At 40.0% G+C, this 141,086-nt stretch overlaps 7 protein-coding genes across 13 annotated transcripts; 5 read left to right on the plus strand and 2 right to left on the minus strand.

Moving 5' to 3' along the window:
• Nucleotides 1–3,893: 3,893 nt before the first annotated feature.
• On the plus strand, nucleotides 3,894–30,287 carry LOC105012377 (alpha-2-macroglobulin-like). The gene is made up of 37 exons (XM_034290576.1): nucleotides 3,894–4,069; nucleotides 7,663–7,843; nucleotides 8,048–8,204; nucleotides 8,394–8,446; nucleotides 10,849–10,869; nucleotides 11,037–11,202; nucleotides 11,292–11,376; nucleotides 11,516–11,642; nucleotides 11,769–11,886; nucleotides 13,523–13,632; nucleotides 13,905–14,066; nucleotides 14,977–15,210; nucleotides 15,382–15,445; nucleotides 15,529–15,674; nucleotides 15,805–15,954; nucleotides 16,180–16,329; nucleotides 16,551–16,638; nucleotides 17,379–17,532; nucleotides 17,693–17,918; nucleotides 19,761–19,887; nucleotides 21,314–21,435; nucleotides 21,566–21,617; nucleotides 22,013–22,096; nucleotides 22,201–22,377; nucleotides 24,698–24,773; nucleotides 25,011–25,167; nucleotides 25,357–25,431; nucleotides 25,834–25,996; nucleotides 26,263–26,453; nucleotides 26,699–26,914; nucleotides 27,049–27,170; nucleotides 27,394–27,484; nucleotides 27,598–27,666; nucleotides 27,973–28,078; nucleotides 28,248–28,289; nucleotides 29,948–30,034; nucleotides 30,165–30,287. Exons 1-37 carry the CDS (start codon nucleotides 3,975–3,977, stop codon nucleotides 30,170–30,172), a joined length of 4,452 nt encoding a protein of 1,483 aa, XP_034146467.1. The 5' UTR covers nucleotides 3,894–3,974; the 3' UTR covers nucleotides 30,173–30,287.
• Nucleotides 30,288–42,989: 12,702 nt separating this feature from the next.
• On the plus strand, nucleotides 42,990–70,135 carry LOC105010189 (alpha-2-macroglobulin). Its single transcript, XM_034290542.1, has 37 exons — nucleotides 42,990–43,177; nucleotides 47,181–47,361; nucleotides 47,566–47,722; nucleotides 47,915–47,967; nucleotides 50,600–50,620; nucleotides 50,787–50,952; nucleotides 51,042–51,126; nucleotides 51,268–51,394; nucleotides 51,521–51,638; nucleotides 53,604–53,713; nucleotides 53,986–54,156; nucleotides 55,046–55,279; nucleotides 55,453–55,516; nucleotides 55,600–55,745; nucleotides 55,876–56,025; nucleotides 56,251–56,400; nucleotides 56,623–56,710; nucleotides 58,294–58,450; nucleotides 58,611–58,836; nucleotides 59,600–59,726; nucleotides 61,205–61,326; nucleotides 61,457–61,508; nucleotides 61,904–61,987; nucleotides 62,109–62,285; nucleotides 64,629–64,704; nucleotides 64,923–65,079; nucleotides 65,261–65,335; nucleotides 65,738–65,900; nucleotides 66,136–66,326; nucleotides 66,586–66,801; nucleotides 66,936–67,060; nucleotides 67,286–67,376; nucleotides 67,490–67,558; nucleotides 67,867–67,972; nucleotides 68,119–68,160; nucleotides 69,773–69,892; nucleotides 70,019–70,135. Exons 1-36 carry the CDS (start codon nucleotides 43,083–43,085, stop codon nucleotides 69,859–69,861), a joined length of 4,461 nt encoding a protein of 1,486 aa, XP_034146433.1. The 5' UTR covers nucleotides 42,990–43,082; the 3' UTR covers nucleotides 69,862–69,892; nucleotides 70,019–70,135.
• A 9,982-nt stretch (nucleotides 70,136–80,117) lies between these two features.
• LOC114828761 (alpha-2-macroglobulin) lies at nucleotides 80,118–106,531 on the plus strand. The gene is made up of 36 exons (XM_029121337.2): nucleotides 80,118–80,287; nucleotides 83,853–84,033; nucleotides 84,238–84,394; nucleotides 84,587–84,639; nucleotides 85,905–85,925; nucleotides 86,093–86,258; nucleotides 86,348–86,432; nucleotides 86,572–86,698; nucleotides 86,825–86,942; nucleotides 88,765–88,874; nucleotides 89,147–89,317; nucleotides 90,241–90,474; nucleotides 90,665–90,728; nucleotides 90,812–90,957; nucleotides 91,088–91,237; nucleotides 91,463–91,612; nucleotides 91,834–91,921; nucleotides 93,501–93,657; nucleotides 93,818–94,043; nucleotides 96,467–96,593; nucleotides 98,073–98,194; nucleotides 98,325–98,376; nucleotides 98,773–98,856; nucleotides 98,978–99,154; nucleotides 101,467–101,542; nucleotides 101,780–101,936; nucleotides 102,126–102,200; nucleotides 102,608–102,770; nucleotides 103,044–103,234; nucleotides 103,548–103,763; nucleotides 103,898–104,022; nucleotides 104,248–104,338; nucleotides 104,452–104,520; nucleotides 104,828–104,933; nucleotides 105,100–105,141; nucleotides 106,409–106,531. The coding sequence occupies exons 1-36, from the start codon at nucleotides 80,193–80,195 to the stop codon at nucleotides 106,414–106,416; spliced, it is 4,380 nt and encodes a 1,459-aa protein (XP_028977170.2). The 5' UTR covers nucleotides 80,118–80,192; the 3' UTR covers nucleotides 106,417–106,531.
• Nucleotides 106,532–110,586: 4,055 nt separating this feature from the next.
• pgm2l1 (phosphoglucomutase 2-like 1) lies at nucleotides 110,587–127,883 on the minus strand. Of its 5 annotated transcripts, none has more exons than XM_010898498.5 (15): nucleotides 127,788–127,883; nucleotides 120,908–121,006; nucleotides 119,787–119,954; nucleotides 118,398–118,504; nucleotides 118,007–118,091; nucleotides 117,472–117,555; nucleotides 116,886–117,079; nucleotides 115,626–115,815; nucleotides 115,138–115,235; nucleotides 114,790–114,970; nucleotides 113,680–113,773; nucleotides 113,231–113,360; nucleotides 112,570–112,759; nucleotides 112,325–112,458; nucleotides 110,587–112,062 (listed from the first exon to the last, which is right to left on the minus strand). In XM_010898498.5, the coding sequence occupies exons 2-15, from the start codon at nucleotides 120,998–121,000 to the stop codon at nucleotides 111,960–111,962; spliced, it is 1,851 nt and encodes a 616-aa protein (XP_010896800.1). In that variant the 5' UTR covers nucleotides 121,001–121,006; nucleotides 127,788–127,883; the 3' UTR covers nucleotides 110,587–111,959. The 5 variants fall into 5 exon arrangements, with proteins under 5 accessions (XP_010896800.1, XP_010896798.1, XP_010896797.1 ...); XM_010898496.5 differs by lacking the exon at nucleotides 127,788–127,883 and adding an exon at nucleotides 122,025–122,193; XM_010898495.5 differs by lacking the exon at nucleotides 127,788–127,883 and adding an exon at nucleotides 121,866–122,011.
• Nucleotides 123,616–124,706, minus strand: lipt2 (lipoyl(octanoyl) transferase 2). Its single transcript, NM_001311036.1, is given in 2 exon segments — nucleotides 123,616–123,883; nucleotides 123,975–124,706. Coding segments are annotated over 2 exon segments (681 nt in total). The 5' UTR covers nucleotides 124,420–124,706; the 3' UTR covers nucleotides 123,616–123,647.
• Nucleotides 127,884–128,060: 177 nt separating the features above from the next.
• rnf169 (ring finger protein 169) lies at nucleotides 128,061–134,375 on the plus strand. Of its 2 annotated transcripts, XM_010898492.3 has the most exons (6): nucleotides 128,061–128,463; nucleotides 129,185–129,258; nucleotides 130,726–130,835; nucleotides 131,082–131,184; nucleotides 131,313–131,404; nucleotides 131,564–134,375. In XM_010898492.3, exons 1-6 carry the CDS (start codon nucleotides 128,076–128,078, stop codon nucleotides 132,531–132,533), a joined length of 1,737 nt encoding a protein of 578 aa, XP_010896794.1. In that variant the 5' UTR covers nucleotides 128,061–128,075; the 3' UTR covers nucleotides 132,534–134,375. The 2 variants fall into 2 exon arrangements, with proteins under 2 accessions (XP_010896794.1, XP_010896793.1); XM_010898491.3 differs by having other exon boundaries at nucleotides 131,313–134,375.
• A 670-nt stretch (nucleotides 134,376–135,045) lies between these two features.
• On the plus strand, nucleotides 135,046–138,403 carry spcs2 (signal peptidase complex subunit 2). 2 transcript variants are annotated; one of them, XM_010898499.5, is made up of 5 exons: nucleotides 135,046–135,149; nucleotides 135,853–135,936; nucleotides 136,053–136,213; nucleotides 136,865–136,999; nucleotides 137,165–138,403. In XM_010898499.5, exons 1-5 carry the CDS (start codon nucleotides 135,111–135,113, stop codon nucleotides 137,349–137,351), a joined length of 606 nt encoding a protein of 201 aa, XP_010896801.1. In that variant the 5' UTR covers nucleotides 135,046–135,110; the 3' UTR covers nucleotides 137,352–138,403.
• Nucleotides 138,404–141,086: the final 2,683 nt, after the last annotated feature.

Below are 141,086 nucleotides of genomic sequence, written 5' to 3' on the forward strand. Positions count from 1 at the left end.
ACAAAAACATCTAATTTGGACATCTAATTTGTCCTTTCGTCTACTCGTTGTCAATCTGTGCTTTCATGTTTTTTGAAATCTCTTTACTTCTTGCTTTTTCGCAAGAATAGTTTATTTGCTGCAACATGGCCATTTCTTTAAAACTTCTCACTGTTGAAGGTTGTACTTTGGTGCCAGATGACACTGCTAGATGCTGAATAAGCACTTCTCTGGATTTCCCTTCTGTCCCTCAAGGTTCTTTAAGTTGTGTTCATCAGATGCATAAAGATTTTGGGGTCTTCTGCTGTGTTTTCTGTCTTCCATTTTCTCAGGTTCTTCAGATATTGTTCTTTCTTCAGATATATTTCATCATCACATCTTCTAGCCATCTCACAAGATATAAATTGTGCAGTAAGCCCACAAGCAGTCTATGGAGGAAAAGGTCTACTTTAATTTATGTGACTGACATTAATCACAAAAAATTAGTCACAATGAATTGGGGTTTCCCAATTTAGGATGTTTATTTTGACAATACAGTCGTTTTTCACCTATATCATTTTGATTTCACAGAGTTCTTTCAAATCGTGTTAGTGGGGGAAGAACAATATAATGAAATGTTGCTAGAGTCGTGCTAACTCGACCCTTTTCTCCCTGAGTGAGAGAGTTTCGTGCATAGAGAGACAGTCCAACAATTACTGAACAATTTATTGAACTTGGTATTGGTATTCTTGGTATTTGTCATTATTCCTCATTAAACAATTTCATTGTACTGTATGCATACAATACTTTTGATAATAAATATCTGAATCCTGTCTCATATTTGTTTTGTCTCTGCAGATGCAAGTAGAAAATGGAATGCATTGTGGAGCATGGCCCCTTTGGGTGTACTTTTGTCATTTTAAACATGCAGCTGGAAATCAATAACATTTTTTAAATCACAATGTAAATTTTCACTGTTATTCTGATGACATACTTTTAAATTTCAAAGAAGCATTGAGAAGCCCCAAAATTAGCTACTTTGGAAGCATGCGTTTCAGATATTAGGAAGTGGATGGCAGAGAAATTATTGCTCTTAAACTTAAGGAAAACAGAAATGCTCATTTTAGGACCCAAGAAACAAAGAGCGTTGTTAGCAGATCTCACTGTGAACCTCGACGGCTGCATGGTCGTATCCCAAAAAACTGTAAAAAACCTTGGCGTTACCCTTGACCCTGACCTCTCCTTTGAAGAACAGAGAAAATATGTCTCAAGAGTTGCTTATTTTCATCTTCAAAACATTTCAAACATTTCAAAAACTGATGCCGAAAAATGTATCCATGCTTTTGTTACTTCTAGACTGTCACGTTTCAGAAAGGGAGATGGAAGCAGGCGCAGAATTATGAGGCATTACTTTTTAATAAACAAACAAAAGCCTGAGAACACAAAACGGAGTGCCGGGCACTACAAGATACCCAGAGGTTCAGGAGTTCAGGAGTTCAGGAGTACATACAACATGACACGCACAGATGCACAATGACCCACCGTGACAGGGAGAAAATGGCTGAACTAAATACACAGACTAACGAGAAGGTTACTAGATTACTGCAATGCTCTTCTTTCCGGTTACCCAGACAAATTGATAAATAAACTTCAATTAGTGCTGCACACGGCTGCTAGAATCCTAACTAGAACAAAAACATTTGAACACATTACTCCTGTCCTAGCGTCCTTACACTGGCTGCCTGTTAGGGTAGGGCTGATTTTAAGGTTTTACTGTTAACCTATAAATCAATACATGGACTTGCTCCTACTTACCTTACTGAAATGATCCAGCCGTACATACCTACACGTAACCTAAGATGCAGGCCTTTTAATTGTACCTAGAATTTCTAAACAAACAGCCGGAGGCAGGACCTTTTCTCATAGAGCTCCACTACTGTGGAATGATCTGCCAATCAAGGTTAGAAATGCAAACTCAGTGCAAACTTTCAAATGTCAACTAAAAACACATCTCTATAGCACGGTTTATAATTAGGTGTAGCCTGGCCCGGGGGCGTGAAGGTGACCAGTAGGCTTGATACTGTCCACTCTTGCTGTCTTGCCAGGTGGGCTCTCGTCGCCACTGGGATGCCCTCCCTCCAATGCCTTTAGGGGGAAGAGTCACTGGCTTGTTGTTGACTCTCTTTTGCGCACTTGTGCAATTGGGCTGTACGCTGCTGGCAATACTCTGCCCTTATTCAGGGTGGTTGCGGTTGGTGGGTGTCCCTTTGGTTGATGCCTGGCAATGTGGGTGGATTGATTTCCTGCCTGTTGGGCCCTGTCAGGGGCCTCCCCCGTGTATGGCCACAGTGTCGCCGGACCCCCCATCTCAGTTCCAAGGTCTTACGCTGCTATACTATTGTGCTGGGGGATTGGGTCAGTTCTCCTACCCCACTAAGTTCTCCTTCTCCACTACAAATCGTTGTTGATATGAGGAATGCACTTTCTGACTTTTCCCAGTCTCCTACAGTTTTAAGGAGGACATGTGGTCCCTTAGGAGGACATGAGGTCCTGGTCCACACCTGCAGAGTACCTGGTTTGGGGGGCCCGTTGCTGTCCCTGTCCTTGTCCATCTGGTCATACTTCTGACCTAGTCTAAATTTAAATGGACTCTGGATTTAGTCCAGAGAAATGTTTTAATTATTCCAATTGGACTCTTAATATATCACCCGGCACAGCCAGAAGAGGACTGGTCCCCCCTCTGAGCCTGGGTCCTCTCTAAGTGTCTTCCTAAAATTCGGCCTTCTTAGAGAGTTTTTCATAGCCACTGAAATTCAACACTACTGTTGTTTGCTCCTTGGGGTGTAAGGCTGGGTGTCTCTGTAAAGCACTTTTTGACAACTGCTGTTGTAAAAAGGGCTTTATAAATAAATTTGATTGATTGAAAGAAATCATAATTTGTTGTTTTGAATGTAATTGTAACGGTCCCTTCCTAAAGGGACTATTCCACTTCGTGTTTTCTGTGTGTCCTTGTCTTGTCCTTGTATGGTCTTTCCTATTCTTGTTTCAGTTGATCGGTTTATTCATTTCATATGTGTTTTAGCCCCCACCTGTTTCTGTTCCCCTCGTTTGTCTGTGTATTTAGTTCAGCCATTTTTTCCCAGTCATTGTTGGTCATTGTGTGTGTATGCCTGTCATGTTTGTGTGCGCCTGTGCCTTTGAACCACGGACCCATTGAACCCTCAAGTATTTTTGTAGTGCCCGACACTTTGGTTTTCTTTATTTTTTTTTTAATAAAAAAGGGGAAACCCTCAAACTTCTGCGCCTGCCTCCGTCTCCAAATCTACAACCGTGACAGTAATATTAAAGTTGCAACTGTGATAAATTTTGAGTTTTGTATTTAGAGTTTTGGAAACTTACCACATACTATTGACAATAATACCAAAATGATTAAACAAGACTGTAAACACTTATGGAAGGTTGCGCAAGCCAAAGGAAACAAGCAGTTAGACTCTGCACTAGTTTCAGCCCAGAGCAACTGACATACATAGTATTGATAGTAACCCTCTGATAACAAGACCTGCCACTCTTTTCTGGGTCTACTGTAGCTTTGCTATGTCCTTCTTTGCAGGATGTAACCATCAATGAACAATATTCCAGATCAGGTAGAACTAGAGTCAACACGACATCCTTTTTGATCACCAACAAAGCCTGAATGGAATCTGTAGTGTTTCAAATATATATTTTTGGGGAATATTTAGTTGCTGCAATATAAATATAATGGTGTAGAAGGTTTCTGCCCACACATATTTGTTTTGTAGTTTTCCGTAAATGACACCCGTCATCTAACCCCATTCCCCACTCCGATAACACTCCTACCTAAATGTGAAAGGATTGGCTAACCAGGTAGGAGAGGGTACTGACGTTACCTCATCGACTGGATAAATACAACACCTCTGCTATGCCCTTGTTGTCGGTGTGGGGAGAGTCAGCATTTTAACACAGTCTGACTTGTGTTATTAACATCTAATTTAGTGATGTTTCCCTCTGGGATTCAGGTTTGGAGATGGATGCTTTTTGCCTATTTTCACCAGCTTTGTGTGTGTCAAGACATTCAAGAAACACCAAGACCGTAAGTTAGCCTGGAATTTAGTTATCATATCACCAATACCTTTTTCTATACACACTTTATGCTTCCTGCTTTCATGCCTGTTAGTCACATATCGCAACTCTCCTACTATCTGCCTTTAGCCAGCCTCTTTCTTTTCTTACTTTTTTTAATCTTCTTTAAATCTATTACCTTTGTTACATTTTGTTCTATATTTGTTTTAATCATATTTTTACAATTGTATGTAATTTTCAAAAGAGTACCTCAGCATAGTTCTTTAGTATTTTTGAGTGATTTTTTTTTATGATGGAGGAGCTAAGACAGCTGTAGGAGGAACGGATCAAGCTGTTGATAGAACTTGATAGAACGCAGTCAAAACTGGTGAACGGATCAGAGCAATTTCAGAGCGAACGGCTGAATGAGACTCCAGCAGGGATTTGGTCTGACGTTGTACGCCGCAGAGGCAAATCCAGCAAGAAATCAAATGAGAGAGCACCAACCCTCAATCCACCACCTGAACTACACAGCAAAACAGATATGATCCACTGAGTCAGAACGAAATGTGTGTAAATGAAACTTGGGAAGCTAACCACAACACTAGCATTAAGGCTAACCAAAATCCAAGAAAAAGCCCTAACACCACTGATAGGACTAGGGAAAGAAACTTTGATACCTCCACATCTGATAAGCCAGATACTACCTTGATTGGGGACTACATAACCAAGCATATCAGAATGGCAAAGACTGAAGACCTAACCATGGCTGACACATCGGTCAGAGAGCTAATAGAGATGTTGCCAGTTATTCTCTACGCATCCAATAAACATGTACATTATTATCCACACTGGGTCTTTTGACATTCTACAAAGGAAAACTGGCTCTGAGATCCTGAAAAAGGATTTTCCTATGCTACTGGAGTAAATAAACAACTTTCAACAACATGTTTTCATCTCAGGCCCCATTCCAACCTTGGGGAAAGGAATTGAATCTTTTAGTAGACTCCTTGGGCTGAATACGTGTCTGACATCAGCATGCCTCAACTACAGGATAAGGTTTATTGACAATTTAAATATTTTTTGGAACTGTAAAGACCACTTTTGATCCGATGGGTTCATCCAAACATGATGGGATGCTGGCTGCTTTGTGCCAACATGCATCACGCTCTTGGAATGCCATTTCCAAACAAGATAAGCATGAAGAACAGTACCATTAGGCAGAGTATCCACCCCCCCCTCTCCTGACCCTCTAACTAAAATCACCCAATGCTTCCAGAAGTTGTCCTTGTCCCAAACGGGGGCACAACAGCTCCCACCCTCTACACCTCAATCACACCCAATCCCAGAACGTAAGTGGAGGAAAACTAAACTTCAAATTCTCTATGACATCTATAAACAAAGCCTTGGTAGCTTCAACAATGAGTTACGCAGGGCCAGACAGCACCATTTATCGGGAACGATCAACAGGAATATCAACAATACCTGCACTCTATTTGTCATGGTTGACAAGGTTACAAACACAATAAAGGAGATAGCATCAGAACTAATGTCCACTGTAAAATTTAATGAATTTGCCTGTTTCTTTAGTATTAGATGGACCATCAGAACTATACAGTCTAACAAGGACTCTGTACCGTCACTACGACCACCAAGACATAACTTGGTTATTATGTCGCATTGTAATAGAATTGATCAAAAATTCCTAGAAGGAACATTTCGACATTTTAAAGCTTCCACTTGCTGTCTTGACACAGTGCCATCAGACTTATTTAAAACAGTTTTTTACTCTATGAAAATGGACCTACAGCAAATAGTTAATAGCTCTCTGCAATCAGGCATTTTCCCCACGTCTCTAAAAACAGCTGCCATTAAGCCCTTATTAAAAAAAAGAACACTGGATGCATCTATAATGAACAACTAGAGACCTGTCGCAAATCTCCCTTTTATAGCCAAGATCATTGAGAAGATTGTCTTCAATCAACTCAGCAATTTTGTGACCTCAAGATTTTTACACAATAGACAAATCGTGTAAAAGACAAATATCTGTCAGGTTTCCAACCTCACCACTGTACTGAAACAGCCCTGATCAAAGTTTTAAATGATATAAGGCTGAATACTGATTGGGATACAATAACAGTTCTAGTTCTATTAGATCTCAGTGCAGCATTTGACACGGTAGATCATAGAACACTTCTAGATAGACTGGAAAATTGGGTAGTCCTTGATTGGTTCAGATCTTATCTAGATGGCCGGAGTTACTTTGTCACCATTGGTAATCATGAATCTGATAGGGTGGCTTTGACATGCGAAGTTCCACAGGGATCAGTTCTCGGACCGCTTCTGTTCAATCTCTATATGCTACCTCTGGGCCAAATTCTACAGAACAACAACATTAACTACCACAGCTATGCCGATGATACTCAAATATATATGGCTCTCGAACCATATGACAACAGCTCAATAGACTCTCTGTGTCACTGTATAGAGCACATAAACACCTGGATGAACCAAAATTGTCCACAATTAAACCAGATTATTGTGTTTGGCAAATAAAATAGTATTAGTAAAGAGCTGGATTCTTGGGCCCTTAAAACCGGGGCCTAATCTTGGTGTTCTGATAGACTCAGACCTTGTATATCAAAGTGGTCATCAAAAAAGCATTCTATCATCGAAAAAATATAGCCAGAATGAAAGACTTGGTGTCCCATAAAGACCAAGAGAAGCTCATCCATGCTTTTATCTTTAGTAGGGTTGACTACTGTAATGGCCTCTTAACTGGACTCCCAAAAAAGACTGTAAAACAGCTTTGCATCTTTGCATTGGCTTCCAGTCAGTTACACAATAGATTTTAAAGTGGTGCTTTTAGTTTATAAATCTCTGAATGATTTAGGACCCAAATACATTTCTGATATGTTAGAAGAATAGAAACCTGAACACAGGTCAGCTAGTAGACCCTAGCGTCCAAACTAAACATGGTCTAGCTGGGTTTAGCACTTATGCTGTACACAACTGGAATAAACTACCAGAAGATCTTAGACGTGCCCCAAACGTATTAATTTTTAAATCCAGGTTAAAAACACTTCTCTTTTCACGTGCCTATGATGGAGCACTTAACCACACTGTTTAGCCTTATAGCTTCTTATGTTTTTATCCCATTTTTAATCTTTATATGTTTTCTTATTGTATTTCTTTTTTATTATTATGATGTTTTCATTTGTTTTGATGTTTTCATTTGAGTAATTGTTTTTATGTTATTGTATTTCTATATATTATTTTCTTTGTAAAGCACATTGCATTGCTTCGATGTAAGAATTGTTCTATGTAAATAAACTTGTTTGCTTGCTATACTAGAACCCATACTCAATGGACAATATTAGGTGATGTTATTCTGGAAATATGCTTCCTTAGGGTCTGAGAAATTAGCCGTTATTGTATTGGTGTGCTAGTGCATATAATAGTGCTGTGTAGGAGGGCAAACCTGTGTTGAAACATAATTTGTTCCTGACAGTAGTGTGTGTGTGTGTGTGTGGGTGTGTGTGTGTGTGTGTGTGTGTGTGTGTGTGTGTGTGTGTGTGTGTGTGTGTGTGTGTGTGTGTGTGTGTGTGTGTGTGTGCGTTTCAGGTCTTACCTGGTAACTATTCCTGCAGTGATCCCGGCAGGTTTGGAGGCCAGGTTTTGTGCCAGCCTTCTGCAGCCCAAGGAGACCCTTGTTATGACCATATCTCTGATTGGTGATGAACAGAACTCAACCCTTCTTAGGGAGAGTTCTGATCAAGAGTTTCATCGCTGTTTCCAGTTTCAGGTCAGTCCAATACTCTTGTGTCCCAGTCAGATCAACGTGCAATGCCGTTCAAATAATAGTGTATTTCTCATATCGTGTAAAATGGCACACTGTGAATCATATCCGTGTGTGTCTGGGGTTCAGGCTGAATTTATATCTGTTTTTGGTTGTTATGGTCTATTTATTATCTCACCAGTGTGTTGGTCCATATCGTTTGTCAAACAGGCACCTCAACTCCAGGTAGAAAAGATACTCAAGTTAAAGGTGGAGGTTTGTGGTGAAACGTTTGTCTCGACAGAGGAGAGAAAGGTCAAGATCAAACCCTACAGCCCGATTACATTTGTCCAAACTGACAAACCAATATACAACCCAGGACAAATAGGTAATTTTTGTCTGAGGAATATTTAGTTGGGAAGATCATTTGTTGTTCAGTTTTCAGTCTCACTAAGAAAACATGTAATGGTATGATGAGTTAAAACACACCTGCTGAATGCTCACAGCAGTAGAATATAGAGTATCTATGCTTTGTTAGTTTTAACTTCCTGTTTGCTTCCTGTTTTAAATTTCTCAGTTCATTTTAGAGTCATCACCTTGGATACCAGCTTTAGACCTGTGAATCAGTTGGTGAGTGCTACATTTTAAACCAATGCCTTTAATATAACTAACTATTTAGACATCCTGTAGATTAGTATTTTAAACTAGATTCAATCTAACAAATGACACTCTGAAAACTACAAGTAGTCTACCCCCACTTGAGTCCTATGACGATATTGATTGAAATTAGTTGTGCGATCAGAAATCAGAATCTCATTAAATTACTTTGTAAAAAACACTAAACACTACACCTGAGGTACTAAATAAGGTAAGCCCAAATCATTGAGTGATAAAACTGATGTTCTCCATGCTCTCTGTCTGTAGCCTTGACTGACTGTTTGGTCAGTCAACACAAACAACTCAAAGTTGAAGATTGTATCGGGGCAAAAGTGCATCAGCTAAAGTCACAGGACCTGAGTGGGCTGATTTGAATGCTTTCAAACATCAATCAATGGTTCATGGAGTTGAAACCCACCCCTAATAAAAACATATGTTGAAATATGGGCTATAGCTAGGCTGCTCAAGGACATGTACACACACACATAAATACAGGGGGTGGAGAAAATATCATCCTTTGACTGTTTATATTCCTTCATTCATTTTCCTATAATACCACTAACATGTATATACATACAATTATAATTTCATTCAATAGTGATTGAATGTAATTCACTTTGTGATTAACAAAGTTTTTAGACTCAACTAAAAATGTATGCTGTACAGCTGGAATCTGTCATTTTACTTATAATCTACATATCTGAACTTCAGCCTTAATATAGTCATACCCAGGTTGCAATAAAATCTCTTTTTTATTTTGCATAATTCTAAAAAACAAAGTAATTCATCAAACTCTTACTCAGTTATGCTTCATGAATTCATAAAAAATACTTAATCTAGTAGAACCTCGGATTCAGGAGGAACAGTGTGGTTTTCGTCCGGGCTGTGGAACACTGGACCAGCTCTATACCCTCTATGGGGTGTTGGAGGGTTAATGGGAGTTTGCCCAACCAATCCACATGTGTTTTGTGGATTTGGAGAAGGCATTTGACTGTGTCCCTCGCGGCATCCTGTGGAGGGTGCTTCGGAAATATGGGGTCCTGGCTCCTTTGCTGTACGGCCGAAGCAGAAGCTTGGTCCGCATTGCCGGCAGTAAGTCAGACTTGTTCCCAGTGCATGTTGGATTCCGGCAGGGCTGCCCTTTGTCGCCGGTTCTGTTCTTAATTTTTATGGACAGAATTTCTAGGCGCAGCCAGGGGCCGGAAGGTGTCAGGTTTGGGGACCACACAATTTCGTCTCTGCTCTTTGCGGATGATGTTGTCGTGTTGGCCCCTTCAAACCAGGACCTTCAGCATGCACTGGGACGGTTTGCAGCCGAGTGTGAAGCGGTGGGGATGAAAATCAGTACCTCCAAATTTGAGGCCATGGTCCTCAGTTGGAAAAGGGTGGCTTGCCCACTTCAGGTTGGTGGAGAGTGCCTGCCTCAAGTGGAGGAGTGAGGGAAGGATGGAACGGGAGATTGACAGACGGATCGGTGGAGCTTCTGCAGTAATGCAGTCGATGTATCGGTCTGTCGTGGTGAAGAAAGAGCTGAGTCGCAAGGCGAAGTTCTCGATTGACCGGTCAATCTACGTTCCTACTCTCACCTATGGTCATGAGCTTTGGGTCATGATCGTAAGGACAAGATCCTGGATACAGGCGGCTGAAATGAGCTTTCTCCGCAGGGTGGCGGGGCTATCCCTTAGAGATAGGGTGAAAAGCTTGGTCACCCGGGAGGAGCTCAGAGTAGAGCCGCTGCTCCTCCACATCGAGAGGGGTCAGCTGAGGTGGCTTGGGCATCTGTTCCGGATGCCTCCTGAACGCCTTCCCGAGAAGGTGTTCCGGTCCCGTCCCACTGGGAGGAGACCCCGGGGAAGACCTAGGACACGCTGGAGGGACTATGTCTCCCGGCTGGCCTGGGAACGCCTCTGTGTCCCCCCGGAAGAGCTGGAGGAGGTGTCTAGGGAGAGGGAAGTCTGGGCATCTCTGCTTAGACAGCTGCCCCCGCGACCCGGCCCCGGATAAGCGGAAGAAGATGGATGGATGGATACTTAATCCTTTACTTTGCTGGATCAAGCCAAATCATATTTGCGTCATTCATATGAAAATATGCTGACATGCAATCAATGGCATGAATTCCCATCACCGCCATTTGCCAGTGAGCAGAACATTATTGTAAGTAGACATGGAGGGAAATGAAACGAGGTTTGCTAGGCCACATTCTTCTAGTCTGATAATTTGAGTAGATACCCCAAGTATATCATTGTCACGAATAGAATCAGGCAAATTTTTTGTCCACCTTAATCTCCTACGTATTTATACTCATTTGAACGTTATCATTATAAAATGTTATCATTATAAAACATAACTTTTTGGCATGTTTTTGTCTTTTACAGTACAGCATTGTGGAACTTGAGGTACAGTAAAAATATAACTAGGTTCCTCACTTTATAATGAATACAGTTGTAAAAAGGTGCAATATTCATGTACCTTATTATCATTAAATAATATACCCCACAGTAGTAGAACGTTTAAAGATGTCCATTCAGCTTTGTGTTAAGACATTCCATTCCTTCATAAACAGGATGTAAATGAAAACAGGATTGGACAGTGGTTGAACACCACATCCAGTAGCAAGATTTTACAGCTTTCTCACCCCTTGAACTCTGAAGCACCCGAGGGAACATATAAAGTTGTTGTCTGGATTTATGGGAAAAGTATATACCACAGGTTTAAAGTAGAACAGTACGGTAGGTTGATTTAATTTACTTTACATTTCATGGAAGCATTATGTGAATGGTTCAGCCAAATGTGATAACTGCTGTCTTTTTACCTTTAGTTTTGCCAAAGTTTGAGATCAAATTAAATCTCAGAGATGAGATCAGTGTTGGTGAAGAGGAGTATAAAGTGGAAGTGTGTGCAAAGTGAGTCTCCTGTTTGAATCCTGACACTTCAATGCTGACTTTTACAGTACATTTACATCTGACACAGTAAACATTTGTTTTCAATGAGTAAAGCCTACAACTTGTATGTATGAATTGTTATGTTGTTGTTTTTTATCAGGTACACCTATGGGCAACCTGTACCTGGTATAGCTGAGGTAGAGTTGTGCCGGCCCTTTGAGTATTATACATCCTCAGGAAATGACAACATCAATTATCCACAACCTTGCCACAAAGAATCAGTTGAGGTCTGTATGCTTTCCCAACACACAAGGACAGTTTTTTGTCTTTTAATGTGGTTGAATTGAGTTCTTTCTGATCAATGTTTGTAGATTCCCCAATTTATAATACAATTGGATTTGTTTTTTTCTCAGATGGACCAAACTGGATGTGCCTCTCATGTCTTTAACCTGTTAGCTTTCAAGAATGAAAGCAAGAAATTGCTCAGTGACAATTTTTTATTTAGTACTAAAGTAGAGGAGCAGGGAACAGGCAAGTCACTCATCACATCAGATGACGGAACAGTTTTCTGATGTATACATTAATAATAAAAAAAATGTATAATACTGCAAAATACTATTCATTATAATTAATTGTATCATAATGGTTAGGACTGCCTTTTTTGTTCTTAAGGGCAATTAAGGTCACGATATACTCCATTTTTGGAGGCGTGCATATGTACGCACGCGAACGCTACGCAAGCGGCACTGCTAAGATACTCCCCTGCATACTTTGTCTAAACGGATATTTTAAAGCTATGTCCACAAGGATGCAGTCCGCGACAGAACATTTTCTACCTGCCCAGAAATACCTTGACAACTGACCATTTTGTACAACCACAATAAACACGGCGATAGAGGAGTATGTACTGCTATTATTCTATGTCAAGAAAACGACAAAAAAGAGAAGCAGCAATGCCAACGAAGATGGTGCATTATACTTATTCATTGTGTACTACTACTTCAATGTTTCATCTCGCAGAACCTTAGAGGATCTTGGGTAAACTGCCCCACGATTTCTGTCCTGTTGTTCTGTTGGTATTGCGCCCGCGTATGCGTACCCTCAAGGCCTATAGGGAGCATGAAGTACGGACGCAGGATACCAGTGGAAGACGTCCTGTGTATCCGTACACAGCGTGAAGTATATTTGGGCACGAAGCTCCCATTCCACCACATCCCAAAGATGCTCTATTGGGTTGAGATCTGGTGAGTGTGGGGGCTCAGTGAACTCATTGTCATGTTCAAGAAACCAATTTGAAATGATTCGAGCTTTGTGACATGGTGCATTATCCTGCTGGAAAAAACCATCAGAGGATGGGTACATGGTGGTCATAAAGGGATGGACATGGTCAGAAACAATGCTCAGGTAGGCCGTGGCAACATTCTTCCAGTCTTTAACTGTCCAATTTTGGTGAGCTTGTGCAAATTGTAGCCTCTTTTTCCTATTTGTAGTGGAGATGAGTGGTACCCGGTGGGGTCTTCTGCTGTTGTAGCCCATCCTCCTCAAGGTTGTGCGTGTTGTGCCTTCACAAATGCTTTGCTGCATACCTCGGTTGTCACGAGTGGTTATTTCAGTCAAAGTTGCTCTTCTATCAGCTTGAATCAGTCGGCCCATTCTCCTCTGACCTCTAGCATCAACAAGGCATTTTTGCCCACAGGACTGCCGCATACTGTTTTTCCCTTTTCACACCATTCTTTGTAAACCCTAGAAATGGTTGTGCGTGGAAATCCCAGTAACTGAGCAGATTGTGAAATACTCAGACCGGCCCGTCTGGCACCAACAACCATGCCACGCTCAAAATTGCTTAAATCACCTTTCTTTCCCATTCTGACATTCAGTTTGGAGTTCAGGAGATTGTCTTGACCAGGACCACACCACTAAATGCATTGAAGCAACTGCCATATGATTGGTTGATTAGATAATTGCATTCATGAGAAATTGAATAGGTGTTCCTAATAATCTTTTAGGTGAGTGTATATATCGTTTGTAAGATCCCTGTAATCCTAGGGAATTACCAAGAAATCTGGGACTCTTTCAACCAGGACTGCTGAAAAGCCAGGACGCTTTGAGATGCTTCTTGAATGTTCTAACCCTATGTGCCACCTGACAATGTGTTCCCCTTTTACAGGTATTATACGATCTGAAAGAAAACGCCTCACATTTTCCTATGTTATAGGAATGCTCTCATTTGTCGACACACCCAAAATATATGAACATGGATCAATTGTTGAGGGCAAGGTATGTCAAACTACATCAATCTGATATGCAGAATTCACCCAGACTTACAGTGGATATAAAAAGTCCAACCACCCCTGAAAAAAAGGCAGGTTTTTGTGATGCAAAAGAATAAGACAAAGATAAATCATGTCAGAACCTTTTCCACTTTTAATGTGATCTATAATGTGAACAATTCAATTGAAAACCAAACTGAAATCTTTGAGGGGGAAAAATGAAAAATAAAAACCTTACAATAACCTGGTTGCATAATCCCTCCCTCTGCTTTTCTTCAGATTAAAGCTGTTCACTTCAATGACACGCCAATATCCGACATGTCAGTTTATCTGCTTGGGTTCGAGTGGCTATCATCACGTCACCTAACCACAGACATTCATGGTATCGCCAGTTTCTCCCTCAACACATCTGGAATGCCTAACAAGGATTTTGATCTCAAAGTAAGTGTGATATCACAGACCTTTAAAGTTATTTCTACCAAATTACAACGTAGCTTTGTCAAATTGTAAACAATATGGATGAGGATGGAGTGAGTTTTACCAACTGTGACCAAAGCTTTTTGTAATGAAACCATTTTTATTTGCCAAGTAAAGAAAAAGGACAGTATTTGCTGTCTGCTTGCTAGTATCACACTGTCACACAGCTGTTGCCGAGAACATTATTGTTGAAGTGGTTTTTTGATTGAAGTGACAGATGAGAACAAAAATATATATTCTATATTACAATCTTTAAATGTCTCCTTTATTTTATGGAATCGTTAATTTCCTCTTCTATTAAATGGAATTAAGAAAATATTTTAATGTGTCATGATTTGGCATGGATAAGTGTAATTTACTCAAGCAGCACAGTTGTAGACACATGAACACACAACAACCAACTAGAAACAATGAGGAAGGAGGAACTTAAATAGGGACGCAACGAAGGGCAAACAAGACACAGATGAAAACTATAATACAAAAGGACAAGCTACATTTGAAATCAAAGGACAAAACCAAACAGAACAGGCTACGTTCACAAACAAAAGCAAAATCTATACCGAACAAAACCTCACATAGTGATGGATATCAGAATATATGTTCAGTTGAAACTCTGCAATAAAATCAATTACAAAGAAAATATGTATTTAAAATCAATTACAAAGAAAATATGCATTTGAACGTCCATAATTAAATTTTTCCAATGATATGTCTATTAAACTTTATTTCAGAACCGCACTGTTTCTGAATTTCAAAATCTTAAAGATGACAGTTTGCTTACTAGGTCATTTTAATTCTCATGACCTTTTCCAGTTTTTGACTGTTATAAGAATTAAATTATGTCAATTTGATAATGTCTCCTTTTTCCCCCCAGATAAGCAGCACACCAGAATTGTATTTATCTGGATACAGGACCCCATATTTTGACACAGGAGAGCATATACTTTCAGTGATACGACCTGCTGCCCCTGACAGTAAAACATCCAGTTACCTGGATATTCAGAAGACTGACCAAACACTGGCATGTGGGCAGGAAGTGTCAATCCCCGTCCATTACGTCATCGTAGGAGAGACCGCCTCCAGTAGTGCTGTTGATGTCATCTACCTGGTGAGTAGATCCAGGGCTGTGTTCCAATACTTTAATGGATTAGTTATCCCTTGTTTCCTTGATCCCAGATCTATTAATGATTTGGTATCTGAAAGGAAATTTTACTTCATTGCATAATTATTATTTGCACTGTCAACCAACCAATACTCATAACTTAATTTCCTCTCCCAGGCCTTATCCAGAGGGGCGATAGTTGATCATGGATACAGGAAGGTTATCATGCAGGACAGTTCTGGTGAGGGAGGGTGATTTACTTTGTTATAGTCATGTAACGTGCTGTAAGGTGCGTGACTATAATGACATGCTCTTGCATTGCAGTAACTGAGGGTGAAGTCACCTTTGACCTGGCAGTGGTTCCAGAGATGGCACCGGTGGTACAGATCCTTGTGTATAGCATGTTACCCAGTGGGACTATCATCGCCCACAGCATGAACTTCCCCACTGAGAAATGCTTCAGAAACAAGGTGTGTGGCTTCCAGTAAATGTAAGGTATCTGTACCTACAGACATCAACTTAGATATAATGTACTGTGTTATTCAACCTGTAACTGTGTGCTTTCCACATCCACTAAACTACATGTGTCCTCTGTGCCAGGTGTCAGTGGAGTTCTCTCCCTCCAATGCAGTTCCAGGGGAGAAGAACACCCTGCAGCTCTCTGCCCTGCCTGGTTCCCTGTGTGGTCTCAGTGCTGTGGACAAGAGTGTTCACATCATGGAGCCGGGAAAGAGACTGGATGCTGGCAAGGTAATGGATCTCTGAGAGAAAATTACATAAAACTGTTAATCAATAGAAAGCAGCACCTAAAGGTTAATAATATTTTAAATTATATAATATACATTTTAATGTTCTCAATGATCTTTCAGCCAGCTGGGCTCATTTCTAAAGACGCTATTTGAAAAATCCACTGTTTGCAACTGATCAATTCTCTCTTTTTCCCCACAATACCTTTATCTTATTAAACCATTACAGATATTTGATATTCTACCAGTCACAGAGGCAAATTCTTTTGATTATGATCTTGAAGATCCCTCAGGTTGTTTGCAATTACGCCTGAGAAGATATATATTGCCCCATCCAAGACCTAATTGGGAGAAAAACACTGCTTATGAAGTGTTTAAGGTAAGTTGTGGCATGTTTTGACTGAATGAAAACAGCTTGTCTTGAAACACTCTTTCAACTCTTGTAGAAATTATCCAATTAGCCAAAATACTTTTTCCATGCTTTCACCTTGTGTACAATTTTATGGAATTACACAAACAGAATGAAGCAGTGTTCTTACCATGGCAGTGTATAATCACAATAATTCTTGCTCTCTTACTATTTGTTCTTGTCATTTCTAGAAATTAGGACTGAAGCTGGCAACAAATCTTGTTGTCATAGTACCTACATGCGTGAAGTTCCAGGGAGTAGAATATTATCACTCCTCGGGTAAGACTCCCTTCGCTTGTTATTATTTTTGCCAGAAGTGTTGAATGTCCAAAGGACATTTATAGTTTTTTTTATTCTGACAATATGCAGTTAGGTCTGGAAATAATTGGACACTGACACAGGTTTTTTTATTTTGGCTGTTTACCAATATATTCAAGCAACAGTTAAATAATGAATATGGCCTTAACATGCAGTCTCTCAGTTTTAATTTGAGGGTATTCACAACCAAATTGGAAGAAGGGTTTAGGAACTACAGCTCTTTAATATGTAGCCCCCTCTTTTTCAAGGGACCAAATGTAATTGGACAATTGACTCAAAAGCTGTTTCATGGACAGGTGTGGGCTATTCCTTTGTTATTTCTTCATCAATTAAGCGAGTAAAACATCTGGAGTTGATTCCTGGGGTGGCATTTGCATTTGGAAGCTGTTGCCGTGAACCCATAACATGCCGTTTAAAGAGCTCTCAATATGAGTGAAACAGACCATCCTTAAGCTGCAAAAATCAATCAATCAATCAGAGAGATAGCAGGAACATTAGGAGTGGCCAAATCAACAGTTTGGTACATTCTGAGAAAAAAAGAATGTACTGATGAGCTCTGCAACACAAAAAGGCCTGGAGGTCCACAGAAGATAACAGTGGTGGATCCATAAGGTGCACAAGGTGCAAACCATTAACAAGCCTCAAGAATAGAAAGGTCACATTAGACATTAGTTCACTTGTTTGTTTTCCTGTATTTTCAGTTGATATCTACAGAACATATCTCCAAAGCTTTCCCGAGTATTCCTTGATGGAAGAGTTTGACTCGGATCGGAGTAGACCCATACCGACAGCACAGATAGTACAGATGCGTACCTTCTTCCCTGAGACGTGGATATGGGACCTTGTGGAAGTAGGGTAAGTACACGACAAGGTTGGCTCATGCTGCAACTGAAAGCAAAACACGTAGATATGTAATTATTAATTTCAGGATATAAAAAGGCATTTAAAACCAACATTACCTGCACTCCATTGTTCTTTGTAAGTAAATGTGTGACTTCTGACCTCTGTACTACAGGGAGTCTGGATCAGCAGACGTGTCCCTGACAGTCCCAGACACCATCACCACCTGGGAGACAGAGGCCTTCTGCCTGGCCCCCGGTGGGTTTGGTCTGGCTCCCCCAGTGGAGCTCACGGTCTTCCAGCCCTTCTTCCTGGAGATCACCCTGCCCTACTCCATCATCCGGGGAGAGAACTTTGACCTGAAGGCCACTGTCTTCAACTACCTGTCCAAGTGCATCATGGTATGTACCCCACCTCATGACTGTTGAGCCCACTGATGTATATTGTGTCACTTACCTTCAGTAATTAGTGTAGTAATTAACACCAGTATATCTTACCCTTTGTAATGTTACCAGGAAGACCAAAGTCTAAAAGTGAAAAAATTAAATAAAAAAAGGGTTTAAGTGTTTGTGCCAGACTGAAGGAAGTTCTTCATGTAGAAGCACAGAAGTCATTCTTGACATTGCATGGAGGATGACAGTTTTAGTGTCTCCCTCACAGTTTTGACGAGCAGGTCTGGACCAGTCCAAATGCAAACAAATTATAGATTTAAAAAAATATATGTTCTGTACATTATTGTACTGTTCTGAATCATACTATACACCTCTGTGCTAGTCTGATGGATTTAATAGTACTGTATTGTGGAGTCTAAGCTTGTAAAATCTAGATGTCTCAACATCCAGAAAGTATTTTTGTGGTGTATTTTCCATGTAATTTAGCTTACCAGGCACAACCATTCCCAGTTATCCACCAAACAAATTGAAATTATAGTTATTACATGGTTTGAGCTGAGAGATTGGCTTGAATTGTAGTTTCCCTTTTAATATTTTCAACACAAGTAATTGTTTATCAATACTCCCACCATACAACAGTTTATTAAAAAAGAATGACACAATTTTAAAATGTCACTTTCAGCTATGAAAATTGCAGAAATCTGCAAAAATTCAAAAATCCTTCACCTCAATGTTTCAATATCATTACTTAAATTGACTAGATTTGATAGGGGAGGGTAGAAAAGTATTAAGTATATGTATGAAAATATATGAACATTTACAGATTTACAGAACATTTACAGGTATTAAGTATAGTGTATGTGCAAATGAGATAAATAGTTGTGCAGGTACAAGTGGCAATTCTCAATGGCATTTTGAATATGCAATCGAGGTGAATTGAAGGAGTAGGGTAGCTTGTGCAACTGAAATGTAGTGATAGCAGCAATGTGGTTCCTGAGGTAGACATGTGTATGCAACAAAAGAGAAATGCAAGGACAGTGGCAGTTCTAAATGTGCAATGAAGACAAGTTTAAGGTGCAAGTCGATGTGTACTAAATGAAATGCCGGAATAGCAGCAATGACACGTACCTGTAGACAACTGAAAACGTCCTTATCAGACTGGTAAGGCGTGTAAAGTGACAGATTCAGTAGTACAAATGGTGTGTATAGTTAGTGATGGGTCACAGAGTTCAGCAGGGTTACAGTAGATGGAAAGAAACTGTTCCAAAACCTGCTGGTGCGAGAACATAAAGACCCTCCTGCCTGATGGTAGGAGGGCAAACAGTTTGTAGCATGGATGTAAAGGGTCCCTGGTGGTCCCAGGCCCTGCACAGACATTGCTTCCACTGGAGGTCTGCGAAGCCTGGAAGCTAGACACCAGTGATGTGCTGGGCAGTTTGTACCACTCGTTGCAGGGCCTTCAAATCGGTACACTGTGGTGCAGTTAGTCAGAATGCTCTCGATTGTGCAGCAGGAAAAGATCACAAGGATCTTGGAACTTGGATTAGATTGATGGCCTCTCCTCATATTGAAATTATTACACATCCCATCCTGGATTTTAACTAATAAGTCCATTCTCCCCTAAAACTGATAAGTGATTATTTTTAACAATACAATTGAGTCAAGCAATTTCAGTAATAAGTAATCATTGGTCATATTTTATTAAGTGCTACTCTCCAAAACCAGATACAAAGCTACTGTTTGTTTGGCCATGGAGAAAAATCCTGCATTGACTAGGTTTTGCCACCCTACTCTAGCTAGGTGTCATTCTTGTGTTTTCCAAGTCATCTTCCCAGTGTTCCTATTTGACAGGTTGCAGTGACTCCAGCTCCCTCATTGGACTACACTCTCACACCCTTGAATGACGTCCAGTACTCATCATGCTTGTGTGCCAATGAACGAAAGACCTTCAGCTGGACAATGTCACCCTCTGCCCTTGGTAAGATGGAAGTCACCATTTAACCATGCTTACTGTACAACCCAATTTCCCCAAAAGTTGAGACACTGCGTAAAATGCAAATAAATACATAATGCATTGATGTGCATATCATATAATCCCTATGTTTTATTGGTACAAAGACAACATATCAGATGTTGAAACTGAAAAATTTTGTTGTTTTTGGAAAAATATATATGAATTTGATACCAGCAACATGTTTCAAAAAAGGTCATATTTTTCGTTTCATAATGCGCAAAATGTTTTACATGGTTGATTGTTCTGGACTGCACGCAGGCCAGTTTAGCACCTGGACTCTTTTACTACGGAGCCATGCTATTGTAATACATTCAGAATGTGGTTTGCCATTGTCTTGCTGAAATAAGCAAGGCCTTCCCTGAAAAATATGTTGTCTGGATGGCAGCATATGTTGCTCCAAAACCTGTATATAGTGTTCAGCATTAATGGTGCCTTCACAGATGTGCAAATCACCCAGGCCATGTGCACTAATGCACCCCCATACCATCACAGATGCTGGCTTTTGATCTGTGCCCTGATAACAAGCCGGATGGTCCCTCTCCTCTTTAGACTGAAGGACACAGCATCTATGATCCCCAAAAATTATTTCAAATTTTCATTTGTCAGACCACAGGAGAGTTTTCCATTTCGCCTCAGTCCATGTTAAATGAGCTCGGGCCCAGAGAACACAACAGCGTTTCTGGATCTGGCTTATATCTGGTTTCTTCTTTGCATGGTAGAGATTTACAGGCACGCCTTTATGGATGCAGTGACAAACTGCATTCACAGACAATGGCTTTCGGAAGTGTTCCTGAGCCCATTGCCATTCCAATATTAGTTTTCGGCATTGTCCCTTGTTTACATTTTTTTAATTATATTATGTATAGTAGCTCATGAGATCCCCAAACTCTTCGCAATTGTATGTTGGGAAACGTTCATCTTAAATTGTTTCCCCTTTTTGCCCATGTAGTCTTTCACAGGGTGGTGAACCCCTCCCCATCTTTATTTCTGAGAAAATCATCCTCTCCTGGATGCTCTTTTTTATACACAATCATGTTACTGACCTGTTGCCAATTAACGTTTTTAGTTGTGTGATATTCCACCAGGATTATACAACATTTCCAGTCTTTTGTTGGCGTATACAATAACAATAAAATGTTTCAGTTTCATCATTTGATATGTTTTCTATTGAATATAGGGTTCCAATGATTTGCACATCTTAGGTTTATGTTTTCATAACCATTTTACACAGCGTCCCAACTTTTCTGGAAACAGGGTTGTACATTGAAAGCTAAATTACCTTAATAACAAAAACCAAAACTTCTGGTTCATTTATTGTAGTTTGTTTTATCTGTACATGTACTGTGTGCTGACCTTTGATGTTCCAGTCTCTGTCAATGTGTTTTTGTAGGGGTTTTGAATGTGACCATTAGTGCAGAGGCTGTCCAGTCACATGCTGCTTGTGACAATGAGATTGTGAGTGTACCAGAGAGAGGACGCATTGACATAGTCACACGGAGCCTGCTAGTGAAGGTATTTACTGTTTTAGTCAAACATTTGAATGTCTTGGGACTATTCTGTCACATCTACCAACTATTACACAGAAACCATCTAGTTTTACAGTACTGTTACTGCTTCTGACGGAAATGAATCCCTCTGTCAGGCTGAAGGAACTGAAGAAACTGAAACCTACAACTGGTTGCTGTGTCCATCTGGTCAGTACTGCAGTATCAACCATCTAATCCATCAGAATTGAATTAAAATACAGCACCAAACGTGATCTGGGTCCAAGAAACCAACACTGTTCTATTTAGGTTATTATTTACATTCATTTCAATGAACTACATATTGAATTGACCTGATCTCCTCCATGGTAAAACATATCCAATTGGTTTCTATGTCATATAAACACAATTGTCCAGGGGTGTAGCACAACATTCTGGGCCCTGTACACAGGCAGTCTCTGAGGGCCCCTCCCCACTTTATTCAAGATTCAAACATTTTCGAGGGCCCCTCTACACGTTAGGCCCCTATATAATTAGTTCCCCTTTTCGCCCCTGCATCTGTCCTTGCTCTGGCTCTGTTTGGTCATGTTGTCATGTGTCCACAGGAGAAGCTCTGACAGAGGAGGTGGAACTGCAACTGCCCATGATTGTGGTAGAAGGATCTGCTCGAGCTTCAGTCTCAGTCCTGGGTAAAATATGTTATTGTACTGGTTGGGTGGTGGCTTTAGAAAGATTTAGTTTGTGAAAAGCAATCCCTCTTCATGCGGTTTTGCATGTTGCTTGTGTTCTGTAGGGGACATTCTGGGCCGCGCCCTCAAGAACCTGGATGGACTGTTGCAGATGCCATATGGGTGCGGAGAGCAGAACATGGCGCTCCTTGCCCCCAATATCTACATCCTAGAGTACTTGAGGAACACAGAGCAGCTCACCTCAGCCATCAGAGACAAGGCCACCAAGTTTCTCACTAGTGGTAAGAGTCTACACTGCTTTCAATCAATGAATGATCTTCAGTGATTTTGAAAACTAGATGAATCTCAATTTAAAAAACTCAATAAAAAAAAACTTTCTCAGTTAAGAAAATATTTTATAGATAGACCAGATTTTGATAGACCTAAGTAACAGTAACTTTAAAGACAACAACATAATTGCTTTTCACAAGATAAAAATCAACCAACATCAAAGGCATCTCTCTTTTTTTCCCCAAAACTGTTCAAAGGCCTTAATTATTTCATTCTAACATTATATCATTCAAATTTACAAAGATTCTAAAAGATTTTACTGATTTATAGTTCATAAAAAGAAAATCAGTCAGTGGAAATAAATGAAATAGGACATCATTTATGGATTTACACATGACTGGATATACAGTTATACATCTGTTAGTCACAGACACCTTCAAAGAGAGCTTCCCAAATACGTTCAGTTTGTGATGTCTCTTTTGAGTATGCAGGCCATGGAAAAAATAATCAGCTTGTATTTGCAGTAAAAGAAGCCGGATTTGAAATCCAGTTTCATCAGCTTTTTAATATGACAAAACTGTAATGTCAATTGATTATGTAGGCAAATGAAAAATAACTATAAGGTATGAAAATGTGCAAACTATATTCCTCACCATGACGTAGATTTGTGGGATATTTTAATTCACCTCCAGACACATGAGACGAACACCTTACATGTTGCATTTTTATTTAAATAGAGATTACATGGTTGACAACAATTTCAATACTTTTCGTTTAAATCTATCAAATGAACAACTCAACAGACTACAATAGATGTATTGGGGACAGGAAGAAAGAATCTATATTGCTTACTGCTGATTACTCATTCATTTATGACAAATTAGACAGAATTATCTAAGTCTCTGCACACATTTTTCAGAAAAAGGAATGTTCAGAGAAGTAGCCAAAGTGTTTTGCAAGAAACTACATTACATATATTTTAATATTTTAATTATTATACATTTTTTGAAATGTAAGGCATACACCGATCAGCCATAACATTATGACCACTGATGTGTGAAGTGAATAACACTGATAATCTTGTTATGATGACACCTGTCAGTGGGTGGGATATATTAGGCAGCAAGTGAACATTCTGTCCTCAAAGGTAATGTGTTAGAAGCAGGAAAAATGGGCAAGTGTAAGGATCTGAGCAACTTTAACAGGGGCCAAATTGTGACCAGTCAGGGCGCCCATGCTGATCCCTGTCCACTGCCAAAAGCACCTTCAATGGGCATGTGAGCATCAGAACTAGACCACAGAGCAATGGAAGAAGGTGGCCTGGTCTGATGAATCACGTTTCCTTTTACATCACATGGATTGCTGGGTGTATGTGCATCGCTTACCTGGAGAACACATGGCCCTGGGATGGACTATGGGAAGAAGGCAAGCCAGCAGAGGCAGTGTGATGCTTTGGGCAATGTTCTTATGGGATACTTTGGGTCCTGCCATTCATGTGGATGTTACTTTGACACGTACCACCTACCTGAATATTGTTGCAGACCATGTGCACCCTTTCATGGCAACGGTATTCCCTGATGGCATTGGCCTCTTCCAGCAGGATAATGCCCCCTGACACAAAGCAAAAATGGTTCAGGAATGGTTTGAGGAACACAACAACGAGTTTAAAGTTTGGACTTGGCCTAGATCTCAATCCAATCAAGCATCTGTGGGATGTGCTGGACAAACAGATTTGATCTATGGAGTCCCCACCTTGCAACTTACAAGACTTGCTGCTAACATCTTGGTGCCAGATACCACAGCACACCTTCAGAGGTCTAGTGGAGTCCATTCTACGATGGGTCAGGGCTGTGTTGGTGGTGAAAGGGGGACCAACACAATATTAGGCAGGTGGTCATAATGTTATGGCTGATTGGTGTATCACAGACATGAATAATGTTGAAAAGATTCATACATTTCCAGAAAGATTTATTTTGCCTTATACATTTTTCTAAAGCGTTATTAATTTGTTTTAATTTCAACTATAAAAAAAAAAAATTCCCACCAGACAAGGATTTCCTGATTTTCTAGAATCACTGTTCTGATACATAGCCACTCCTTTTTATGTAAATGTATTGACATCACCCGCAACTCAACATATCTTGAAGGGTATGCACAGCTTCAATAAACCATAATCCCAGAGCTGTTACAATCATAATCATCAATAAGTATGTTAAAAACAGCTTGTGCTGAAGGCAGAATCTCTCTTTGAAAAAGACTAGCCAAACAGAATGGCCATGAGGAAAAGAGATAAACATAAAAAAAAATACATTTTAACTGTCAATGACTCAGGTTACCAAAGGCAGCTGAATTACAAGCATTCAGATGGGGCCTACAGCACATTTGGCCAAGGATCTGGAAACACTTGGTGAGAACTGGGATTGTATTTCAACTAATGACTTAAGCAATATAAGAATTTGTTTGGAAGCCATTTTTCTTTCAAATATTAACAAATTCGATAAAAATTTTTATGGCAGGAGACTGTTAATTTGACAGGAGTTGAAATAAGATATGAATGATGCAAATTCAAATTGTATTTATGGCTTCTTATGGGTGTATAGTGAGACATTCAAATCAAGTTTTCACACATGTTCTTTGTTCACAGGCTGACTGCATTTGTCTTGAGATCCTTTAGCAAGGCACAGTCTTTTATCTATATAGATCCTTTAAAAATTAAGGAAACCACGACATGGTTGGAAGAGAAACAAAAAGAAAATGGCTGTTTCCTAAGACTTGGGGAACTCTTTAACAACCGAATGAAGGTACAGCTATTAAATAAAAGAAAGAAAAAATATTTATTTTGGGTCCTTGGTCAGTCTGTCAGTCAACCCTTGTCTGTTTATTTACATTGCTAATGTAAAGACTGACCCATACAAACCATAACCCACTAAACAAACCATGCTATGTAAAGGATGTTCACAAGGTTTTGTTTTTGGCATAATGTTTTCTAGGGTGGGGTGTCTGATGAAGTAACTCTTACAGCCTACATAACTGCCTCAATGCTGGAGAGCAACATGTCAGTTTCAGTAAGTATTTTCTCAGGCTTGGCGCTGGGATTTTTCTCTCCCAGTGCTAAGAGAGAGTTTGACCGAGGAGGTACTAACAGAATACCTGGTTATTAACTTAATGTTTTATAAAATAAATACAAAAATGCTTGAGGGGGCTTAACTGGGGCTACGCAGATTTGTGATTTGGCTATAGCACCCCCTAGCCCTGGTGTAGCACAGAGTCTGTATTTTCTCCACCTGCCTATTCTCATAACAGCAAACCACATTTTGCATTTACATTTTAGTAATTTTATTTAATCCAGAGCAACGTTTAATGCTGCTGAACTGCTGAATGATCTGGTTCATTTTAGGCACCGAACAGAAGATAAATGCAGTCACTTTCAGGACTCTAATAATAATATACATTTTGTGTTGCATAAGGATCCTGTTGTGAACAGCAGCTTGTCTTGTCTGAGGAACTCCACCAGTGATTTGTCCAACACCTACACTACTGCTCTGCTAGCCTACACCTTTACCCTGGCAGGAGACATGGAGATGCGGACGCTGCTTCTGCAGCACCTGGACAAGATGGCTTTACAAGAGGGTGAGACATGCTCTTCTGTACTGTAGCCCTGAATACTAGACCTCATTGGTCAGTTCTTTACTCAACATCACAGAAAAATACTCTTGATAAAATGCATCTTACACAGCTTTTCACCAAAGTCACATTTTAGTCTTAAACTTAGGTTAGAGAAGATCTTAGTATTCTGTGTCTGATGAATCATTAGTCCTTGTTCTCTGATTAGGTTTATGTAGTGTGTGTGTTGGTATATGAGTGTTGATGTGTCTATGCATGTGTGTTCTCCTCAGGGGGTCTCCTGCACTGGACCCAGACCTCCTCAGAGACCTCAGCCTCTCTGGCAGTGGAGATCAGCTCCTATGTTCTGCTGGCGTCCCTCAGTGCCTCCCCTCTGTCTACCGCTGATCTGGGCTACTCCTCCCGCATAGTCAGGTGGTTGGTGAAGCAGCAGAACTCCTATGGTGGCTTCTCCTCTACACAGGTGAGTCCAAAACAGCAGTGCTGGTAGTGAGACAATGTGCCTGTTTGAGATTGACTACAATCAGACTACATCTACAAAACACCTTGCATCCAAAATAGATCATCAGAATTAATGGATTAGAACAGAGAAGAGGCACAAAGAAAAATCACAGATAGTAGGATAACAGATAATAGGCTGAGTTTGCTTTTGTTTGTTCACTGTGTGTGTGTGTGTGTGTGTCTGTGTGTGTCTGTGTGTGTGTGTAGGACACAGTGGTGGCCCTCCAGGCCCTGTCTCTGTACTCCACCAAGGTGTTCAGTAAAGAGGGCTCCAGCACAGTGACAGTAAAATCTCCCAGTGGGGGACAGCATGTCTTTGATGTGAACCAGAACAACAAGCTTCTCTACCAGGAGCGCCAGCTGCAGGATGTGGTTGGGAAGTACACTGTGGAGGTGAAGGGCAGTGCTTGTGCCTCAGTACAGGTCAGCCCAATCCTTCATTTACTCCTAGACCCTAGGCATTTATGTTAAGTATTTGATATATTTAAAAATGCTGTTAAATATGTAGTTGAATATGAACAGGGCTGATTAACTGATTTCATTTGGTTGTTTTCTAGCTGTCACAGCATTACAACATCCCTACTCCTACAGTTGACACATCGCTCAGCATTCAGGTCATACCAGAAGTTGAGTGTAACAGCGACACTAAGAGAAAAGTCAAGCTGAATCTTCAATTCCAGTAAGGATGATTTTCTGAGTGAAATGAGAGTCTATTAATCTAACAAACTTTTGTCTGGACGTATTTTTAATTGTTCCCTGGCTAAATGCAGTGTGTCTGACTGGACAGAATCCAATAATTTCTAAATTGAAAATCACTCGAGTTCTTTCATTGTTATGCTTTAGTCAAAATTACACTTGAATATTCTGTAGGTTTATGGTTTTCTCCATCTTTTCTCTAACAGGTATGGAGGAAAAGAACAGAGCACCAATATGATTATAGTGGATATGAAAATGTTGTCTGGCTTTTCCCCTGTCCCAGAATCCTTGTTGGAGGTGAGGTTTTGTAATAGGCCTTAAATTAACATTTTACATGTAAACTTGGATGTAACAGAGCTCAGTTTCTGTAGTCAAAATAGGAATAATCTGTGAATGGCTGGTCTTTACAGATGAAGAATTACCTTCTTGTGGAGCGTGTCGATACCAAAGATGACCATGTTTTACTGTACTTGACAGGGGTGAGAACTACCCATTTCAACTGCTCTTAAATGTAGACTTACATGAATATACATTGAAACCAACAAACATAATTTGTACACTGCAGTAACTATTATAGTATCACAACTACTGCTATGATATCAATGTACATGTTGAACAATATGTGATGGTACTCTAAATAATATTTAAAGGTAATCATACAGTATATGGTGTATGTTAGCTACTCATGTTTGTATATTGTTTAGACACAGAACATATAGTGAGGTATATTAGTGAAGCATTTCTGTTTTAGTGCATTTCATAATTGTGATTTTTTTTCCCAACAGTTACAATCAGCCGTGCCTCATTACTGCAGCCTAGACATCGTTCAGCAGCTCCCAGTAAAGAATCTAAAACCAGCTGTGGTCAAAATCTATGACTACTACCAGCCAAGTAAATTCATATCTAATCCTCTACAAAATGTTTTTTCATTCTCAAATAAATTCAACATTTATGCCAATGGGACGTTGAAGTAAAACTTTGAGTTAGCCTTTGAGTACATTATCTCGGATCAGGATTTCATCCCTTTGTACTGAGAGGTAACATGGTTTGTTTCCTCCAGGTGACCAGGCTGAGACAGAATATGACTTCCCATGTGATATTGGTGAGCTCCATTATAAATGCTGAGAAATAAAATGTTCTTATTCATTTGCACATATGTGTTATTATACAGGTGCCGGTCATAAAATTTGAATATCATCAAAAGGTGATTTATTTCAGTAATTCCATTCAAACAGTGAAACTTTTTATATTATATTCATTCATTACACACAGACTGATATATTTCAAATGTTTATTTCTTTTAATTGTGATGATTTTAACTGACAACTAATGAAAATCCCAAATTCAGTATCTCAGAAAATGTGAATATTATTTAAGACCAATACAAAAAAAGGATTTTTAGAAATGTTGGCCAACTGAAAAGTATGAACATGAAAAGTATGAGCATGTACAGCACTCAATACTTAGTTAGGGCTCCTTTTGCCTGAATTACTGCAGCAATGCGGCGTGGCATGGAGTCGATCAGTCTGTGGCACTGCTCAGGTGTTATGAGAGCCCAGGTTGCTCTGATAGTGGCCTTCAGCTCTTCTGTATTGTTGGGTCTGGCGTATCGCATCTTCCTCTTCACAATACCCCATAGATTTTCTATAGGGTTAAGGTCAGACGAGTTTGCTGGCCAATTAAGAACAGGGATACCATGGTCCTTAAACCAGGTACTGGTAGCTTTGGCACTGTGTGCAGGTGCCAAGTCCTGTTGGAAAATAAAAATCTGCATCTCCATAAAGTTGGTCAGCAGCAGGAAGCACGAAGTGCTCTAAAACTTCCTGGTAGATGGCTGAGTTGACCTTGGACCTCAGAAAACACAGTGGACCAACACCAGCAGATGACATGGCACCCCAAACCATCACTGACTGTGGAAACTTTACACTGGTCTTCAAGCGATGTGGATTCTGTGCCTCTCCTCTCTTCCTCCAGACTCTGGGACCTTGATTTCCAAAGGAAATGCAAAATTTACTTTCATCAGAGAACATAACTCAGCAGCAGTCCAGTCCTTTTTGTTTTTAGCCCAGGCGAGACGCTTCTGACGCTGTGTCTTGTTCAAGAGTGGCTTGACACAAGGAATGCGACAGCTGAAACCCATGTCTTGCATACGTCTGTACGTGATGGTTCTTGAAGCACTGACTCCAGCTGCAGTCCACTCTTTCTGAATCTCCCCCACATCTTTTCCTTCCCTTCGCCTCTCTATTAATGTGCTTGGACACAGCTCTGTGAACAGCCAGCTTCTTTAGCTATGACCTTTTGTGTCTTGCCCTCCTTGTGCAAGGTGTCAATGGTCGTCTTTTGGACAGCTGTAAAGTCAGCAGTCTTCCCCGTGATTGTGTTGTCTACAGAACTAGACTGAGAGACCATTTAAAGGCCTTTGCAGGTGTTTTGGGTTAATTAGCTGATTAGTGTGTGTCACCAGGTGTCTTCTATATTGAACCTTTTCACAGTATTATAATTTTCTGAGATACTGAATTTGGGGTTTTCATTAGTTGTCAGTTATAATCATCAAATTTAAAAGAAATAAACACTTTAAATATATCAGTGTGTATAGAATTAATGTATACATTATACAAGTCTCACTTTGTGGATGGAATTACTGAAATAAATCAACTTTTTGATGTTCAGATTTTATGACCATCACCTGTATAACATGTACTCATCTGAAAACTACATTTTATTTTTCCTTTATGAATGCATTGATGGCATTGTCTGAAGTCCAAACGATCTACGAAAAGACGGAGGAAATTATACAGATTTACGAGTTAACCTCTAGTCCACCTATGCTGGTCATGGACGCCCTAGGTAAACACCAGCCCCCTCTCTAACACATTCCTTTTCTCACTCAAACATGGGAACTCAGTCTTTTAATCAGTAGGAATACATAAATTCAAGAAATGTCCCTGACAATGCTGACTAATCTTTGTGTCTGCAGATAAATGAAGAAAGCGGAATGCATTCCGGAGCATGGCCCACCTGTGTACACTGTTCTTATTGTACCATGGAACTGGCACTCAGTGGAACTGGTTATTCAATAAAGCCTTGCTTTGCACATCAATGTTGTGATTATTTATTAATTTATGGTTTATTCGTTGTGTCACTGTTTGTGTCAAAGCGTGCATGCATTTCAGGATTCTGCATTTTAAATAATATACTTATAAACTTAACACAAATTTTAATATCTCTCACTGAAGCCTGTCATATGGAGATTCTAGTTTGCTTACACAAATTATTATCAATAACTATCAATCAGTCTGAAAGTACCATTCATCATTTCGCAATTTGATATGAAGTTTTTTCAAGTATAGGTCTACTCATATTTTAAAGGACAGTGAAATTACTGCTATTGTGCATGATAACAAATTATTAATTAATAAACTCTGAAATTTTAAGTAATGGGAACCTACATTTTTAATTGTCGTGGCAGTCTGGAGCGATCTAGTTGTCAGATGTTTTGGGAAAGAAAACAAAAGGTAGCTGGTTCTAATCCCAGAGGAAAAATACTTTCCATTTTATCCTGAAGTTTATTTGCGGTCAAATCACACCTGTCTGGTCTGTCATGCAAAGCGAATTTGAAGATTGTCTACAACAATTTCCAAAATGGCAAAAGTTCAATCTGCATACATTTGTATGAAAACAAGTGGTGGGCTAGCAGAGTGCATGAAATAGTAAAACTTACCGTTGTTTTCCAGTGTATTTAAATGTTGAGCCTGTGACGATAGTTTTCTGACTGCAAGAAACAGCCAATAATACAGTTTGAGGCAATATTCCATGTAGAGGCATTGTATAAAACATTTTCAAAAACATGCTCTCCCTGATAATGATCACTCCGTTCCAAGGTTCAGATAGATGCTGATACTCAGGAAGCGACAAATTTTTCATTCATATTTTCATTTCATATCTGCACTTTTGAAGAATTAGATAGAAACGTAGTGTAACAAGTCACACTAACAGTTTTCATTTTGATTAGGCTGAATAAGGTTTTTTTGTAAAAATAAGCAGCTATAAAACCATACATGATTATGAATGTCAATACAATTTGTGAAAAAGATTATGGAGAAATTATTTGCTCATCATCGTGCTGCTTTTCAGGGTAGCAGGACAGCTATTTGGTGTTTCTTAAAATAAACAGATCATAAACCACTTTGAGACAAACCAGCTTTTATTGTTGCAATAACAAAAAGTATGCATGTAACAAGAAAATGCAGGGGAGTGTTCACATTTGGATTGAAAAACAAATAGTATAGTATAATAGTATAATATAGTACAAACATTGAAAGGAAAGGTAATACATTGCTCCAACAAAATGTAATCTCAGCAAACTTTGTCCATCTAGAAACAAATGAAAATATATGCTCTTTATTCATATTCTGACATTGAAATAATTTATTTTAGTGAGCCATCTGATATCTTTAATATGTACAATATTCTTTCATACAGGTAGTATTGAATTGAGGCATGTGCTAAATCTGATGCATAAAAAAAATAACAAATATATAAATATATAATGTACTCAAATTTCATAATTTAAGTTCTGGTTGGTTTGGAGAACATGAAGTAAACCAATGCCATATTTAGCAAGAAAGCTACAAATGGATTTAGCCACACAAAAACAGACTTTGGCATTCAGGTGAAGAAATTTAGAATAAAGTTATGAATGGAAACTATGGAATAGAAACTAGTCATTTATTTGGATCGTGCAATTATTATCTCCAATAATTTGAAGAACCAATATAACGGCCCAATCAATCAAGCCAACCCCCACCAATCACCATTACAAAAGTCTAAATAGTAACAACACACTGGCACTTGTTGTTTATTGGTTGCAATTTGTTGTGTCACACTTGGCCTAGTTAATACAGTGTCTCACACCAGGCCTAGTTATTACAGTGAGAGGGTATTGGACAATACTTCCTTTCTGGATTGTCATTAGTGCTTACCAATAAGTGTTAAGACTAGGAAATGAAAGAAGCTGTAACCCTTAGATGGGAAGGCAGTAGTGCCATCTGCGTTACATACATGTGCAAAGTCTTAACTTACAATACCTGGCCTTTGGGTACAGTTTAGCAACTGTACATATTTGAAGCAGCATGCAACATGTGAGAGGTACTGTTGATGCACACAAACCCATCAGGAACAACATAACCAGCGGTATGTGCAGAAGAAGCCAGAAAATGAATTCTTTTTTTTAAAGAAACTCCTCGACAAGAGCATTTGTTACTTTTTTAAGCTCCTCCTCTACAGCTGTCACTGCATTACAACATCCCTACTCACAGTTGGCCCATAGCATTCAGGTTGTACCAGAAGTTGAGTGCCACAGGAACACTAAGAGAAAAGTCAAGCTGAATCTTCAGTTTCAGTAAGAATTTTCTGAGTGAAATGAGAAGAAAGTTTTCGAATCTACCAGATCCGTTTAAATGGACCTATATTTAATTGTTCCCTGGCAAAATGCTGTGTGCCTGACTGGAAATTATTTCTAAATTCAAAATCTCCCGTTATTCCAGTTATTTTATTGATATGCTGTAGTCAAAATCACACCACAATATTCTGTTGGTTCACGGTTTTCTCCATCTTTTCTCTAACAGGTATGGAGGAAAAGAACAGAAGACCAATATGATTATAGTGGATGTGAAAATGTTGTCTGGCTTTTCCCCTGTCCCACAATCCTTGAAGGATGTCAGTTTTTGTAATATGCCCTAACTTTGCATTTCACATGTAAATTAAATACAGAGCTCAGTTTCTGTGTTCAAAATAGGAATAATCTGTGAATGTCTTGTCTTCACAGGTGAAGGATTCCCTTCTGGTAGAACGTGTCAATACCAAAGATGACCATGATTTAATGTACTTGAAAGGGGTGAGACAAACCTACCCATTACAACTACTTTTATAATTTTTATGTCTTCGTTTTGGTAGATTGTGGTGATTTTTCAAAACTCTGTGCAGATATCTAAACTGATCACACTTGTAGCACAGCAAGTCTTCCATTCAAACAACTGATCAAACAACCGATACTTTCATTTGGTTTGCAAACATCTTTCACTAGAAGATATTTGATTCAACTGATGTGTTGTGAAATATGATGAGTACATTAGTTAAGTAATGAAAACATGAAATTGCACAATTCTCTCATTTAAGTCACTGTAACAACAAGTTAGTCCTAGAACAAACAACGTAAGACTCTTTTTTAAAAATGACTCTTTGAAGGTAATCCTTTACAGTATATTACACCATTTTCATATTAATTAGGCAAAACACTTACTAAACACAGCCCATCAAAATTGAATGAAGTAATTTCCAATATTTCTGTTTACGATTTAAACGTTTAGCACAAACAACACAAATTTGTGTCGGTTCTGATTTTGGTGTTAGGCAATGAATGCTGGAAAGATCTTTTGGTATGGCAAATCCAGACATTGGTCAGCAGGGATATCATGACCTCACCTCCATGATGATTCCAAAGCAGGGTTGGGGAAAGGAGTTTATGAGGGCAGGTAAAGGGTCAGGAATAGGGGGTTGACCTGAGACCATTCCTGAACCACCTCTAAATGGTGAACCTAAAATGTCATCCCACACAATTTCATTGAGGAACTCCATGAGGTGTGTAGCCCAACCATTGTAGGCCCCATAAAGAGGCTTACGTCGTAACACCACATTTTGGATGTGGTTGCACACACGTTGTCCAGGCACTTGGACAGTTGCTCATTGACCAACAATATTGCGCCCACAACGCCAAGTTTTGGCCGGGTAGAAGCCAGCTTCATCAACAAAAATGTATTTGTCATGGTTTGTAGAAGCTCAGTTTGGAGTTTTGACCCTGTCCAGGGGCTCTCTGATTTCTTCTTCTGCCTTGCTATCTATCCTGCTCCTTGTTGAAAGACACCGTCTTATATGGTTACCATTTATGGTTACTACTATGTGAAATAAATTAGCAATACAATTATGGATGGCAATCATGTCATATACACTGCTCAAAGAAAGTGAGGAGATCATCACAGTGTAACACCAAATAAATTAAACAGAACTGGAAGTGACAACAGATGCACTGGAGTGGCAACAACAAGACAACTCCCAAAAAGGGAATGGTTTTGCTGGTGGTGGCCACAGACAATTGCTCTCTCCTTATCTTTTCTGACTGATTCTTTTCTAATTTAGCGTTTTGCTAGTGTCCTTGTCACTACTGGTAGCACGAGGCGGTACCAGCAGCCAATTCAGGTTTGCACAGGCAGTGCAGCTCTTTCCGGATGACACATCCATACGTGCCGTCGCAAGACGGTTTGCTGTACTGGTATCTGCTCCTTTGTGAGAGGAGGAACAGGAGGAGCACAGAACCCTATTAAATGACCTCCAGCAGGCTACTGGTTTGCATGTTTCTGACCAAACTATCAGAAACAGACTCCATAAGGGTGGCATGAGGGCCTGACATCCTGTCGTGGGACCTGTGTTCACAGCCCAGCACCTTGCAGCTCGATTGGCATTCGCCAGAGAACACCAGAATTGGCAGGTCCACCATTGGTGTCCCATTCTCTTCACAGATGAGAGTAGGTTCACGCTAAGCATGTCACAGCATTGAAAGAGTCTGGAGACACTGTGTTGATCATTATGCTGCCTGCAACAACATTCCAGCATGACCGGTTTAGTGGTGGGTCAGTGATGGTCTGGGGAGGCATATCCTTGGAGGGTCACACAGATCTTCTGGTCCTAGCCAACCACTGTGAAACCCTCAGACCCATTGTCAGACCTAACGCTGGTGCAGTGGGCCCTGGTGCAGGACAATGCCCGGCCTCATGTGGCCAGAGTGTGTAGGCAGTTCCTGGATGACAAAGGCATTGATGCTATTGACTAGCCCTCACGTTCCCCAGACCTGAATCCAATTGAGAACCCCTGGGACTCTATGTATCGGTGCATCTGAGACCACCAAGTTGTGCTCCAGACTGGTGGCGTCGGAGCTCACAGATGCCCTGTTCCAGGTCTGGGAGGGGATTCCTCAGGACACCATCCGCTGTCTCATCAGGAGCATGCCCAGACGTTGTCGGGAGTGCATACAGGCACATGGGGGCAATACACACTACTGAGTCACATTATAAGTTGCCTTGATGAAATACCTGCAAGTTGGAACAGCCTGTGATATCAATTGTTCAATTAGATTTTCGGTGTGAGTTTGAATTCAACCCTCAGTCGGTTGGTGATTTTGGTTTCAATTGACCATTTGGTTCTCAATGTATTAAACAATGTACATTGTATTAAACAATGTACAGTAAAGATTTTGATCTTCAATATTATTTTGTTCATCGAGACCAAATGTGTCTTTATTATTACAGTTCAGTACATTTCTTGGCCACTCTGAAAATGTAATATTTAAGTTGTTGTTCTGTAATTCATTTGAAAAAGCACTATTCAATCTTGCAGTATATACAAAGAAACATTTATACAATGAAAACAATAATACAATAAAAAGTAACACATTTTGAATGCAAGACTGAAGCAATTTGCCTCATCAGACTGTAGTGTAATATTGTCAAGCAAATTCTTCCACGTTTTTGCCATATTATCTCTTCTTTTGACTTTGGATGCTTTAGGTGACTCATGAGTGATCCATCTGAAGTCTTCTGCTCCAGTAGGTCTTAATTGTTTTTGCTGCGTGTTTGGGGTCATTATTATGCCCCCAAAGAGTTAAGATAACTTTTTGCCAATCAGTTGATTTCCCAAAGGTACAGTATCACATGATGTATTCAAATCTGTTTCTTTCTTTCAGCATTCATAAATCTATAGTTTTTGGCCACCATGTTTCACAGGAGGCTGCAGACGGGCATCACTTTACTTCTCTTTTCTTCTGATATGCTGGGTGTGTTTGTGAACAAAAACATCTAATTTGGACATCTAATTTGTCCTTTCGGCTACTTGTTGTCAATCTGTGCTTTCACGTTTTTTGAAATCTCTTTACTTCTTGCTTTTTCGCAAGAATAGTTTATTTGCTGCAACGTGGCCATTTCTTTAAAACGTCTAACTGTTGGAGGTTGTATTTTGGTGCCAGATGACACTGCCAGATGCTGAATAAGCACTTCCCTGGATTTCCCTTCTGTCCCTCAAGGTTCTTTAAGTTGTGTTCATCAGATGCATAAAGATTTTGGGGTTTTCTCCTGGGTTTTCTGTCTTCCATTTTAACCGGTTCTTCAGATAGTGTTCTTTCTTCAGATATATTTCATCATCACATCTTCTAGCCATCTCACAAGATATAAATTGTGCAGTAAGCCCACAAGCAGTCTATGGAGGAAAAGGTCTACTTTAATTTATGTGACTGACATTAATCACAAAAAATTAGTCACAATGAATTGGGGTTTCCCAATTTAGGATGTTTATTTTGACCAAACAGTCGTTTTCCACCTATATAATTTTGATTTCACAGAGTTCTTTCAAATCGTGTTAGTGGGGGAAGAACAATATAACGAAATGTTGCTAGAGTCGTGCTAACTCGACCCTTTTCTCCCTGAGTGAGAGAGTTTCATGCATAGAGAGACAGTCCAACAATTACTTCAAGCAATTTATTGAACTACTTGGTATTTGTCATTATTCCTCATTAAACAATTTCATTGCACTGTATACATACAATACTTTTGATAATAAGTATCTGAATCCTGTCTCATATTTGTTTTGTCTCTATTTGCCAACTGCAGGCAAAGCACCCTCTGTGCTGTCAGGCATCTCATGATCAGAACCACCAGGACAGCAACACCAAGATGCTTTCTTGCTCGATGGTAAAGTGACTCCCGAGCTTGTGAGCCTCCTCCTGTGTGTGTGAAATTAACCATACACTTCTCATGGTACATTTTGGTAATCCTTTTTTTCAGTCCCCAAAATGACAAAATGTAACAGCTATATTGCATCAGGATTGAATTATTAAACATGCTGTAATATATTATTGGATTGGTATTTAGTTTAACACTGTCCACCTACCCTTACCACAATCATTCCAGTGGAATCTAGACGGCCCTGTTCCCTGTTTTATATGGATCTGTCCACAGGCCGATGAGTATCTATCCTCAGGCGGAAAGTGCTGACTGCACGCAAAGGTGCTCCCACGAAGAATCCTAAAACTTGGTCCCTCATCTCTCCTGATTGCCCTCATCCAACGGGCACGTATTTCTCAAAGAACAGGGAAATCGTGGAAACTCAGATATGGGAATTTAGGTTTGTTATTTGTCAGCCCTCCCCTGGTCAATCGTCAGCCCTCCCCTGGTCAGTCGTCAGTCCTCCCCTTGTCAATTGTCCGTCCTCCCCTTGTCAATCATATGACTAGGGGAGGAATGACGATTGACAAGGGGAGGACTGACGATTGACAAGGGGAGGATTAAAGCTTAATCGGGGTGATGTTTGAAACTTGACCCAGGGAGCTTAATCGGGGAGAGCGGAAACTTGACCCAGGGAGGGGTGACGTTTGACCGGGGGAGGGGTGATGACTGAGTAGGAGGAAGAACGGAGTTTCTTGGGGAGGAATGATAATGTTCCTAATATGGATGCTGTACATAATACACAGATGATGAATGGACCGACTAGAAGGTTGGACGGCAGCTAAAGGGGGGAGATGGTGAACACGTTAATCCCCAATCCTTGCCCAGAATATCCAGAGGCAATGTGTACTTTGTGTATTATATTATAGCAGTCGGACGTATTACTTACTATCTGTCTTGTCTCCACGGGCTGAACTGGGTAACTTAATGGAATTGCGGTTGCCTTTAGACGTGGGTGTTATGCACCCCAAGACTAAAATAACAAAGCATCACCCTCCCCCATTTCCCTCCGTGTCTCATTCATGTTAAATTCAGATTTCTCCCTAAAAATATGTGTTTTACGTTGAATTACACAACGTTCACATGAAGCGCTTGAATAACTTTTGTTATCTTCTCCAGAGGCATACAGCTAGGATCACAATACATTCACCCCCCCACTCCCCCACAATTTGAGTTTCGGGGCTATTCATGATCTGTGGCTGTAGCCCCAGACGCCCATGCCTAACGACGCCACTGTTTAACAGCGTCATAAAAACCTTTTTCAACCTTTTTCTGTTACAGTACCACCAAAATAATGTTGCTTTCGTCTGAGTACCCCCTAAGTACCCCCGCATGTACATTTTATTAGTAAGCCAATGTTGTCGTGGTGTTATCCTGTACCGTCTAACTTACAGTATGTCGTATGTGAAATGAGCAGCCAATGACAAATTGGGAGGATTGCATTATGTTGAGTTTTATTAACCAATGTACCCTTTATATTTCACAAAAACCTGGTGGTTGGATCAATGGTCATGTTGTGAAAGATGTTTACACACTGAAGGAAATCATACATTAGCCACAGTTGCACCACTAAAAACAAAAAAATAAAAGAAACTCGCTCCCTGGTACACAGACAATACTAGAGCACTCAAGCAAGCCTCCAGAAAATTGGAGCGAAAGTGGCGCTCCACCAAGTTGGAAGTATTCAGACTAGCCTGGATAGACAGTACACTACAATATCGAAAATCACTCACGTCTGCTCGATCAGCTTATTTCTCCAACCTGATTGAGGTGAACAAAAACAATCCAAAATTTCTCTTTGATACAGTTGCAAAGTTAACAAAAAAGCAAAGTTTAGCAAGTGAAGTGGGTCTTCATTTTAGTTGTAATGAATACATGAACTACTTTGATGAAAAGATCATCACCATTAGAAAACAAATAACTGACTCCTCCTTAAATAGTTATGGTCCTCAAAATCTCAGTTGTCCTAAAAATGTCCTGAACCTCCCTGACCATGTGTCAATGGGGACACTTGAATTTTCGATATACCGTATCGGTCTACACATTCACTACATTTGTAATGAGTTCTAAACCCACAAACTCTCAGCTAGACCCGATTCCAACAAAATTACTTAAGGAGCTATTTCCTGTGCTAGGTCAGCCAATGTTGAACATAATAAATTGCTCCCTTTCCTCCGGATGTGTACCAAACTCACTAAAAATTGCGGAAATTAAGCCTCTTCTAAAAAAATCTAATCTGGATCCCGACATATTAAACAATTATAGGCCAATATCGAACCTCCCGTTCCTCTCAAAAATCTTAGAAAAATGTGTTTCCCAACAACTGAATGCCTTCCTGAAGACAAATAACATTTATGAAATGCTCCAATCTGGTTTCAGATCCCATCATAGTACTGAGACTGCACTCGTGAAGGTAACAAATGACCTTCTAATGACCTCAGACAAAGCATCCGTCCTGTTGTTTCTTGATCTTAGTGCTGCTTTTGACACTATTGATCACTCCTTTCTTTTAGAGAGACCGGAAACCCATATTGGTCTACGTGGACTAGTGTTAAGAATTTTACGTGTACCAGAATTTCTGAAGAAGGACGAGGATCCGGTCCAAATGGAAATTTAGCACAAAGATTTATTAATATGAATTGATAAGTCAAAATACATGAAATACACTGCAGCGGTCAAATATTTGCTCAACCCTCGAGCTTCCACAAAATATTCGCCCCGAATAAAGATTGATCATTGGTTTTAATACTCCCGCCACAGGGGCGGTTACTTTTCACTCTCGTGAGTAAAACCCATCCTTATTGGCTCTTTGTTGGCATGGTGACATGTTGGACGAATCTCTTGGTTTTCGCCATCCTATGAGGAAGGACATGCTCTCACTCTCGGTCATAGATCAACAGGTTCTTTGCATACAGGTGTGAAATCTTAACCAGGTTACAGTAATTTACATTCTATTGTCCTAACCTAGACTAGAACATCAGGGGGCTGGAGACAGAAGGTCTCTTTGTGCTGTATAGGAGGCAGTTTTATTTGTATGTTAATTGTGGGGTTTTAATCCTGTCTCTCTATCTGAGCCAGGTGTAAAGTCTGAGTGAGTGTGGCTGAGTGTAATGTAAACTTTTTATGGTTATTGTATTCAATCATATTTCCCTAACTTGGCTGCAGCATACAATTTAATAAAACAAAAACATAAGAATACATGGTTATTAAATCAGCATTATTTAAACTACATTTATCTCAACACTAGCCTGGTTCAAATCTTATTTATCTGAAAGATATCAGTTTGTTAGTGTGGATGGCATTTCCTCTGACAAGTCAAAGGTATGCTTTGCTGTTCCTCAAGACTCGGTTCTGGGCCCATTATTCTTCTCACTATATATGCTCCCTCTGGGTGATGTAATCTGAAATCACAATGTACATTTTCACTGTTATGCTGATGACATACTTTTAAATTTCAAAGAAGCATTGAGAAGCCCCAAAATTAGCTACTTTGGAAGCATGCGTTTCAGATATTAGGAAGTGGATGGCAGAGAAATTCTTGCTCTTAAACTTAAGGAAAACAGAAATGCTCATTTTAGGACCCAAGAAACAAACAGCGTTGTTAGCAGATCTCACTGTGAACCTCGACGGCTGCATGGTCGTATCCCAAAAAACTGTAAAAAACCTTGGCGTTACCCTTGACCCTGACCTCTCCTTTGAAGAACAGAGAAAATATGTCTCAAGAGTTGCTTATTTTCATCTTCAAAACATTTCAAACATTTCAAAAACTGATGCCGAAAAATGTATCCATGCTTTTGTTACTTCTAGACTGTCACGTTTCAGAAAGGGAGATGGAAGCAGGCGCAGAATTATGAGGCATTACTTTTTAATAAACAAACAAAAGCCTGAGAACACAAAACGGAGTGCCGGGCACTACAAGATACCCAGAGGTTCAGGAGTTCAGGAGTTCAGGAGTACATACAACATGACACGCACAGATGCACAATGACCCACCGTGACAGGGAGAAAATGGCTGAACTAAATACACAGACTAACGAGAAGGTTACTAGATTACTGCAATGCTCTTCTTTCCGGTTACCCAGACAAATTGATAAATAAACTTCAATTAGTGCTGCACACGGCTGCTAGAATCCTAACTAGAACAAAAACATTCGAACACATTACTCCTGTCCTAGCGTCCTTACACTGGCTGCCTGTTAGGGTAGGGCTGATTTTAAGGTTTTACTGTTAAATCAATATAAATCAATACATGGACTTGCTCCTACTTACCTTGCTGAAATGATCCAGCCGTACATATCTACACGTAACCTAAGATGCAGGCCTTTTAATTGTACCTAGAATTTCTAAACAAACAGCCGGAGGCAGGACCTTTTCTCATAGAGCTCCACTACTGTGGAATGATCTGCCAATTAAGGTTAGAAATGCAAACTCAGTGCAAACTTTCAAGTGTCTACTAAAAACACATCTCTATAGCACGGTTTATAATTAGGTGTAGCCTGGCCTGGGGGCGTGATGGTGACCAGAAGGCTTGATACTGTCCACCCTAGCTGTTTTGCCAGGTGGGCTCTCGTCGCCACTGGGATGCCCTCCCTCCAATGCCTTTCGGGGGAAGAGTCACTGGCTTGTTGTTGTCACTCTGTTGCGCACTTGTGCAATTCGGCTGTACTCTGCTGGCAATACTCGGTCCTCATTCAGGGTGGTTGGGGTTGGTGGGTGTCCCATTGGTTGATGCCTGGCAATGTGGGTGGATTGATTTCCTGCCTGTTGGGCCCTGTCAGGGGCCTCCCCCAGATAGGGCCACAGTGTCGCCGGACCCCCCGTCTCAGTTCCAAGGTCTTACGCTGCTATACTATTGTGCTGGGGGATTGGGTCAGTTCTCCTACCCCACTAAGTTCTCCTTCTCCACTACAAATCGTTGTTGATATGAGGAATGCACTTTCTGACTTTTCCCAGTCTCCTACAGTTTTAAGGAGGACATGTGGTCCCTTAGGAGGACATGAGGTCCTGGTCCACACCTGCAGAGTACCTGGTTTGGGGGGCCCGTTGCTGTCCCTGTCCTTGTCCATCTGGTCATACTTCTGACCTAGTCTAAATTTAAATAGACTCTGGATTTAGTCCAGAGAAATGTTTTAATTATTTCAATTGGACTCTTAATATCTCACCCGGCACAGCCAGAAGAGGACTGGTCCCCCCTCTGAGCCTGGGTCCTCTCTAGGTTTCTTCCTAAAATTCGGCCTTCTTAGGGAGTTTTTCCTAGCCACTGAAATTCAACACTACTGTTGTTTGCTCCTTGGGGTTTAAGGCTGGGTGTCTCTGTAAAGCACTTTGTGACAACTGCTGATTGATTGATTGATTGAAAGAAATCATAATTCGTTGTTTTGAATGTAATATTAAAGTTGCAACTGTGATCAATTTAGAGTTTTGTATTTAGAGTTTTGGAAACTTACCACATACTATTGACAATAATACCAAAATGATTAAACAAGACTGTAAACACTTATGGAATGTTGCGCAAGCCAAAGGAAACAAGCAGTTAGACTCTGCACTAGTTTCAGCCCAGAGCAACTGACATATATAGTATTGATAGTAGCCCTCTGATAACAAGACCTGCCACTCTTTTCTGGGTCTACTGTAGCTTTGCTATGTCCTTCTTTGCAGGATGTAACCATCTATGAACAATATTCCAGATCAGGTAGAACTAGAGTCAACACGACATCCTTTTTGATCACCAACAAAGCCTGAATAGAATATGTAGTGTTTTAAATATATATTTTTGGGGAATATTTAGTTGCTGCAATATAAATATAATGGTGTAGAAGGTTTCTGCCCACACATATTTGTTTTGTAGTTTTCCGTAAATGACACCCGTCTTCTAACCCCATTCCCCCCTCCGAAAACACTCCTCCCTAAATGTGAAAGGATTGGCTAACCAGGTAGGAGAGGGTAATGACATGTTACCTCATCGACTGGATAAATACAACACCTCTGCTATGCCCTTGTTGTCGGTGTGGGGAGAGTCAGAGCATTTTAACACAGTCTGACTTGTGTTATTACCATCTAATTTAGTGATGTTTCCCTCTGGGATTCAGGTTTGGAGATGGATGCTTTTTGCCTATTTTCACCGGCTTTGTGTGTGTCAAGACATTCAAGAAACACCAAGACCGTGAGTTAGCCTGGAATTTAGTCATCATATCACCAATATCTTTTTCTGTACACACTTTATGCTTCCTGCTTTCATGCCTATTAGTCCCACAACGCAAATCTCCTGCTATCTGCCTTTAGCCAGCCTTTCTTTCTTTTCTTACTTTTTAATTTCCTTTTAATCTTCTTTAAATCTTTTACCTTTGTTTCATTTCTTCTATATTTGTTTTAATCATATTTTTACAATTGAATGTAATTTTTAAAAGAGTACCTCAGCATAGTTCTTTTGTATTTTTGAGTGATTTTTTTATGATGGAGGAGCTAAGACAGCTGTAGGAGGAACGGATCAAGCTGTTGGAGGAACGGCTTAGATGATTTAGTCACCAGAGCGCTCATCCGGTGGGACTGTGGGTCCTGTCCGGTAGGTGAATCAACAAATGCTAATGCTAACATAGCACAACAGGCTAACCAAAGGCTAGAGAGCTGTAAAAATGTCCCTATACTTGATAGAACGCAGTCAAAACTGGTGAACGGATCAGAGCAATTTCAGAGCGAACGGCTGAATGAGACTCCAGCTGGGATTTGGTCTGACGTTGTACGCCGCAGAGGCAAATCCAGCAAGAAATCAAATGAGAGAGCCCCAACCCTCAATCCACCACCTGAACTCACACTGCAAAACAGATACGATCCACTGACCCGGAACGAAATGTGTGTAAATGAAACTTGGGAAGCTAACCACAACACTAGCATTAGGGCTAACCAAAATCCAAGAAAAAGCCCTAACACCACTGATAGGACTAGGGAAAGAAGAAACTTTAATACCTCCCCATCTGATATGCCAGATACTACCTTGATTGGGGACTACATAACCAAGCATATCAGAATTTCAAAGACTGAAAACCTAACCATGGCTAACACATCGGTCAGAGAGCTAACAGAGATGTTGCCAGTTATTCTATCTACGCATCCAATAAACAGGTAGATTATTATCCACACTGGGTCTTTTGACATTCTACAAAGGAAAACTGGCTCTGAGATCCTGAAAAAGGATTTTCCTATGCTACTGGAGTAAACAACTTTCAACAACATGTTTTCATCTCAGGCCCCATTCCAACCTTGGGGAAAGGAATTGAATCTTTTAGCAGACTCCTTGGGCTGAATACGTGTCTGACATCTGCATCCCTCAACCACGGGATAAGGTTTATTGACAATTTCAATATTTTTTGGAACTGTAAAGACCACTTTGTGCCAATATACATCACGCTCTTGGAATGCCATTTCCAAACAAGATAAGCATGAAGGACAGTACTCATAGGCAGAGTATCCACCCCCCCCCTCTCCTGACCCTCTAACTAAAATCACCCAATGCTTCCAGAAGTTGTCCTTGTCCCAAACGGGGGTACAACAACTCCCACCCCCCCTCCACCACACTCACCCTCTCCACCACAATCACACTCCCCCTCTACCAAACTCCCCCTTCCACCACACTCACCCTCTACCATACTCCCCCTTCCATCACACTCCCCCTCTACCATACTCCCCCTTCTACCACACTCACCCTCTACCATACTCCCCCTTCCATCACACCCACCCTCTACCATACTCCCCCTTCCACCTCACTCACCCTCTACACCTCAATCACACCCAATCCCAGAACGTAAGTGGAGGAAAACTAAACTTCAAATTCACTATGACATCTATTAAAAAAAGCCTTGGTAGCTTCAACAATGAGTTACGCAGGGCCAGACAGCAACATTTATCGGGAACGATCAACAGGAATATCAACAATACCTGCACTCTATTTGTCATGGTCGACAAGCTTTCAAACCCAATAAAGCAGATAGCATCAGAACTAATGTCCACTGTGAAATTTAATGAATTTGCCTGTTTCTTTAGTATTAGATGGACCATCAGAACTATACAGTCTAACAAGGACTCTGTACCGTCACCACGACCACCAAGACATAACTTCGTTATTATGTCGCATTTTAATAGAATTGATCAAAAATTCCTAGAAGGAACATTTTAACATTTTAAAGTTTCCACTTGCTGTCTTGACACAGTGCCATCAGACTTATTTAAAACAGTTTTTTACTCTATGAAAATGGACCTACAGCAAATAGTTAATAGCTCTCTGCAATCAGGCATTTTCCCCACGTCTCTAAAAACAGCTGCCATTAAGCCCTTATTAAAAAAGAGAACATCTATAATGAACAACTAAAGACCTGTCGCAAATCTCCCTTTTATAGCCAAGATCATTGAGAAGATTGTTTTCAATCAACTCAGCAATTTTGTGACCTCAAGCCTTTTACACAATAGACAAATCGTGTAAAAGACAAATATCTGTCAGGTTTCTACAGTACTGAAACAGCCCTGATCAAAGTTTTAAATTATATAAGGCTGAATACTGATTGGGATAAAATAACAGTTCTAGTTCTATTAGATCTCAGTGCAGCATTTGACACGGTAGATCATAGAACACTTCTAGATAGGCTGGAAAATTGGGTAGGACTCTACGGGACAGTCTTTGATTGGTTCAGATCTTATCTAGATGGCCGGAGTTTCTTTGTCACCATTGGTAATCATGAATCTGATAGGGTGGCTATGACATGCGAAGTTCCACAGGGATCAGTTCTCGGACCGCTTCTGTTAAATCTCTATATGCTACCTCTGGGCCAAATTCTACAGAACAACAACATTAACTACCACAGCTATGCCGATGATACTCAAATATATATGGCTCTCGAACCATATGACAACAGCTCAATAGACTCTCTGTGTCACTGTATAGAGCACATAAATACCTGGATGCACCAAAATTGTCCACAATTAAACCAGATTATTGTGTTTGGCAAAAAAAATTGTATTAGTAAAGAGCTGGATTCTCGGGCCCTTAAAACCGGGGCGTAATCTTGGTGTTCTGATAGACTCAGACCTTGTATATCAAAGTGGTCATCAAAAAAGCATTCTATCATCGAAAAAATATAGCCAGAATGAAAGACTTGGTGTCCCATAAAGACCAAGAGAAACTTGTCCATGCTTTTATCTCTAGTAGGGTTGACTACTGTAATTGCCTCTTAACTGGACTCCCAAAAAAGACTATAAAACAGTTGCAGCTCATTCAGAATGCTGCTACTAGAATGTTTTCCAGGACCAAGAGAACAGAGCACATCACTCCGGTTCTTAAATCTTTGCATTGGCTTCCAGTCAGTTACACAATAGATTTTAAAGTGGTGCTTTTAGATTATAAATCTCTGAATGATTTAGGACCCAAATACATTTCTGATATGTAAGAAGAATAGAAACCTGAACACAGGTCAGCTAGTAGACCCTAGCGTCCAAACTAAACATGGTCAAGCTGGGTTTAGCACTTATGTTTTACACAACTGGAATAAACTACCAGAAGATCTTAGACGTGCCCCAAACGTATTCATTTTTAAATCCAGGTTAAAAACACTTCTCTTTTCAGGTGCCTATGATGGAGCACTTAACCACACTGTTTAGCCTTATAGCTTCTTATGTTTTATCCCATTTTTAATCTTTATATGTTTTCTTATTTTATTTCTTTTTTATTATTATGATGTTTTCATTTGTTTTGATGTTTTCATTTGTGTAATTGTTTTTATGTTATTGTATTTCTCTATATTTTTTTCTTTGTAAAGCACATTGCATTGCTTCGATGTAAAAATTGTTCTATATAAATAAACTTGTTTGCTTGCTATACTAGAACCCATACTCAATGGACAATATTAGGTAATGTTATTCTGGAAATATGCTTCATTAGGGTCTGAGAAATTAGCTGTTAATGTATTGGTGTGCTAGTGCATATAATAGTGCTGTGTAGGAGGGCAAACCTGTGTTGAAACATAATTTGTTCCTGACAGTAGTGTGTGTGTGTGTGTGTGTGTGTGTGTGTGTGTGTGTGTGTGTGTGTGTGTGTGTGTGTGTGTGTGTGTGTGTGTGTGTGTGTGTGTGTGTGTGTGTGTGTGTGTGTGTGTGTGTGTGTGTGTGTGTGTGCGTTTCAGGTCTTACCTGGTAACTATTCCTGCAGTGATCCCGGCAGGTTTGGAGGCCAGGTTTTGTGCCAGCCTTCTGCAGCCCAAGGAGACCCTTGTTATGACCATATCTCTGATTGATGATGAACAGAACTCAACCCTTCTTAGGGAGAGTTCTGATCAAGAGTTTCATCGCTGTTTCCAGTTTCAGGTCAGTCCAACACTCTTGTGTCCCAGTCAGATCAATGTGGAATGCCGTTCACATAAAAATGTATTTCTCATATTGTGTAAAATGGCATGCTGTGAATCATATCCGTGTGTGTCTGGGGTTCAGGCTGAATTTATATCTGTTTTTGGTTGTTATGGTCTATTTATTATCTCACCAGTGTGTTGGTCCATATCGTTTGTCAAACAGGCACCTGAACTCCAGGTAGAAAAGATACTCATGTTTAAGGTGGAGGTTCGCGGTGAAACATTTGTCTCGACAGAGGAGAGAAAGGTCAAGATCAAACCCTACAGCCCGATTACATTTGTCCAAACTGACAAACCAATATACAACCCAGGACAAATAGGTAATTTTTGTCTGAGGAATACTGGGAAGTTGGGAAGGTCATTTGTTGTTCAGTTTTTAGTCTCACTAAGAAAACATGTAATGGTATGATGAGTTAAAACACACCTGCTGAATGCTCACAGCAATAGAATATAGAGTATCTATGCTTTGTTAGTTTTAACTTCCTGTTTGTATCCTGTTTTAAATTTCTCAGTTCATTTTAGAGTCATCACCTTGGATACCAGCTTTAGACCTGTGAATCAGTTGGTGAGTGCTACATTTTAAACCAATGCCTTTAATATAACTAACTATTTAGACATCCTGTAGATTAGTATTTTAAACTAGATTCAATCTAACAAATGACACTCTGAAAACTACAAGTAGTCTACCCCCACTTGAGTCCTATGACGATATTGATTGAAATTAGTTGTGCGATCAGAAATAAGAATCTCATTAAATTACTTTGTAAAAAACACTAAACACTACACCTGAGGTACTAAATAAGGTAAGCCCAAATCATTGAGTGATAAAACTGATGTTATCCATGCTCTCTGTCTGTAGCCTTGACTGACTGTTTGGTCAGTCAACACAAACAACTCAAAGTTGAAGATTGTATCGGGGCAAAAGTGCATCAGCTAAAGTCACAGGACCTGAGTGGGCTGATTTGAATGCTTTCAAACATCAATCAATGGTTCATGGAGTTGAAACCCACCCCTAATAAAAACATATGTTGAAATATGGGCTATAGCTAGGCTGCTCAAGGACATGTACACACACACATAAATACAGGGGGTGGAGAAAATATCATCCTTTGACTGTTTATATTCCTTCATTCATTTTCCTATAATACCACTAACATGTATATACATACAATTATAATTTCATTCAATAGTGATTGAATGTAATTCACTTTGTGATTAACAAAGTTTTTAGACTCATTTAAAAATGTATGCTGTACAGCTGGAATCTGTCATTTTACTTATAATCTACATATCTGAACTTCAGCCTTAATATAGTCATACCCAGGTTGCAATAAAATCTCTTTTTTATTCACTTTGTGATTAACAAAGTTTTTAGACTCATTTAAAAATGTATGCTGTACAGCTGGAATCTGTCATTTTACTTATAATCTACATATCTGAACTTCAGCCTTAATATAGTCATACCCAGGTTGCAATAAAATCTCTTTTTTATTTTGCATAATTCTAAAAAGCAAAGTAATTCATCAAACTCTTACTCAGTTATGCTTCATGAATTCATAAAAAATACTTAATCTAGTAGAACCTCGGATTCAGGAGGAACAGTGTGGTTTTCGTCCGGGCTGTGGAACACTGGACCAGCTCTATACCCTCTACAGGGTGTTGGAGGGTTCATGGGAGTTTGCCCAACCAATCCACATGTGTTTTGTGGATTTGGAGAAGGCATTTGACTGTGTCCCTCGCGGCATCCTGTGGAGGGTGCTTCGGGAATATGGGGTCCTGGGTCCTTTGCTGTACGGCCGAAGCAGAAGCTTGGTCCGCATTGCCGGCAGTAAGTCAGAGTTGTTTCCAGTGCATGTTGGATTCCGGCAGGGCTGCCCTTTGTCGCCGGTTCTGTTCGTAATTTTTATGGACAGAATTTCTAGGCGCAGCCAGGGGCCGGAGGGTGTCAGGTTTGGGGACCACACAATTTCGTCTCTGCTCTTTGCGGATGATGTTGTCGTGTTGGCCCCTTCAAGCCAGGACCTTCAGCATGCACTGGGACGGTTTGCAGCCGAGTGTGAAGCGGTGGGGATGAAAATCAGTACCTCCAAATCCTAGGCCGTGGTCCTCAGTCTGAACAGGGTGGCTTGCCCACTTCAGGTTGGTGGAGAGTGCCTGCCTCAAGTGGAGGAGTTTAAGTATCTAGGGGTCTTGTTCACGAGTGAGGGAAGGATGGAACGGGAGATTGACAGACGGATCGGTGCAGCTTCTGCAGTAATGCAGTCGATGTATCGGTCTGTCGTGGTGAAGAAAGAGCTGAGTCGCAAGGCGAAGCTCTCGATTTACCGGTCAATCTACGTTCCTACTCTCACCTATGCTCATGAGCTTTGGGTCATGATCGAAAGGACAAGATCCTGGATACAGGCGGCTGAAATGAGCTTTCTCCGCAGGGTGGCCGGGCGATCCCTTAGAGATAGGGTGAAAAGCTCGGTCACCCGGGAGGAGCTCAGAGTAGAGCCGCTGCTCCTCCACATTGAGAGGGGTCAGCTGAGGTGGCTTGGGCATCTGTTCCGGATGCCTCCTGAACGCCTTCCCGGGAAGGTGTTCCGGTCCCGTCCCACCGGGAGGAGACCCCGGGGAAGACCTAGGACATGCTGGAGGGACTATGTCTCCCGGCTGGCCTGGGAATGCCTCTGTGTCCCCCCGGAAGAGCTGGAGGAAGTGTCTAGGGAGAGGGAAGTCTGGGCATCTCTGCTTAGACAGCTGCCCCCGCGACCCGGCCCCGGATAAGCGGAAGAAGATGGATGGATGGATACTTAATCCTTTACTTTGCTGGATCAAATAATATAAAGTGCTCTGGATTAGACTATCTGCTAAATTACAGAAATATAAACACTTTAACATATATCAAGCCAAATCATATTTGCATCATTCATATGAAAATATGCTGACATGCAATCAATGGCATGAATTCCCATCACCGCCATTTGCCAGTGAGCACGACATTTTTGTAAGTAGACATGGAGGGAAATGAAACGAGGTCTGCTAGGCCACATTCTTCTAGTCTGATCATTTGAGTACATACCCCAAGTATATCATTGTCATAGAATGAATAGAACCGCTTAATCTCCTACGTATTTATACTCATTTGAACGTTATCATTATAAAATGTTATCATTATAAAACATAACTTTTTGGCATGTTTTTGTCTTTTACAGTACAGCATTGTGGAACTTGAGGTACAGTAAAAATATAACTAGGTTCCTCACTTTATAATGAATACAGTTGTAAAAAGGTGCAATATTCATGTACCTTATTATCATTAAATAATATACCCCACAGTAGTAGAACGCTTAAAATGTCCATTCAGCTTTGTGTTAAGACATTCCATTCTTTCACAAACAGGATGTAAATGAAAACAGGATTGGACAGTGGTTAAACACCACATCTAGTAGCAAGATTTTACAGCTTTCTCACCCCTTGAACTCTGAAGCACCCAAGGGAACATATAAAGTTGTTGTCTGGATTGATGGGAAAAGTATAAACCACAGGTTTAAAGTAGAACAGTACGGTAGGTTGATTTAATTTACTTTACATTTCATGGAAGCATTATGTGAATGGTTCAGCCAAATGTGATAACTGCTGTCTTTTTACCTTTAGTTTTGCCAAAGTTTGAGATCAAATTAAATCTCAGAGATGAGATCAGTGTTGGTGAAGAGGAGTATAAAGTGGAAGTGTGTGCAAAGTGAGTCTCCTGTTTGAATCCTGACACTTCAATGCTGACTTTTACAGTACATTTACATCTGACACAGTAAACATTTGTATTCAGTGAGTAAAGCCTACAACTTGTATGTATGTATTGTTATGTTGTTGTTTTTTTTATCAGGTACACCTATGGGCAACCTGTACCTGGTATAGCTGAGGTAGAGTTGTGCCGGCCCTTGGACTTTCATATATCCTCAGAAAATGACGACATCAATTATACACAACCTTGCCACAAAGAATCAGTTGAGGTCTGTATGCTTTCCCAACACACAAGGACAGTTTTTTGTCTTTTAATGTGGTTGAATTGAGTTCTTTCTGATCAATGTTTGTAGATTCCCCAATTTATAATACAATTGGATTTGTTTTTTTCTCAGATGGACCAAACTGGATGTGCCTCTCATGTCTTTAACCTGTTAGCTTTCAAGGATGAAAGCAATAAATTGCTCATTGACAATTTTTTATGCAGTACTAAAGTAGAGGAGCAGGGAACAGGCAAGTCACTCATCACATCAGATGACAGAACAGTGATGATACAGTTTTCTGATGTATTCGTTAATAATTTAAAAAATTATAATACTGAAAAATACTATTCATTAAAATGAATTTTATCATAATGGTTAGGACTGCCTTTTTTGTTCTTAAGGGCAATTAAGGTCACGATATACTCCAGTTTTGGAGGCGTGCGTATGTAAAATACTTTGACAACTGACCATTTTGTACAACCACAATAAACACGGTGATTGAGGAGTAGGTACTGCTATTAATCTTTGTCAAGAAAACAACAAAAAAGAGCAGCAGCAACGCCAAGGAAGATGGTGCATTATACATGTGTACTACTACTTCAATGTTTCAGTCTCGCAGAACCTTAGAGGATCTTGGGTAAACTGCCCCACGATTTCTGTCCTGTTGTTCTGTTGGTATTGCGCCCGCGTATGCGTACCCTCAAGGCCTATAGGGAGCATGAAGTACGGACGCAGGATACCAGTGGAAGACGTCATGTGTATCCGTACACAGCGTGAAGTATATTTGGGCCTTTAGAGTTACAATGTTCCAGAAACATTCCCAAAATCCACAGTTTTCCTGAAAATACACTTTATTAGGTTAGATTATTAGGAACACCATACTAACACTGTGTTTGACCCCCTTTCGCCTTCTGAACTGCCTTAATTCTACGTGGCATTGATTCAACAAGGTGCTGAAAGCATTCTTTAGAAATGTTGGCCCATATTGATAAGATAGCATCTTGCAGTTGATGGAGATTTGTGGGATGCACATCCAGGGAACGAAGCTCCCGTTCCACCACATCCGAAAGATGCTCTATTGGGTTGAGATCTGGTGACTGTGGGGGCCATTTCAGTACAGTGAACTCATTGTCATGTTCAAGAAACCAATTTGAAATGATTCGAGCTTTGTGACATGGTGCATTATCCTGCTGGAAGTAGCCATCAGAGGATGGGTACATGGTGGTCATAAAGGGATGGACATAGTCAGAAACAATGCTCAGGTAGGCCGTGGCATTTAAACGATGCCCAATAGGCACTAAGTGGCCTAAAGTGTGCCAAGAAAACATCCCCCACACCATTACACCACCACCACCAGCCTGCACAGTGGTAACAAGGCATGATGGATCCATGTTCTCATTCTGTTTAAGCCAAATTCTGACTCTACCATCTAAATGTCTCAACATAAATTGAGACTCATCCGACCAGGCAACATTCTTCCAGTCTTTAACTGTCCAATTTTGGTGAGCTTGTGCAAATTGTAGCCTCTTTGTAGTGGAGATGAGTGGTACCCGGTGGGGTCTTCTGCTGTTGTAGCCCATCCGCCTCAAGGTTGTGCGTGTTGTGGCTTCACAAATGCTTTGCTGCGTACCTCGGTTGTAACGAGTGGTTATTTCAGTCAAAGTTGCTCTTCTATCAGCTTGAATCAGTCGTCCCATTCTCCTCTGACCTCTAGCATCAACAAGGCATTTTTGCCCACAGGACTGTTGCATACTGGATGTTTTTCCCTTTTCACACCATTCTTTGTAAACCCTAGAAATGGTTGTGCGTGGAAATCCCAGTAACTGAGCAGATTGTGAAATACTCAGACCGGCCCGTCTGGCACCAACAACCATGCCACGCTCACAATTGCTTAAATCACCTTTCTTTCCCATTCTGACATTCAGTTTGGAGTTCAGGAGATTTTCTTGACCAGGACCACACCCCTAAATGGATTGAAGCAACTGCCATATGATTGGTTGATTAGATAATTGCATTCATGAGATATTTAACAGGTGTTCCTAATAATCCTTTAGGTGAGTGTATATATCGTTTGTAAGATCCCTGTAATCCTAGGGAATTACCAAGAAATCTGGGACTCTTTCAACCAGGACTGCTGAAAAGCCAGGACATTTTGAGATGCTTATTGAATGTTCTAACCATATGTGCCACCTGACAATGTGTTCCCCTTTTACAGGTATTATACGATCTGAAGAAAAACGCATCACATTTTCCTATGTTTTAGGAAAGCTCTCATTTGTCGACACACCCAAAATATATGAACATGGATCAATTGTTGAGGGCAAGGTATGTCAAACTACATCAATCTGATATGCAGAATTCACCCAGACTTACAGTGGACATAAAAAGTCCAACCATCCCTGTGAAAAAGCCAGGTTTTTGTGATGCAAAAGAATAAGACAAAGATAAATCATGTCAGAACCTTTTCCACTTTTAATGTGATCTATAATGTGAACAATTCAATTGAAAAACAAACTGAAATCTTTGAGGGGGAAAAATGAAAAATAAAAACCTTACAATAACCTGGTTGCATAATCCCTCCCTCTGCTTTTCTTCAGATTAAAGCTGTTCACTTCAATGACACGCCAATATCTGACATGTCAGTTTATCTGCTTGGGAGCGATTGGTCATCATTACGTCATCTACTGAACCTAACCACAGACATTCATGGTATCGCCAGTTTCTCTCTCAACACAACTGGAATGCCTAACGAGGATATTGATCTCATAGTAAGTGTGATATCACAGACCTTTAAAGTTATTTCTACCAAATTACAACGTAGCTTTGTCAAATTGTACACAATATGGACGAGGATGGAGTGAGTATCACCAACTGTGACCAATGCTTTTTGTAATGAAACCATTTTTGTTTGCCAAGTAAAGAAAAAGGACAGTATTTGCTGTCTGCTTGCTAGTATCACACTGTTAGCTGTTGCCGAGAACATTATTGTTGAAGTGGTTTTTTGACTGAAGTGACAGATGAGAACAAAAATATATATTCTATAATACAATCTTTAAATGTCTCCTTTATTTTATGGAATCGTTAATTTCCTCTTTTATAAAATGGAATTAAGAAAATATTTTAATGTGTCATGATTTGGCATGGATAAAAAGTAATTTACTCAAGCATCACAGTTGTAGACACATGAACACACAACAACCAACTAGAAACAATGAGAAAGGAGGAACTTAAATAGGGACGCAACTAGGGGCAAACAAGACAAAGGTAGAAACTATAATACAAAAGGACAAGCTCCATTTGAAATCAATTGACAAAACCAAACAGAACAGGCTATGTTCACAAACAAAAGCAAAATCTAATATCTCACATAGTGATGGAAATTAAAATATATGTTCAGTTGAAACTCTGCAATAAAATCAATTACAAAGAAAATATGTATTTAAAATCAATTACAAAGAAAATATGCATTTGAACGTCCATAATTAATTTTTTCCAATGATATGTCTATTAAACTTTCTTTCAGAACCGCACTGTTTTTGAATTTCAAAATCTTAAAGATGACATTAGGTCATTTCAACTCTCATGACCTTTTCCAGTTTTTGATTGTTATAAGAATTAAATTATGTCAATTTGATAATGTCTCCTTTTTTCCCCCAGATAAGCAGCACACCAGAATTTTCTTATGGTGGATACAGGACCCCATATTTTGACACAGGAAAGCATAAACTTTCAGTGATACGACCTGCTGCCCCTGACAGTAAAACATCCAGTTACCTGGATATTCAGAAGACTGACCAAACACTGGCATGTGGGCAGGAAGTGTCAATCCCCGTCCAGTACGTCATCGTAGGAGAGACCGCCTCCAGTGGTGCTGTTGATGTCATCTACCTGGTGAGTAGATCCAGGGCTGTGTTCCAATACTTTAATGGATTAGTTATCCCTTGTTTCCTTGATCCCAGATCTATAAATGATTGGGTATGTGAAAGTAAAGTTAACTTTATTGCATAATTATTATTTGGACTTTGTCAACCAAACAATACTCATAACTTAATTTCCTCTCCCAGGCCTTATCCAGAGGGGCGATAGTTGATCATGGATACAGGAAGGTTATCATGCAGGACAGTTCTGGTGAGGGAGGGTGATTTACTTTGTTATAGTCATGTAACGTGCTGTAAGGTGCGTGACTATAATGACATGCTCTTGCATTGCAGTAACTGAGGGTGAAGTCACCTTTGACCTGGCAGTGGTTCCAGAGATGGCACCGGTGGTACAGATCCTTGTGTATAGCATGTTACCCAGTGGGACTATCATCGCCCACAGCATGAACTTCCCCACTGAGAAATGCTTCAGAAACAAGGTGTGTGGATTCCAGTAAATGTAAGGTATCTGTACCTACAGACATCAACTTAGATATAATGTACTGTGTTTTTCAACCTGTAACTGTGTGCTTTCCACATCCACTAAACTGCATGTGTCCTCTGTGTCAGGTGTCAGTGGAGTTCTCTCCCTCCAATGCAGTTCCAGGGGAGAAGAACACCCTGCAGCTCTCTGCCCTGCCTGGTTCCCTGTGTGGTCTCAGTGCTGTGGACAAGAGTGTTCACATCATGGAGCCGGGAAAGAGACTGGATGCTGGCAAGGTAATGGATCTCTGAGAGAAAATAACATAAAACTGTTAATCAATAGAAAGCAGCACCTAAAGGTTAATAATATTTTAAATTATATAATATACATTCTAATGTTCTCAATGATCTTTCAGCCAGCTGGGCTCATTTCTAAAGACGCTATTTGAAAAATCCACTGTTTGCAACTGATCAATTCTCTCTTTTTCCCCACAATACCTTTATCTTATTAAACCATTACAGATATTTAATATTCTACCAGTCACAGAGGCAAATTCTTTTGATTATGATCTTGAAGATCCCTCTGATTGTTTGCAAGTACGCCTGAGAAGATATATATTGCCCCATCCAAGACCTAATAGGGAGAAAAACTCTGCTTATGAAGTGTTTAAGGTAAATTGTGGCATGTTTTGACTGAATGAAAACAGCTTGTCTTGAAACAACTCTTTCAACTCTTGTAGAAACTAACCAATTGGCCAAAATACTTTTTCCATGCTTTCACCTTGTGTACAATCTTGTGGACTTACACAAACAGAATGAAGCAGTGTTCTTACCATGGCAGTGTATAATCACAATAATTCTTGCTCTCTTACTATTTGTTCTTGTCATTTCTAGAAATTAGGACTGAAGCTGGCAACAAATCTTGTTTACAGAGTACCTGCATGCTTGAAGTTCCAGGGAGTAGAATATTATCACTCCTCGGGTAAGACTCCCTTCGCTTGTTATTATTTTTGCCAGAAGTGTTGAACGTCCAAAGGACATCTATAGTTTTTATTATTCTGACAATATGCAGTTAGGTCTGGAAATAATTGGACACTGACACAGGTTTTTTTATTTTGGCTGTTTACCAATATATTCAAGCAACAGTTAAATAATGAATATGGCCTTAACATGCAGTCTCTCAGTTTTATTTTAAGGGTATTCACAACCAAATTGGAAGAAGGGTTTAGGAACTACAGCTCTTTAATATGTAGCACACTCTATTTCAAGGGACCAAATGTAATTGGACAATTAACTCAAAAGCTGTTTCATGGACAGGTGTGGGCTATTCCTTTGTTATTTCTTCATCAATTAAGCGAGTAAAACAGCTGGAGTTGATTCCTGGGGTGGCATTTGCATTTGGAAGCTGTTGCCGTGAACCCACAACATGCCGTTAAAAGAGCTCTCAATATGAGTGAAACAGACCATCCGTAAGCTGCAAAAATCAATCAATCAATCAATTAGAGAGATTAGGAGTGGCCAAATCAACAGTTTGGTACATTCTGAGAAAAAAAGAACGTACTGGTGAGCTCTGCAACACAAAAAGGCCTGGAGGTCCACAGAAGACAACAGTGGTGGATCCACAAGGTGCACAAGGTGTAAACCATTAACAAGCCTCAAGAATAGAAAGGTCACATTAGACTTTGCCAAAAAACAAATTTGTAACAGCATTTTTTGGATAGATGAAACTAAGATCAACCTGTACCAGAATGATGCCAAAAAACATCTAAAAATGACAGCCCAGTTCTGGAACAGCATTCTTTGGTCAAATTAAACTAAGATCAACCTGTACCAGAATGATGGGAAGAAAAAGGTATGGAGAAGGCTTGGAACAGCTTATGATACAAAGCATACCACATCATCTGTAAAACATGGTGGATGCAGTGTGATGGCGTGGCCATGCCTGGCTTCCAATGGCACTGGGTCACTAGTGTTTATTGATGATGAGACAGAAGACAGAAACAGCTGGATGAATTCTAAAGTGTATAGGATTATATTGTCTTCTCAGATTCAGACAAATTCAAGTTGATTGGACAGCGCTTCACTTTACAGATGGACAATGATCCAAAACATACTGCGAATGCAACCCAGGAGTTTTTTCCCAGAAAAGAAGTAGAATTTTCTGCAATGGCAGAGTCATTCACCTGATCTTTATCCGATCAAGCATGAATTTCACTTGCTGAAGAATCTGCGGTAAAGGCCTGTTAAAGCATCACAATGGAGGAAACCCAGCGTTTAGTGATGTCTCTGAGTTCCAGATTTCAAGCAGTTCTTGCCTTCAAAGAATTAATGAACATTTATGATTGTGTTAATATGTCCAATTACATTTGAGCCCCTAAAGTAAGGCAACATAAAAAAAAAAACTTTGAATAAAAACTTAAAGTCTGCGCTTAAATTGCATCTCGGTTGTTTCATTTCAAAAACCTTTGTGGTGGCGTACAGAGACAAAAATATAAAAACTGTCACAATGTCCAAATATTTCCGGACCTTACTGTAGTTCACTTGTTTGTTTTCCTGTATTTTCAGTTGGTACCTACAGAACATATTACCTCCAAAGCCATCCCGAGTATTCCATGATTCATGGGTTTATCTTGGATAGGAGTAGACTCATACCGACAGCACAGATAGTACAGATGCGTACCTTCTTCCCTGAGACGTGGATATGGGACCTTGTGGAAGTAGGGTAAGTACACGACTAGGTTGGCTCATGCTGCAACTGAAAGCAAAACACGTAGATATGTAATTATTAATTTCAGGATATAAGAAAACATTTAAAACCAACATTACATGCACTCCATTGTTCTTTGTAAGTAAATGTGGGACTTCTGACCTCTGTACTACAGGGAGTCTGGATCAGCAGACGTGTCCCTGACAGTCCCAGACACCATCACCACCTGGGAGACAGAGGCCTTCTGCCTGGCCCCCGGTGGGTTTGGTCTGGCTCCCCCAGTGGAGCTCACGGTCTTCCAGCCCTTCTTCCTGGAGATCACCCTGCCCTACTCCATCATCCGGGGAGAGAACTTTGACCTGAAGGCCACTGTCTTCAACTACCTGTCCAAGTGCATCATGGTATGTACCCCACCTCATGACTGTTGAGCCCACTGATGTATATTGTGTCACTTACCTTCAGTAATTAGTGTAATAATTAACACCAGTATATCTTACCCTTTGTAATGTTACCAGGAAGACCAAAGTGTAAAAGTCTAAAAGTGAAAAAATAAAATAAAAAAAGGGTTTAAGTGTTTTTGCCAGACTGAAGGAAGGTCTTCATGTAAAAGCAGTGGACAGTGGCAGTTCTATATGTGCAATGAAGACAAGTTTAAGGTGCAAGTCGGTATGTATTAAATGAAATGCCGGAATTGCAGAAAAGCTAGACACCAGTGATGTGCTGGGCAGTTTGTACCACTCGTTGCAGGGCCTTCCAATCGGCTAGGGTGCATCTGCCAAACCACACTGTGGTGCAGTTAGTCAGAATGCTCTCGATTGTGCAGCAGGAAAAGTTCACAAGGATCTTGGAACTTGGATTAGATTGATGGCCTCTCCTCATATTGAAATTATTACACAACCCATCCTGGATTTTAACTAATAAGTCCATTGTCCCCTAAAACTGATAAGTGATTATTTTTAACAATACAATTGAGTCAAGCAATTTCAGGAATAAGTACTCATTGGTCATATTTTATTAAGTGCTACTCTCCAAAACCAGATACAAAGCTACTCTTTGTTTGGCCATGGAGAAAAAGTCTGCATTGACATGGTTTTGCCACCCTACTCTAGCTAGGTGTCATTCTTGTGTTTTCCAAGTCATCTTCCCAGTGTTCCTATTTGACAGGTTGCAGTGACTCCAGCTCCCTCATTGGACTACACTCTCACACCCTTGAATGACGTCCAGTACTCATCATGCTTGTGTGCCAATGAACGAAAGACCTTCAGCTGGACAATGTCACCCTCTGCCCTTGGTAAGATGGAAGTCACCATTTAACCATGCTTACTGTACAACCCAATTTCCCCAAAAGTTGAGACACTGCGTAAAATGCAAATAAATACATAATGCATTGATGTGCATATCATATAATCCCTATGTTTTATTGGTACAAAGACAACATATCAGATGTTGAAACTGAAAAATGTTGTTGTTTTTGGAAAAATATATATGAATTTGATACCAGCAACATGTTTCAAAAAAGGTTTTGTCATATTTTTCGTTTCATAATGGGCAAAATGTTTTACATGGTTGATTGTTCTGGACTGCACGCAGGCCAGTTTAGCACCTGGACTCTTTTACTATGGAGCCATGCTATTGTAATACATTCAGAATGTGGTTTGCCATTGTCTTGCTGAAATAAGCAAGGCCTTCCCTGAAAAATATGTTGTCTGGATGGCAGCATATGTTGCTCCAAAACCTGTATATAGTGTTCAGCATTAATGGTGCCTTCACAGATGTGCAAATCACCCAGGCCATGTGCACTAATGCACCCCCATACCATCACAGATGCTGGCTTTTGATCTGTGCCCTGATAACAAGCCGGATGGTCCCTCTCCTCTTTAGACTGAAGGACACAGCATCTATGATCCCCAAAAATTATTTCTAATTTTCATTTGTCAGACCACAGGAGAGTTTTCCATTTCGCCTCAGTCCATGTTAAATGAGCTCGGGCCCAGAGAACACAACAGCGTTTCTGGATCTGGCTTATATCTGGTTTCTTCTTTGCATGGTAGAGATTTACAGGCACGCCTTTATGGATGCAGTGACAAACTGCATTCACAGACAATGGCTTTCGGAAGTGTTCCTGAGCCCATGCAGTGATTTCCACTGTTGTTAATGCAGTTTCACTTGACGGCTGAAGATCATTGCCATTCCAATATTAGTTTTCGGCATTGTCCCTTGTTTACATTTTTTTTATTATATTATGTATAGTAGCTCATGAGATCCCCAAACTCTTCGCAATTGTATGTTGGGAAACGTTCATCTTAAATTGTTTCCCCTTTTTGCCCATGTAGTCTTTCACAGGGTGGTGAACCCCTCCCCATCTTTATTTCTGAGAAAATCATCCTCTCCTGGATGCTCTTTTTTATACACAATCATGTTACCGACCTGTTGCCAATTAACATTTTTAGTTGTGTGATATTCCACCAGGATTATACAACATTTCCAGTCTTTTGTTGGCGTATACAATAACAATAAAATGTTTCAGTTTCATCATTTGATATGTTTTCTATTGAATATAGGGTTCCAATGATTTGCACATCTTAGGTTTATGTTTTCATAAACATTTTACACAACGTCCAAACTTTTCTGGAAACAGGGTTGTACATTGAAAGGTAAAGTACCTTAATAACAAACGAAAACTTCTGGTTTATTTATTGTAGTGTGGTTTTATCTGTGTACTGTGTGCTGACCTTTGATGTTCCAGTCTCTGTCAATGTGTTTTTGTAGGGGTTTTGAATGTGACCATTAGTGCAGAGGCTGTCCAGTCACATGCTGCTTGTGACAATGAGATTGTGAGTGTACCAGAGAGAGGACGCATTGACATAGTCACACGGAGCCTGCTAGTGAAGGTATTTACTGTTTTAGTCAAACATTTGAATGTCTTGGGACTATTCTGTCACATCTACCAACTATTACACAGAAACCATCTAGTTTTACAGTACTGTTACTGCTTCTGACGGAAATGAATCCCTCTGTCAGGCTGAAGGAACTGAAGAAACTAAAACCTACAACTGGTTGCTGTGTCCATCTGGTCAGTACTGCAGTATCAACCATCTAATCCATCAGAATTTAATTAAAATACAGCACCAAACGTGATCTGGGTCCAAGAAGCCAACACTGTTCTATTTAGGTTATTATTTACATTCATTTCAATAAACTACATATTGAATTGACCTGATCTCCTCCATGGTAAAACATATCCAATTGGTTTCTATGTCATATAAACACAATTGTCCAGGGGTGTAGCACAACATTCTGGGCCCTGTACACAGGCAGTCTCTGAGGGCCCCTCCCCACTTTATTCAAGATTCAAACATTTTCGAGGGCCCCTCTACACGTTAGGCCCCTATATGATTAGTTCCCCTTTTCGCCCCTGCATCTGTCCTTGCTCTGGCTCTGTTTGGTCATGTTGTCATGTGTCCACAGGAGAAGCTCTGACAGAGGAGGTGGAACTGCAACTGCCCATGATTGTGGTAGAAGGATCTGCTCGAGCTTCAGTCTCAGTCCTGGGTAAAATATATTATTGTTCTGGTTGGGTGGTGGCTTTAGAAAGATTTAGTTTGTGAAAAGCAATCCCTCTCCATGCTGTTTTCTAAAGAGGGGAGTTTTGCATGTTGTATGTTTTCTATAGGGGACATTCTGGGCCGCGCCCTCAAGAACCTGGATGGACTGTTGCAGATGCCATATGGGTGCGGAGAGCAGAACATGGCGCTTCTTGCCCCCAATATCTACATCCTAGAGTACTTGAGGAACACAGAGCAGCTCACCTCAGCCATCAGAGACAAGGCCACCAAGTTTCTCACTAGTGGTAAGAGTCTACACTGCTTTCAATCAGTAAATGATCTTCAGTGATTTTGAAAACTAGATGAATCTCAATTTAAAAAACTCAATTTAAAAAAACTTTCTCAGTTAAGAAAATATTTTATAAATAGACCAGATTTTGATAGACCAAAGTATCAGTACCTGTAAAGACAACAACATAATTGCTTTTAATAAGATAAAAATCAACCAACATCAAAGGCATCTCTCTTTTTCCCCCCAAAACTGTTCAAAGGCCTTAATTATTTCATTTTAACATTATATAATTTAAATTTACAGAGCTAAAATATTAATGCAACATTCATTAATTTAAAAGATTTTACTGATTTATAGTTCATAAAATGAAAATCAGACAGTGGAAATTAATGAAATAGGACATAATTTATGGATTTACACATGACTGGATATACAGTTATACATCTGTTAGTCACAGACACCTTCAAAACAGAGCTTCCCAAATACTTTCAGTTTGTGATGTCTCTTTTGAGTATGCAGGCCATGGAAGAAATAATCAGCTTATATTGGCAGTAAAAGAAGCCGGATGTGAAATCCAGTTTCATCAGCTTTTTAATATGGCAAAACTGTGATGTCAATTGATTATGTAGGCAAATGAAAAATAACTATTAGGTATGAAAATGTGCAAACTATTATTCCTCACCATGACGTAGATTTGTGGGATATTTTAATTCACCTCCAGACACATGAGACGAACACCTTACATGTTGCATTTTTATTTAAATAGAGATAACATGGTTGACAACAATTTCAATACTTTTCGTTTAAATCTATTAAATGAACAACTCAACAGACTACAATAGATGTATTGGGGACAGGAAGAAGGAATCTATATTGTTTACTGCTGATTACTCATTCATTTAAGACAAATTAGACAGAATTATCTGCACACGTTTTTCAGAAAAAGGAATGTTCAGATAAGTAGCCAAAGTATTCTGCAAGAAACTACATTACATATATTTTACTATTTTAATTATTATACATTTTTAGAAATGTAAGGCATACACCGATCAGCCATAACATTATGACCACTGTTGTGTGAAGTGAATAGCACTGATAATCTCGTTATCATGACACCTGTCATTGGGTGGGATATATTAAACAGCAAGTGAACATTCTGTCCACAAAGGTAATGTGTTAGAAGCAGAAAAAATGGGCAAGCGTAAGGATCTGAGCAACTTTGACAGGGGCCAAATTGTGACCAGTCAGGGTGCCAATGCTGACCCCTGTCCACTGCCGAAAGCACCTTCAATGGGCATGTGAGCATCAGAACTAGACCACAGAGCAATGGAAGAAGGTGGCCTGGTCTGATGAATCACGTTTCCTTTTACATCACGTGGATTGCTGGGTGTATGTGCATCGCTTACCTGGAGAACACATGGCCCTGGGATGGACTATGGGAAGAAGGCAAGCCAGCAGAGGCAGTGTGATGCTTTGGGCAATGTTCTTATGGGAAACCCTGGGTCCTGCATTCCTTGTGGATGTTACTTTGACACGTACCACAGAACTGAGCATTGTTGCAGACCATGTGCACCCTTTCATGGCAATGGTATTCCCTGATGGCATTGGCCTCTTCCAGCAGGATAATGCCCCCTGACACAAAGCAAAAATGGTTCAGGAATGGTTTGAGGAACACAACAACGAGTTTAAAGTTTGGACTTGGCCTCCAAATTCCCTAGATCTCAATCCAATCAAACATCTGTGGGATGTGCTGGACAAACAGATTTGATCTATGGAGTCCCCACCTTGCAACTTACAAGACTTGCTGCTAACATCTTGGTGCCAGATACCACAGCACACCTTCAGAGGTCTAGTGGAGTCCATTCTACGATGGGTCAGGGCTGTGTTGGTGGTGAAAGGGGGACCAACACAATATTAGGCAGGTGATCATAATGTTATGGCTGATTGGTGTATCACAGACATGAATAATGTTGAAAAGATTCATACATTTCCAGAAAGATTTATTTTGCCTTATACATTTTTCTAAAGCATTATTAATTTGTAACTATAAAAAAATAATATTTTCCCACCAGACAAGGATTTCCTGATTTTCTAGAATCACTGTTCTGATACATAGCCACTCCTTTTTATGTAAATGTATTGACATCACCCGCAACTCAACATATCTTGAAGGGTATGCACAGCTTCAATAAACCATAATCCCAGAGCTGTTACAATCATAATCATCAATAAGTATGTTAAAAACAGCTTGTGCTGAAGGCAGAATCTCTCTTTGAAAAAGACTAGCCAAACAGAATGGCCATGAGGAAAGGAGATAAACATTTAAAAAAATACATTTTAACTGTCAATGACTCAGGTTACCAAAGGCAGCTGAATTACAAGCATTCAGATGGGGCCTACAGCACATTTGGCCAAGGATCTGGAAACACTTGGTGAGAACTGGGATTGTATTTCGACTAATGACTTAAGCAATATAAGAATTTGTTTGGAAGCCATTTTTCTTTCAAATATTAACAAATTCGATCAAATTTTTTATGGCAGGAGTTGAAATAAGATATGAATGATGCAAATTCAAATTGTATTTATGGCTTCTTATGGATGTATAGTGAGACATTCAAATCAAGTTTTCACACATGTTCTTTGTTCACAGGCTGACTGCATTTGTCTTGAGATCCTTTAGCAAGGCACAGTCTTTTATCTATATAGATCCTTTAAAAATTAAGGAAACCACGACATGGTTGGAAGAGAAACAAAAAGAAAATGGCTGTTTCCTAAGACTTGGGGAACTCTTTAACAACCGAATGAAGGTACAGATATTAAATAAAAGAGAGAAAAAATATATATTTTGGGTCCTTGGTCAGTCAACCCTTGTCTGTTTATTTACATTGCTAATGTAAAGACTGACCCATACAAACCATAACCCACTAAACAAACCATGCTATGTAAAGGATGTTCACAAGGTTTTGTTTTTGGCATAATGTTTTCTAGGGTGGGGTGTCTGATGAAGTAACTCTTACAGCCTACATAACTGCCTCAATGCTGGAGAGCAACATGTCAGTTTCAGTAAGTATATTCTCAGGCTTGGCGCTGGGATTTTTCTCTCCCAGTGCTAAGAGAGAGTTTGACCGAGGAGGTACTAACAGAATACCTGGTTATTAACTTAATGTTTTATAAAATAAATACAAAAATGCTTGAGGGGGCTTAACTGGGGCTACGCAGATTTGTGATTTGGCTATAGCACCCCCTAGCCCTGATGTAGCACAGAGTCTGTATTTTCTCCACCTGCCTATTCTCATAACAGCAAACCACATTTTGCATTTACATTTTAGTAATTTTATTTAATCCAGAGCAACGTTTAATGCTGCTGAACTGCTGAATGATCTGGTTCATTTTAGGCACCCAACAGAAGATAAATGCAGTCACTTTCTGGACTCTAATAATAATATACATTTTGTGTTGCATAAGGATCCTGTTGTGAACAGCAGCTTGTCTTGTCTGAGGAACTCCACCAGTGATTTGTCCAACACCTACACTACTGCTCTGCTAGCCTACACCTTTACCCTGGCAGGAGACATGGAGATGCGGACGCTGCTTCTGCAGCACCTGGACAAGATTGCTTTACAAGAGGGTGAGACATGCTCTTCTGTACTGTAGACCTGAATACTAGACCTCATTGGTTTGTTCTTTACTCAGAATCACAGAAAAATACTCTTGATAAAATGCATCTTACACAGCTTTTCACCAAAGTCACATTTTAGTCTTGTGTCTGATGAATCATTAGTCCTTGTTCTCTGATTAGGTTTATGTAGTGTGTGTGTTGGTGTATGAGTGTTGATGTGTCTATGCATGTGTGTTCTCCTCAGGGGGTCTCCTGCACTGGAACCAGACCTCCTCAGAGACCTCAGCCTCTCTGGCAGTGGAGATCAGCTCCTATGTTCTGCTGGCGTCCCTCAGTGCCTCCCCTCTGTCTACCGCTGATCTGGGCTACTCCTCCCGCATAGTCAGGTGGTTGGTGAAGCAGCAGAACTCCTATGGTGGCTTCTCCTCCACACAGGTGAGTCCAAAACAGCAGTGCTGGTAGTGAGACAATGTGCCTGTTTGAGATCGACTACAATCAGACTACATGTACAAAACACCTTGCATCCAAAATAGATCATCAGAATTAATGGATTAGAGATTTTTAACAGAGAAGAGGCACAAAGAAAAATCACACATAGTAGGATAACAGAAAACAGGCTGAGTTTGCTTTTGTTTGTTCACTGTGTGTGTGTGTGTGTGTGTGTGTGTCTGTGTGTGTCTGTGTGTGTGTGTAGGACACAGTGGTGGCCCTCCAGGCCCTGTCTCTGTACTCCACCAAGGTGTTCAGTAAAGAGGGCTCCAGCACAGTGACAGTAAAATCTCCCAGTGGGGGACAGCATGTCTTTGATGTGAACCAGAACAACAAGCTTCTCTACCAGGAGCGCCAGCTGCAGGATGTGGCTGGGAAGTACACTGTGGAGGTGAAGGGCAGTGCTTGTGCCTCAGTACAGGTCAGCCCAATCCTTCATTTACTCCTAGACCCCAGGCATTTATGTTAAGTTTTTGATATATTTTAAAATGCTGTTAAATATGTAGTTGAATATGACCAGGGCTGATTAACTGATTTCATTTGGTTGTTTTCTAGCTGTCACAGCATTACAACATCCCTACTCCTACAGTTGACACATCGCTCAGCATTCAGGTCATACCAGAAGTTGAGTGTAACAGCGACACTAAGAGAAAAATAGTCAGGCTGAATATTCAATTCCAGTAAGGATGATTTTCTGAGTGAAATGAAAAAGTCTATTAATCTAACAAACTTTTGTCTGGACGTATTTTTAATTGTTCCCTGGCTAAATGCAGTGTGTCTGACTGGACAGAATCCAATAATTTCTAAATTAACAATCACTCCAGTTCTTTCATTGTTATGCTTTAGTCAAAATTACACTTGAATATTCTGTAGGTTTATGGTCTTCTCTATCTTTTCTCTAACAGGTATGAAGGAAAAGAACAGAACACCAATATGATTATAGTGGATATGAAAATGTTGTCTGGCTTTTCCCCTGTCCCAGAATCCTTGTTGGAGGTGAGGTTTTGTAATAGGCCTTAAATTAACATTTTACATGTAAACTTGGATGTAACAGAGCTCAGTTTCTGTGGTCAAAATAGGAATAATCTGTGAATGGCTGGTCTTTACAGATGAAGAATTACCTTCTTGTGGAGCGTGTCGATACCAAAGATGACCATGTTTTACTGTACTTGACAGGGGTGAGACAAACCAACCCATTTCAACTACTCTTAAATGTAGACTTACAATGAATATACATTGAAACCAACAAACATAATTTGTACATTGCAGTAACTATTATAGTATCACAACTACTGCTATGATATGAATGTACATGTTGAAGAATATGTGATGGTACTCTAAATAATATTTAAAGGTAATCATACAGTATATGGTGTATGTTAGCTACTCAGGTTTGTGTATTGTTTAGACAGAAAATATAGTGAGGTATATTAGTGGAACATTTCTGTTTTAGTGCATTTCATAATTGTGATTTTTTTCCCAACAGTTACAATCAGCCGTGCCCCATTACTGCAGCCTAGACATCGTTCAGCAGCTCCCAGTAAAGAATCTAAAACCAGCTGTGGTCAAAATCTATGACTACTACCAGCCAAGTAAATTCATATCTAATCCTCTACAAAATGTTTTTTCATTCTCAAATAAATTCAACATTTATGCCAATGGGACGTTGAAGTAAAACTTTGAGTTATCAGGATTTAATCTCTTTGTACTGAGAAGTAACATGGTTTGTTTCCTCCAGGTGACCAGGCTGAGACAGAATATGACTTCCCATGTGATATTGGTGAGCTCCATTATAAATTATTAATTTGCACAAATGTGTTATTATACAGGTGCCGGTCATAAAATTTGAATATCATCAACATTTATTTCAGTATATCCATTCAAACAGTGAAACTTTTTATATTATATTCATTCATTACACACAGACTGAAATATTTCAAATGTTTATTTCTTTTAATTGTGATGATTATAACTGACAACTAATGAAAATCCCAAATTCAGTATCTCAGAAAATTTGAATATTATTTAAGATTTTTAGAAATGTTGGCCAACTGAAAAGTATAAACATGAAAAGTATGAGCATGTACAGCACTCAATACATAGTTGGGGCTCCTTTTGCCTGAATTACTGCAGCAATGCGGCGTGGCATGGAGTCGATCAGTCTGTGGCACTGCACAGGTGTTATGAGAGCCCAGGTTGCTCTGATAGTGGCCTTCAGCTCTTCTGTATTGTTGGGTCTGGCGTATTGCATCTTCCTCTTCACAATACCCCATAGATTTTCTATAGGGTTAAGGTCAGGCGAGTTTGCTGGCCAATTAAAAACAGAGATACCATTGTCCTTAAACCAGGTACTGGTAGCTTTGGCACTGTGTGCACGTGCCAAGTTCTGTTGGAAAATGAAATCTGCATCTCCATAAAGTTGGTCAGCAGCAGGAAGCATGAAATGCTCTAAAACTTCCTAGTAGGCAGCTGCGTTGACCTTGGACCTCAGAAAACACAGTGGACCAACACCAGCAGATGACATGGCACCCCAAACCATCACTGACTGTGGAAACTTTACACTGGACTTCAAGCAGCGTGGATTCTGTGCCTCTCCTCTCTTTCTCCAGACTCTGGGACCTTGATTTCCAAAGGAAATGCTAAATTTACTTTCATCAGAGAACATAACCTAGCAGTTCAGTCCTTTTCGTCTTTAGCCCAGGCGAGACGCTTCTGACGCTGTGTCTTGTTCAAGAGTGGCTTGACACAAGGAATGCGACAGCTGAAACCCATGTCTTGCATACGTCTGTACGTGATGGTTCTTGAAGCACTGACTCCAGCTGCAGTCCACTCTTTCTGAATCTCCCCCACATCTTTTCCTTCCCTTCGCCTCTCTATTAATGTGCTTGGACACAGCTCTGTGAACAGCCAGCCTCTTTAGCTATGACCTTTTGTGTCTTGCCCTCCTTGTGCAAGGTGTCAATGGTCGTCTTTTGGACAGCTGTCAAGTCAGCAGTCTTCCCCGTGATTGTGTTGCCTACAGAACTAGACTGAGAGACCATTTAAAGGCCTTTGCAGGTGATTTGGGTTAATTAGCTGATTAGTGTGTGGCACCAGGTGTCTTCAGTATTGAATCTTTTCACAGTTTTGTAATTTTCTGAGATACTGAATTTGGGGTTTTCATTAGTTGTCAGTTATAATCATCAAAATTAAAAGAAATAAACACTTGAAATATATCAGTCTGTGTAGAATGAATGTATACATTATACAAGTCTCACTTTTTGGATGGAATTACTGAAATAAATCAACTTTTTGATGTTCAGATTTTATGACCAGCACCTGTATAACATGTACTCATCTGAAAACAACGTTTTATTTTTCCTTTATGAATGCATTGATGGCATTGTCTAAAGTCCAAACGATCTACGAAAATGGAAAGACGGAGGAAATTATACAGATTTACGAGATACCACGCGTACCACTGTTACCAGAGACTTTCTAGTCCACTGGTGCCGGTCAAGGATGCCCCCTAGGTAAACACCAGCCCCTCTCTAACACATTCCTTTTCTCATCCAAACATGATGTATTCCTTTAATCAGTAGGAATACATCAATTCAAGAAATTTCCCTGACAATGCTGACTAATCTTTGTGTCTGCAGATAAATGAAGAAATGCATTCCAGAGCATGGCCCACCTGTGTACACTGTTCTTATTGTACCATGGAACTGGCACTCAGTGGAACTGGTTATTCAATAAAGCCTTGCTTTGCACATCAATGTTGTGATTATTTATTAATTTATGGTTTATTCATTGGGTCACTGTTTGTGTCAAAGCATGCATGTATTTCAGGATTCTGCATTTTAAATCTACTTATAAACTTAACACAAATTGTAATATCTCTCACTAAAGCCTGTCATATGGAGATTCTAGTTTGCTTACACAAATTATTATCAATAACTATCAATCAGTCTAAAGGTACCATTCATCATTTAGCAATTTGATATTAAGTTTTTCAAGTATAGGCCTACTCATATTTTTAAGGACAGTGAAATTACTGCTATTGTGCATGATAACAAATTATAAATTTCTTTGTTTGTTTGGCAGTGCGTATCTTCTATATGATAAGATACAAAAACTATTTTTAAGTAATGGGAACGTACATTTTTACTTGTGGTGGCAGGCTGGAATCAGGCTGGAGCGATCTAGTTGTCAAATGTTTTGGGAAAGAAAAAAGGTAGCTGGTTCTAATCCCAGAGGAAAAATACTGTCCATTTTATCCTGAAGTTTATTTGCGGTCAAATCACACCTGCCTGTTCTGTCATGCAAGGCGAATTTGACGATTGTCTACAACAATTTCCAAAATCGCGAAGAAAGTTGAATCTGCATACATTTGTATGAAAATCAGTGGTGGGCTAGCAGAGTGCATGAATTAGTAAAACTTACCGTTGTTTTCCAGTGTATTTAAATGTTGAGCCTGTGACAGTTTTCTGACTGCAAGAAACGGCCAATAATACAGTTTGAGGCAATATTCCATGTAGAGGCACTGTATAACATTTTTTCAAAAACATGCTCTCCCTGATAATGATCACTCCGTTCCAAGGTTCAGATACACAGAAAGCGACAAATGTTTCATTCATATTTTCATTTCATATCTGCACTTTCAATGTTTTGAAAAATTTGATAGAAATGTAGTGAACCAAGTCACACTTACAGTTTTCATTTTGATAAGTCTGAATAAGGTTTTTACTTTTGTAAAAATAAGCAGCTATAAAACCATGCATGATTTTGAATGTCAATACGATTTGTGAAAAAGATTATGGAGAAATGATTTGCTCATCATCGTGCTGCTTTTCAGGGTAGCAGGACAGCTATTTGGTGTTTTCAATATAAACGGATCATAAACCACTTTGAGACAAACCAGCTTTCATTGTTGCAATAACAAAAAGTATGCATGTAACAAGAAAATGCAGGGGAGTGTTCACATTTGGATTGAAAAACAAAGATATAGTACAAACATTGAAAGGAAAGGTAATACATTTCTCCAACAAAATGTAATCTAAGCAAACGTTGTCCATCTAGAAACAAATGAAAATATATGTTCTTTATTCATATTCTGACATTTGAATAATTTATTTGACTGAGCCATCTGATATCTTTAATATGTACAATATTATTTCATCCAGGTTGTATTGAATTGAGGCATGAACTAAATCTGATGCATAAAAAAAATCACAAATATTTAAATATATAATGTACTCAAATTTCATAATTTTAGTTCTGGTTGGTTTGGAGAACATGAAGTAAACCAATGCCATATTTAGCAAGAAAGCTACAAATGGATTTAGCCACACAAAAACATACTTTGACATTCAGATGAACACATTTAGAATGAATGGAAACTAGTCAATTATTTGGATCTTGCAATTATTATCTCCAATAATTTGAAGAACCAATATAACGGCCCAATCAATCAAGCCTACCCCCACCAATCACCATTACAAAAGTCTAAATAGTAACAACAAAGTGGCACTTGTTGTTTATTGGTTGCAATTTGTTGTGTCACACTTGGCCTAGTTAATACAGTGTCTCACACCAGGCCTAGTTATTACAGTGAGAGGGTATTGGACAATACTTCCTTTCTGGATTGTCATTAGTGCTTACCAATAAGTGTTAAGACTAGGAAATGAAAGAAGCTGTAACCCTTAGATGGGAAGGTGTCACGGCTGTGGTGGTTAAAGGACAGAGGCGCAGACTGAAGGTCACAAGGGTAATCCATGTTTTAATGAAAAAGGAAAGAAGGACTCCAACAAAACAAAAAGGCAGCAACCAGTGACGTGGGTATTCCTTACACAGGACAAACAAAACCAAAATGAACCACACCTTGGGGCCTACAAACTAAACTTAAATAGGGTCCCCAATTGGAGGCAATAACTAACACCTGCCTCCAATTGGGGAAACCAAAAAAAGGAGTAGAGGTGGCTAAAGGCCACCTCCTGTCCTGTCCTGGCTATGCCCCGAGCCCAGCGCAGAGATGGCTAGGGGCACAGCCAGGACGTGACAGAAGGCAGTAGTGCCATCTGCGTTACATACATGTGCAAAGTCTTAACTTACAATACCTGGCCTTTGGGTACAGTTTAGCAACTGTACATATTTGAAGCAGCATGCAACATGTGAGAGGTACTGTTGATGCACACAAACCCATCAGGAACAACATAACCAGCGGTATGTGCAGAAGAAGCCAGAAAATGAATTCTTTTTTTTAAAGAAACTCCTCGACAAGAGCATTTGTTACTTTTTTAAGCTCCTCCTCTACAGCTGTCACTGCATTACAACATCCCTACTCACAGTTGGCACATCGCTCAGCATTCAGGTTGGACCAGAAGTTGAGTGCCACAGGAACACTAAGAGAAAAGTCAAGCTGAATCTTCAGTTTCAGTAAGAATTTTCTGAGTGAAATGAGAAGAAAGTTTTCTAATCTACCAGATCCGTTTACATGGACCTATATTTAATTGTTCCCTGGCAAAATGCTATGTGCCTGACTGGAAATAATTTCTAAATTCAAAATCACCTGTTATTCCAGTTCTTTTATTGATATGCTGTTGTCAAAATCACACCTCAATATTCTGTAGGTTCACGGTTTTCTCCATCTTTTCTCTAACAGGTATGGAAGAAAAGAACAGAACACCAATATGATTATAGTGGATGTGAAAATGTTGTCTGGATTTTCCCCTGTCCCAGAATCCTTGAAGGAGGTCAGTTTTTGTAATATGCCCTAACTTTGCATTTCACATGTAAATTAAATACAGAGCTCAGTTTCTGTGTTAAAAATAGGAATTATCTGTGAATGTCTTGTCTTCACAGGTGAAGGATTCCCTTCTGGTAGAACGCGTCAATACAAAGATGACCATGTTTTAATGTACTTGAAAAGGGTGAGACAAACCTACCCATTACAACTACTTTTATAGTTTTTATGTCTTCGTTTTGGTAGCAAAATCAATACTATGTGGTGATTTTTCAAAACTGCAGATATCTAAACTGATCACCCTTGTAGCACAGCTACACAGCATTCAAACAACTGATCAAACAACCGATACTTTCATTTGGTTTGCAAACATCTTTCACTAGAAGATATTTGATTCAACTGATGTGTTGTGAAATATGATGAGTACATTAGTTAAGTAATGAAAACATGAAATTGCACAATTCACTGTAACAACAAGTTAGTCCTAGGACAAACAACGTAAGACCCTTTTTAAAAAAATTACTCTTTGAAGGTAATCTGTTACAGTATATTACACCATTTTCATATTAATTAGGCAAAACACTTACTAAACACAGCCCATCAAAATTGAATGAAATAATTTCCAATATTTCTGTTTACGATTTAAACGTTTAGCACAAACAACACAAATTTGTGTCGGTTCTGATTTTGGTGTTAGGCAATGAATGCTGGAAAGATCTTTTGGTATGGCAAATCCAGACATTGGACAGCAGGGATATCATGACCTCACCTCCATGATGATTCCAAAGCAGGTTTGAGGAAAAGAGTTTATGAGGGCAGGTAAAGGGTCAGGAATAGGGGGTTGACCTGAGACCATTCCTGAACCACCAATAAATGGTGAACCTAAAATGTCATCCCACACAATTTCATTGAGGAACTCCATGAGGTGTGTAGCCCAACCATTGTAGGCCCCATGAAGAGGCTTACGTCGTAACACCACATTTTGGATGTGGTTGCACACACGTTGCCCAGGCACTTGGACAGTTGCTCATTGACCAACAATATTGCGCCCACAACGCCAAGTTTTGGCCGGGTAGAAGCCAGCTTCATCAACAAAAATGTGTATTTGTCATGGTTTGTAGAAGCTCAGTTTGGAGTTTTGACCCTGTCCAGGGGCTCTCTGATTTCTTCCTCTGCCTTGCTATCTATCCTGCTCCTTGTTGAAAGACACCGTCTTATATGGTTACCATTTATGGTTACTACTATGTGAAATAAATTAGCAATACAATTATGGATGGCAATCATGTCATATACACTGCTCAAAGAAAGTGAGGGGATCATCACAGTGTAACACCAAATAAATTAAACAGAACTGGAAGTGACAACAGATGCACTGGAGTGGCAACAACAAGACAACTCCCAAAAAGGGAATGGTTTTGCTGGTGGTGGCCACAGACAATTGCTCTCTCCTTATCTTTTCTGACTGATACTTTTCTAATTTTGCGTTTTTGCTAGTGTCATTGTCACTACTGGTAGCACGAGGTGGTACCAGCAGCCAATTCAGGTTTGCACAGGCAGTGCAGCTCTTTCCGGATGACACATCCATAAGTGCCGTTGCAAGAAGGTTTGCTGTACTGGTATCTGCTCCTTTGTGAGAGGAGGAACAGGAGGAGCACAGAACCCTATTAAATGACCTCCAGCAGGCTACTGGTTTGCATGTTTCTGACCAAACTATCAGAAACAGACTCCATAAGGGTGGCGTGAGGGCCCGACATCCTGTCATGGGACCTGTGTTCACAGCCCAGCACCTTGCAGCTCGATTGGCATTCGCCAGAGAACACCAGAATTGGCAGGTCCGCCATTGGTGTCCCATTCTCTTCACAGATGAGAGTAGGTTCACGCTAAGCATGTGACAGCATTGAAAGAGTCTAGAGACACTGTGTTGATCGTTATGCTGCCTGCAACAACATTCCAGCATGACCGGTTTAGTGATGGGTCAGTGATGGTCTGGGGAGGCATATCCTTGGAGGGTCACACAGATCTTCTGGTCCTAGCTAACCACTATGAAATCCTCAGACCCATTGTCAGACCTTACGCTGGTGCAGTGGGCCCTGGTGCAGGACAATGCCCGGCCTCATGTGGCCAGAGTGTGTAGGCAGTTCCTGGATGACAAAGGCATTGATGCTATTGACTAGCCCTCACGTTCCCCAGACCTGAATCCAATTGAAAACCCCTGGGACTCTATGTATCGTGCATCTGAGACCACCAAGTTGTGCTCCAGACTGGTGGCGTTGGAGCTCACAGATGCCCTGTTCCAGGTCTGGGAGGGGATTCCCCAGGACACCATCCGCTGTCTCATCAGGAGCATGCCCAGACGTTGTCGGGAGTGCGTACATACACACTACCGAGTCACATTATAAGTTGCCTTGATGAAATACCTGCAAGTTGGAACAGCCTGTGATATCAATTGTTCAATTAGATTTTTGGTGTGAGTTTGAATTCAACCCTCAGTCGGTTGGTGATTTTGGTTTCAATTGACCATTTTGTTCTCAATGTATTAAACAATGTACAGTAAAGATTTTGATCTTCAATATTATTTTGTTCATCAAGACCAAATGTGTCTTTATTATTACAGTTCAGTACATTTCTTGGCCACTCTGAAAATGTAATATTTAAGTTGTTGTTCTGTAATTCATTTGAAAAAGCACTATTCAATCTTGAACTATATACAAAGAAACATTTATACAATGAAAACAATAATACAATAAAAAGTAACACATTTTGAATGCAAGACTGAAGCAATTTGCCTCATCAGACTGTAGTTTAATATTGTCAAGCAAATTCTTCCACGTTTTTGCCATATTATCTCTTCTTTTGACTTTGGATGCTTTAGGTAACTCATGAGTGATCCATCTGAAGATTTCTGCTCCAGTAGGTCTTAATTGTTTTTGCTGCGTGTTTGGGGTCATTATTATGCCCCCAAAGAGTTAAGATAACATTTTGCCAATCAGTTGATTTCCCAAAGGTACAGTATCACATGATGTATTCAAATCTGTTTCTTTCTTTCAGCATTCATAATTCTATAGTTTTTGGCCACCATGTTTCACAAGAGGCTGCAGACGGGCATCACTTTACTTCTCTTTTCTTCTGATATGCTGGGTGTGTTTGTGAACAAAAACATCTAATTTGGACATCTAATTTGTCCTTTCGTCTACTCGTTGTCAATCTGTGCTTTCATGTTTTTTGAAATCTCTTTACTTCTTGCTTTTTCGCAAGAATAGTTTATTTGCTGCAACATGGCCATTTCTTTAAAACTTCTCACTGTTGAAGGTTGTACTTTGGTGCCAGATGACACTGCTAGATGCTGAATAAGCACTTCTCTGGATTTCCCTTCTGTCCCTCAAGGTTCTTTAAGTTGTGTTCATCAGATGCATAAAGATTTTGGGGTCTTCTGCTGTGTTTTCTGTCTTCCATTTTCTCAGGTTCTTCAGATATCTTCTAGCCATCTCACAAGATATAAATTGTGCAGTAAGCCCACAAGCAGTCCATGGAGGAAAAGGTCTACTTTAATTTATGTGACTGACATTAATCACAAAAAATTAGTCACAATGAATTGGGGTTTCCCAATTTAGGATGTTTATTTTGACAATACAGTCGTTTTTCACCTATATCATTTTGATTTCACAGAGTTCTTTCAAATCGTGTTAGTGGGGGAAGAACAATATAATGAAATGTTGCTAGAGTCGTGCTAACTCGACCCTTTTCTCCCTGAGTGAGAGAGTTTCGTGCATAGAGAGACAGTCCAACAATTACTGAACAATTTATTGAACTTGGTATTGGTATTCTTGGTATTTGTCATTATTCCTCATTAAACAATTTCATTGTACTGTATGCATACAATACTTTTGATAATAAATATCTGAATCCTGTCTCATATTTGTTTTGTCTCTGCAGATGCAAGTAGAAAATGGAATGCATTGTGGAGCATGGCCCCTTTGGGTGTACTTTTGTCATTTTAAACATGCAGCTGGAAATCAATAACATTTTTTAAATCACAATGTAAATTTTCACTGTTATTCTGATGACATACTTTTAAATTTCAAAGAAGCATTGAGAAGCCCCAAAATTAGCTACTTTGGAAGCATGCGTTTCAGATATTAGGAAGTGGATGGCAGAGAAATTATTGCTCTTAAACTTAAGGAAAACAGAAATGCTCATTTTAGGACCCAAGAAACAAAGAGCGTTGTTAGCAGATCTCACTGTGAACCTCGACGGCTGCATGGTCGTATCCCAAAAAACTGTAAAAAACCTTGGCGTTACCCTTGACCCTGACCTCTCCTTTGAAGAACAGAGAAAATATGTCTCAAGAGTTGCTTATTTTCATCTTCAAAACATTTCAAACATTTCAAAAACTGATGCCGAAAAATGTATCCATGCTTTTGTTACTTCTAGACTGTCACGTTTCAGAAAGGGAGATGGAAGCAGGCGCAGAATTATGAGGCATTACTTTTTAATAAACAAACAAAAGCCTGAGAACACAAAACGGAGTGCCGGGCACTACAAGATACCCAGAGGTTCAGGAGTTCAGGAGTTCAGGAGTACATACAACATGACACGCACAGATGCACAATGACCCACCGTGACAGGGAGAAAATGGCTGAACTAAATACACAGACTAACGAGAAGGTTACTAGATTACTGCAATGCTCTTCTTTCCGGTTACCCAGACAAATTGATAAATAAACTTCAATTAGTGCTGCACACGGCTGCTAGAATCCTAACTAGAACAAAAACATTTGAACACATTACTCCTGTCCTAGCGTCCTTACACTGGCTGCCTGTTAGGGTAGGGCTGATTTTAAGGTTTTACTGTTAACCTATAAATCAATACATGGACTTGCTCCTACTTACCTTACTGAAATGATCCAGCCGTACATACCTACACGTAACCTAAGATGCAGGCCTTTTAATTGTACCTAGAATTTCTAAACAAACAGCCGGAGGCAGGACCTTTTCTCATAGAGCTCCACTACTGTGGAATGATCTGCCAATTAAGGTTAGAAATGCAAACTCAGTGCAAACTTTCAAATGTCAACTAAAAACACATCTCTATAGCACGGTTTATAATTAGGTGTAGCCTGGCCCGGGGGCGTGAAGGTGACCAGTAGGCTTGATACTGTCCACTCTTGCTGTCTTGCCAGGTGGGCTCTCGTCGCCACTGGGATGCCCTCCCTCCAATGCCTTTAGGGGGAAGAGTCACTGGCTTGTTGTTGACTCTCTTTTGCGCACTTGTGCAATTGGGCTGTACGCTGCTGGCAATACTCTGCCCTTATTCAGGGTGGTTGCGGTTGGTGGGTGTCCCTTTGGTTGATGCCTGGCAATGTGGGTGGATTGATTTCCTGCCTGTTGGGCCCTGTCAGGGGCCTCCCCCGTGTATGGCCACAGTGTCGCCGGACCCCCCATCTCAGTTCCAAGGTCTTACGCTGCTATACTATTGTGCTGGGGGATTGGGTCAGTTCTCCTACCCCACTAAGTTCTCCTTCTCCACTACAAATCGTTGTTGATATGAGGAATGCACTTTCTGACTTTTCCCAGTCTCCTACAGTTTTAAGGAGGACATGTGGTCCCTTAGGAGGACATGAGGTCCTGGTCCACACCTGCAGAGTACCTGGTTTGGGGGGCCCGTTGCTGTCCCTGTCCTTGTCCATCTGGTCATACTTCTGACCTAGTCTAAATTTAAATGGACTCTGGATTTAGTCCAGAGAAATGTTTTAATTATTCCAATTGGACTCTTAATATATCACCCGGCACAGCCAGAAGAGGACTGGTCCCCCCTCTGAGCCTGGGTCCTCTCTAAGTGTCTTCCTAAAATTCGGCCTTCTTAGAGAGTTTTTCATAGCCACTGAAATTCAACACTACTGTTGTTTGCTCCTTGGGGTGTAAGGCTGGGTGTCTCTGTAAAGCACTTTTTGACAACTGCTGTTGTAAAAAGGGCTTTATAAATAAATTTGATTGATTGAAAGAAATCATAATTTGTTGTTTTGAATGTAATTGTAACGGTCCCTTCCTAAAGGGACTATTCCACTTCGTGTTTTCTGTGTGTCCTTGTCTTGTCCTTGTATGGTCTTTCCTATTCTTGTTTCAGTTGATCGGTTTATTCATTTCATATGTGTTTTAGCCCCCACCTGTTTCTGTTCCCCTCGTTTGTCTGTGTATTTAGTTCAGCCATTTTTTCCCAGTCATTGTTGGTCATTGTGTGTGTATGCCTGTCATGTTTGTGTGCGCCTGTGCCTTTGAACCACGGACCCATTGAACCCTCAAGTATTTTTGTAGTGCCCGACACTTTGGTTTTCTTTATTTTTTTTTTAATAAAAAAGGGGAAACCCTCAAACTTCTGCGCCTGCCTCCGTCTCCAAATCTACAACCGTGACAGTAATATTAAAGTTGCAACTGTGATAAATTTTGAGTTTTGTATTTAGAGTTTTGGAAACTTACCACATACTATTGACAATAATACCAAAATGATTAAACAAGACTGTAAACACTTATGGAAGGTTGCGCAAGCCAAAGGAAACAAGCAGTTAGACTCTGCACTAGTTTCAGCCCAGAGCAACTGACATACATAGTATTGATAGTAACCCTCTGATAACAAGACCTGCCACTCTTTTCTGGGTCTACTGTAGCTTTGCTATGTCCTTCTTTGCAGGATGTAACCATCAATGAACAATATTCCAGATCAGGTAGAACTAGAGTCAACACGACATCCTTTTTGATCACCAACAAAGCCTGAATGGAATCTGTAGTGTTTCAAATATATATTTTTGGGGAATATTTAGTTGCTGCAATATAAATATAATGGTGTAGAAGGTTTCTGCCCACACATATTTGTTTTGTAGTTTTCCGTAAATGACACCCGTCATCTAACCCCATTCCCCACTCCGATAACACTCCTACCTAAATGTGAAAGGATTGGCTAACCAGGTAGGAGAGGGTACTGACGTTACCTCATCGACTGGATAAATACAACACCTCTGCTATGCCCTTGTTGTCGGTGTGGGGAGAGTCAGCATTTTAACACAGTCTGACTTGTGTTATTAACATCTAATTTAGTGATGTTTCCCTCTGGGATTCAGGTTTGGAGATGGATGCTTTTTGCCTATTTTCACCAGCTTTGTGTGTGTCAAGACATTCAAGAAACACCAAGACCGTAAGTTAGCCTGGAATTTAGTTATCATATCACCAATACCTTTTTCTATACACACTTTATGCTTCCTGCTTTCATGCCTGTTAGTCACATATCGCAACTCTCCTACTATCTGCCTTTAGCCAGCCTCTTTCTTTTCTTACTTTTTTTAATCTTCTTTAAATCTATTACCTTTGTTACATTTTGTTCTATATTTGTTTTAATCATATTTTTACAATTGTATGTAATTTTCAAAAGAGTACCTCAGCATAGTTCTTTAGTATTTTTGAGTGATTTTTTTTTATGATGGAGGAGCTAAGACAGCTGTAGGAGGAACGGATCAAGCTGTTGATAGAACTTGATAGAACGCAGTCAAAACTGGTGAACGGATCAGAGCAATTTCAGAGCGAACGGCTGAATGAGACTCCAGCAGGGATTTGGTCTGACGTTGTACGCCGCAGAGGCAAATCCAGCAAGAAATCAAATGAGAGAGCACCAACCCTCAATCCACCACCTGAACTACACAGCAAAACAGATATGATCCACTGAGTCAGAACGAAATGTGTGTAAATGAAACTTGGGAAGCTAACCACAACACTAGCATTAAGGCTAACCAAAATCCAAGAAAAAGCCCTAACACCACTGATAGGACTAGGGAAAGAAACTTTGATACCTCCACATCTGATAAGCCAGATACTACCTTGATTGGGGACTACATAACCAAGCATATCAGAATGGCAAAGACTGAAGACCTAACCATGGCTGACACATCGGTCAGAGAGCTAATAGAGATGTTGCCAGTTATTCTCTACGCATCCAATAAACATGTACATTATTATCCACACTGGGTCTTTTGACATTCTACAAAGGAAAACTGGCTCTGAGATCCTGAAAAAGGATTTTCCTATGCTACTGGAGTAAATAAACAACTTTCAACAACATGTTTTCATCTCAGGCCCCATTCCAACCTTGGGGAAAGGAATTGAATCTTTTAGTAGACTCCTTGGGCTGAATACGTGTCTGACATCAGCATGCCTCAACTACAGGATAAGGTTTATTGACAATTTAAATATTTTTTGGAACTGTAAAGACCACTTTTGATCCGATGGGTTCATCCAAACATGATGGGATGCTGGCTGCTTTGTGCCAACATGCATCACGCTCTTGGAATGCCATTTCCAAACAAGATAAGCATGAAGAACAGTACCATTAGGCAGAGTATCCACCCCCCCCTCTCCTGACCCTCTAACTAAAATCACCCAATGCTTCCAGAAGTTGTCCTTGTCCCAAACGGGGGCACAACAGCTCCCACCCTCTACACCTCAATCACACCCAATCCCAGAACGTAAGTGGAGGAAAACTAAACTTCAAATTCTCTATGACATCTATAAACAAAGCCTTGGTAGCTTCAACAATGAGTTACGCAGGGCCAGACAGCACCATTTATCGGGAACGATCAACAGGAATATCAACAATACCTGCACTCTATTTGTCATGGTTGACAAGGTTACAAACACAATAAAGGAGATAGCATCAGAACTAATGTCCACTGTAAAATTTAATGAATTTGCCTGTTTCTTTAGTATTAGATGGACCATCAGAACTATACAGTCTAACAAGGACTCTGTACCGTCACTACGACCACCAAGACATAACTTGGTTATTATGTCGCATTGTAATAGAATTGATCAAAAATTCCTAGAAGGAACATTTCGACATTTTAAAGCTTCCACTTGCTGTCTTGACACAGTGCCATCAGACTTATTTAAAACAGTTTTTTACTCTATGAAAATGGACCTACAGCAAATAGTTAATAGCTCTCTGCAATCAGGCATTTTCCCCACGTCTCTAAAAACAGCTGCCATTAAGCCCTTATTAAAAAAAAGAACACTGGATGCATCTATAATGAACAACTAGAGACCTGTCGCAAATCTCCCTTTTATAGCCAAGATCATTGAGAAGATTGTCTTCAATCAACTCAGCAATTTTGTGACCTCAAGATTTTTACACAATAGACAAATCGTGTAAAAGACAAATATCTGTCAGGTTTCCAACCTCACCACTGTACTGAAACAGCCCTGATCAAAGTTTTAAATGATATAAGGCTGAATACTGATTGGGATACAATAACAGTTCTAGTTCTATTAGATCTCAGTGCAGCATTTGACACGGTAGATCATAGAACACTTCTAGATAGACTGGAAAATTGGGTAGTCCTTGATTGGTTCAGATCTTATCTAGATGGCCGGAGTTACTTTGTCACCATTGGTAATCATGAATCTGATAGGGTGGCTTTGACATGCGAAGTTCCACAGGGATCAGTTCTCGGACCGCTTCTGTTCAATCTCTATATGCTACCTCTGGGCCAAATTCTACAGAACAACAACATTAACTACCACAGCTATGCCGATGATACTCAAATATATATGGCTCTCGAACCATATGACAACAGCTCAATAGACTCTCTGTGTCACTGTATAGAGCACATAAACACCTGGATGAACCAAAATTGTCCACAACTAAACCAGATTATTGTGTTTGGCAAATAAAATAGTATTAGTAAAGAGCTGGATTCTTGGGCCCTTAAAACCGGGGCCTAATCTTGGTGTTCTGATAGACTCAGACCTTGTATATCAAAGTGGTCATCAAAAAAGCATTCTATCATCGAAAAAATATAGCCAGAATGAAAGACTTGGTGTCCCATAAAGACCAAGAGAAGCTCATCCATGCTTTTATCTTTAGTAGGGTTGACTACTGTAATGGCCTCTTAACTGGACTCCCAAAAAAGACTGTAAAACAGCTTTGCATCTTTGCATTGGCTTCCAGTCAGTTACACAATAGATTTTAAAGTGGTGCTTTTAGTTTATAAATCTCTGAATGATTTAGGACCCAAATACATTTCTGATATGTTAGAAGAATAGAAACCTGAACACAGGTCAGCTAGTAGACCCTAGCGTCCAAACTAAACATGGTCTAGCTGGGTTTAGCACTTATGCTGTACACAACTGGAATAAACTACCAGAAGATCTTAGACGTGCCCCAAACGTATTAATTTTTAAATCCAGGTTAAAAACACTTCTCTTTTCACGTGCCTATGATGGAGCACTTAACCACACTGTTTAGCCTTATAGCTTCTTATGTTTTTATCCCATTTTTAATCTTTATATGTTTTCTTATTGTATTTCTTTTTTATTATTATGATGTTTTCATTTGTTTTGATGTTTTCATTTGAGTAATTGTTTTTATGTTATTGTATTTCTATATATTATTTTCTTTGTAAAGCACATTGCATTGCTTCGATGTAAGAATTGTTCTATGTAAATAAACTTGTTTGCTTGCTATACTAGAACCCATACTCAATGGACAATATTAGGTGATGTTATTCTGGAAATATGCTTCCTTAGGGTCTGAGAAATTAGCTGTTAATGTATTGGTGTGCTAGTGCATATAATAGTGCTGTGTAGGAGGGCAAACCTGTGTTGAAACATAATTTGTTCCTGACAGTAGTGTGTGTGTGTGTGTGTGTGTGTGTGTGTGTGTGTGTGTGTGTGTGTGTGTGTGTGTGTGTGTGTGTGTGTGTGCGTTTCAGGTTTTACCTGGTAACTATTCCTGCAGTGATCCCGGCAGGTTTGGAGGCCAGGTTTTGTGCCAGCCTTCTGCAGCCCAAGGAGACCCTTGTTATGACCATATCTCTGATTGGTGATGAACAGAACTCGACCCTTCTTAGGGAGAGTTCTGATCAAGAGTTTCATCGCTGTTTCCAGTTTCAGGTCAGTCCAACACTCTTGTGTCCCAGTCAGATCAATGTGGAATGCCGTTCACATAAAAATGTATTTCTCATATCGTGTAAAATGGCACGCTGTGGATCATATCCTTGTGTGTCTGGGGTTCAGGCTGAATTTATATCTGTTTTTGGTTGTTATGGTCTATTTATTATCTCACCAGTGTGTTGGTCCATATCGTTTGTCAAACAGGCACCTGAACTCCAGGTAGAAAAGATACTCATGTTTAAGGTGGAGGTTCGCGGTGAAACATTTGTCTCGACAGAGGAGAGAAAGGTCAAGATCACACCCTACAGCCCGATTACATTTGTCCAAACTGACAAACCAATATACAACCCAGGACAAATAGGTAATTTTTGTCTGAGGAATACTGGGAAGTTGGGAAGATCATTTGTTGTTCAGTTTTTAGTCTCACTAAGAAAACATGTAATGGTATGATGAGTTAAAACACACCTGTTGAATGCTCACAGCAATAGAATATAGAGTATCTATGCTTTGTTAGTTTTAACTTCCCGTTTGCTTCCTGTTTAAAATTTCTCAGTTCATTTTAGAGTCATCACCTTGGATACCAGTTTTTTACCAGTGAATCAGTTGGTGAGTGCTACATTTTAAACCAATGCTTTTAATATATCTAACTATTTAGACATCCTGTAGATTAATATTTTAAACTACATTCAATCTAACAAATGACACTGAAAACTACAAGTAGTCTACCCCCACTTGAGTCCTATGACGATATTGATTGAAATTAGTTGTGCGATCAGAAATCAGAATCTCATTAAATTACTTTGTAAAAAACACTAAACACTACACCTGAGTTACTAAATAAGGTAAGCCCAAATCATTGAGTGATAAAACTGATGTTATCCATGCTCTCTGTCTGTAGCCTTGACTGTCTGTTTGGTCAGTCAACACAAACAACTCAAAGTTGAAGATTGTATCGGGGCTAAAGTGCATCAGCTAAAGTCACAGGACCTGAGTGGGCTGATTTGAATGCTTTCAAACATCAATCAATGGTTCATGGAGTTGATACACACCCCTAATAACAACATATGTTGAAATATGGGCTATAGCTAGGCTGCTCAAGGACATGTACACACACACATAAATACAGGGGGTGGAGAAAATATCATCCTTTGACTGTTTATATTCCTTCATTCATTTTCCTATAATACCACTAACATGTATATACATACAATTATAATTTCATTCAATAGTGATTGAATGTAATTCACTTTGTGATTAACAAAGTTTTTAGGCTTAACTAAAAATGTATGCTGTACAGCTGGAATTTGTCATTTTACTTATAATCTACATATCTGAACTTCAGTCCTAATATAGTCATACCCAGGTTGTAATAAAATCTCTTTTTTATTTTGCATAATTCTAAAACACAAAGTAATTCATCAAACTCTTACTCAGTTATGCTTCATGAATTCATAAAAAATACTTAATCTAGTAGAACCTCGGATTCAGGAGGAACAGTGTGGTTTTCGTCCGGGCCGTGGAACACTGGACCAGCTCTTTAACATATATCAAGCCAAGTCATATTTGCGTCATTCATATGAAAATATGCTGACATGCAATCAATGGCATGAATTCCCATCACCGCCATTTGCCAGTGAGCAGAACATTTTTGTAAGTAGACATGGAGGGAAATGAAACGAGGTCTGCTAGGCCACATTCTTCTAGTCTGATCATTTGAGTATATACCCCAAGTATATCATTGTCATGAATAGAATCAGGCACATTTTTTGTCCACCTTAATCGCCTGCGTATTTATACTCATTTGAAAGTTATCATTATAAAATGTTATCATTATAAAACATTAATTTTTGGCATGTTTTTGTCTTTTACAGTACAGCATTGTGGAACTTGAGGTACAGTAAAAATATAACTAGGTTCCTCATTTTATAATGAATACAGTTGTAAAAAGGTGCAATATTCATGTACCTTATTATCATTAAATAATATACCCCACAGTAGTAGAACGTTTAAAGATGTCCATTCAGCTTTGTGTTAAGACATTCCATTCTTTCACAAACAGGATGTAAATGAAAACAGGATTGGACAGTGGTTAAACACCACATCCAGTAGCAAGATTTTACAGCTTTCTCACCCCTTGAACTCTGAAGCACCCAAGGGAACATATAAAGTTGTTGTCTGGATTGATGGGAAAAGTATATACCACAGGTTTAAAGTAGAACAGTATGGTAGGTTAATTGAATTTACTTTACATTTCATATAAGTATTATGTGAATGGTTCAGTGAAATGTGATAACTGCTGTCTTTTTACCTTTAGTTTTGCCAAAGTTTGAGATCAAATTAAATCTCAGAGATGAGATCAGTGTTGGTGAAGAGGAGTATAAAGTGGAAGTGTGTGCAAAGTGAGTCTCCTGTTTGAATCCTGACACTTCAATGCTGACTTTTACAGTACATTTACATCTGACACAGTAAACATTTGTATTCAGTGAGTAAAGCCTACAACTTGTATGTATGAATTGTTATGTTGTTGTTTTTTATCAGGTACACCTATGGGCAACCTGTACCTGGTATAGCTGAGGTAGAGTTGTGCCGGCCCTTGGACTATTATATATCCTCAGGAAATGACAACTTCAATTATACACAACCTTGCCACAAAGAATCAGTTGAGGTCTGTATGCTTTCCCAACACACAAGGACAGTTTTTTGTCTTTTAATGTGGTTGAATTGAGTTCTTTCTGATCAATGTTTGTAGATTCCCCAATTTATAATACAATTGGATTTGTTTTTTTCTCAGATGGACCAAACTGGATGTGCCTCTCATGTCTTTAACCTGTTAGCTTTCAAGGATGAAAGCAAGAAATTGCTCCGTGACAATTTTTTATTCAGTACTAAAGTAGAGGAGCAGGGAACAGGCAAGTCACTCATCACATCAGATGACGGAACAGTGATGATACAGTTTTCTGATGTATTCGTTAATAATTTTAAAAATATATAATACTGAAAAATACTATTCATTATAATTAATTGTATCATAATGGTTAGGGCTGCCTTTTTTGTTCTTAAGGGGAATTAAGGTCACGATATACTCCAGTTTCGGAGGTGTGCGTATGTACGTACGCGAACGCTACGCAAGCGGCACTGCTAAGATTGTCTAAACTGATTTTTAAAAGCTATGTCCACAAGGGGGCAGTCCGCAACAAAACATTTTCTACCTGCCCGGAAATACCTTGACAACTGACCATTTTGTACAACCACAATAAACACGGTGATTGAGGAGTAGGTACTGCTATTAATCTTTGTCAAGAAAACGACAAAAAAGAGCAGCAGCAACGCCAACGAAGATGGTGCATTATATATGTGTACTACTACTTCAATGTGTCAGTCTCGCAGAACCTTAGAGGATCTTGGGATCTGTCCTGTTGTTCTGTTGGTATTATGCCCGCGTATGCGTACCCTCAAGGCCTATAGGGAGCATGAAGTATGGACGCAGGATACCAGTGGAAGACGTCCTGTGTATCCGTACACGGCGTGAAGTATATTTGGGCCTTTAGAGTTACAATGTTCCAGAAACTTTCCCAAAATCCACAGTTTTCCTGAAAATACACGGTATGTGGGGGCCATTTCAGTACAGTGAACTCATTGTCATGTTCAAGAAACCAATTTGAAATGATTCAAGCTTTGTGACATGGTGCATTATCCTGCTGGAAGTAGCCATCAGAGGATGGGTACATGGTGGTCATAAAGGGACATGGTCGGAAACAATGCTCAGGTAGGCCGTGGCATTTAAACGATGCCCAATTGGCACTAAGGGGCCTAAAGTGTGCCAAGAAAACGTCCCCCACACCATTACACCACCACCACCAGCCTGCACAGTGGTAACAAGGCATGATGGATCCATGTTCTCATTCTGTTTAAGCCAATTTCTGACTCTACCATCTGAATGTCTCAACATAAATTGAGACTCATCAGACCAGGCAACATTCTTCCAGTCTTCAACTGTCCAATTTTGGTGAGCTCGTGCAAATTGTAGCCTCTTTTTCCTATTTGTAGTGGAGATAAGTGGTACCCGGTGGGGTCTTCTGCTGTTGTAGCCCATCCGCCTCAAGGTTGTGCGTGCTGTGGCTTTACAAATGCTTTGCTGCATACCTCAGGTATAACGAGTGGTTATTTCAGTCAAAGTTGCTCTTCTATCAGCTTGAATCAGTCGGCCCATTCTCCTCTGACCTCTAGCATCAACAAGGCATTTTCGCCCCCCACAGGACTGCCGCATACTGGATGTTTTTCCCTTTTCACACCATTCTTTGTAAACCCTAGAAATGGTTGTGCGTGGAAATCCCAGTAACTGAGCAGATTGTGAAATACTCAGACCGGCCCGTCTGGCACCAACAACCATGCCACGCTCAAAATTGCTTAAATCACCTTTCCTCCCCATTCTGAAATTCAGTTTGGAGTTCAGGAGATTGTCTTGACCAGGACCACACCCCTAAATGCATTGAAGCAACTGCCATATGATTGGTTGATTAGATAATTGCATTCATGAGAAACTGAACAGGTGTTCCTAATAATCCTTTAGGTGAGTGTATATATCGTTTGTAAAATCCCTGTAATCCTAGGGAATTACCAAGAAATCTGGGACTCTTTCAACCAGGACTGCTGAAAAGCCAGGACACTTTGAGATGCTTATTGAATGTTCTAACCATATGTGCCACCTGACAATGTGTTCCCCTTTTACAGGTATTATACGATCTGAAGAAAAACGCATCACATTTTCCTATGTTTTAGGAAAGCTCTCATTTGTCGACACACCCAAAATATATGAACATGGATCAATTGTTGAGGGCAAGGTATGTCAAACTACATCAATCTGATATGCAGAATTCACCCAGACTTACAGTGGATATAAAAAGTCTAACCACCCCTGTGAAAAAGGAAGGTTTTTGTGATGCAAAAGAATAAGACAAAGATAAATCATGTCAGAACCTTTTCCACTTTTAATGTGATCTATAATGTGAACAATTCAATTGAAAAACAAAATGAAATCTTTGAGGGGGAAAAATGAAAATAAAAACCTGTACAATAACCTGGTTGCATAATCCCTCCCTCTGCTTTTCTTCAGATTAAAGCTGTTCACTTCAATGACACGCCAATATTCGACATATCACTTTATCTGCTTGGGGGCGAGTGGTCATCATCACGTCATCTACTGAACCTAACCACAGACATTCATGGTATCGCCAGTTTCTCCCTCAACACAACTGGAATGCCTAACGAGGATATTGATCTTAAAGTAAGTGTGATATCACAGACCTTTAAAGTTATTTCTACCAAATTACAACATAGCTTTGTCAAATTGTAAACTATATGGACGAGGATGGAGTGAGTATCACCAACTGTGACCAAAGCTTTTTGTAATGAAACCATTTTTGTTTGCCAAGTAAAGAAAAAGGACAGTATTTGCTGTCTGCTTGCTAATATAACACTGTTAGCTGTTGCCGAGAACATTATTGTTGAAGTGGTTTTTTGACTGAAGTGACAGATTAGAACAAAAATATATATTCTATATTACAATCTTTAAATGTCTCCTTTATTTTATGGAATCGTTAATTTCCTCTTTTATTAAATGGAATTAAGAAAATATTTTAATGTGTCATGATTTGGCATGGATAAAAAGTAATTTACTCAAGCAGCACAGTTGTAGACACATGAACACACAACAACCAACTAGAAACTATGTGGCAGGAGGAACTTAAATAGGGACGCAACGAGGGGCAAACAAGACACAGATGAAAACTATAATACAAAAGGACAAGCTCCATTTGAAATCAAAGGACAAAACCAAACAGAACAGGCTATGTTCACAAACAAAAGCAAAATCTATACCGAACGAAACCTCACATAGTGATAGAAATCAGAATATATGTTCAGTTGAAACTCTGCAATAAAATCAATTATAAAGAAAATATGTATTTAAAATCAATTACAAAGAAAACATGCATTTAAAATCAATTACATTTGAACGTCCATAATTATTTTTTTTCAATGATATGTCTATTAAACTTTCTTTCAGAACCGCACTGTTTCTGAATTTCTAAATCTTAAAGATGACATTTTGCTTACTTGGTCATTTCAACTCTCATGACCTTTTCCAGTTTTTTACTGTTATAAGAATTAAATTATGTCAATTTGATAATGTCTCCTTTTTCCCCCCAGATAAGCAGCACGCCAGAATTGTCTTATGCTGGATACAGGACCCCATATTTTGACACAGGAAAGCAGAAAATTTCAGTGATACGACCCGCTGCCCCTGACAGTAAAACATCCAGTTACCTGGATATTCAGAAGACTGACCAAACACTGGCATGTGGGCAGGAAGTGTCAATCCCCGTCCAGTACGTCATCGTAGGAGAGACCGCCTCCAGTGGTGCTGTTGATGTCATCTACCTGGTGAGTAGATCCAGGGCTGTGTTCCAATACTTTAATGGATTAGTTATCCCTTGTTTCCTTGATCCCAGATCTATAAATGATTGGGTATGTGAAAGTAAAGTTAACTTTATTACATACTTATTATTTGTACTTTGTCAACCAAACAATACTCATAACTTCCATCCTTTTTAAAATTTCCTCTCTCTCCCAGGCCTTATCCAGAGGAGCGATAGTTGATCATGGATACAGGAAGGTTATCATGCAGGACAGTTCTGGTGAGGGAGGGTGATTTACTTTGTTATAGTCATGTAACGTGCTGTAAGGTGCGTGACTATAATGACATGCTCTTGCATTGCAGTAACTGAGGGTGAAGTCACCTTTGACCTGGCAGTGGTTCCAGAGATGGCACCGGTGGTACAGATCCTTGTGTATAGCATGTTACCCAGTGGGACTATCATCGCCCACAGCATGAACTTCCCCACTGAGAAATGCTTCAGAAACAAGGTGTGTGGATTCCAGTAAATGTAAGGTATCTGTACCTACAGACATCAACTTAGATATAATGTACTGTGTTTTTCAACCTGTAACTGTGTGCTTTGCACATCCACTAAACTGCATGTGTCCTCTGTGCCAGGTGTCAGTGGAGTTCTCTCCCTCCAATGCAGTTCCAGGGGAGAAGAACACCCTGCAGCTCACTGCCCTGCCTGGTTCCCTGTGTGGTCTCAGTGCTGTGGACAAGAGTGTTCACATCATGGAGCCGGGAAAGAGACTGGATGCTGGCAAGGTAATGGATCTCTGAGAGAAAATTACATAAAACTGTTAATCAATAGAAAGCAGCACCTAAAGGTTAATAATATTTTAAATTATATAATATACATTCTTATGTTCTCAATGATCTTTCAGCCAGCTGGGCTCATTTCTAAATACGCTATTTGAAAAATCCACTGTTTGCAACTGATCAATTCTCTCTTTTTCCCCACAATACCTTTATCTTATTAAACCATTACAGATATTTGATATTCTACCAGTCACAGAGGCAAATTCTTTTGATTATGATCTTGAAGATCCCTCAGATTGTTTGCAAGTACGCCTGAGAAGATATATATTGCCCCATCCAAGACCTAATAGGGAGAAAAACTCTGCTTATGAAGTGTTTAAGGTAAATTGTGGCATGTTTTGACTGAATGAAAACATCTTGTCTTGAAACACTCTTTCAACTCTTGTAGGAATTAACCAATTAGCCAAAATACTTTTTCCATGCTTTCACCTTGTGTACAATCTTGTGGAATTACACAAACAGAATGAAGCAGTGTTCTTACCAGGGCAGTGTATAATCACAATAATTCTTGCTCTCTTACTATTTGTTCTTGCCATTTCTAGAAATTAGGATTGAAGCTGGCAACAAATCTTGTTGTCAGAGTACCTACATGCTTGAAGTACCAGGGAGTAGAATATTATCACTCCTCGGGTAAGACTCCCTTCGCTTGTTATTATTTTTGCCAGAAGTGTTGAACGTCCAAAGGACATCTATAGTTTTTATTATTCTGACAATATGCAGTTAGGTCTGGAAATAATTGGACACTGACACAGGTTTTTTTATTTTGGCTGTTTACCAATATATTCAAGCAACAGTTAAATAATGAATATGGCCTTAACATGCAGTCTCTCAGTTTTAATTTGAGGGTATTCACAACCAAATTGGAAGAAGGGTTTAGGAACTACAGCTCTTTAATATGTAGCCCCCTCTTTTTCAAGGGACCAAATGTAATTGGACAATTGACTCAAAAGCTGTTTCATGGACAGGTGTGGGCTATTCCTTTGTTATTTCTTCATCAATTAAGCGAGTAAAACATCTGGAGTTGATTCCTGGGGTGGCATTTGCATTTGGAAGCTGTTGCCGTGAACCCACAACATGCCGTTTAAAGAGCTCTCAATATGAGTGAAACAGACCATCCTTAAGCTGCAAAAATCAATCAATCAATCAATTAGAGAGATTAGGAGTGGCCAAATCAACAGTTTGGTACATTCTGAGAAAAAAAGAACGTACTGGTGAGCTCTGCAACACAAAAAGGCCTGGAGGTCCACAGAAGATAACAGTGGTGGATCCACAAGGTGCACAAGGTGCAAACCATTAACAAGCCTCAAGAATAGAAAGGTCACATTAGACTTTGCCAAAAAACAAATTTGTAACAGCATTTTTTGGATAGATGAAACTAAGATCAACCTGTACCAGAATGATGCCGAAAAACATCTAAAAATGACAGCCCAGTTCTGGAACAGCATTCTTTGGTCAGATGAAACTAAGATCAACCTGTACCAGAATGATGGGAAGAAAAAAGTATGGAGAAGGCTTGGAACGGCTTATGATACAAAGCATACCACATCATCTGTAAAACACAGTGGAGGCAGTGTGATGGCGTGGCCATGCCTGGCTTCCAATGGCACTGGGTCACTAGTGTTTATTGATGATGTGACAGAAGACAGAAACAGCTGGATGAATTCTAAAGTGTATAGGGTTATATTGCCTTCTCAAATTCAGACAAATTCAAGGTGATTGGACAGGGCTTCACTTTACAGATGGACAATGATCCAAACATACTGCGAATGCAACCCAGGAGTTTTTTTTACAGAAAAGAAGTAGAATTTTCTCATTCATCTGATCTCAACCCGATCAAGCATGCATTTCACTTGCTGAAGACATCTCCGGTAAAGGCCTGTTAAAGCATCACAATGGAGGAAACCCAGCGTTTAGTGATGTCTCTGAGTTCCAGATTTCAAGCAGTTCTTGCCTTCAAAGAATTAATGAACATTTATGATTGTGTTAATAAGTCCAATTACATTTGAGCTCCTGAAGTAAGGCGACATACATTTTTTTTGTTCAACCCTTTGAATAAAAACTGAAAGTCTGCGCTTCAATTGCATCTCGGTTGTTTTATTTCAAAAACCTTTGTGGTGTCGTACAGAGACAAAATTATAAAAATTGTCTCAATGTCCAAATATTTCCGGACCTAACTGTAGTTCACTTGTTTGTTTTCCTGTATTTTCAGTTGGTACCTACAGAACATATTACCTCCAAAGCTCTCCCGAGTATTCCAGGATGCAAGCGTTTGACTCGGAACGCAGTAGACCCAAACCGACAGCACAGATAGTACAGATGCGTACCTTCTTCCCTGAGACGTGGATATGGGACCTTGTGGAAGTAGGGTAAGTACACGACAAGGTTGGCTCATGCTGCAACTGAAAGCAAAACACGTAGATATGTAATTATTAATTTCAGGATATAAGAAAACATTTAAAACCAACATTACCTGGACTCCATTGTTCTTTGTAAGTAAATGTGTGACTTCTGACCTCTGTACTACAGGGAGTCTGGATCAGCAGACGTGTCCCTGACAGTCCCAGACACCATCACCACCTGGGAGACAGAGGCCTTCTGCCTGGCCCCCAGTGGGTTTGGTCTGGCTCCCCCAGTGGAGCTCACGGTCTTCCAGCCCTTCTTCCTGGAGATCACCCTGCCCTACTCCATCATCCGGGGAGAGAACTTTGACCTGAAGGCCACTGTCTTCAACTACCTGTCCAAGTGCATCATGGTATGTACCCCACCTCATGACTGTTGAGCCCACTGATGTTTATTGTGTCACGTACCTTCAGTAATTAGTGTAGTAATTAACACCAGTATATCTTACCCTTTGTAATGTTACCAGGAAGACCAAAGTCTAAAAGTGAAAAAATTAAATAAAAAAAGGGTTTAAGTGTTTGTGCCAGACTGAAGGAAGTTCTTCATGTAGAAGCACAGAAGTCATTCTTGACATTGCTTGGAGGATGACAGTTTTAGTGTCTCCCTCACAGTTTTGACGAGCAGGTCTGGACCAGTCCAAATGCAAACAAATTATAGATTTAAAAAAATATATGTTCTGTACATTATTGTACTGTTCTGAATCATACTATACACCTCTGTGCTAGTCTGATGGATTTAATAGTACTGTATTGTGGAGTCTAAGCTTGTAAAATCTAGATGTCTCAACATCCAGAAAGTATTTTTGTGGTGTATTTTCCATGTCATTTAGCTTACCAGGCACAACCATCCCCAACTATCCACCAAACAAATTGAAATTATAGTTATTACATGGTTTGAGCTGAGAGATTGGCTTGAAATGTAGTTTCCCTTTTAATATTTTCAACACAAGTAATTGTTTATCAATACTCCCACCATACAACAGTTTATTAAAAAAGAATGACACAATTATAAAATGTCACTTTTGTAGTGAACACCAGGACCAGAGTAGTGTGGGTCCAATTGCAGAAGTGCAATTGTAGATTTATTGTACGTCGCACAAGGGAGTAGGCTAGCACACAAACGATAAAGACAGGCAGAGATTCGGTAACCGGAAGATCAGTCCTTGAAGGCAAAGGCACAGGCAGGGATGAGCAGGGACGCGAAACCGAGAAGCAGGCAAGCAGGTCAGGAAGCAGGGTGATCAATCCGCGGAGGCTACAGCAGGCTGGGACGGGGCGGACGAAAAGGTCAAGACGCAGGGTTCTGTAACGAGGAGAGAGGACGGGACAGGAGGGTAGAGAACACAACAGGCTGGGAATCAACAAAGTAATGCGAGAGCGCGATAGAAGGCTTGGCAGGTCCACTGAGAACAATACCTCACACTGGAGGGGAGGTAGAGCACGGGCTAAATAGAGGGGTTAACAGGGCACAGGTGTTCAATACTCCGGTGATTGGGATCTGGAGTGTTGGGTGCGTTCGTGCGTGTTGGGAAGTGAAACGGTGGCAGGTGCGGAGCGTGGCGGGGAGGAGTCGGACCGGGAGTGACGAGAAAACCTCACAACTTTCAGCTATGAAAAATGCAGAAATCTGCAAAAATTCAAAAATCCTTCACCTCAATGTTTCAATATCATTACTTAAATTGACTAGATTTGATAGGGGAGGGTAGAAAAGTATTAAGTATATGTATGAAAATATATGAACTTTTACAGATTTACAGAACATTTACAGGTATTAAGTATAGTGTATGTGCAAATGGGATAAATAGTTGTGCAGGTACAAGTGGCAATTCTCAATGGCATTTTGAATTTGCAATCGAGGTGAATTGAAGGAGTAGGGTAGCTTGTGCAACTGAAATGCAGTGATAGCAGCAATGTGGTTCCTGAGGTAGACATGTGTATGCAACAAAGAGAAATGCAAGGACAGTGGCAGTTCTATATGTGAAATGAAGAAAAGTTTAAGGTGCAAGTCGGTATGTATTAAATGAAATGCCGGAATAGCAGCAATGACACGTACCTGTAGACAACTGAAAACTTCCTTATCAGACTGGTAAGGCGTGTAAAGTGACAGATTCAGTAGTACAAATGGTGGGTATAGTTAGTGATGGGTCACAGAGTTCAGCAGGGTTACAGTAGATGGAAGGAAACTGTTCCAAAACCTGCTGGTGCGAGAACATAAAGACCCTCCTGCCTGATGGTAGGAGGGCAAACAGTTTGTAGCCTGGATGTAAAGGGTCCCTGGTCATCCCAGGCCCTGCACAGACATTGCTTCCACTGGAGGTCTGCAAAGCCTGGAAGCTAGACACCAGTGATGTGCTGGGCAGTTTGTACCACCCGTTGCAGGGCCTTCAAATCGGTACACTGTGGTGCAGTTAGTCAGAATGCTCTCGATTGTGCAGCAGGAAAAGTTCACAAGGATCTTGGAACTTGGATTAGATTGATGGCCTCTCCTCATATTGAAATTATTACACAACCCATCCTGGATTTTAACTAATAAGTCCATTGTCCCCTAAAACTGATAAGTGATTATTTTTAACAATACAATTGAGTCAAGCAATTTCAGGAATAAGTACTCATTGGTCATATTTTATTAAGTGCTACTCTCCAAAACCAGATACAAAGCTACTGTTTGTTTGGCCATGGAGAAAAAGTCTGCATTGACATGGTTTTGCCACCCTACTCTAGCTAGGTGTCATTCTTGTGTTTTCCAAGTCATCTTCCCAGTGTTCCTATTTGACAGGTTGCAGTGACTCCAGCTCCCTCATTGGACTACACTCTCACACCCTTGAATGACGTCCAGTACTCATCATGCTTGTGTGCCAAAGAACGAAAGACCTTCAGCTGGACAATGTCACCCTCTGCCCTTGGTAAGATGGAAGTCACCATTTAACCATGCTTACTGTACAATCCAATTCCCCCAAAAGTTGGGACACTGCGTAAAATGCAAATAAATACATAATGCATTGATGTGCATATCATTTAATCCCTATGTTTTATTGGTACAAAGACAACATATCAGATGTTGAAACTGAGAAATGTTGTTGTTTTTGGAAAAATATATATGAATTTGATACCAGCAACATGTTTCAAAAAAGGTTTTGTCATATTTTTCGTTTCATAATGCGCAAAATGTTTTACATGGTTGATTGTTCTGGACTGCACGCTGGCCAGTTTAGCACCTGGACTCTTTTACTACGGAGCCATGCTATTGTAATACATTCAGAATGTGGTTTGCCATTGTCTTGCTGAAATAAGCAAGGCCTTCCCTGAAAAAGATGTTGTCTGGATGGCAGCATATGTTGCTCCAAAACCTGTATATAGTGTTCAGCATTAATGGTGCCTTCACAGATGTGCTAATCATCCAGGCCATGTGCACTAATGCACCCCCATACCATCACAGATGCTGGCTTTTGATCTGTGCCCTGATAACAAGCCGGATGGTCCCTCTCCTCTTTAGACCGAAGGACACAGCATCTATGATCCCCAAAAATTATTTCAAATTTTCATTTGTCAGACCACAGGACAGTTTTCCATTTCGCCTCAGTCCATGTTAAATGAGCTTGGGCCCAGAGAACACAACAGCGTTTCTGGATCTGGTTTATATCTGGTTTCTTCTTTGCATGGTAGAGATTTACAGGCAGCTTTATGGATGCAGTGACAAACTGCATTCACAGACAATGGCTTTCGGAAGTGTTCCTGAGCCCATGCAGTGATTTCCACTGTTGTTAATGCAGTTTCACTTGACGGCTGAAGATCATCGCCATTCCAATATTAGTTTTCAGCATTGTCCCTTGTTTAAATTTTTTGTTATATTATGTATAGTAGCTCATGAGATCCCCAAACTCTTCGCAATTGTATGTTGGGAAACGTTAATCTAAAATTGTTTCCCCTTTTTGCCCATGTAGTCTTTCACAGGGTGGTGAACCCCTCCCCATCTTTATTTCTGAAAAACTCATCCTCTCCTGGATGCTCTTTTTTATACACAATCATGTTACCGACCTGTTGCCAATTAAAGTTTTTAGTTGTGTGATATTCCACCAGGGTTATACAACATTTCCAGTCTTTTGTTGGCGTATACAATAACAATAACATTTTTCAGTTTCATCATTTGATATGTTTTCTATTGATTATAGGGTTCCAATGATTTGCACATCTTAGGTTTATGTTTTCATAACCATTTCACACAGCGTCCCAACTTTTCTGGAAACAGGGTTGTACATTGAAAGCTAAATTACCTTAATAACAAAAACCAAAACTTCTGGTTTATTTATTGTAGTTTGTTTTATCTGTACATGTACTGTGTGCTGACCTTTGATGTTCCAGTCTCTGTCAATGTGTTTTTGTAGGGGTTTTGAATGTGACCATTAGTGCAGAGGCTGTCCAGTCACATGCTGCTTGTGACAATGAGATTGTGAGTGTACCAGAGAGAGGACACATTGACATAGTCACACGGAGCCTGCTAGTGAAGGTATTTACTGTTTTAGTCAAACATTTGAATGTCTTGGGACTATTCTGTCACATCTACCAACTATTACACAGAAACCATCTAGTTTTATAGTACTGTTACTGCTTCTGACTGAAATGAATCTCTCTGTCAGGCTGAAGGAACTGAAGAAACTAAAACCTACAACTGGTTGCTGTGTCCATCTGGTCAGTACTGCAGTATCAACCATCTAATCCATCAGAATTTAATAAAAATACAGCACCAAACGTGATCTGGGTCCAAGAAACCAACACTGTTCTATTTAAGTTATTATTTACATTCATTTCAATAAACTACATATTGAATTGACCTGATCTCCTCCATGGTAAAAAATATCCAATTGGTTTCTATGTCATATAAACACAATTGTCCAGGGGTGTAGCAAAACATTTTGGGCCCTGTACACAGGCAGTCTCTGAGGGCCCCTCCCCACTTTATTCAAGATTCAAACATTTTCGAGGGCCCCCCTTACACGTTAGGCCCCTATATAATTAGTTCCCCTTTTCACCCCTGCATCTGTCCTTGCTCTGGCTCTCTTTGGTCATGTGGTCATGTGTCCACAGGAGAAGCTCTGACAGAGGAGGTGGATCTGCAACTGCCCATGATTGTGGTAGAAGGATCTGCTCGAGCTTCAGTCTCAGTCCTGGGTAAAATATATTATTGTTCTGGTTGGGTGGTGGCTTTAGAAAGATTTAGTTTGTGGAAAGCAACCCCTCTTCATGCTATTTTCTAAAGAGGAGAGTTTTGCATGTTGCATGTGTTCTGTAGGGGACATTCTTGGCCGCGCCCTCAAGAACCTGGATGGACTGTTGCAGATGCCATATGGGTGCGGAGAGCAGAACATGGCGCTCCTTGCCCCCAATATCTACATCCTAGAGTACTTGAGGAACACAGAGCAGCTCACCTCAGCCATCAGAGACAAGGCCACCAAGTTTCTCACTAGTGGTAAGAGTCTACACTGCTTTCAATCAGTAAATGATCTTCAGTGATTTTGAAAACTAGATGAATCTTAATTTAAAAAACTCAATTTAAAAAAACTTTCTCAGTTAAGAAAATATTTTATAGATAGACCAGATTTTGATAGACCAAAGTATCAGTACCTTTAAAGACAACAACATAATTGCTTTTCATAAGATAAAAATCAACCAACATCAAAGGCATCTCTCTTTTTCCCCCCAAAACTGTTCAAAGGCCTTAATTATTTCATTCTAACATTATATCATTCAAATTTACAAAGATTTTAAAAGATTTTACTGATTTATAGTTCATAAAAAGAAAATCAGTGAGTGGAAATAAAGGAAATAGGACATCATTTATGGATTTACACATGACTGGATATAGAGTTATACATCTGTTAGCCATAGACACCTTCAAAGAGAGCTTCCCAAATACGTTCAGTTTGTGATGTCTCTTTTGAGTATGCAGGCCATGGAAAACATAATCAGCTTATATTTGCAGTAAAAGAAGCCGGATGTGAAATCCAGTTTCATCAGCTTTTTAATATGGCAAAACTGTGATGTCAATTGATTATGTAGGCAAATTAAAAATAACTATAAGGTATGGAAATGAACTATATTCCTCACCATGACGTAGATTTGTGGGATATTTTAATTCAACTCTAGACACATGAAACGAACACCTTACATGTTGCATTTTTATTTAAATAGAGATAACATGGTTGACAACAATTTCAATACTTTTCGTTTAATTCTATCAAATGAACAACTCAACAGACTACAATAGATGTATTGATGACAGGAAGAAGGCATCTATATTGTTTACTGCTGATTACTCATTCATTTATGACAAATTAGACAGAATTATCTGCACACATTTTTCAGAAAAAGGAATGTTCAGAGAAGTAGCCAAAGTGTTTTGCAAGAAACTACATTACATATATTTTAATATTTTAATTATTATACTTTTTTTGAAATGTAAGGCATACACCGATCAGCCATAACATTATGACCACTGATGTGTGAAGTGAATAACACTGATAATCTCGTTATCATGACACCTGTCATTGGGTGGGATATATTAAACAGCAAGTGAACATTCTGTCCTCATAGTTGATGTGTTAGAAACAGGAAAAATGGGCAAGTGTAAGGATCTGAGCAACTTTGACAGGGGCCAAATTGTGACCAGTCAGGGCGCCCATGCTGATCCCTGTCCACTGCCGAAAGCACCTTCAATGGGCATGTGAGCATCAGAACTAGACCACAGAGCATTGGAAGAAGGTGGCCTGGTCTGATGAATCACGTTTCCTTTTACATCACGTGGATGGCTGGGTGTATGTGCATCGCTTACCTGGAGAACACATGGCCCTGGGATGGACTATGGGAAGAAGGCAAGCCAGCAGAGGCAGTGTGATGCTTTGGGCAATGTTCTTATGGGAAACCCTGGGTCCTGCATTCCTTGTGGATGTTACTTTGACACGTACCACAGAACTGAGCATTGTTGCAGACCATGTGCACCCTTTCATGGCAATGGTATTCCCTGATGGCATTGGCCTCTTCCAGCAGGATAATGCCCCCTGACACAAAGCAAAAATGGTTCAGGAATGGTTTGAGGAACACAACAACGAGTTTAAAGTTTGGACTTGGCCTCCAAATTCCCTAGATCTCAATCCAATCAAGCATCTGTGGGATGTGCTGGACAAACAGATTTGATCTATGGAGTCCCCACCTTGCAACTTACAAGACTTGCTGCTAACATCTTGGTGCCAGATACCACAGCACACCTTCAGAGGTCTAGTGGAGTCCATTCTACGATGGGTCAGGGCTGTGTTGGTGGTGAAAGGGGGACCAACACAATATTAGGCAGGTGATCATAATGTTATGGCTGATTGGTGTATCACAGACATGAATAATGTTGAAAAGATTCATACATTTCCAGAAAGATTTATTTTGCCTTATACATTTTTCTAAAGCATTATTAATTTGTAACTATAAAAAAATAATATTTTCCCACCAGACAAGGATTTCCTGATTTTCTAGAATCACTGTTCTGATACATAGCCACTCCTTTTTATGTAAATGTATTGACATCACCCGCAACTCAACATATCTTGAAGGGTATGCACAGCTTCAATAAACCATAATCCCAGAGCTGTTACAATCATAATCATCAATAAGTATGTTAAAAACAGCTTGTGCTGAAGGCAGAATCTCTCTTTGAAAAAGACTAGCCAAACAGAATGGCCATGAGGAAAGGAGATAAACATTTAAAAAAATACATTTTAACTGTCAATGACTCAGGTTACCAAAGGCAGCTGAATTACAAGCATTCAGATGGGGCCTACAGCACATTTGGCCAAGGATCTGGAAACACTTGGTGAGAACTGGGATTGTATTTCAACTAATGACTTAAGCATTATAAGAATTTTTTTGGAAGCCATTTTTCTTTCAAATATTAACAAATTTGATCAAATTTTCTATGGCAGGAGACTGTTAATTTGACAGGAGTTGAAATAAGATATGAATGATGCAAATTCAAATTAAATGTATGGCTTCTTATGGATGTATAGTGAGACATTCAAATCAAGTTTTCACACATGTTCTTTGTTCACAGGCTGACTGCATTTGTCTTGAGATCCTTTAGCAAGGCACAGTCTTTTATCTATATAGATCCTTTAAAAATTAAGGAAACCACGACATGGTTGGAAGAGAAACAAAAAGAAAATGGCTGTTTCCTAAGACTTGGGGAACTCTTTAACAACCGAATGAAGGTACAGCTATTAAATAAAAGAAAGAAAAAATATTTATTTTGGGTCCTTGGTCAGTCTGTCAGTCAACCCTTGTCTATTTATTTACATTGCTAATGTAAAGACTGACCCATACAAACCATAACCCACTAAACAAACCATGCTATGTAAAGGATGTTCACATGGTTTTGTTTTTGGCATAATGTTTTCTAGGGTGGGGTGTCTGATGAAGTAACTCTTACAGCCTACATAACTGCCTCAATGCTGGAGAGCAACATGTCAGTTTCAGTAAGTATATTCTCAGGCTTGGCGCTGGGATTTTTCTCTCCCAGTGCTAAGAGAGAGTTTGACCGATACGTGGAGGTACTAACAGAATACCTGGTTATTAACTTAATGTTTTATAAAATAAATACTAAAATGCTTGAGGGGGCTTAACTGGGGCTACGCAGATTTGTGATTTGGCTATAGCACCCCCTAGCCCTGGTGTAGCACAGAGTCTGTATTCTCTCCACCTGCCTATTCTCATAACAGCAAACCACATTTTACGTTTACATTTTAGTAATTTTTTTTAATCCAGAGCAATGTTTAATGCTGCTGAACTGCTGAATGATCTGGTTCATTTTAGGCACCGAACAGAAGATAAATGCAGTCACTTTCAGGACTCTAATAATAATATACATTTTGTTTTGCATAAGGATCCTGTTGTGAACAGCAGCTTGTCTTGTCTGAGGAACTCCATCAGTGATTTGTCCAACACCTACACTACTGCTCTGCTAGCCTACACCTTTACCCTGGCAGGAGACATGGAGATGCGGACGCTGCTTCTGCAGCACCTGGACAAGATGGCTTTACAAGAGGGTGAGACATGCTCTTCTGTACTGTAGCCCTGAATACTAGACCTCATTGGTTTGTTCTTTACTCAGAATCACAGAAAAATACTCTTGATAAAATGCATCTTACACAGCTTTTCACCAAAGTCACATTTTAGTCTTGAACTCAGTGTGGAGGTTAGAGTAGATCTTAGTATTCTGTGTCTGATGAATCATTAGTCCTTGTTCTCTGATTAGGTTTATGTAGTGTGTGTGTTGGTATATGAGTGTTGATGTGTCTATGCATGTGTGTTCTCCTCAGGGGGTCTCCTGCACTGGACCCAGACCTCCTCAGAGACCTCAGCCTCTCTGGCAGTGGAGATCAGCTCCTATGTTCTGCTGGCGTCCCTCAGTGCCTCCCCTCTGTCTACCGCTGATCTGGGCTACTCCTCCCGCATAGTCAGGTGGTTGGTGAAGCAGCAGAACTCCTATGGTGGCTTCTCCTCAACACAGGCGAGTCCAAAACAGCAGTGCTGGTTGTGAGACAATGTGCCTGTTTGAGATCGACTACAATCAGACTACATCTACAAAACACCTTGCATCCAAAATAGATCATCAGAATTAATGGATTAGTGATTTTTAACAGAGAAGAGGCACAAAGAAAAATCACAGGTAGTAGGATAACAGATAATAGGCTGAGTTTGCTTTTGTTTGTTCACTGTGTGTGTGTGTGTGTGTGTGTGTGTGTGTGTGTGTGTGTGTGTGTGTGTGTGTGTGTGTGTGTGTGTGTGTGTGTGTGTGTGTGTGTGTCTGTGTGTGTGTGTAGGACACAGTGGTGGCCCTCCAGGCCCTGTCTCTCTACTCCACCAAGGTGTTCAGTAAAGAGGGCTCCAGCACAGTGACAGTAAAATCTCTCAGTGGGGGACAGAATGTCTTTGATGTGAACCAGAACAACAAGCTTCTCTACCAGGAGCGCCAGCTGCAGGATGTGGTTGGGAAGTACACTGTGGAGGTGAAGGGCAGTGCTTGTGCCTCAGTACAGGTCAGCCCAATCCTTCATTTACTCCTAGACCCCAGGCATTTATGTTAAGTATTTGATATATTTTAAAATGCTGTTAAATATGTAGTTGAATATGACCAGGGCTGATTAACTGATTTCATTTGGTTGTTTTCTAGCTGTCACAGCATTACAACATCCCTACTCCTAAAGTTGACTCATCACTCAGCGTTCAGGTCATACCAGAAGTTGAGTGCAACAGCGACACTAAGAGAAAAAAAGTCAAGCTGAATCTTCAATTCCAGTAAGGATGATTTTCTGAGTGAAATTAGAAAGTCTATTAATCTAACAAACTTTTGTCTGGACGTATTTTTAATTCTTCCCTGGCTAAATGCAGTGTGTCTGACTGGACAGAATCCAATAATTTCTAAATTAAAAATCACTCCAGTTCTTTCATTGTTATGCTTTAGTCAAAATTACACTTGAATATTCTGTAGGTTTATGGTTTTCTCCATCTTTTCTCTAACAGGTATGGAGGAAAAGAACAGAACACCAATATGATTATAGTGGATATGAAAATGTTGTCTGGCTTTTCCCCTGTCCCAGAATCCTTGTTGGAGGTGAGGTTTTGTAATAGGCCTTAAATTAACATTTTACATGTAAACTTGGATGTAACAGAGCTCAGTTTCTGTAGTCAAAATAGGAATAATCTGTGAATGGCTGGTCTTTACAGATGAAGAATTCCCTTCTTGTGGAGCGTGTCGATACCAAAGATGACCATGTTTTACTGTACTTGACAGGGGTGAGACAAACCTACCCATTTCAACTACTCTTAAATGTAGACTTACAATGAATATACATTGAAACCAACAAACATAATTTGTACATTGCAGTAACTATTATAGTATCACAACTACTGCTATGATATGAATGTACATGTTGAACAATATGTGATGGTACTCTAAATAATATTTAAAGGTAATCATACAGTATATGGTGTATGTTAGCTACTCAGGTTTGTGTATTGTTTAGACAGAAAATATAGGGAGGTTTATTAGTGAAACATTTCTGTTTTAGTGCATTTCATAATTGGGATTTTTTTTCAACAGTTACAATCAGCCGTGCCTCATAACTGCAGCCTAGACATCGTTCAGCAGCTCCCAGTAAAGAATCTAAAACCAGCTGTGGTCAAAATCTATGACTACTACCAGCCAAGTAAATTCATATCTAATCCTCTAAATGTTTTTTTATTCTCAAATAAATTCAACATTTATGCCAATGGGACGTTGAAGTAAAAGTTTGAGTTAGCCTTTGAGTATATTATCTCGGATCAGGATTTCATCTCTTTGTACTGAGAAGTAACATGGTTTGTTTCCTCCAGGTGACCAGGCTGAGACAGAATATGTCTTCCCATGTGCTATTGGTGAGCTCCATTATAAATGCTGAGAAATACAATTTTCTTATTCATTTGCACATATGTGTTACTATACAGGTGCTGGTCATAAAATTTGAATATCATCAAAAGGTGATTTATTTCAGTAATTCCATTCAAACAGTGAAACTTTTTATATTATATTCATTCATTACACACAGACTGATATATTTTAAATGTTTATTTCTTTTAATTGTGATGATTATAACTGACAACTAATGAAAATCCCAAATTCAGTACCTCAGAAAATTTTAATATTATTTAAGACCAATACAAAAAAAGGATTTTTAGAAATGTTGGCCAACTGAAAAGTATGAACATGAAAAGTATGAGCATGTACAGCACTCAATACTTAGTTGGGGCTCCTTTTGCCTGAATTACTGCAGCAATGCGGCGTGGCATGGAGTCGATCAGTCTGTGGCACTGCTCAGGTGTTATGAGAGCCCAGGTTGCTCTGATAGTGGCCTTCAGCTCTTCTGCATTGTTGGGTCTGGCGTATCACATCTTCCTCTTCACAATACCCCATAGATTTTCTATAGGGTTAAGGTCAGATGAGTTTGCTGGCCAATTAAGAACAGGGATACCATGGTCCTTAAACCAGGTACTGGTAGCTTTGGCACTGTGTGCACGTGCCAAGTTCTGTTGGAAAATAAAAATCTGCATCTCCATAAAGTTGGTCAGCAGCAGGAAGCACGAAGTGCTCTAAAACTTCCTAGTAGGCAGCTGCGTTGGCACCAGGTCTCTTCCATATTGAACCTTTTCACAGTATTGTAATTTTCTGAGATACTGAATTTGGGGTTTTCATTAGTTCAGTTATAATCATCAAAATTAAAAGAAATAAACACTTGAAATATTTCAGTCTGTGTAGAATGAATGTATACATTATACAAGTCTCACTTCTTGGATGGAAGTACTGAAATAAATCAACTTTTTGATGTTCAGATTTTATGACCAACACCTGTATAATATGTACTCATCTGAAAACAACATTTAATATTTCCTTTATGAATGCATTGATGGCATTGTCTAAAGTCCAAACGATCTACGAAAATGGAAAGACGGAGGAAATTATACAGATTTACGAGTAACCCTCTAGTCCGCTGGTGCCGGTCAAGGATGCCCCCTAGGCAAACACCAGCCCCCTCTCTAACACATTTCTTTTCTCATCCAAACATGGGAACTCAGTCCTTTAATCAGTAGGAATACATCAATTCAAGAAATGTCCCTGAACAATGCTGTCTAATCTTTGTGTCTGCAGAGAAATGAAGAAAGTGGAATGCATTCCGGAGCATGGCCCACCTGTGTACACTGTTCTTATTGTACCATGGAACTGGCACTCAGTGGAACTGGTTATTCAATAAAGCCTTGCTTTGCACATCAATGTTGTGATTATTTATAAATTTATGGTTTATTCGTTGTGTCACTGTTTGTGTCAAAGCATGCATGCATTTCAGGATTCTGCATTTTAAATAATCTACTTATAAACCTAACACAAATGTTAATATCTCTCACTGAAGCCTGTCATATGGAGATTCTAGTTTGCTTACACAAATTCATCATCGTCATCATCTTCTTCTTCTTCTGCTTATCCGGGGCCCGGTCGCGGGGGCAGCAGTCTAAGCAGGGATGCCCAGACTTCCCTCTCCCCAGACACTTCCTCCAGCTCTTCCGGGGGGACACCGAGGCGTTCCCAGGCCAGCCGGGAGACATAGTCCCTCCAGCGTGTCCTAGGTCTTCCCCGGGGTCTCCTCCCGGTGGGACGGGACCGGAACACCTTCCCAGGAAGGCGTTCCGGAGGCATCCGAAACAGATGCCCAAGCCACCTCAGCTGACCCCTCTCGATGTGGAGGAGCAGCGGCTCTACTCTGAGCTCCTCCCGGGTGACCAAGCTTCTCACCCTATCTCTAAGGGATCGCCCAGCCACCCTGCGGAGGAAGCTCATTTCGGCCGCCTGTATCCGGGATCTTGTCCTTTCGGTCAGGACCCAAAGCTCATGACCATAGGTGAGAGTAGGAACGTAGATTGACCGGTAAATCGAGAGCTTCGCCTTGCGGCTCAGCTGTTTCTTCTCCACGACAGACCGATACATCAACCGCATTACTGCAGAAGCTGCACCGATCCGTCTGTCAATCTCCCGTTCCTTCCTTCCCTCACTCGTGAACAGGACCCCTAGATACTTAAACTCCTCCACTTGAGGCAGGCACTCTCCACCAACCTGAAGTGGGCAAGCCACCCTTTTCCGACTAAGGACCATGGCCTGGGATTTGGAGGTACTGATTTTCATCCCCACCGCTTCACACTCGGCTGCAAACCGTCCCAGTGCATGCTGAAGGTCCTGGCTTGAAGGGGCCAACACGACAACATCATCCGCAAAGAGCAGAGACGAAATTGTGTGGTCCCCAAACCTGAAACCCTCCGGCCCCTGGCTGCGCCTAGAAATTCTGTCCATAAAAATTACGAACAGAACCGGTGACAAAGGGCAGCCCTGCCGGAGTCCAACATGCACAGGGAACAAGTCTGACTTACTGCCGGCAATGCGGACCAAGCTCCTGCTTCGGTCGTACAGGGACCTGACAGCCCTTAGCAAGGGACCCAGGACCCCATATTCCCGAAGCACCCTCCACAGGATGCCGCGAGGGACACAGTCGAATGCCTTCTCCAAATCCACAAAACACATGTGGATTGGTTGGGCAAACTCCCATGAACCCTCCATCACCCTGTAGAGGGTATAGAGCTGGTCCAGTGTTCCACAGCCTGGACGAGAACCACACTGTTCCTCCTGAATCCGAGGTTCTACTATCGGCCGTATTCTCCTCTCCAGAACCCTGGCATAGACTTTCCCGGGGAGGCTGAGAAGTGTGATCCCCCTATAGTTGGAACACACCCTCCGGTCCCCCTTCTTAAAAAGAGGGACCACCACCCCGGTCTGCCATCCCAGAGGCACTGTCCCCGACTTCCACGCGATGTTGCACAGGCGTGTCAGCCAAGACAGCCCCACAACATCCAGAGACTTGAGGTACTCAGGGCGGATCTCATCCACCCCCGTGCCTTGCCACCGAGGAGTTTCTTAACCACCTCTGTGACTTCAGCCCGGGTGATGGACGAGTCCACCTCTGAGCCCTCATCCTCTGCTTCCTCAATGGAAGACGTGACGGCGGGATTGAGGAGATCCTCGAAGTACTCCTTCCACCGCCCGACGACATCCCCAGTTGAGGTCAACAGCTGCCCACCTCTACTGTAAACAGCGTTGGTAGGGCACTGTTTCCCTCTCCTGAGGCGCCGGATGGTTTGCCAGAATCTCTTCGAGGCCAGCCGATAGTCCTTCTCCATGGCCTCACCAAACTCCTCCCAGGCCCGAGTTTTCGCCTCCACAACCACCCGGGCTGCAGTCCGCTTGGCCTGTCGGTACCCGTCAGCTGCCTCAGGAGTCCCACAAGCCAACCAGGCCTGATAGGACTCCTTCTTCAGCTTGACGGCATCCCTTACTTCCGGTGTCCACCACCGGGTTCGGGGATTGCCGCCTCGACAGTGTGACTAGCACTGTGACTAGCACAGAAGTCCAATAACTGAACACCGCTCGGGTTCAGATCAGGGGGGCCGTTCCTCCCAATCACGCCCCTCCAGTTGTCACTGTCGTTGCCCACGTGGGCGTTGAAGTCCCCCAGTAGAACGATAGAGTCCCCAGTCGGAGCACTTTCCAGCACCCCTCCCAGAGACTCCAAGAAGGTCGGGTACTCTGCACTGCCGTTCGGCCCGTAGGCACAAACAACAGTGAGAGACCTATCCCCAACCCGTAGGCGCAGGGAAACAACCCTCTCGTTCACCGGGGTAAACTCCAACACATGGCGGCAGAGCTGGGGAGCTATAAGCAAACCCACACCAGCCCGCCGCCTCTCACCATGGGCAACTCCAGAGTGGTGAAGAGTCCATCCTCTCTCAAGGAGTGTGGTTCCAGAGCCCAAGCCGTGCGTAGAGGTGATCCCGACTACCTCTAGTCGGAACCTCTCAACCTCACGCACGATCTCAGGCTCCTTCCCCGCCAGCGAGGTGACGTTCCACGTCCCTAGAGCTAGTTTCCGTGTCCAGGGATCGGGTTGTCTAGGCCCCCGCCTTCGACTGCCGCCCGATCCTCTATGCACCGGCCCCTTATGGTCCCTCCTGTGGGTGGTGAGCCCACGGGAGGGCGGCCCCATGTCGCTCGTTCGGGCTGGGCCCGGCCAGACCCCATGGGGAAAGGCCCGGCCACCAGGCGCTCGCGAACGAGCCCCAACCCCGGGCCTGGCTCCACGGTGGGGCCCCGGCTGCGCCATGCCGGGCGACGTCACAGGACACAAATTATTTTTCATCATTAAGGGGTTTTTGAACCGCTCTTAGTCTGACCCGTCGCTTAGGACCTGTTTGCCTTGGGAGACCCTACCAGGGGCATATAGCCCCAGACAACATAGCTCCTAGGGTCACTCGGGTACTCAAACTCCTCCACCACGTTAAGGTGGCAGTTCAAGGAGGGGGCTTACACAAATTATTATCAATAACTATCGATCAGTCTGAAAGTACCATTCATCATTTAGCAATTTGATATTAAGTTTTTTCAAGTATAGGTCTACTCATATTTTAAAGGACAGTGAAATTACTGCTATTGTGCATGATAACAAATTATTAGTTTATTTGGCAGTACATATCCTCTATATGATAAGACACAAAAACTCTGACATTTTAAGCAATAGGAACCTACATTTTTAATTGTGGTGGCAGGCTGGAGCGATCTAGTTGTCAAATGTTTTGGGAAAGAAAACAAAAGGTAGCTTGTTCTAATCCCAGAGGAAAAATACTTTCCATTTTATCCTGAAGTTTATTTGCAGTCAAATCACACCTGCCTGGTCTGTCATGCAAGGCAAATTTGACGATTGTCTACAACAATTTCCAAAATGGAAAAAAGTTCAATCTGCACACATTTGTATGGTGGGCTAGCAGAGTGCATGAAATAGTAAAACTTACCGTTGTTTTCCAGTGTATTTAAATGTTGAGCCTGTGACGATAGTTTTCTGACTGCAAGAAACAGCTTGAGGCAATATTCCATGCAGAGGCATTGTATAAAAAATTTCAAAAACATGCTCTCCCTGATAATGATCACTCCGTTCCAAGGTTTAGATAGATGCTGATACTCAGAAAGCAACAAATGTTTCATTCATATTTTCATTTCATATCTGCACTTTTGAAGAATTAGATAGAAATGTAGTGTACAGTTTTCATTTTGATAAGGCTGAATAAGGTTTTTACTTTTGTAAAAATAAGCAGCTATAAAACCATACATGATTATGAATGTCAATACAATTTGTGAAAAAGATTATGGAGAAATTATTTGCTCATCATCGTGCTGCTTTTCAGGGTAGCAGGACAGCTATTTGGTGTTTTCAAAATAAACAGATCATGAACCACTTTGAGACAAACCAGCTTTCATTGTTGCAATAACAAAAAGTATGCATGTAACAAGAAAATGCAGGGGAGTGTTCACATTTGGATTGAAAAACAAAGATATAGTACAAACATTGAAAGGAAAAGTAATACATTGCTCCAACAAAATGTAATCTCAGCAAACGTTGTCCATCTAGAAACAAATGAAAATATATGCTCTTTATTCATATTCTGACATTTAAATAATTTATTTTAGTGAGCCATCTGATATCTTTAATATGTACAATATTCTTTCATACAGGTAGTATTGAATTGAGGCATGTGCTAAATCTAATGCATAAAAAAAAAAAAATATATATAAATATATAATGTACTCAAATTTCATAATTTAAGTTCTGGTTGGTTTGGAGAACATGAAGTAAACCAGTGTCATATTTAGCAAGAAAGCCACAAATGGATTTAGCCACACAAAAACAGACTTTGGCATTCAGGTGAAGAAATTTAGAATGAATGGAAACTAGTCATTTATTTGGATCGTGCAATTATTATCTCCAATAATTTGAAGAACCAATATAACGGCCCAATCAATCAAGCCTACCCCCACCAATCACCATTACAAAAGTCTAAATAGTAACAACACAGTGGCACTTGTTGTTTATTGGTTGCAATTTTTTGTGTCACACTTGGCCTAGTTAATACAGTGTCTCACACCAGGCCTAGTTATTACAGTGAGAGGGTATTGGACAATACTTCCTTTCTGGATTGTCATTAGTGCTTACCAATAAGTGTTAAGACTAGGAAATGAAAGAAGCTGTAACCCTTAGATGGGAAGGCAGTAGTGCCATCTGCGTTACATACATGTGCAAAGTCTTAACTTACAATACCTGGCCTTTGGGTACAGTTTAGCAACTGTACATATTTGAAGCAGCATGCAACATGTGAGAGGTACTGTTGATACACACAAACCCATCAGGAACAACATAACCAGCGGTATGTGCAGAAGAAGCCAGAAAATGAATTCTGTTTTTAAACCATGGCTATATGTATCACAATCCGATGTTAAGACTACATCTCATCACACCTCGTATTTTACTTTCAGGGAATGCCACAGATTGTCCTGGCGTAAACCTTAAGCTACATGTTCCCAATGAAAATGGGAAATTGTCAGTGGACAACAAAAAAAAAACACAGATATGCAGATTCTGTTTTAAAAACCTGCTCCTGCTTATCAATCCTCACAAACCACATTGAAAATTAAAACTGAAAAAAGCCCTGACAGCAATGGACTGAAATAAATATTGGTTTCACAGTTAGGAGAAACAGTAACAGAACACAAGCAGTATAACACAATACAAACTGCATCTATATAGTTCATTGACCAAGAGAAAAAAGCCCAGCTAGGTGGATCGGCGAATCAAGTTGTTCTTATCAGGCTCCAGAAACTCCTCGACAAGAGCATTTGTTACTTTTTTAAGCTCCTCCTCTAGACTTGAGATATCACTGAAATCCAAAAGTAAATTTTATATGAAGAATTGTACACAATGCTAGCTGGTCTTTTGCTTGGCATTATCTTCATTTCATGATTCTCAGCTATTGATCTTAAACCTAGCTAAAACAAGGTCCAACTTACCATCTCTACCACTACAGTACTAAAACAATAACACTATACAGCACATTTGGAATACTCCATAATACTGCAGCCTGCTGCACATGATCCTCCAGAATGCGTTATTGTTAGTAGAAAGGGACAGTTAACACAAACCTTTTCCCAGGCGGAGCACAGAACTCTGTGTAGAACTTAATCTTTGGCTCCGTACCACTGGTCCTAAGTGTGGCCACAATCCCATTCTGCAGAGTGAAGGTAATCATCTGGCTGCTCTTTGTAACAGGCAGCACCTGGGGGACAGGATGAGCAGAGTATCTACCATTATCTCTCGTTAAGAACCGTTCCATATGAAGCACACTCGATGAAACCTCTCCACGCCACCCCAAAACCTTAAGACTTACGCAACGATTGTCTGGTTGACTGCTATCGTATCCCGTGGTCACATCTCTCACATGCATGATACGGTGTCCACCCGAGGATTTGGGGTACGTGTTCTCATCCTCAAAGTTACGGATGCGTGTGAAAATTCTTTTGACGGTCAGGGGCTCTTTGCAGATGACATAAGACGTTGTGGAAATGTGATAGCCATAACTGAGAGACGAAACACAGCAAAAGGTTATTAGCACTGGAGTGGACAAGTGAGCGACAATGGATATTTAATGTAGACGAATAAAGCAAAGCCGAAATAACAGGCCCCAGCTACGATGCAAATACATCACAACCTTTCAATGGGAAGAATCTGTATGAATTGCTATGGTACCCAGTTTGAAGCGCTATGAGACAGTTTCAGTGGGTGAATTCCCACTCAAGTCCTGGGGACGGGTCTGGGCGCCACTTCAAGCTAGCTGTCCATTACATCAGCACACAAGTTTGGGGAACACAATTTGGCTTAATGACACCGGATTAACAACTGGTGGCCATAAATATTGCTAAAATGCACGCTGTGACACCCAACAATTAAACAGGGACAGGCGGCGACTTGTGCCTGCGTTTAATTGAGGTTTTGACAGTGAACCAGAATGTCGGGTATAGGAGTAAAATGAAACAACAAGGTCCCTTTACACTTCAAAAATGTTTTGAAGCTGCTGATGTAGGGTCTGGTTCTTGTTGTAGAGATAAGAGGCCATCTCAGCCACAACCACAGCTGCACTGACTCCATCCTTATCAGGGACCATGCTGCCACACAGGAACCCTGGAACACACCAGACACAACCAACATCGAGACCCATTTCTCCAGTAGGCCTATGGTGTCCTACAACTCTCACTTCTGTGCAGCTGTTGAAAGCTTCAGTAGGTAATATGCTGGTAGATATGATGAAAACAGATTCATTGAAAATAAGCATCAGTGTTAACTAGAGATGTAAGCCAGTTTGGGATCCAATGGAGAATAAAGAAACTAAATAAACTTTATTGTTCACAACAGTGGACTCAACAAAAATGACTATTTTTCCAGCTGCCTTTACTATAAAACACAAAGCAAATCTTGCAAGACCTGAAAGGAATTTCTTTACCAATGGACTCCTCAAAGGCAAAGATCACTTCGTTCCCAGTTTTTGCCAACTCGTGTATTTTCTTCCCGATCCATTTGAAACCAGGCAATGTTTCCTGAAACAAGTGGAAAAGGGGTGTACTGATTTGTGCACATTGAAGTGGAATAAAAGTGTTACTTATTGGACAATTTCAGTTAGGTCCATTTAGTTGCTAGTGAATATACCCCCAGATTGTGGCAAATCAGAGGGCTCTGATGCTACAATGGATAACAGCAAAGCAGCACAACCTGAACAATCTGACACCTCAGGGGCCACATTGTCCACAGTCCAGAGACGGAGCGTAAATGGGTGCGCGGCACATATGGCAGCCAATCACAGTGGCCCCCAAGAAGTGAAAAAATTTACAGCAAGCATAAAAAAATATATATTATGATAAATTTGCTACATACTATTTAGTTGACATTGAAGTGATAAAATTATTTTATGATTCAATAATACATTGAATGATCGACTAATCTGTGACCTGGAGTGTAGCCAGCGTTGCCAGATGAGACAGTCCGCGGGGGATTGGGTCTATATGGTCAGGGAATCTGGCAACCCTGGGTATAACATCGGATTTTGTCGGCTCGTTTGCTAAGGATCTGAACAGTGGAAAATAAAAAAAATGGAACGTAGATGCATGCCAATCAGAGGACAGAAAAGCAATACATTATAAAAATTCAATATAATATGTGTCCTTGAGAAACGTGTTTAGTTAAGTTGTTGAGCAGCAGAAGCAAGAGATAATGGATCGATGTAATGGATAGTTACAATGACAGGAGCAGCATCGCAGTTTATAGCGAAAGGGGAAATTACAGGTGTGATCTGGCAGCTAGCAGTGATGTTTCATAACAGCAGGTATGTTTTGTCATAGCTTTATAACAAGCTTCTGTTCATCATGGCACGTGAAACGTGTGTTCATTTTTGGGAAAATAGTACTAAATATTTATGTTATCGGCTTATCTTTTAGTTGGGAAATCAGGTGGGGGCGGGGGTTGACTCCTGGCTTAAGGTTCACGCCCATGGGAGAGAAAGCTAAGCACTGCCACTGCCGCAAACCTTAACTCATCTGTAGAGAAAAAAAGTACATACTTCAAAATGGAAGCCCTCTATTTGTGCAAAGGCCTTGAGGATCTTGGAGGACACGGTAGTAGCCAGCATGTACACCCTGCCCATATCAGCCTGGCAAGGGTGAGTCTCCTTCCAGTTAAACAGCATCCACCATCCCAGAAGAGCTGCTAGCTCATTCCCAGTGAAGACCTTCCACACGCACCTTGGCAGAACACGAAAACAACAAATGTGATCCCACCAGCAAAAAAGAAAACATGTTCCAGGAAAGGAAAAGCTAATAAAATACTGTTTCATTTGTGCATTTCACTAGCAGCATAAATCTATGAAAGGGTTTTATATTTCCATCCTAATAGAGTAGGTAAAATCTACTGGTCGGAGTGCTCTGCAACAGCCAATCGATCTGCATCGGGATCTGTCGCCAAGACAATCTTGGCATTCTCTCTCTCAGCGAGGCGAAGGGAAAGCTCCTGCAACAACAAACAACAAGTTACAGAAACAACAAAACCACTGCCCACAGAAGACACACAAACCACAACAAGGGTTCAGGTACACATTAATTTGTTAAGCGTAAGAAAAAGGGTGTGTGAAAAATACCAGTGTGAGGCTTTGCTTACATGCGGCTTGCATGGCAAGAGTACATTTTACACTTATCCAGAGTCAATGACAGTGAGTGAGTTTCTGTTTTGTCCCAACCCTCCATGGGAATCAACCCCATTTCCCTGGTGCTGCAGGGGGAGTACCTTACCAACAAGCATTTCTGCACTGACTACAATGCACGTTCAGGGACAGTTGTACATCTTGTGTAGCAGCTCTGTCCGACTGCGCTGAGAATCTCTGAGAATCTGAAAACGTCTCACCAAAACGGACTCCCCTTCCTCTGGATTTGGGCAGCTGACAGTGGGGAAATTCGGGTCAGGATCTTTCTGTTCTGGTACAGGAATTGGAGGGGAGAAGCCAAATGCCCGGAAAGCCTGCTGGACATAGTTGTGTCCTACTCCGTGGAAGGACGAGTGCACAAACTTTAATGGGGACTTGGTGTTGAGCTCTCTAAAAAACAAAACAAAAAAACACGTCTTAGTATGATGATTGGAGCTGACCAATTAAACCAAATGAGTTGCTTCAGCCAGGAGAGTAAAATAAAAACAGTATAAAAATCTAAATTCACAGGATATTTCTATCTTATTATATTGAATTATCACAGATGTATGTTAACAGTGATAATTACAAGTTCCCCATCAGTGCAAGGTTGTTTGACAGTTCTCCTTCACTGTGAAACAGATTGTTTTCATAAGCCTCAAAGACATGTTTGATATAGTAATCTGAGTTAATCCAGAACTAAAGTGTCACATACTTAGTCACATGCACAGTTTGATCCAGAGTCCATGTGTTAAGATTTTATCTGTATTTAGGGTACTTGGATCTTGGTCTACGTCCTGGCATACTGTGTTCTTTGTTTATTTAAGTATTAATTCTACATTATGAATGTTATTCTTGGTGGTTCATCTTGCAGTACAATGCCTTTGGCCAGGTCATTACAGAAAGTGAAAATTGGTTCTAAAGGCTGGTGCGATTAAAAGGAATAAAAACACGTACAGTAAAGCCTTATTTGGGGCGTTTTTTCCATTCTCCTTAAATAATGAGTGATAGGAGGTGGATACCACAGCAAGTTCAACATCAATGGCTGAACAAGCCAGCTGTCAGAGTGTTGCTATGTTTTGTAGAAATGATTGAGGAATTTGTGTTTGGCAAATTACTCAATCACACTATTGGTGGGTAGATGGGTACTTGTTAAGTAGAATTATTGGACAGCAACGCTCCTTCGACAATAACACTGCAAGATAGCCTGGTTGACAAACTTCCTGTGGCTTTGTATAGATTATAGCCTGACGGGGGTTCGACCCTAAAAGGGAGGGTTTTCAAAACGGGGGCAGCTTTTGAGGTTTGCTCATTTTCAGAGATTTAGAAACAGTGACTGCCTCCAATTAGTGAAATGGGCTATAAAAGAAACCACAAAAAAATAAAATCGCACTGAAATCTCTATGAATGTATATTGTGGTTTGCTTACGACCAGGAAATGGAGATGGCGTGTTTCTACCAGCGAAATGCGAAATTGGTACCTGTGGAAACAAACAGAATTGAGGTCCTCCATATATGCATGGCATATCTCCCTCAGTGGGTCTCTCCTCAGTGGACTGCTATCGGACAAACTCTCATCCCAGGACTCACTCCACGGCTCTAAGCTCTCTTCAATGAACTTCAGGATCTCCTTGTCGTTAGGAGAAGAGATCTGGGCTCCATTGTGCCAGTAAACCTTTGAAGAGAAGGAAGAAAATGTAAAACAAAATTCTATTCACAGCTTAATATCACGTTATTGTTCGGCATAGCTGAATTACCAAGGTTTGGCGACACCCTCTCTCAAAAAAAAAAAGAAATGGTTCTGACAGTGGAACTTTGGATGGGAAGCTTTACATCCTGCCCATGCCATTCTGGTAACTTATTTAGACAATGATGCCAATTATTACTTCTCGTTCAAGGTGACTGTCAGTCTGACACTACGCCAGCCCTAATTCTACATTCCAGTAGGATATTATTATAACTGTAATAAAGGAATATTTTATAAGAGGAATAACAGTTTTCTTATGAAAACGCGTAGGTTTCTTGATTCAAGCAGTCCCAGTGTGACAAGAAATAGAACTATTATACCTTGTATCCATTGTCTTCTTTAGGGTTGTGAGAGGCGGTGACCATCACACCAGCTGCTGCTCCTAGCCTCTTCACAGCATACGGCTAGAAAAGTTCACAAAACACTAAGGATTTGGGAACTGCTGGGGGTAGTGAAACACACAGACCGTGCACATGTTTTAAATAAAATGTCATTGCAACATGAACTACATTGGATTTTTTTCCTCTACAAATCTGCAACCCAAGCCACAGACCTACAACATAACCCGCTAATGAAAGAACTAAAATACAAATAAAAACTGCATGTGTTTACACACTTAATACTTGGGGGGGGGGGGGGGGGGGGGGCAATACAGATATGGCACTAGGAGATATTATCCTGAAGACAGAAACTGGACATTAAAACAATTAAAACTAAATCAATTTTGAGGTCACAAGTATATAGCAAACCAACTTCGCAGCAAACAGGGAAAACTACTGATGTTCAATGAGGAAACAAGTGACCAGGTTAAGATGAGGTGTAATGGTTCAAATCAATATATATATATTAACTTACCACAAAAGGAGTGGGGACATACGTGGAAAACAGATACACTGGAATATCTTTACAAAGCATCACAGCCGCAGTCAACCGGGCAAGGCTTTGAAAGAAAATAAAATTTAAAATAATATTAATTCTGGTCTAGTACAATGTAATTTCATCTTTCAAGGATCACATACACAAAAAGCACAGGGATTGGACAGGGATTCATATGCTTTCTTCCCCCTCCAAGATTCCTGTACAAAAAAGGTGAAACTTGGAAATACAGTGGCTTTGCAGCAGTTTTTTTTTAAGGTTAAGTACTGAATTAGTGTATTGGTAACTAATGTGGCCAGTTATGTGTTTGCAAGTGGCGGTATGATCTGTTATAACCTATAGAGAAAAAGAAAAATGTATAAGCCAATACCGTTCACTGTTGCAACCACTGGCCTCCTGCGCTCGTGTATCAAATCCAACCACCACACCACGGCTACCAAAGTCAGGGAAAGACCTGGCCAGGAATTTGTACATACCCTGTCGGTGAGGAGGATCAGGAGAATGAAAGAATTATAAGGCCATGCCAATTCCCCCGGAATTATTATGAGTTATAATCCCCATAGAAAGTTGCGGCAAACCTTGACAATCGTTCCTTTTGTTGGTACACCATTCATTTCTTATTTATGGACTTTTTAGATCCACTTCAAATTAGGTCTTTGTTTCATGTAGACTTACACCACCATGGCGTTTTGATAACTGTGAATATCTGTAGGACAACGTGACTTTTATATCTTTTACCTATATTTAGCAAAGATTTTTTTTTGTACAGGGAATTGATGCATATATGTTGACAAACTTCCCTTTCTCCCATAGAGATTTACACGGTAATCAAAATACAGAGCCGGGAAAAGCCTAAATGACACATAGACCTAATCTGAATTGAATCTAAAATCCCTTACGGGATAAATGAATGGTGAGATGCAAAAATAACCAATATCATGTAAAAATACATTTTCAGCTGACATTCATGTTTTGAATCTCTCAAGGATGTAAGGGACATGATGCTAGAATGCCATGTAGTTAGACCAGTAGTGCTGTTTAGGCAAAACTACACTAGAGGAGAAGCAGTCAGCAATGCCAGGACCAATGTTAAAGGCTTGGTTGGACGTGTTTCGGAGTATATGAGTGATTGATAAAGCACCGAAGTGGTGGTGGAGTCTCTACCATACACAATAACATATAGGAAAACTACTGGGTATTGGAGATTCCACCACCTTTAGTGTGCAGTATTCATTGACCTTTCAGTAAAGGTGGACCTAAAATTCGCTGAGAACATTGCACAAGACAGCACGGTTACTCATGACTGTGTTTTTACTTCAAAAAGATCACGGCAGTGGTTTAACAAGACCAACCAAGAGGAAATAAGACATATTTAAAGTAGTCTAAGCTCGAGAAATAATTTAAACTATGGGTGCTAAACATGGGTGATTCTAAAGGAATAGTTTGGGGAATTAATTGGAAGAATGAGGAGTGAAAATAAGACACGCAAAAAGTGTTACTGGAAGAATTGCTACAACAAAAACTAGCAGCCTGGTTTTGGTTTTGAATGGCAATAAAATGTATCGAGACATGAATAGTTTTCCTGAAAACATCTACATAAAAGAAAAGGTATTAAGACGTTAGAAGCATTACACATTCGGATAACGCTAAACACTGTTAGAACGTTGTTAAATACACACAGTACAGGACAATGGAATACCGCCAAGTCTATACCTTCGATAACATCTGACAGAGTCATTTTTGGGGGAGGATTACTGACCTGTGTGGACTGGATGATGGTCAAGTCATTAATGAGGGCAAACCCGGCGCCCATGGCTGCCCTCAGCCCCGCCGTCCCAAACGTCATCCTGGAGAGCAGCCTACGTCTCAGCTCCTCCACATGTCCGTCTTGTAACAGGGCCTCAATCTGGGCTCTGGTCCGTGGATTCTGATTGAGAGCGAAAGAACAACATCACTGTGACCATCCCTCACTGATGTACAGTAATAAATGCCATGTTAAAGAGGCACAGTGCATTTCTGTGGGATCATACACAAAATGTGTATAGCATTTAGGTTGGATTTGTAACATACAACACAGAAAATACATTTTAAAAACCGTCACAGGAAATGGGTGACATATTGGGCCATGAGATTGTCGTACACCATAAAACTGGGACACAAGAGCACCACTTTCACAACTGGCTGAAACTTTTAAAACTAATTTTTTTAAAAGGTACTTGCCGACTGAGTGAAAAACACAATACCCACAGCACTAACATAGTTTACATTGTAGTTGGCCACACTGAAACTAAACAATGACAATATTGGCTGTGGCTAAATTAAACCTGATAACGTTTGTTTAACCAGATTACAAACGAATCCTAACAATAAATTCCTCAAAGCATTTGTATATACAGAATATCCTCCCAAGTCTTAAAGCTAAGATTCTGGGCCTTACAAATTATCAGTCTGCATCTGACAACATAGCCTGGTAGAAGGCAGTGACATTTGGAGAGTGGGGGTCAGGCAGATCATTTGCTTATATGTACTTTCTAAACTAGGACTCCAGTATGAGCTTTGGGGTCAGCCTGGCTCTGGACGTTAGATTCCAAACATGACATAAAATAGGTAAAATAATGTGGGTCCTCTATGGCCTGGCTTCTAGACTTGTTTGTGCTAACATTCCACTCTCTGGCATATGATAAGAAGTGGAATGTAAGCACCAACATTTGAGACCAGACTAAGACCTCGACCCTCCTTAACTAGCTTCACTGTGTACTAACACACACACACAAAGTAGGATTTCAGAAGACGACCGTGCTAAAGGCCATAACAAGGCATGTACACCTGACATACCAACTCAGCACTCAATGATGATGACGACAATAACGTTCAACTCACCTTATCCCACGTTATCCATTGGCATATAGCCTTATCAAGTCGCGTGTCCCCGGTTGCATGGCAATTTAGCTCCAGGTCACCGTTGTTCTCCATAACAGGCTAATGTGGAGCAAGACATAAAGCTAACCAACGTTAGTCTGCAGAACTACTGAGTTTACCTAGAACCTAACGACCTATTTGTCGGACAGGAGACAGCAAACGTTATTTAGTCTTTATCGGTTTTCACGGTTTCTGTGTGTGCGTCAAAGTCACAAAACAATTGTAGTTAGCTAGCTGCATAGCTAAAATATAATCGAAAGCAAACAGGATTACAAAGTGATTGTCTCGCTAACAAACCTTTAAGCGTAATTAGATAACGTTGCCTAACAGACTAACGGTACCGTGGCGAGCTACCTACAGTACAGCAGCGGCTGACATCTCTGTAAGGCTAGTGATCCCCCTTGAACTCTCTAAACGCAGGCTAACGATGCTAGCTGTAAGTTGTAACGAAAGCGTAGCAATAACGCCCCCCCCCCCATTAACAGGCTGCCATATATTGGTACTCTCAAAAGTTGTCTTTTTAGTTAGCTAGCTTGCTGTAGTTCGTCTGCGACACAAATAATGACGTCAGGGAACCTTTAACACTGCAATAAAGGACACTCGTTAATAACACGTGTTTTTTTCCCATGCATCTACATATTTCCTGTGTATAGCAAATACATTCCTTATTGCATGAATTAACTATAAAATTACATTTTTTGAATGTGATTTAATAGTAGTTGGGCGGAAGTAATTGTAATAGCCTAACCAAAATAGATACCGACAGTGGGTTATATTTTTTACTGTAACATTTTTATAACAGAACAGAGCCATCAGGTTGCCAGTGATGTGTTGTTATCGAAGGATTCGTTATTTTTAACGAGGCTTCTTACTTAGCCACAAAAAATGAGTCGTTACTTACGTAAATAAAATAACATACTTCGCTGATGATTGACTGCCATGATAGACACAGATGTACAGCATCCAAAAATACACCAAATGTTTGTCCAAGTTAGACTCGAGAACTAATGTTTCTACCATTCAAACGGCTGGCAGCAGAATTCTACTTCACTCGCAATTCATACGCTGACCTACCTACCTCTGTGAATCGACAAACACCTTTGCCTCATTGACTAGTATGTAGAGAGCAGTCGAAAAAGAAAAAAAAGACACGTTGAGGACTAATAATTGGACGCAGTAATTAATATCATGTATTGACTGTTGAGTGATATGATAGACACAGCTTTATTGAACCCAGCCTCTGTTTACATGGAAAAGACTTGTGAACGGCTGAGCCGGCAACATCTCGTTTGCCGCTAGGGGGGACTGGCTTGCTCCACAAATCGAAATTACTCGAAAAATGAATTCATTTTACTGACTGACTCGAAAGGATCCTACTTAATAAAATGTTTGTTTTTTTTTTTAAAAACGGTCAAAATACTGGAACGTCCCCTCAATAGTATTAACGCCTATTGTTCAAAACATAGGAAAGGAGGTTGGTACAGTAAAACATGTTTTAGGATGTTTCTTCTGGGAAACACTCTAAAGTAGCCTGTGCATGTGCAATAATCCAATTCTCCCTAATCTCCATTCTCCCTAATCCATAACACACTATTTTGTACTTCCAAGCTGTCCAATACAGTCAAGGTTCCAGACATATTACTGTTTTGCTGACATCTGGTTGGGAGCTCCATGGGGCAACACATGCTGGCAAAGAATCGCTGGGGATGGAATTGGGATTTCAAGAACTTAGTTTAATAGGTGAAAATTCTTTACTTAATAGTATACATTACTAATAGAAAACACTGTTTGGATCATATCCAGACTTCCAGAGCAACTCACAGTACTGAATAAATCAACTAAATATTTAAAGGAGCCCTCACTGTCCCAGTGAATTTTCTGAAAACTCAAATATTAATGTAAGAAAATGTCAGGAATTATATAAAACCATACTCTCCAATATGAAGTATAGATATTTGATAACTATATTGTCCCATTCACACTTAATCTACAAATAATCTGAACATTTCATATGGCTTATTTGGTCTAAAAAAAAAAAAGATTGGTAACGCTTATGTTTTAGAATTTTTACTGCTTTCAAAAAGAGTTGGGGGAGACTGGTCCAAAATTAGGGAGGGTTGCTGTAAGCTTTACCACACATTTTATTTCATCTCTGCTTGTATCCAACACAATTTCTCATATGGTTAAATGTCAACCAGCCAAATAAGTATGGTTGGAAGAATCGTTATTAAAACAATAAGGCAAGCAAGGGAGTGCTGTTTCAGGAACACAATCAACTGTATTGTTCCATAGCAGTTACATTTTTTAAATATGGAATACTTTTTTTTCTTTTCACAATGTCCAATTTACAATTATGTATCTGCCTCATTGCAACAACTCATTAGCAGTTGTAGGAGATTTAAAGATCAAAACATTATTATTATACAATGCTGTTAAAAACAGTAGACCTTTATGCAATAGTGTGCAAAAAAAAGTTTCGCCCGCCAATGCAGTAGGACTTTCAATCTGAAAATCCTTGCATAACTTCCAGCAGCTAGAACAATCCAGACCAACATGTGCATTGCAGTGACACCTTCATAGTACAATGCCTGCTGGAAAATAGTTTTTTAGTGGACAGGTGGAGTTGACCATTTTGCATGGATGAGACAGAGGAAAGTGTAAACAAAAACAGGATTGTGGGATTGTTTAATTCACTGAGCATTTAATTGCTATTAGAATATTCTCCATGAAACAGTGTGCAGTCAAACTGAGCACTGAACGTTTCCAGCAGTTGTGGGATGGCTTCATCGACGGAGACATCCCTTCCCAGTTCTTGACTGAGAGATGTGACACCTTTGTCTTCAATCCCACATGGCACAATGTTTTTAAACCAGCCCAAATCTGTGTTGCAGTTCAGGGCCAAGCCATGAGATGTTATGTATCTCCCACAATGGATTCCTATGAAATATGTAATAGCATCCATTTTTAAGAACATTATATTTGCAAAAAAAAAGATATTTGTCATCATTGCTGACTGAAGTTAACCTACCTATAGCACATATTTTGTTGTCTCCAACCCAGACTCCAGTGTCTGGAGAAGTGGATGCTTTTATCCCATACTTTCTGCAAAGGTTGATGACAGTCTTCTCCAGTTCACACACGTACCATCGCACACTTTTCTTGAAGCAGACCAAGTTGATAATTGGGTAGCAAACCAGCTGCCCTGGACCATGGAAAGTTATGAGTCCGCCACGGTTGGTACGAAAGAATTCAGCGCCAAGGAATTTCAGTCTCTGCTCCTCCTCGACTGGGTAGGGTGCCTGTCTGATTCCAATGGTGTAGACAGGCGGGTGTTCGCACAGTAGCAGGGTATTGTGGAAATTGTCTTTAGAATCCAGGTGTCTTCTGACATAGAGTTGCTGTACCCGTAATGCACGCGAATAGGAAATTCGACCCAACCGGATCACTTCAACAGCAACCTTTGAAGGATGCATTTACTGTTTTGACGGGAAAGTCTTTGTTCGTGTTTTTTTAGAAGACTTACAATGTCACAGTAAATCGTCAATTAATACTAGCTGGCTCCATTCTGGTTTTCTGAGTAACGTGACTAATGACAGAGGAATATTTTGAGCTATGTCTATTTTCCAACGATACGATAAAAGTCGCTAGTCGAAATGTTTTCCAATTGCCATAATTACTCCGAGTTTGTTAATTACTCAATCTTCGCTTCTTAATAAACAGTTCGAATGGCTGACCTGTATGGGCGAAGCCATATTGGAGTAGTTCTTTTATTATTAGTGGCAGTTCAACAAGCTGAACGGTGAATTATCGCCACCAACTGGACGGGGTTGTATGCGAATACATTAACCCCTGGCGTTTCAGTGTTCAAACAACACTAAGAGAAAGTATTAATCGCGTATGTATAGGACAAGGAGATCGATGGATGATGTCAGACTCAGTTAACATGGCCTCGCTATTCAGAGACCTGGCTCTGGTAAAAGGACAGACCACGTGCACACTCCATAAATTGATGTGGAACCAGAGCTGCACTGTCCAACCTCCTGCCAAATGTGTGACCACAGAGTCACATATTTCTCTCACAACATACAGACCCCAAAAATAATTGGAAATAAAATTAAACATCTAAAAACTCCCAAAATCTTAATAAGATTTGTGACCTGTTGCCGTGAACCCATATTCATGTCTTTATTTTGTAAATATATTGCACCTTTTTTTTATTAATATTGCACATATTTATAACACTGCAAAATACCTTTATCCATGTTTAAAACCTGTGTGTACATTTTAGTTAGAATTTCAGATTTGTTTTTGTTTCTTTCTTTGTTAATATAACTTACACTCCACGTTATTTGGAAATGTAAAAAAGATTCTGTGTCAATAAAGCCCTTTAAATTAAATCAAAATTGGTCCCCCGAATGTATAATCTGAATAATTTTGTTGTTATCTCCAATCTGCATTGTGAGAGGAAGCCTGGTGGCTGTGCAGCAGGAGTGAAGCGAGATGGAACTGGCCTGGCATTTAGATTTACTCATCAATTAAAAGTCTGATCTCAATATATTCTGTAACCAAGATTAAAATATTTTACCTTGTCCACATAACTCACATAGAAATCACTGAGTAGGAGTTCCCAAAGGACAAAATACAAATGCATGCAAAATCATGCCTCATGTTTATCTCTGCCCACTCTGCTTCCCTACACTAACCTCCTTGGAAACAACAGTTTGTGGTCTATCAGTGTAGAAATGCAGACATTATTATGCATTATTTACTTTATTATTAAAAAATATTGTATTTCATTATTGTTTGATAAGACCTATTTGACAACAGATTGTATGAATTAATTAGTTTGTATATTAACATATATTAACATGTATGTGCTACTGTTTGGACTCAAGAAAGTGTAGCTTCTGCAGAGCTAATGGCTTGTACATTTTTATTTAAAGCATTTTAGGAGTATGTACTAAAGACCGTAAAAGATAAATTATAGTTGTTTAGCAAAACTTAATATTTTTCAAACAATTAATGTATAATGATATAACGCTTGCAAAGCTGTCTAATGGGAAAATTAGTGGTATTTGTTGGTGGGCCTTCATCTCATTGCAAAACATTTAAGGGATCCACCTCGGTAGAAAGAAAAATGTACCTTTGAAAGATGATTCACTACAGTTGAAGCAATATAGATAACATTTCCACAAAATGTCCTTGAAAATACAGACTACGCTTACTTCAGTTTGGTGGGTGTAGCTAGCTTGGGTTTCAAGCAACGACTGACATATTTCAAGGATAACGTTAAAATGAGCTGAATGCGACTTAAGGTCGCAAGCTTAGTTCTTACATAGTAGCTCTAACGTTACTCAGAAAATAAAAAGACAGGACTAGGAATAGGCTAATGTATTTTATCACGATACGCTTAAATTCCATTATGTGCCGTCCACGTTTCATATCCGTTATTTCTCCTTATTTGAAGCACCACCTCTGACTCATGACCAGGGTCTTATTGAGTTAACTAAAATCATAGACTGGTCCTAACGAATTGACTAACCTGAGAGAAACTGTTGCATTGCAACCATTCACATGAACCGCAACATCAGTAAGGCGTCATGAAATATCCTTGTGCAAAGTTGTTGGTACTCCTCGCTTTCATCGCCATCGCATGTAAGTATTGAAAACTAACTTGTAAAAAAGGATGCAGTCAGAATTACTGGAAGGAGTCTTGTAAAATCTAGCTTTGAAGGTATGGAATTACATATTGCCATTTAGAGATCAGCACTAAGCCATTGCATGACCTTAAACTGTTGGGCAATTAAGAGTTGCTCATCAGACACTTCTCTAGAGATACTATGTTACTATTAACATCTAAGAAACTAATGACATGAAGGAACATCATAGAGAGGTAGTCAAAAACGTTCTTGTTTCTGAACTGTCAGGTGACATAAATGAGGCAGCTGCATTTCCAATTCCATGGGGATGCTCAAACTACAGCGGGGTCTGTCGTGCGGTCTGCCTGCCAGTAGAACTACCATTTGGACCGTTTGGATGTGCCAAAGGATTTGTGTATGTTAATTAAACAGTTTTTGCATGCAGTTACTATAAACTGTTTTTAAGAGCTTGGCCTATTGTGCAGGGTTTTCCTTGCTGTTGAATATAGATTTCTATATGGTTCCCAGTGAAATGTTACAAACTTTACCCCCCCCATCTCGCTCTCTTTTAGATGCTGTGTTGCCCACGTCATGTAAAACAACGTGTTTCATCCTGTGCATGAACTTTCCAGAACTTTTTAAATCAATGCAACAGTACGCACTAAGGTTTTTCTTTAAATATGTGGCAGTGACTATTTTGAGTATCCATTGATGTGGCCTCACTGTCATGTTTTTGTCGTGCTTGCGTTGATATTGATCCTCTGATTTTGCTACAACTTGCCTGACATAATTATCAATTATTGTCTACGATGTTTTGAAATTAGGTGTTTAGACATTGACACATTTGTAATAAAACTATGGAAATCATTACATTGGATTACTTTGAATTTGTACTGGTCATGTGGTTTGGTACAGACAGTGTAGATTAGTGGACAGTTAAAAAGAAGACTGAAGTTTAGGCAACAGGGCAATCCAATCCACACATAGTTTGAATGTAACTTGTGTTTTACATTATAATTGCCAAATTGGCCTTCACATATGAATAAACAACACCAGCACATAATTATTATAGCAGTGACTGTGACTTAGTACGCCTACGCTTTGGTCAATTCAGTCCAGGACAGTGGGCACGTGAAATCTCAATTAGAACATATTAAATGCATTCTCAGATTCCAGCTAGAGTATAGGTTGTTTAGGCCTACCTGTGGCGCGATAGGTGGTGTTTTGCACCAGGCCAGGCTACCCAATTCCAGTGGTCGAGGGCCGAAACGTCCGATTTTTGTTACTACCTAGTAAACTGCATAACACCTGTTAGGGGGGAAAAAACAAGTTACTCAGTCATATGGGCAGCTCGTGGGCGCACGGTCTATTCTAAGGAGTTAATCCAGCTCACCCGGCAAGCTAAATCAAGCGCACCCAATTTTTATTCCTCTACTGCCGTTGATGCATTTACTGGGCGGGGATTGTTTTCAAAAGGTATAGAGAGACCAATGAAAATGGCGGCTACAGGGTCCGCCAGATCCATCAGGGGATTAGGGCAAAAATGCAAAGCCAGGCCCGCCGATATGCTGCAAACTCGGACACCTTCACAGCTGCTAACCTTGGATGAGGCTAGGTGTCCGGTTTGTTCAGAGATTTTATTGGAGCCCGTAACTATGCCATGTAGCCACTCCGTGTGTCTACACTGTTTCAAGCGGACAGTAGAATTTACCAGTTTGTGCTGTCCACTCTGCCGGCTGCGCGTATCCAGCTGGGCCCGTAAACAGTCCCGGGAGAAAAGCCTAGTAAACACCGAACTCGGGGAAATGGTTCGAAAGAGTTATCCAGAACGATGTCAGAAGAAAATGGAGCAGAGAGACAGTGAGACTATTGGAGAAGGTACGCTGTGTTCTTTTGAAGTTTTATTTTTTTTACAGCATTTTGGTGATTAAAATTAAGTTTTAGGCTACGCTGTTGTGGGTTTGTTTGGTAGCTCGTAAGGATTTTGTTCTGTCTGCCAAATGCGTTTCCTAGTCGATACCTGCCATTATGATCCCGAACACTAAACAAGGAACGGTTATTTTATTTGGGTAGTTATCTTTTCATTCGTGACAAACATTACCTGGCGGTAAATTCCGTGTTGGCAACGACTATAGACCTGTAGTTATTTACAAGAGCATAACGCTAGCAACATAATGCAGCGCATAACTATATTCAAGTTGACAAGTGTGTTACTTTGTTGTCGTATTAGGAATTCGAACGTTTTTATGTTTCATTGTAACTAATTATATTGAAACCAGACATATTCTTCTTAATTGCGCCTTTGAAGGGTGATTCCAAAACCAATCAGGCCATTATATAGGACCTGAGAAAAATCCCAGTTTGATGTACTTGTCTGGGCATAGATTAGTTTGACTTGTCCAGACTTGTGTGGAACTTTTTTGTGTGGGAGGAGCTTCTGTTTTGACATCCGGTATTGAAGGCCTACTAGCTGTGTTTTTCAATGTAATACTGTAATTTAAAATACTTGAAGCATTTGAAGTAGATACTGTATTTATAATTTTGTGGCTATAATTATATTTATATAATCAGAATAATTGAACATTTAACATTTTCCCAGAGCTTTTCCGGTCGCCTGCTCAGATATCCAAACCTGGAGAGAGCATACCAGAGAATGTAAAGCAAAAAGTAAAGGTAATATTGCTCCTTGGATTATTTTAACACTAGTAGCAATACTGATTTTTGTGTGTTTTTCCACTGTGCTGCGAATATTTTGAATAATTGGATTGCGCTGAGAATATGAGAATATAAAGAATATTTTTTACTTTAAAATGTATCCCAAACAAAAACTATAAGTTAGACAAATCATAATCATTTTTCTTAAGGACTGCTTTTATCAATTTTACAGTATACAAAAACACAATTGTTATTTTAGCAAAATCTCTCTTTTTTGTGACAAGGTTTTCCCAAAACGATTGAATATCTGAGCCGATTTAGCCAACTGTTGTAGAAAAGAGTCCCTGAAAATTGTTTCCTGAGTCATGTATGTACCAATATGTGGCCCATGTCATCAAACCCACTCGATTTCAGACTTGGAATATCATGGCTTACAGATGTGATGATTACTCTATGTATAGGTTATACACATTTAAATTACATATTACACCTCCATCCCAATATGGGAGGTTTGAAGAAATAGTTTGTTATTCACAAAAGTCTCTAACTGCATCTTTATGATTAAAAGAAACATTGTAGTCAGCTATGACTTAGACAATTTGACGAACATTTAACGTAATGCTTGTTACCAATAAACTAGGCACATTTTTCTCAACAAACCTATGAGTAAAAATATTATTTGGCAAGGTTTGCATAGTTTTTAAGACTTTTGTATTAGGTGTTTGGTAATTTAAAAAAGTTTGGAAAGCAAAGTAATTGCTCAAACTTTACTTTTGGTATGTGGTTGAAATGATTAAACAGTGAATGCCTTTATTTAAAAACCCTTGGCATTTATTTGACACTGGATTAAACATGCTTTTATGAAATTCACATTGGTGCTTGGTTCTTTTACATAAAAATGATCCATTGCTAGTTACTTAAATCACCCAGTTTTAGAACTGGATTAGAGAAAATGGCCGTGTATTGATATCGTCATCTTATACCTTTGACAAATTCCAGCGTTGAAGAAGGGCACAGAACACTGATTTAAAGCAACCGCGCAGATCTTGTCAATGATTGATGCCATCAGTTATCACTTGCCTAAGTTACCTTCTTATCAGGTCCCACTGAATGAAGATAAAGAAAAAGAGAGTAGAAAAGTCTATCAGAGGAATGCGATTCACTCAACTTTCTTTATATATCATTTTATCTTTTAGCCATCTTAAAACTATGTATCAATCATTATGCATACAGCTATGAATACCATGTGTATGTAGACACATTAAAGTAGGTAAGCAGAGTTATTCAGGTCTCGTTCTGTAAAAACGGCGGACCTCATAGACTTAACTGAGTCGTTTGTTCCTCGTAATGTTTGGCCTCACATTGATCAAGTGTGAACATCATGAGTCGTATGATGAAAGGGCTTAACTGTAAGTCTCTGAATAAGTGCCTCTGCTAAATGACAAACATTTAAATGATGCTGAGATTTACAGCTCTCTTTTCCAGTTCTATGGGTTGCAGTCAGACTCTGAGAATGAAGAACCTATTGGAAAGAGAACCAGAAATGTGTCTGCATTTGTTAGAAGAACAAAGATCTCGGCAGCCTTCAACAGAGAGTACTGAAATCCCCTTGATTCTTTTATCACTGTTTGTATTATTTTTAACATTGAGGGGTGCTTGCAACTGCTTAGTAAATAATAGCTTCACATAACCGTAATAAATAATTGCTACCAAAAAAAACTAACTGTATTCTGCAATATCGATTATTTGCACATGTTTTCTAAGGCATTGAGGTATTGATTGTAAATGCAAGATTTTTGCACTTTGAATGAAGTTACTTACTCCATCCCATTTTTCTACAGTGGTATACAGACCAATGTGGTGCAGAGAAGCCAGAGCTGTACTGATACAGAGGAGGGAAGACAAAGAATGAGGTTCTCCACTCATCTTCCTGGACTGGACAAAGTATGATGCTGTACTTCAAATTAAGGTTTCCAAATGGTCAAATCAGCTGTTTGGATCTAAAATGCTTAAAACGTTAGTTCTGTTTTTAATAGTGTAACAGTTCATGTTAGTTTGTTATATATCCACAGGCCAGTATTCCTCACAGCTACAGCGCAGGAATCCTTCTGTCCTCTGAGAACAGCCGATCTCTTTCGGCGCCCATCACTATCCAAGACAAGAGGTACAGTTGGCGAGGTGTCATCATGGCGTCATCGACACCTTTCCTGATCCCCCAGTCTAAACAGGAGAGGTCCATTAGCCCTGAGAGCAATGACAGTATCTCTGAGGAGCTGAATCACTTTAAGCCAATAGTGTGCTCACCATGTACCCCACCTAAAAGGCTACCTGATGGACGAGTGATGGAGCCCACCATTGTGAAGTCTACTCCCCGGAACCTGATCCGAAGCCTGCAAAGACCCACCAACTATGAAGCCAGTCCAACTATACTCCAGAAATGGAAACAGATAGAGGTGGACCGGCAGTCTGTCAAAGTAATCTCCAAGGGTACCTTGACCACCCCAGTGAACGAGGATCTTGTCTTCAAACCAAGCCTGATAAAGGAGGAAGTCAAGCCATTTGGATGCGCTCCAGAAGCAAATACAGCAAAAGAATGTTTGGGTACATATGCCAAGGCTGATTCCTCTAGACTAGAGAATGAAAGGACTATTCTGCATAATAAACGGAGACTGATATTTGACCAGGCCACTGGAGAGACAACTCCACTTCAGAAACATTCTGCCAAGTTCCATACTCCATCTTTACCTTTTAGTAGTGAGGTTACTGTTACAGGATGTGGGGTTTCTTCTGAGTCCTTAGTGGTACCTCAATCCCATTGTGGGCTATTGTCATTGCATCATAATCAGACCATAATCACACATAATAAAAATGCCAACGTTAAGTGTTGCCAACTTAAGTCAAAGGACTCACAGTATAAAATAAATGAGTTGGACAATGGAAACTGTTCGCAAAACCAACCTACCTCAAGGAGGGGCAAGAAGAGGAGCCAGAAGACCAAACACCTGGAAGAGACAGGGCCAACACCGAAGAGGCCAAAATCGCAGAGTCAAGAAGGTTTCAATATAGAATGTGCGCAGACTGACCTGTACATTCAAGAGAGAGAGGACAGACAGTTAGCACTGAAACTTCAAAGACAGTTTGACTTAGAACAGCAGATAGCAGACAAACAAAAGGCAAGTCCAGACAAGTATTTTCTCCGGTCCTGGGTGTCCAGTGAAAACCAAATCGAATGCAATCCACGAAGATCAGGAAGAATTTCCCAAAAGAATAAACATTTTAAATGCAATTACTAAATGCATATTATTGTTCTTTTTAAATCATTCAGTCATCCAATGTCTTCCATACATTAGTCAGTGCATTTAAAGATGAATTAAGCCTTAAAATTGTTTTAGTTCATTTGATTTTGTTTCTCCAAACATTATTTAGCTGTAATGTTAGATACTATAATTGTATTTTTTTTGCAATTACTCATACATTTGTTATAATATGCTATATTAATGGTTTGTGAGTTTGGATAATCTTCCTAAAAATAGCAGCAAATTGTTTGAAGTTGTTTTAATTCATATTGTACTGTGCAGTCATCTGAACATCTACATGTTCAGTTTTGTTAAAACTGATTCTATCTCAGCCAAGGATGTGTGGACAGATTGTGTTTTCATTGCTTTGTCAGACCCCCTATTCATATTCCAACTAACATGGCAAAAGATCTGGGTCTAATTCACTTTCCCATATGGGTCATCATAACTGGATCATCGGGAGGTATCGGCCAATAAAGTTGAAGTCCCTACTAGTTGACTACATAAAAAACTGACAGATGACAGTGACTATCCTAGAACATGTTTTTCCCCAGTTAAGGCCTCTAACCATCTTGTTGGCCATAAAACCATTCTGAGAATATGGAGACATCAACACAAGACTGCTTCATTGTCTTGAACATGGTAATCAAATGAAAAAAATTTGTTCAACAGTCTTTAGGACACTATAACTCCTTATAACGCTCAGCTCTGTACTAGATGCAAGTCACCACTAAATTACTATAATCAAATAGAACTCTGACCTAAGGAGCTGATCCAGTGTTGTGTTGTCTGAACATTCAAATATGGAAGTTTACTTTAAGGTCCTATAGCTCTTAGTAAAATATTTTTATTGTTTTGACATGTGCATTGTTAAAACATTTGTAAAGTGTAAGTTGCATTGCTCTGAAAAAGCAGTTCATTTTCTTGGCACACGCAGTTTACCTGATGATCTGATCAAATGCAATACTAGTATGCATTTTCTGTTGATGTTAATGAACATGCTTCTACCTCTACACTTCACATAGTTTTTCCACTTAAATACTCTCTTTTTGGCTACTGCAAACAAAAATGTCTCTGTTATTAGCAGTCTGTATTATAGTTAACATTGTCTTATGGAATTACATAGTTATGGCACAGCCTCATAAAGCTATACCATTACCCAAGCTTTATGGGTGGCCTTTGGATGGATTTGTAATTAAAGAGCATTATTCATGGATTGACTGTGATAGTACTAATTAATAATTGTTTTATTCAATATTGCTGTTGGACATTAAACATTGCTTTTTTCATCTTTGACTTCTAGCTACTATATTGTATAAGCAGCTTTTTCTAAGGGCTATTATATTTTGATCAAGACATTTCTTATTCGGTTAAACTTTTTTCCTGTGTCAAAATACAATCTTAGATGTCCATTAGCATGGAGTGGAGAAATAGGTTAGTGCCAAATTGCTAATTTCTGGTTACCTTGTCATAATTTCTCCAGTTTTATGTTTTCTCTCCTTGTTAAAGGTTAGGTATTTAGATTTGAGTCATTGGAATACCACTTTTATAGCCTACATGATTCATTGACAGCACTATTCTTTAAAGGATACTCAGTCGTGTCCATCCAGATTCTGAAGGAATTGTCAAACGTAACACTTAAACACAATGTTTGCTGAATTTTTCTTTTCATACAAGTGCTTGTCTTGTCTTTACTTTCACTTAACTGTATGAAAAAGTTATATGTATGTTGTTCTGTTTATAGTATTAGCATTCCAGAAAATATACTCAGTGGATTGAGAAAGTATCAACACTGTTGATGAAGACAAACCAAAATGTGTAATAAATAAATTATTGAAGTGCTAAGAAAATGGTATAACTTGTAAAAACATTGAAATAATGTTATTTTTACTAATACAATTACTCAGAGAGAAGCCTGACTAAACTTCAATGCAGCAGTGTACAAATGATTTTTTAAAAAGGTTTTAAGGTTTCCTATGAATTGGTTCCCAGTTCTCACTTAAACAACCAGGTGAGGGTAGAAACTAACCAATCAGTAACCTATGTCAATGAAGTACAAGGTGAGAGCGAAAAACTGCAGACACTGTGAAACTGTTTAAGGCACCCCTGGTCTACAGGTTTTCTGATCACACCCCTACTCATGTTTTAAGGTATCTAACAATTGATGCTTATCTGTATATAGCATAATGTGATGTCATGTAAAATCCAAAGATCAGGGCTCAGTAGATTTAGTTAAACCAACCAATTTGACCTTATAAGAACAGTAACTCGGTACAATCTTCTACATTTTTGCATGTTGCATTTATACTTTTAAGTGTACAATATTTAATACAATTTGAAATATTGATCTGTGCCATTTCAATATCTATAACCATATTATGACAGTAGTTTCATTACTTGTTTTTCTGCCCCCTGCTTCTTTGACGAAGATCGAAATGGAAAGTCGTAGTTACGATTTTCCGAGATGACGTAAAGTTGGCATTGAACCGGACGTTGGTTGGCCTCAAAAATGATGACGATGTCAGCCAATCATATTGTCCCAAGTCACACACCGCAAATGTACAGGCAGGAAAGATGGCAGCCAGAAATGGGAAGAATGGATTACTTGAGAAAGTAAGAATTATTTGTATATTAACGTTAATTATTTGGGAACCTGGTTTGCTCCTTTTAGAAATAGCGATCGTTCATTACAGTGTGGTGCATGTTTTTTTTGGCGGCCTAGATACTTTTTTCTTGCCTCGCTGTAAGAATGCCCGCCAGACAAAACCGTTCATTTTGAGTTTGTTAGCTAATAGTAACTAGCGAGCCAGCAAGGTAACTAGTTGTATTTGCCTAAGTTAATGGAGATTCTGTAAAAGCCTTGGTTGTGGAAACAGCATCTAGTTAACCTGTAACATTGTATGTGTGTTCACTTAGAAAGACGCTGAGAGAAGCTGCACATCGACTGCACAGATATAGCTTTAGCATGCTAATATTGTTCCTGGTTTTACACTACGCGCTAGTTAGATAACAGGAAACTGTAAGCTACTATCAACAGCATATGCTGCTGTCGGATAACTTCACTAAATGCATACAATTTACTAGTTAGACCTGCAGTGGACAACCACTCAAGGTCTTATGTGTCAGTCTAGAGTAGGAGCATATCAACTGGGCTTCAAATATGACCATATGAGGGTCATTTCGTAGAGTTACCTACATTTATCTAAATAGGTTTGAAACCTAACATGCACCTCCAGTAAGTCTTGTATTTTAGTTGGGGGGGGTGTATTAAAGAACTGTGTTTCTCATGCTATTGACCATTGTCATTTGTTTTCAGTGGAGGATTGATGAGAAACCTGTAAAAATTGACAAATGGGACGGTGCAGCTGTCAAGAATTCTCTTGATGATGCAGCAAAGAAGGTTTGCATACAGTACAATTGGGGACACATTGCACGCCCTACTTTGCTGATTTTAACCCTTTAGTATGTTTTAAAGTATATGGTTGTGACATTTTCAATTTTTCCAACATTAATCAGGTCCTTTTGGAGAAATATGGCTATGCTGAGAACTTCAATCTCGTCGATGGACGTCTCCTTATTTGTACAATCTCCTGCCTCTTCGCCATTGTAGCTTTAATTTGGGACTTCCTTCATCCATTCCCTGAGTCCAAACCAGTCCTGGCAATCTGTGTCATATCATATCCTTTTATGGGAAACACAATGTTACTATTGTTTTTGTCAAATGTTATGATTTACAGTTTGAGGTCATGTTAATTTTTCAAAATTGTCAAACTTTAGGATGGGGTTATTCAACTCGGCCCCTTGATCCCAGTTCCACTCCAGTGTTTTACTGCAATCACCTAATCAGGGACTTCACTCTAAAAATAGAAAAGGTCCTTAATGTGTCCTTTACTTTGAAACGGTGGGGGAATCTCTATGAGTTAGTAATGGAAAAAGGTTAAACATTTTATTGTGAAGAACTATTTAAACTTGTTGCTCGAAGCACCAGGTAAACAACTCAACCACTTAAGTCCCCCGAAAAGGCTCTTCAAATAGTTCAAATGGGAAGCAATTAAACTTTTTTTTACCTGGTGGTTCAATTCACCCACTTGGTGTTCCATGTCCCAGATTTAAAGGATTAGAATGAAAACCAGCAGCACCGAATCCTGAGGTCTGGCATTGAGAACCAGTGCTTTAAAGGCCTGTACACATTTGAATTAATCCCATTTATGTCCACCTTTACATAGACTTATGCTGTTGATGTTTTTTTTTTAATAGCTTTGCAACCTTGCTGTCATGTGTTTTCATGTCTTCCGTTTGGATCCCTGTTATCCTTAACTGATCCTTACGTATTTCATAATGATGGGCATTCTAACTTTATACACATCCTACCAAGAAAAGAACATCTTCCTTGTTTCGGTTCAGAAAGACCCTGCTGGCATGGACCCTGACCACACATGGCAGCTTTCATCTAGTCTGAAAAGGTTGTTACTTAAAATGTGGACTGTTCACTTTCCCCATATCTTTTATTCTGACAGTCAATGGTTATGTTTTTAATTGAGACTGAAGTCCTGCTTAGCAAATGTTTTTTTTTTATTTGTGTTCATTTCCAAGGGTTAACCGTGTGTTGTGATATCTACTTTCTGCAGATTTGATGACCAGTACACTCTAAGAGTGTCCTTCACGGATGGAAAGTCCAAACACTCACGGGAGCAGGAGATAACGAAGTCTGTGGGGGCTTTCTTTGATGAGAATGGAACCCTGGTCATGGACCAGTTTGAAAAATGTGTGTCTAAACTCCATGACACATTGGCTACTGAAAAGAAGACAAAATGATAGAGATCCAATGCTAGCCAATTCTGGAAAACACAACATAAACAGCAGTGGACCGCTCTGGTATTGTACGGTCCTGGTTGCATTCGAATCAGTCATTGGTTGTTATAAAAGTCTGCACGCAACTTTTGTTGTTCATTGTTACATTTGTCCAATAACTTTTATTTTTATCACAGTTGTCCATTAATATTCTTTCTGTGTTAATGCTGATATAAGTCTCATCTATACAATTATTTTAAGTACCCCTTAAAAGCAAAGGTTAATAAAAGCTTTGCTGGCATTTGCATCGCTCAAGTTTTCATTGTTACCATTGAATGGCTGAAAATGAACAGAGTTTAAGGTGTTTATTTTATGATTATTTTTTTTTTACACAAGGCCTTAGAAGAGTCAAGAAAACAGGACTTTTTTTCCTATATAAAACGTCCTTAAAGCCTTATTTAGTGGAGCAAGTCTTTCTTTTAAAAGCTTTGCATTTTATTAGTTCATGGATTTTTTTTGGTATACTGTAGTTATAAGGCTTTAAAGGGCAAATAACAAAGGACTGTCCAGAAATGTCGTGTGGTTGTCACCTGCCTTTATTCAGTATTTTTATTTTTTTTAACAGGCACACCTATTTTCTTGTAAATATTTTGTTGATAGTTCGGAAATGGAATTGAAGTTATCCTGACCGTTGGTTTTCATTTTCCTTTGTCACAGAATATTGAAAACACGTACACTAGCAGATTTTGTAAAGACAAGGGTTTATTTAAATCTCTATCGCTGGATCGTTAACGATTGCGTCAATAAACTTTTGAAGTTAATATCGGTTAAGCCGAATACCGCACAGACTTGCGTTAGACTTGAGTCATGCTGTATATATCCGCGATACCGATTTAATAAAGCCCTTAATTTATTTTTTAAAACTTTGATGGTAGTCTTGAATGTAGTTTATTTCCCTGTAGTATTACATTTAAGCGCTACAGTCTGCTATTTATGTCTATAGAGCTTTGGCTTTAGCAACCTTTATTGTACCTGCCTGTTCATACAAGTTTAAAATAAAGTTAATGGCATTTTTATATCTTTGTCAACTAACTTCACTGACCTTATACACTATGGGACGATTTCGCGAACACAGATTAACCCCAGTCCTAGACAAAAAAATCAAGCTCAATGGAAAATCCAGTCTTTAGTACTAGGCTTAATCGGTGTCCGCGACACGGGCCTTGAGTTTTTTTGTGTTGATAGTTGCGTTGTAAGCTTAATAACGACGGGTTTTGGTAATTGGTCAATTTACCATAGCTAAGGGTTATGAAAATAACTATCATCGTCATTGTAAAAGTTATAGTTGATCTTTGAAAATATGAACATTATTGTGGAGTGGTACTTTTAGCTTCATGAAATATTTTGATAAAAGCCATTCCATCATTAAAGAATCCTCTCTTACTGAAATGTTATAAAGAGTAGATGTAAGGCTCCTTCTAGCGGTCACGTCGGGGAATTGAGTTGGTGACAAACTTGGCATTGCTTTACATTTCATGATGTACAAATAAATACCATATTCAAGGGAAATAAACAATAAAATTACATTCTATAGCTACAATGAAACAATTATTGTTTAGCGGGTGCACTGATCAGATAACAGGTTGACTCGTTTATTTTTGAAACAGTGAATTGTGATGTAAATGTAAAGTTTAATAGTCTTTTAACATTAATTCCAGTCATTGGTAGTGGAGTGCTAAAGCCAAAGAAAGTGTGGGCTTTAGGATTGACCAGTATGAGAGATATACAAACCTGTTTCCAAGAAAACTGGGACGCTAAAAAAAAAGCTGATTATTTATCCCTATATTTAATTGAAAATAGTACAAAAACAACATATCAAATGTTGAAACTGAGAATCTTTATTGTTTGGGAAAAAATACATGAACCTTTTGAATATGATGCCAGCAACTCGTTTAAAAAATTTGGGACAGGGGTATGTTTACCACCGTTGCATGACCTCTTCTTTTAGTAATACCCTAAGTGTTTAGGAACTGAGGAGACCAATTGCAGTAGTTTTGAAAGTGAAATGTATTCCCATTCTTGCTTGATATAAGATTTCAGCTGCTCAATAGTTCGGGGTCTCCTTGGTCGTATTTTTCATTTCATAATGTGCTAAATGCTTTCAATGGTTGACCGGTCTGGACTGCAGGCAGGACAGTTTAGCACCTGGACTCTTTTACTACGGAGCCATGCTGTTGTAATACGTGCAGAATGTGGTTTGGCATTGTGTTACTGAGATAAGCAATGCCTTCCCTGATAAATATGTCTGGATAGCAGCATATGTTTCTCCAAAATGTGCATATATTGTTCAGCATTAATGGTTCCTACAAAGATGTGCAAATCACCCATGCCATGTGCACTAATGCACCCCCATACCATCACGATGCTGGCTTTTTAACTGTGCACTGATAACAAGCTGAATGGTCCCTCTCATCTTTAGATGTGGCATCCATGATTCCTAAAAATTATTTAAAATGTTGATTTGTCAGTCCACAGCAGTTTTTCACTTCGCCTCAGTCAATCTGAAATGAGCTTGGGCCCAGAGTAGGCCGTGACGTTTCAGGATCTTGTTTATACACCGATCAGCCATAACATTATGACCACCTGCCTAATATTGTGAAGGTCCCCCTTTTGCTGCCAAAAAAGCCCTGACCTGACGACTCCACTAGACCTCTGAAGGTGTGCAGAGGTATCTGGCACCAAGATGTTATAGCAACAGATCCTTTAAGTCCTGTAAGTTGTGAGAGGTGGTCTCCGTGGATCAGACTTGTTTGTCCAGCATATCCCATATTATATGGATTGAGATCTGGGGAATTTGGAAGCCAAGTCAACACCTTGAACTTGTTGTTGTGTTCCTCAAACCATTTCTGAACCATTTTTGCTTTGTGGCAGAGTGCATTATCCTACTGAAAGAGACCAATGCCATCAAGGAATACTGTTGCCATGAAAGGGTACACATGGTCTGCAAACATGCTTAGGTAGGTGGTACATGTCAAAGTAACATCCACATGAATGGCAGGACCCAAGGTTTCCCAGCAGAACATTACCCAAAGCATCACACTGCCTCCACCGACTTGCCTTCTTCCCATAGTGCATCCTGGTGCCATGTGTTCTCCAGGTAAGCGACGCACACGGACTCGGCCATCCATGTGTTGTAAAAGAAAACGTGATTCATCAGACCAGCCCACATTTTTTCCATCACACTGTAATCCAGTTCTGAACAATAAATTCAATCAAATGTATTTATAAACCCCTTTTTACATCAGCAGTTGTCACAAAGTGCTTTTACAAAACAAAACATCCAGCCTGAAACCCCAAGGAGCAAGCAACAACAATCTTGAAGGATTGTGGCTAGGAAAAACTCCCTAAGAGGGGCCAAAATTTTGTAAGAAACCTAGAGAGGAACCAGACTTCACTACAGCATATTGTGTCCGTTTGTAATGCAGTACTGCCTTAGGGTCCGAAGATCAAATCCATCCAATATTGGTTTTCGGGCCTTGTCCCTTGCGTTCAGAGATTTCTCCAGATTCTCTGAATCTTTTAATGATATTATGTACCATAGATGATGAGATCCCCAAACTCTTTGCAATTTTGCTAACTCTTTGCAGAAACATGATTCTTAAATTGTTGCAATTTTTGCCCACACAGTATTTCACAGGGTGGTGAACCTCTCCCAATCTTCAGACAGACTCATCCTCTCTGGGATGCTCTTTTTATACC

The sequence above is a fragment of the Esox lucius genome, chromosome 1, assembly GCF_011004845.1.
Source record: "Esox lucius isolate fEsoLuc1 chromosome 1, fEsoLuc1.pri, whole genome shotgun sequence".
In the NCBI taxonomy this organism is placed as follows: domain Eukaryota; kingdom Metazoa; phylum Chordata; class Actinopteri; order Esociformes; family Esocidae; genus Esox; species Esox lucius.

What these genes read in the sequence shown, in the direction of transcription:
- rnf169 (XM_010898491.3), top strand. Translation starts at nt 128,076, where the DNA reads ATGAAAATGGCGGCTACAGGGTCCGCCAGATCCATCAGGGGATTAGGG. An exon ending in CAGTGAGACTATTGGAGAAG is followed by an intron (nt 128,464 to 129,184) that starts GTACGCTGTGTT and finishes ACATTTTCCCAG; the next exon opens with AGCTTTTCCGGTCGCCTGCT. An exon ending in ATGTAAAGCAAAAAGTAAAG is followed by an intron (nt 129,259 to 130,725) that starts GTAATATTGCTC and finishes TCTCTTTTCCAG; the next exon opens with TTCTATGGGTTGCAGTCAGA.
- LOC114828761 (XM_029121337.2), top strand. Translation starts at nt 80,193, where the DNA reads ATGTTTCCCTCTGGGATTCAGGTTTGGAGATGGATGCTTTTTGCCTAT. An exon ending in ACCTGTCCAAGTGCATCATG is followed by an intron (nt 94,044 to 96,466) that starts GTATGTACCCCA and finishes CCTATTTGACAG; the next exon opens with GTTGCAGTGACTCCAGCTCC. An exon ending in CAAGGATCTGGAAACACTTG is followed by an intron (nt 101,543 to 101,779) that starts GTGAGAACTGGG and finishes CTTTGTTCACAG; the next exon opens with GCTGACTGCATTTGTCTTGA.
- LOC105012377 (XM_034290576.1), top strand. Translation starts at nt 3,975, where the DNA reads ATGTTTCCCTCTGGGATTCAGGTTTGGAGATGGATGCTTTTTGCCTAT. An exon ending in AATGTCACCCTCTGCCCTTG is followed by an intron (nt 19,888 to 21,313) that starts GTAAGATGGAAG and finishes GTGTTTTTGTAG; the next exon opens with GGGTTTTGAATGTGACCATT. An exon ending in CACCAAGTTTCTCACTAGTG is followed by an intron (nt 22,378 to 24,697) that starts GTAAGAGTCTAC and finishes TCAATGACTCAG; the next exon opens with GTTACCAAAGGCAGCTGAAT.
- LOC105010189 (XM_034290542.1), top strand. Translation starts at nt 43,083, where the DNA reads ATGTTTCCCTCTGGGATTCAGGTTTGGAGATGGATGCTTTTTGCCTAT. An exon ending in TTAGACCTGTGAATCAGTTG is followed by an intron (nt 47,968 to 50,599) that starts GTGAGTGCTACA and finishes TGTCTTTTACAG; the next exon opens with TACAGCATTGTGGAACTTGA. An exon ending in CACGGAGCCTGCTAGTGAAG is followed by an intron (nt 61,327 to 61,456) that starts GTATTTACTGTT and finishes TCCCTCTGTCAG; the next exon opens with GCTGAAGGAACTGAAGAAAC.
- pgm2l1 (XM_010898498.5), bottom strand. Translation starts at nt 121,000, where the DNA reads ATGGAGAACAACGGTGACCTGGAGCTAAATTGCCATGCAACCGGGGAC. An exon ending in TGCCTTTGAGGAGTCCATTG is followed by an intron (nt 113,361 to 113,679) that starts GTAAAGAAATTC and finishes GGTGTGTTCCAG; the next exon opens with GGTTCCTGTGTGGCAGCATG. An exon ending in GTCAACCAGACAATCGTTGC is followed by an intron (nt 112,459 to 112,569) that starts GTAAGTCTTAAG and finishes CCTGTCCCCCAG; the next exon opens with GTGCTGCCTGTTACAAAGAG.
- spcs2 (XM_010898499.5), top strand. Translation starts at nt 135,111, where the DNA reads ATGGCAGCCAGAAATGGGAAGAATGGATTACTTGAGAAA. An exon ending in AGAATGGATTACTTGAGAAA is followed by an intron (nt 135,150 to 135,852) that starts GTAAGAATTATT and finishes ATTTGTTTTCAG; the next exon opens with TGGAGGATTGATGAGAAACC. An exon ending in CTGGCAATCTGTGTCATATC is followed by an intron (nt 136,214 to 136,864) that starts ATATCCTTTTAT and finishes ACTGATCCTTAC; the next exon opens with GTATTTCATAATGATGGGCA.